At 44.2% G+C, this 139,316-nt stretch overlaps 17 protein-coding genes across 21 annotated transcripts; 6 read left to right on the top strand and 11 right to left on the bottom strand.

Annotated features, from left to right (window-relative positions):
• Positions 1–38,287: 38,287 nt before the first annotated feature.
• LOC131288075 (globin) lies at positions 38,288–39,292 on the bottom strand. The gene is made up of 3 exons (XM_058317173.1): positions 39,092–39,292; positions 38,783–39,011; positions 38,288–38,691 (listed from the first exon to the last, which is right to left on the bottom strand). The coding sequence occupies exons 1-3, from the start codon at positions 39,253–39,255 to the stop codon at positions 38,575–38,577; spliced, it is 510 nt and encodes a 169-aa protein (XP_058173156.1). The 5' UTR covers positions 39,256–39,292; the 3' UTR covers positions 38,288–38,574.
• Positions 39,293–67,149: 27,857 nt separating this feature from the next.
• LOC131287416 (phosphotriesterase-related protein) lies at positions 67,150–68,705 on the bottom strand. The gene is made up of 3 exons (XM_058316465.1): positions 68,448–68,705; positions 67,466–68,367; positions 67,150–67,401 (listed from the first exon to the last, which is right to left on the bottom strand). The coding sequence occupies exons 1-3, from the start codon at positions 68,461–68,463 to the stop codon at positions 67,264–67,266; spliced, it is 1,056 nt and encodes a 351-aa protein (XP_058172448.1). The 5' UTR covers positions 68,464–68,705; the 3' UTR covers positions 67,150–67,263.
• A 620-nt stretch (positions 68,706–69,325) lies between these two features.
• Positions 69,326–69,834, top strand: LOC131288313 (coiled-coil-helix-coiled-coil-helix domain-containing protein 7). The gene is made up of 3 exons (XM_058317434.1): positions 69,326–69,413; positions 69,491–69,589; positions 69,661–69,834. Exons 1-3 carry the CDS (start codon positions 69,369–69,371, stop codon positions 69,766–69,768), a joined length of 252 nt encoding a protein of 83 aa, XP_058173417.1. The 5' UTR covers positions 69,326–69,368; the 3' UTR covers positions 69,769–69,834.
• Positions 69,835–70,192: 358 nt separating this feature from the next.
• Positions 70,193–72,886, top strand: LOC131286762 (uncharacterized). The gene is made up of 2 exons (XM_058315759.1): positions 70,193–71,742; positions 71,824–72,886. The coding sequence occupies exons 1-2, from the start codon at positions 70,204–70,206 to the stop codon at positions 72,868–72,870; spliced, it is 2,586 nt and encodes an 861-aa protein (XP_058171742.1). The 5' UTR covers positions 70,193–70,203; the 3' UTR covers positions 72,871–72,886.
• A 219-nt stretch (positions 72,887–73,105) lies between these two features.
• On the bottom strand, positions 73,106–74,074 carry LOC131289796 (zinc finger protein 287-like). The gene has a single exon (XM_058319108.1). It carries the CDS (start codon positions 74,029–74,031, stop codon positions 73,153–73,155), a length of 879 nt encoding a protein of 292 aa, XP_058175091.1. The 5' UTR covers positions 74,032–74,074; the 3' UTR covers positions 73,106–73,152.
• A 2,020-nt stretch (positions 74,075–76,094) lies between these two features.
• Positions 76,095–77,777, bottom strand: LOC131285769 (zinc finger protein 808-like). Its single transcript, XM_058314626.1, has one exon. The coding sequence runs from the start codon at positions 77,700–77,702 to the stop codon at positions 76,095–76,097; it is 1,608 nt and encodes a 535-aa protein (XP_058170609.1). The 5' UTR covers positions 77,703–77,777.
• A 1,505-nt stretch (positions 77,778–79,282) lies between these two features.
• Positions 79,283–80,487, bottom strand: LOC131289795 (zinc finger protein 888-like). The gene has a single exon (XM_058319107.1). It carries the CDS (start codon positions 80,205–80,207, stop codon positions 79,329–79,331), a length of 879 nt encoding a protein of 292 aa, XP_058175090.1. The 5' UTR covers positions 80,208–80,487; the 3' UTR covers positions 79,283–79,328.
• A 1,333-nt stretch (positions 80,488–81,820) lies between these two features.
• LOC131285768 (uncharacterized) lies at positions 81,821–83,272 on the bottom strand. Its single transcript, XM_058314625.1, has 3 exons — positions 82,916–83,272; positions 82,502–82,848; positions 81,821–81,887 (listed from the first exon to the last, which is right to left on the bottom strand). Exons 1-3 carry the CDS (start codon positions 83,270–83,272, stop codon positions 81,821–81,823), a joined length of 771 nt encoding a protein of 256 aa, XP_058170608.1.
• A 571-nt stretch (positions 83,273–83,843) lies between these two features.
• On the bottom strand, positions 83,844–85,182 carry LOC131286186 (vacuolar protein sorting-associated protein 26C). Of its 2 annotated transcripts, XM_058315107.1 has the most exons (4): positions 85,163–85,182; positions 84,950–85,104; positions 84,130–84,886; positions 83,844–84,046 (listed from the first exon to the last, which is right to left on the bottom strand). In XM_058315107.1, exons 2-4 carry the CDS (start codon positions 85,004–85,006, stop codon positions 83,961–83,963), a joined length of 900 nt encoding a protein of 299 aa, XP_058171090.1. In that variant the 5' UTR covers positions 85,007–85,104; positions 85,163–85,182; the 3' UTR covers positions 83,844–83,960. The 2 variants fall into 2 exon arrangements, with proteins under 2 accessions (XP_058171090.1, XP_058171089.1); XM_058315106.1 differs by lacking the exon at positions 85,163–85,182 and having other exon boundaries at positions 84,950–85,137.
• A 35-nt stretch (positions 85,183–85,217) lies between these two features.
• Positions 85,218–86,310, bottom strand: LOC131286187 (distal membrane-arm assembly complex protein 2). Its single transcript, XM_058315108.1, has 2 exons — positions 85,810–86,310; positions 85,218–85,734 (listed from the first exon to the last, which is right to left on the bottom strand). Exons 1-2 carry the CDS (start codon positions 86,223–86,225, stop codon positions 85,317–85,319), a joined length of 834 nt encoding a protein of 277 aa, XP_058171091.1. The 5' UTR covers positions 86,226–86,310; the 3' UTR covers positions 85,218–85,316.
• An 864-nt stretch (positions 86,311–87,174) lies between these two features.
• On the top strand, positions 87,175–90,418 carry LOC131289605 (serine/threonine-protein kinase PITSLRE). Its single transcript, XM_058318897.1, has 2 exons — positions 87,175–90,157; positions 90,225–90,418. Exons 1-2 carry the CDS (start codon positions 87,239–87,241, stop codon positions 90,327–90,329), a joined length of 3,024 nt encoding a protein of 1,007 aa, XP_058174880.1. The 5' UTR covers positions 87,175–87,238; the 3' UTR covers positions 90,330–90,418.
• A 1,908-nt stretch (positions 90,419–92,326) lies between these two features.
• LOC131287883 (peroxiredoxin 1) lies at positions 92,327–94,756 on the bottom strand. Its single transcript, XM_058316975.1, has 2 exons — positions 94,595–94,756; positions 92,327–93,289 (listed from the first exon to the last, which is right to left on the bottom strand). Exon 2 carries the CDS (start codon positions 93,272–93,274, stop codon positions 92,681–92,683), a length of 594 nt encoding a protein of 197 aa, XP_058172958.1. The 5' UTR covers positions 93,275–93,289; positions 94,595–94,756; the 3' UTR covers positions 92,327–92,680.
• A 1,200-nt stretch (positions 94,757–95,956) lies between these two features.
• On the top strand, positions 95,957–98,448 carry LOC131287881 (1,5-anhydro-D-fructose reductase). 3 transcript variants are annotated; one of them, XM_058316973.1, is made up of 4 exons: positions 95,957–95,980; positions 97,217–97,291; positions 97,372–97,539; positions 97,616–98,448. In XM_058316973.1, the coding sequence occupies exons 2-4, from the start codon at positions 97,217–97,219 to the stop codon at positions 98,348–98,350; spliced, it is 978 nt and encodes a 325-aa protein (XP_058172956.1). In that variant the 5' UTR covers positions 95,957–95,980; the 3' UTR covers positions 98,351–98,448. The 3 variants fall into 3 exon arrangements, with proteins under 3 accessions (XP_058172956.1, XP_058172954.1, XP_058172955.1); XM_058316971.1 differs by lacking the exon at positions 95,957–95,980 and having other exon boundaries at positions 97,073–97,291; XM_058316972.1 differs by lacking the exon at positions 95,957–95,980 and having other exon boundaries at positions 97,073–97,316; positions 97,397–97,539.
• A 682-nt stretch (positions 98,449–99,130) lies between these two features.
• Positions 99,131–100,323, bottom strand: LOC131287882 (1,5-anhydro-D-fructose reductase-like). Its single transcript, XM_058316974.1, has 3 exons — positions 100,220–100,323; positions 99,468–100,160; positions 99,131–99,401 (listed from the first exon to the last, which is right to left on the bottom strand). The coding sequence occupies exons 1-3, from the start codon at positions 100,292–100,294 to the stop codon at positions 99,213–99,215; spliced, it is 957 nt and encodes a 318-aa protein (XP_058172957.1). The 5' UTR covers positions 100,295–100,323; the 3' UTR covers positions 99,131–99,212.
• A 2,605-nt stretch (positions 100,324–102,928) lies between these two features.
• Positions 102,929–130,571, top strand: LOC131289198 (unconventional myosin-XVIIIa). Of its 2 annotated transcripts, XM_058318407.1 has the most exons (9): positions 102,929–103,173; positions 103,678–106,578; positions 106,636–107,268; positions 107,748–107,870; positions 107,922–107,993; positions 113,982–114,344; positions 124,192–126,230; positions 126,304–126,492; positions 129,082–130,571. In XM_058318407.1, exons 1-9 carry the CDS (start codon positions 103,003–103,005, stop codon positions 129,230–129,232), a joined length of 6,642 nt encoding a protein of 2,213 aa, XP_058174390.1. In that variant the 5' UTR covers positions 102,929–103,002; the 3' UTR covers positions 129,233–130,571. The 2 variants fall into 2 exon arrangements, with proteins under 2 accessions (XP_058174390.1, XP_058174392.1); XM_058318409.1 differs by lacking the exons at positions 102,929–103,173; positions 103,678–106,578; positions 106,636–107,268; positions 107,748–107,870; positions 107,922–107,993 and adding an exon at positions 110,759–112,373.
• Positions 130,572–131,476: 905 nt separating this feature from the next.
• On the top strand, positions 131,477–132,807 carry LOC131285767 (ketimine reductase mu-crystallin). The gene is made up of 3 exons (XM_058314624.1): positions 131,477–131,787; positions 131,849–132,442; positions 132,509–132,807. The coding sequence occupies exons 1-3, from the start codon at positions 131,568–131,570 to the stop codon at positions 132,805–132,807; spliced, it is 1,113 nt and encodes a 370-aa protein (XP_058170607.1). The 5' UTR covers positions 131,477–131,567.
• A 911-nt stretch (positions 132,808–133,718) lies between these two features.
• LOC131287190 (testin) lies at positions 133,719–135,700 on the bottom strand. Its single transcript, XM_058316218.1, has 3 exons — positions 135,529–135,700; positions 135,268–135,417; positions 133,719–135,181 (listed from the first exon to the last, which is right to left on the bottom strand). The coding sequence occupies exons 1-3, from the start codon at positions 135,656–135,658 to the stop codon at positions 133,743–133,745; spliced, it is 1,719 nt and encodes a 572-aa protein (XP_058172201.1). The 5' UTR covers positions 135,659–135,700; the 3' UTR covers positions 133,719–133,742.
• Between the last annotated feature and the right edge of the window lie 3,616 nt (positions 135,701–139,316).

The raw sequence follows: 139,316 nt of genomic DNA, 5'->3' as shown, positions 1-139,316 counted from the left end.
TAAGGCTTGTTCACGGTAGCAGGGAAAATTAATACAAGGTAAAAAGGGGCAAGATGTATCCCCATAAGTGAAAAATATTAACTGATTGTAGTACTTTTAAAAACAAATAACAAAAATTTTCACAAACCGATCCTCTACCATCTTTCGTACTAGAACAAAAACAAACAAAACATAAATAATAAAATAGCATTAAAACTATCACACTTTAACTAAAACGAATTTTTTTAATAAGACTGTAAATTTACTCAATTAGAGCTGTTTGTTGAGAAATGTACCTTTCATTCCAACACGGGATAGACCATTTCAAAACATGTTTTTAAAATGTGTTTCTAGCTCCAAATAACCTTTTCTATAACAAATTTAACATCAAATATTTCATTATGAAAAATATAAAATTGGTCAACGGATTGATCGATTGGATGCAGAATATCACATCTGCGTTACTCTTTGTCCTAGTTTTTCTCTCTACCCCATCATCTTTCTCTTCCTCTGTCCCTACTTTTCTTCCGTTCTCTTAATTTCCTGTATTAGTTAAGGTTAGTTAATAAGTCGCGTTGATTGTTAAACCTTTAAGGTGGAAAATATAAATTAAGAAAAATAACAAAAATAAGTAACAAATACGGAACAAGCTTGAGTTAATTTAGTTGAGCGAGGATGTTTTAATTTGTAGTTATCATTACTTTCTTTGTAGTCTTCATTACTAAATGCAAGTTTACTATTACTTTTCGTCACGAATTGAGGTACTTGATGAATGTCTGCTTGATTGCAATATGTGTAAATTAAAAACTAGCTTATGCTATCGAAGGAAAATATTACTTTTTCTTTAGGCTTAATTTACTTCATTCTGTTTCTGTGAAATTCACATAAGATGTATTAGACACGTTAAAGAACATATTCTATTTATCTTTTTAAAACACTGCAATTCACCTTAAAACATACCGGAACATTTTACCCCAGCGATGTATCTTTCCAAATGTTCCCCTACGAGGAAAAAGATCAGTCTGTCCCAACAAAAATATATGCAGTCACCATGGAACGCTGCGGTCGGATATATGATGAACTTCCAGGAACATTTCCTCGGGGCTACACTTCCGGGAACTTCGCGGCACTTCCTTGGCCTAGCGATAGCGAGCTGATATTTGACGTATTTGTCACACCTTGCACTTTGAGGCAGATTATCGGAGATCATTTTATTACATCATCACCTGCCTCTTCACCGCAGCGTGCCCTTTGCCCTCCTCGCTTTTGTCGCTGTTCGCCCCGACTTCGTGACCTTTAGCGCCTAGCGTGCCTTGCAAACCTCTGATGCGACCGGTCACGCATCGAACAAATGAAACTGTCAAATAAATTTACGATCCATCCTGCCATCGACACCAGTGGGTCGCAGAACTCGCTCATCATTTTATGCTTCCACCCTCAACGTCGTCGTCATCGTCGTCGTCCTTTTCGCTTTGTTCTTATCCACCTCGGACGATCTTGGGACGTGTCCGCCATCGTTCCGACCGGAATACAGCATCAACACACGCCCGAGTGGACACGCAGAGCAAGGCGGAAGTTCCCGCTGAAGGCTTCAGCCCGGGCCATAAAACATAAAACCCACGCACCGGCGATGACGGAATGAGCTTCTGGGCTTATGATTCAATTATGAGTCCACCCGGCAGGCTGGCGATGGCTGGTGTGGCATTTTTGCCGTGCGACTTCCGTACGATTGCCTCCATTCTTGTTTGGTGTTTTGTTCGTTTGTCGCCTCGTTTGTGCCATCCGGTTCTCTACCTTCGCCCGGAAGGTAAGTTGTACTTTCTCGGTGCTGAAGAATGTGAGTAACGAAGTGCCCAAGTCCCTCGGGGGAGAAGAATATGTGACAGAAGGTATCGTGCCTTTTCTTCGTTTCTTTTTCCGGCCCAGCGTGCAAGGCAAGGCGCACTTGATTCGAATAGGCCGCTTCCGGCCCGGCTCGGACACGGGGCGCCTGCGGGTGGAAATTGTCCTACTACGTGCCATTTCGTCGCAAAAACCGGACCGGATGTATTGTGTGTGTGTGTGTGTCAGTCGTGCGAATTCGAAAGCGGAACAACAGCGGTAGCAGTAGTGATGGCACGATATAAATCGTAGATGCGTGGAGGCACTTTCTAATTTGCACTGCAGACATTTCGCTCCGGTGTGGACAGGACGGACTGCGGGGACTGGAGCCTTGTTTCCGAGATGGTTTTGTAGCGTTTTTATTTCGCTCAAAAATTGTTTGCCATCTTGTGCACGCTGCGCCGACGACCCGCTGCCTGGCGCGTAGCGAATCTTATTTCGGACTCGTTGTTATTAGAAAACTCTCAGATGTTTGAAAGAAGAAAAAAAACACAACAAACAAACCGCATCATAATCGCTACTGGGCTCCAGCCGGGCAGTCCAAGACGCCATGTTGAGCAATTGATAATTATAAATTCCTTCGTGTCTAGAACATTCCTCCAGCACAATGGGAAAGAAAGGAAAGCAGGAAATTTAAAATAAAGTGCATGTAAATGTAAAAAGAAAAAGGTGATCTCAGCGAAGAATCAAACTTAATATAAGAAACAATTTAAAGCCATACGACACACATTAAATAATATTAATAATTATCCTAATGCAAAATAACTCTACTTTCATATTAACACGTTGACTGCCAAGCGTTTTTAGCACACTTTTTACTACAATATTTTTTAATTAAAATTTGTTTATAACATATATTAAACCAACGATTTTTGAAGGCTAGGCAAAAACTTAGCTTCCCAAAGAATTGATATAAAATATTACTATAATTTTAATGTTGCATTTTCATTTATTTACGGGTCAAAAACTTTTTAGAACTGATTTTTGTTGTCACCCACTTTTGGGTGACATGGCAGTCAACGTGTTAAGACCATTTAAAAGATTCGTTTAGCTTTAAATGATAAAACTTAATTGATTATTATGAAATAACTATCACTGATTGTATAAATTTCTATCACAAATAATTCAAATTAATTTTAAAATATGTTATTCTGCATTAAATAAAACCTAATAAAATTAAACAAAAAAATTAAATTAAACAACATTGATAAAATTAAATTGAACATTCCTCCTTTGTAAGAAAAAATTGAATAAAATTTTAAACTTAATTGATTATTCTTAAATAATTATCACCGATTCTAAAAATCTGTATTGCAAATAATTCATTTTCAAATATGTTAATCTACATTAAAAAGAAAAATATAACCAAGCAAAATCGAACAATAAAAAAATTAATTAAAAAAATCAAAAAAGTTAAATTGAAAGATTTTTTTTTAATAAAATGAGTATCCTGGGAATGTTAAACTTATTTTATAACAATATTTTCTGTATTCTGTAAGTAACAGGAACCATTTTTTCCCCAATAAATATTTTTCTTTTGAACCACCATGCGCAACTCCCCGTAACCTGTGTCCGTATAATCAAAATCTCATCAACTTTTCCCCAGCCAGGTGTCCTCAGTTTGACTGAAGCTATAAGGCCTCACTTGCAACCAAAAAAACATGCCAAAAATCCTGCTGGTCTGGAAAAGCAAACACACACACACACATTAGACGGCAAATCATTTGAAAATTTCCTTTCCGCGCTTCACGAGCGCAGGAAGGAATTGTTGCCACGCGCTGCTCAAAATAATTGGAATATTATTCCACTGTCAGGAAAATCAAATTAGTTTTGTTTTATTTTGGAGGAAATTTTCTGAAAGTCGCTTGAATAAACTGTCGAAGTTGGAACGAAAAAGACATATGATCCCGAAGGAAGAAAGAAGAAAGCGAGAGAGTATAAATCACAAACGCTGAGCTGCGCATCAGAATTAAGCAAAAATAAAGACGAAGCCGCTGAACATTACTGGAAAAACAATTCTCGTCTAGCAAAAGAGCACATACAAAAAAAAACACACACATCATATCGTTGCAAAACGGGAATCTTCGCCGGCTCGGAATAAATACTTTTGCTTAAAAAACGACGTTTCCAAGCTGGTGAATATGGCTGGTATTTTCCTTCGCAAATGCGATTAGGAATGTATCCTCGAGTGTGCACAACCTCCCTTCGGTCTCCCGGTCGCTGCTCGAGATCGCTTCCCTCAGCATAGTCGTAAATGATACAAAAACGGTGATAAATTTGCATTTTACACCCGAGAAATCATGCTTTATCGACTCCGGCTTACCGCCGGCCCAAAAACGACCCGCAAAAAGTCAGCAGCCATCAGGTATGCGTTTGCCAATTTTAGGATTTATTTCTCCCCACCATCCATCCATCCCCAAGCCCTCCATTGTATGTGTGCGTTATTTTACCCCACACACATCCGGTTTGATGGTGATGATCGGAAAAGTTAATCCATTTATTTAATGGACTCTATTTGCATACCCTTTTGCTGCCACCACCTTTGCCTTACCCGGCCGGGTTTTTAGCATACGATTTCCGGTGTGTATCGTGTTTCCTGTTTGCCTTCGCAAATATGATTTCTAAGCCACAAAAAGAGCGAAAAAAGTTTCAGAAAGCGAAAGCTTTAAACTCATGTGTCTTTGGCCGAATCACGCTCTAGTTTTCCGTTCCCGGGAACGACCTCCGTCAAGCAATCTATTTCCAAAATCTAAATATTGGTACGACAAACAAAACTGAGCCTTAAAGGAATGATAACTCAAAGGGGGAAATGGGAAGATAAACGTCGTCAGGTTGATGTGATAAAAAGTTTTGATAATCAGTTTAATTACTCAACTTTCCATCGAGCTCGGTTCGGGCAAATGAAATATCTTTGAAAGGGCAGGGAGGGAAAAAGGGGTGCTAAACTTAGTTCCTTAGCAAAACCCATCTTATGAGCACATCTCGAAACACACATCGGTGTGGAATCTCTCCCGGAAGCACAGAAACATACGATGCACTTCAGAAGCGAATCGAATTGGTTTAACTTTTAGCCCGTCTGTTCAGCAGCATTTCGAATCTTCACTCCGAACAACCACGCTAATGAAACGAGTTCCATTTTCGAGGTAATATGTTTACCCTGGAATCAACGAACCTACGTCGTGCAACGTACATACGCAGCTTCCGATGGCACCAGCGTACATCAACACATCTTGGCTTCATTAATGAGGAAATAATTTCTCCCGAAAACGGAATGCGCACCATCGCAACCTCGAATGGATTTATTTTACAAAATTTTACCATTAGCTTTCCATGCATTTGAGACAACGAGTTCAGCTGTCATTAAGAAATGATTGATGTACTTACACGAAATAAAGGAGAAACTCTGATTTGAATTCAATTGACGACCCCAAAATCCGGATGTACTTCAATGTGATTCACTTTCTTAGTTAGATCGTTTCTTATAAAAAAAAAGTACCTAAAGTTTTCTCCACGCCTTCTTTGATTTCAGAAAACAAAATTATTGGAAAGTCTAAGCTCTTAAAAAATTACTAAAAGGTAGCTTCCTTAGAAGCATATCACCCCTCGAGAATTCCCGTAATGTTCTCTAAACTCTAAATGACCACCATTTGTTTCGGTCTTTAGTTTTCAATTCATGTACCAACTCCAGCATTCTGCAGCATTCCTCCTTCCGTCGGAAGTCTCTTCTTTGCCGGCTTCTAAATTGCTTTAAATGAAAACAAATCGACCGAGTGCGACGTTCCAGTCGATTAAGACCACCAATCCGGGATGGGGGGGGGGGGGGGGGGAAGTCCAGTCGCTGCAGGTTTCTTTGATGAACGCAGCAGGAACGGAATCCCCACCACCTGGTGGACTAATTAAGACACCGAGCAGGTTCGAACGCAATGGACTTCCATACTTCCGCACAAAATAGAGTTTGCCAGTATTAGACGGACAATCTTTGGTTGGAAGGAAATTGCGTCAAGAAATAGGAAGGAGGAAAGTGAAGTAGCGAACTGCCTCGTCAGGAAATGTCAGGCATGGCAGAGTGGCTAATCAAGTTGGCCGGTGAGGGCCAGCAGAAAAACATGTGAACGTCTTTGAAGTAGTAAGGAATGTGAGTGAGCAGAAGATTAAGGCAGTAGAATGGCTTCCATCCGTAGTCGATATTGCTGCATGCTGCGTCCGCTAGAGGAGGCTTTCTTCTTTCAATTAATCATTTCCGTTCCGGGACTCCCAACGCTGGACGTGCTGTGGAAAGTGGCAAACCACCAGCCGGGATAACCCTACAGCTTAATGAAAAATAAATATGTCCACAATCAACCGTCATTTGGTGAGAGAATTCCCGCAGGCTATTCTACATTCCTGGGGACATTAATAGCTGGCATTTCAGCATGGGCCAGAACATCGAACTGTCTTCAGTGGCGGCAAACGTTTGGAAGCGAAGTCCACATCAAGGCGATGAGTGTACACTTGCAAAACCATGTGCCATATACTTGGGGATAAACATTTAGCTAAGTCGGCATCTTATTTACATCTCGAGATACTCAATTTCCCGTTTGCGCAAACATACCAGCGTAAATTTACTTCGATCCCGCCCCCGGGTGGAAAATTTACCTTGCCCCGGTTCCTTCTCCACACGAGCTAATTACAACACCAATAGCCCCTCGGTTATTATGTTGATGGTACCTACGTTCCGGACGTACCCGTGTACCCTAAGGCCACGACACTCGAGAGGAAACACATTTGATGCAACACTCGATGCATCGGAATATGCGTTCGCCTAGTTCGTCTCACACTCTCCCGCTCCGCAACAAACAGGCATGCCACCGAAGCAAATGTACACATTAACAACAACGTTGGCAACTGGCGTCTTGCAGCCCGAATGCAACAACTACAGTAACGCTGGTGACAGCAACAGTTTCATCCGGTGCCGAAATTTGCCGTTCCTACGCGAAGGTACCATTTTCGTGTCGAGGATTGTTTATCTTGTTTGAGATGCAAATGAGTTTGATAATTAAATTCTGCCATCTTTCACTCTCTCTCGCTCTCTCGACCGGCTATCAGTAGCATTATGTTATGGCTGTCTAGAAAACGGGTGAGTAACTTAGTTGTAATAAAAACTCATAGAGTACTCAACTCGACGATTGTTGTCTTGTTAAATCTTACAGCTATTTGGGCTTTTTTCTTATGAGATGTTTTTGTAACTACTATTAGTTTCAGTTTTTCACACAACGAGTTTTCAGCACATTAGGGTAAGTGCACCCATAGTGGAGCTAGTACCAATAGTGGTTGTAGTGGAATAAAATCCTAGCTCTACGCCGATATATATACAATGGAGTTATTTGTTCTTCTATGAAATGTTCTTTGATCTTCTGCGGAGTGTTCAAAAGATGAACCATCCCATTCCGTAATATAGAAGCTCCAAAAATCATATTTTTTAAACAGGTTGTCCCAACATGCTGCATTCCTTAAGAATCTATAACGAATATCATGATTTCCTTAAGGCTATAAATCACTACAAAATCATTAAAACCATATGATTTCGCTACTTACATACTCCAATATAATTGATTTACATGAACTTTGTGCAATTTAGCTTAATTTTATTATATTTTCATAGTTTTCACCATAGTGCCACCATAGGAACAAAAACAAGAGTTGTTCCTATAGTAGCCATAGATTTTTTCACAAGTAACACACAGAAGAAAGGAACGAGTATATTTTAGTTTTTTCCGTTTTTGGTCAATATAATCAGGTAAATGTAGTGATTTTATTCTGTTTCTGCAAAATAAACAAAGCGGAACTGGAGAGAATCGAAAAAGCCATACTTAGACGGCGAAAACAGAAGGAGGCTCAGCAGAAGAAGCAGAGGAAAGAAAAGAGAAAGCAGGCGAAGGATACACTATAGTTTTAGCTGTAATATTCAATGCATTTTTTATGGAGTAAAATTGGGCATATTTCGGTAAAACAATACAGTCTTTTCAATGACAACGCATTGGTCAAGGAGTATTTTACCGTTCTGTTTGAAATATGCTTCAAAAATAAGTTATAGTCAAAATATATTCAAGTTTTTCGTGCTACCACCACTATAGGAACACGATACCACAACTATAGGAACCATACCACCATAATAGGAGCAACCGACTAGGAAGAAAAATACGCTTTTTTTCGTGTATTTTGTATGGTTTACGGCGAAAATAAATGTTTTTCAGTAGAAAAGTCATGTTTCGATCATAATTGATTGAAATATGTAGAATATTGTGTTCTTAACACTCATAAATTACACCTATTTGGTATTTACAGTACTAAGTGCACCACTATTGGTACAGTTACCCTAGTGAAGTATATGTACTTATGCCATTTTAGGTACTAAATGCTTTGCAAAAATAGTTTTAAACGATTTTACCAGAGCAATCAACTTAAATTGTTAGTTTGCATATTAATCTATTTACCTGCTACAATTTATTTACAGTAAGTTGGTTTTTATATGTTGCTTCTTTGCTTAATGTGTTATATGGCTGAAGTCATGAAATTGTACAAAAATTCATGCAAGCTTTTTTTTATCCAGCATGCGTCGATGCGCCGCACGTCATGCAGGACATGTCCGCCAGTCAATAACGTTCAGCTGAGTGATGACGAGCATATCCGTCCGTCGTCAACTAGATGTTAATACGTTGCGTACCAAGCTTTTAAGCACAATTTTTAGTACAATTTTTCAAATTACAATTTGTTTATAATATTTGTTAAACCGATTGTTTTCGAAAGCCAAGCAAAAATACAGCTTCCCAAAAATTTATATAAAACATTACAATAATTTTTATGATGCATTTTCATTTATTTATGGGTCAACAATTTTTTAGAACTAAAACTGCTGTCACCGATATTTGGGTCACGCGGTACGGAACGTATTAAACTTATCATTTAGACTTAACGATGATCCTCTTTGATCTATAATGATTTGCTATGTAGATACCACCGCAACTCGTGAAGCAAAACCATTTTACCATGTATACCATACGTGATCACACACTACTTTCTTCCACTGTTGGAGCGGCAGAATTTGTCAGAATGGCTTGTTGTATGTATTTGCTCTTCAATGCTATGTAGACCTGTAGAAAAAATATATAACAACCATTGTAAATGCAATTGTTATTAGCTAATCCTTCAAATTGTTCAACTTACATCACGCAACTCCACGGGCAGCATTGCGTTAAAGACCGAGGCCAATTCCCTAAAATCTGGTCTACGATCTGGAGCGACGTACCAACACGACAACATTAGGTAATACAACTCCCTGTTGCTGTGAACTGGATTTTCCAAACGATACGCGTTTTGCAGCATAGTCAACAGCTGCCTACCATCTGTTACACCTGGATAAGGCATTGCACCAAGCGAAAACAACTCCCACAAGAACACTCCAAACGCCCAGACGTCAGTCTTTACGCTGAAGGTGTGATTTGTGAAGCACTCCAAGGCGAGCCATTTGTATGGGAGGGGGCTATCGCTTGATTTAATGTATATGCCTCGTTCCAGTTTGCGCGATAAGCCAAAGTCACTTATCTTGACCACCTGCAGAGAGTAGAGGAGCACATTCCGGGCGGCAAGATCCCCGTGCAGAATGTTTTTGGATGAAAGATAGTCCATACCGTTCGCCACCTGTGAGGCCCAGCTGATGAGATCTGTAGTCCTCAACTGCCACTCCCCAGTATCAGTGTTGTTCTCTCGATCTGCATGTGTCATTTGTGGTTCATAGTTCTGCAGTGTGTCCCAACAACTAACGAACCGTTGCGCGTTGTCACGTAAGAAAATATCCACGCTCCCGAACTGGCAGTATTCAAAAATTAACATGATCTGGCCTGAAGCGAATATAGAATATGATTATCAAACGCTCACGCTTTTAAATGCAAGGTAACACTAACCTCTCGCTGTGTTTTTGGTCACGGCTCCCAAGAAGTACACAATGTTCATATGCAGTCCAGTTTGAATCATCATACTGAGTTCGGTAGCCAAACTGTTTATCGCATCTGCCGAATGGTTCGCTTTCAGCATTTTCACAGCAACGGTCGTCGATGGTTCATGGACAAAGATGCCTCTAGCAACAGCCTTCCTTACGACACCAAACGCACCTTGTCCGATTGTTTCGCCCAGTGTTAGTTTGTTCGTTGAAAACTCATATTCCGATGGAACTAGTTGTACAGTGGTATCGTTTAATGATTCATCATTGAACGAGGCATCATTGAATGATGCCTTACGCTGGGAATTCATGAGTTTTAGTATGACCAGGAAAATGATTGCACCAATAACTGTGATAGTGCCAATAATAACCACAGCCTGTTCTAATGTTTGTTGTTGACGTTGGTGCAAGTTAACTTCAAGAGTCTTTTTTAAGTATCCTATAGTCTTTCGCATAGCCGTGCACGAGACTTGCTTGGTGTTGATGCTCGGTGAATGATTTACGACCCATGCATATCCTTCTTGATATCCCATTACATGGTAGGATCTTTCATCTTCGTATATGACGAAGTCTCCTCTAAATTCGTACGCGTACACTTGGCATCGTACAGTCATAGTACTGCCGTTAGTATTCACGATTTCGAGTTTCATCGGTTCATGGAAATTTCGTACCATTAGATATGATGTTAAACTTGAGTCTCTTTCGTTACAATCGACGGTGCCTGGTTCTTGTATCGGTCCAGGGATGTGAAATCTGTAACGTACGGCGTATGGAGGGTAGAAAGGTTCGGCCTTTAAAGAGTAAGATTAAAGCTACCTTCATGTAATACAATTTTAAATAAATTAGCATCGAACAATTGTAAGCTCACCTTGCTAGCATTTATTCGAAGGGGTTTGTTTTTTTTACGAAGTAGCAGTTTTCCTTCATGATCTACAGTATAGGGAGTATATATAACCCATGGATTCGAAGGCGCATATGGGTAGTAACAAAAAAAGTCGACGCCGTCATCGTTCCAGAGCGCGGTCTCATTGTTCATCAAACGATCGGAGCCATCTACTGTTTTATCGAACCGAAGTTAATCATTCCATGTGTATTCGCCATTTCCGCCAAAAAATACTTACGAAGATTTAAAACAGACAAATTAATTTCAGCACAGGTGCCTTTCGTTACGCAACATTTGAATCTTCCATCGTAGAAAGTGAAGACACGATCAATAACTAATGTTTCTCCGCTTATGTGGCAATTAAAAAAGCTATAGCATCCACCCTGCAAAAAATAAAATAAGATAGGTCGTCGAACAGAAAAAATCAGTTTTTAACAACTATTCTTTGGAGTAAACTGTACCTTCGAAGTATTATTCTTATCATAGAAGTACCAAGAAACTGGAACATTTCTTCCCACAGATGCAGAAATAATGCATTCGAATGTGACGTCGCTATTTTCATGAACTTTGCGTGGGCCGTCTATTTGAACCGGTTGGTTTTGCGCTAGAGTAATATAAAACAAACAGTCATTTATTGAGAAAATAAAAAATAACATTAATTAAGTTAATTAGTCCTGCTATCACTACCCTAGGAGTTACTCTTCATTATTTACCTTTGATTGTCCATGATTTCCACAGTTCTTCCTTTCTTGATTTGGCCAAACATTTGTATTTCTGGATGATCGTTGCAGAGTTCAGGGTCGCGTTGTATGAAGCATTTTTGTGTTCGAAAAAAACGTCATTTTCGAACCAATATATCTTCGGAACAGGATTTCCGTTCGCTTCACAATCCAGCATAGTATTTTCACCCGGATTCAAATAAATTGTTGTTTCATTGGCATTGCCACTTTTGAAATATAGTGTGCGTGGAACGGTCAGATTTACTGTTAATACTGCTTCTTTCATCGTTCCATTCCTCAAATTGGCCTGGCATTTAAACCATTCTGACGAAACATTGAACATCGAAAAGTTGGCCGCCCAACCATATGTAACGTTTGATCCTTCTGTCACGAACTCGTACGTATCGTGAATAAAAATTATGTTGTTTGTAAAATTGTAATAACTATGCAAAAGACATTGCACTACAACTGTGTCACCTAAAAATATCTCGCCTTCGGGAGATATCACATTTATCTCGACTTGGTCGTTAAAGTCTTCCGGATACAAGTATGATTCTACTGTTGAGTTTCCTTTATCATTAGATGCTTTACAAATAACGGTAGTAGGCCCAAATGACGGAACCCTGACAAGCGTGGATGCCATCGCTTGTAACGTATCATTTGATTGTTTGAACTGAAATAAGATAAATGTAACCTTTAATTAACACCCTACGAAAGATGCACTACATTTTTTCAGAACTATTTAAGGTACAACTTACCACTTGTAGCTCTTGGGATGTATTTTGTAAGTATGGAATGAATAGAAATTCAAATTTTATCGGAGGAGGATATGCTATACCTCGACAAGTGAATTCCACAATTTCCGACATAGGCAGTGACGCATTGCGTCCGATTTCTACCACAGGTGCTCCTAGGCCAATGATAGACGATTTAATTATAGACGATTTAATATGATTCAATTTTTAATTTGTGAGCCTACCTTCAATCAAAATTTGCAAATGAAAGATGTGCTTTGTATTCCTGTACGAAACCGTGATGGTAAACCAACCGCTCTGCGGTACTGTTGCATTTTCAAACCTATATCTTTTCGAATTAGGATATTCCCTATGTGTGCAGGAATCTTCGCGAAAGTGATAGCACAAATCATCGCCTCTGTTGTCTTCAATATCAACAGTTGCACCGTTAAGGTAGTGGTAAACATAAAACTCAACTGACTTGTTGCTTATCACCAATTGTAAGGCAGAATTATTTAGTACCGTATAATCAAGCGTATATTTTAAGTCAAGCACCAATACTAGCTGTTCCACACACTTGTGATCTTTGGAGCAGCATTTGTAAATTCCAGCATGATGTTGATGATCAACATTTGAAATAACCAACGAGTTACTTTCGACAAAATCACAAAAATTCATATAATTATCGTCATAATGAAAACTCTCACTACATGGAAAATGCCATACAACCGAAGATAACATCTGATGGTTCGACGCGCTTTCGACGCAATTCCATTCCACACGGCTTCCTTCCGCTACAATCCGTGGGCCTTCTATATCGATAGCTGCATATAAAGATCCATAAACAACGAACGTTAAAAACTATGAACAATAGTTCAATCATATTTTCCAATTAAAAAAACAAAGATCTTCTTCTTGACGTAGCGACCTCGTTTGTCATGGTAGATTTTTAAGGGCTTACAAGACTTTTTCCCTGTTGTACATGAATCTTCTCGACAGTCCTCTCGTACAAGGGGAGGGTATGGTTGGGATTCGAACCCACGCCGTCGAGGTGGTAAGCCCCGGCATGGGCCGATTTTCTAACCGGCCCTACCGCTCAGTTGTCGCGGACAACTCCGTCGCCCCACAAAGTTACGAGAACAAAAAAAAACAAACGTACGAGGATAATATCGTCCGACTGCAAAATATCGCACATCATCCTTGAGTTGGGGGTTTAACTTATGTTTTTAATTGTATGAATTACGAAATTATTTTTAGAATTCTGTGACTAATGGAATGAACATTACAAAATCTATTGGTCTCGGAAAAAGTGTATGACTCATACACTATCGCCGCACGTGAAACATAGAAGTCAAATTGGTATGCTAATGGAAATAAAACTGATAAGGTATTGTTGATGAAACATTGGAAACCCCCGTTATTCCACAACACCTAATTTTGATCCACGAAAAAAGTAGCTTAACAAAATGATTTGTTCGTAAAAACGAACTTAATTGGTATGACTTTAATTGTAAAATTGAAAACTATCATGGTTTACACTAACAAAGATCGAATTGCTACTAAATCGCTCAAGGCTCTTAGTTTTCTGAAGTTCAACTGTATCCGAAATTAAAGTGGAAATCGTGACAAGTTCATAATATCCTGTTTTTCTTGGTTCACAATCCACTTTGCATTAATTTGGCCAAACTGTTGTTACACCCGATTCAATGATTAATTACCAATAACTCACCAAGAACGTTCGACGAAAATAGTACATATAATAAAAAAGACAAAATTTCACTTAAAAATACTTTTCGCCTCCGCTTTGATAATTCTACGGCTGGTAGCATCCCGATGAAGCACTAGCACATGAACTAATAATGCTATTTATCTTATATATTTGTTCGTTTCCAATAAAAGCAGTTCGTTGAAAACCACACACAAATTTCTTTACACTTTTGGTATGTCTCGTTCAACGTCGGAAAGAATACTGAACATTCGATGCTGGCTATTTCTTGTCCGGTAAGTAATGCACTTTTTATATTTTTTGGAATAGTTTGATTTCAATGCTTCCTACTGTTTTTATAACGTAGGAAAAAATGCTTCGATAGCGTAGAGCGAGTGCAATAGCAATGTTATGAGTCAAATCAAACTTAATCATCAGCACAAAGAAATGAAACACACTGTCCTGCGAGCTTTATTTATTTGTCCATTATTTTGCTCTTATAAAATTGTTTATGTCTTGTTAAAAACCCTCATCTGTCCGTATCAAAATAATTTGAATATCGTAATAGCTAAGCCCACCACTTTTTACAAAGCATTTCTACATAGAGTAAGACAAAACACAACAAATGGTTTTTATATCGATTAAACCTCCTGTCAATCGTAAATTTAAAAAAAACGCGATGCTTTATGGAGGTATCTAATATGATTTCTTTTAATATTCCAAATGCGTGTCTTGTTCTGGAACTAAATTTCAAATAAACAATATTTGTTTAACAAGCGTTTTCATGTTTGCAAAACTACTAGAGTGTGCCACCGTATTTTTTTCAACCTAAACTGTTTGTACTTAAACTCGATAGGATTTGACTCATAATGACCAAAAAAACCATGTTGACTAACGTATTTGATGACGTGAACCGTTGTTTTTATATTTTTTACTATTGCGAACAGTGATTGCCTTTAGTCGCAGTCATCAAAGAATCTAAATAGCAGCCTGACTCAAAGTTATGGACAACAAATGACTCAGACCATGTTGGTTTCATTTTATAGGCCCTAAGGAAGCCTGTCCATAGGTCTGAGGACTTCAACTATAGTCTTGATCAATTTTAAATAGTATTTTGTTGAAATTTTGCTCATTAAACAAACATGTATTTACCATTCTATTTTTTCCATCAATGTTTCTCATATACCTATCTACAATGTTTCTTCGGTTACTTTTTCTTAACGAAATGTAACTGAAGTACCTGCCATTGCATTTTAGTCCTATAAGAGATGTGAACTCTTATTTATGGTCTCTTATCTTATTGCTCTCATATGAATGTTGAAGTTGGGCGCGTACGAGGTGACAAAGCGAAAGGTCAATCATTAGTTTGAGGCTTAACGGTTAGTGGTTCGAGGGTTCGCGAAAGCCGAGCGGTAGTGCTGGTTACGAAATTGGCCCATGAGCGTTGAAGCTCATCACATCGACGGCTAGGGGTAATTCCAATCGAAACCTGACCAGACCCTCCCCTATACGAGAAAATGTACGAAAAGAGACTGATTGACTGACTATCTGTCCACGTACAAAAAGGAAAAAAGTCTTGTAGGCCCTTCATGAGGCAGGCATGACCGAAGACGGTAGAAGCCAAGTAGAAGAAGAACACTACACCGAAGGTAACTTCATATGCAAACAATACGAACTGGCTAAAGCCCTGAAAAATTTGTGTTGCGTGCTGCAACAGTTTTCAGTCCGAGTTATCTCCTTCAACTGTGTCCGTCAGCTTGTCGACTTTCTCTTCCGCCAAAATGGTGGAGTCCCGCTTGACCAGCCAGCGAACGCAGCATCTCAAGCCCTCTCCTGTCGGATTCAACCGGTTAGTTTGGAACTGCCAGATCGGATCGTTGTGTTCACAACAATTGCATTTAACAAAAAACATTTTCAGAGATACTGGGCAAAGACAGTACCATTAAAATCTCAGCAACGAAATCATAACAGTATGAGTGATATCGACGCGTTCACACCGTTGTGACAGAAGCAACTTTCACCACTCCTCAACAAATCGCGTTTCGTAAACATACCACGAACAATAGTAAAGCTTCATTGTCCTGGCCACACAATGGAAGTAACGTAGAGTCGAATGCAAATCGAAGGGATTGATCGAATGCAGGTAACCCATCTCCATGCCGTGTATGGCAACAACTCGTTCGTAGGAACCGGTGGCACCGATTTTGTGAATCGAATCACAACCGTGTTCGGCAAGTTTCACGCTTCAGGTAGCAAGTCTCCTCCAACGTCGCGAATCGCAAACTTAGCGGGATCAACAGCAGCGGACATTTACAGCGTCAGGTTAACGGTGACAGTGATGTAACGATTTCTGGTGAAGAACCATTCTGACGCGAACAAAAACTGACAAGTTTACATAAGCGGAAGGGTGGTACACTCTCCCCTTTCCTAGTAGAACTGATGTTATCCTGACATGGAGAACTGACGAGGAAAAAATCCAGTTTCCAGGAAAGTAAGCCACTCTTAACAAGAATCAAATCAGGTTACATAATCCTATCCGACACATTAGAATAAATAAAAAATTTAGAAAAAACTAAACTTATAAGGAAACAGTAACGTAAATAACTAAAATTATTGCTGCTTGAAAGGGACAAAGAACATTTACATAACGATACGAGAACAAAGGATTGAATTCATTTTCGATCTTCTGTAGCTTAATCCAAATAAACTTTATCCTCTAAGATTAAAAACGTTTAAATTATCATCAACGTAATGTTCAACGAAATAAATTCTCCGAACGATTTGAACCGTGTGTAAAGGATCTGTTCCGAAAATCTTTATAACTTCATCTCAACGCATTAAAACTATCAAAAAATATTTGGAATGAATTTACGAAATTCGTCTCATACAAAACGACCATGCACTCAAGCTTTGGTTGATTATAATTCGTACCATCTGCCAACAATATCGATCCATAACAAACGAAAACTCGGGAAAGCATAAACTTTACAGCATCGTGCAGCATCGTAGTAAAAGCCTTTTACGGCTACGATGGGTTTGTATTTATTTCAATGGATCCCTTTCCGGTGCAGCTTACGGATTACAGATAACAAACACGTACCCATTTGAATGAGCTTTCCAGCCATTTCTTTGACCAGGAAATCCTTTCCTCCCGTTCATGGCACAAGCCTTTTATTTCCGGCCAGGTTAAAACACTTCGATAGTTCAACCGGTGTTAGCAAATCTCCGAAACTCAGTACAACAGGACGACATCATCTGATAGAGCTAATGTATGTTTCCCTTGTCTATGAAGTGTTCGGAACCTTCGAAAGCCCGGATCAGAATGTCGAAACCACCTTGCCACTAGATCCCCCAGCTAAGGGGGGGTTGTGGAAGAAACTCTGCTGAGTACATTTCGACACATTGGAACGCGACAAAAATATAATCTAGCTTTCAATCCAATCAGCTATCCCCAAAAAAAAAGACCCTCAAAACATGCCCGTAGATAGGTGTCGGGTTCATCCTGAAATCCCTCGGATAGCAGGATGGCGATAGCATCAAAGCTATGCGAGAGCCTCGCTACAACGTCTCCGGGTTTGCCCGGGAATGCACAACAGTGTGAATTTAAATTACTTCATTAGGAATATATTAAAAACTAATCGAAAACTTTCTGCCACTTGCCACTCGCTGGTTGGGAGGTGTGCCTCGACAACACAGCGTGGTTCTCGGGACACACGACGACAGTTTGGGTGATGGCCAGTTTCGGGAGGAAAAACATGTTTTCCGTGCACACGGATGTGTGTGTATGTTAGTTTGTGCTGATGAATTCGTCAGAGCAGGTGTAAAATGACGAAGTATGCAACAGAAGCTATATTTTGGGATGCAATTATCTGCTTCCTGAAACGATGGACTGCCGAAAACTAGAGCACATGAGTGTGCATATTAATTAACATGAAAGTGTTTGTTTGAAACAAGTAAACCATAACAAATCCAATATCTAATAATCAGTGAAATAAAGTGGAAACCCTGCACTAATATCGTCAATCGAGAGAGAATGTTTTAAAAGAGGCTTGTGAAGTTTTTCATAAAAGACTTAGTCAACACGATAATAGCCATTGAATCCTGTGAATGTAAACAGTACACCGAAATCTATAATAAGCAAGCTAGCTAGCACCATATTTTTTTAGTTTTAGTTACATTCAACACGAACGCTCTATTAAATAATAATCACAAGTAATCAAATATGCAAACCATTAAAAAAAACGATACAACAGTAAAACCAAGATCAGTAAAAAGAGAGGTTAGGTCAACGCTATTTTCTTCTCCGCAATTGTTGTGACAGTTGGTTGAACAAGTGTTTACAAACATACTTGCAGAATGTGGGAGATCTTCGCTAAAATCTCTAAGCGAAATAGCTAACTGGATATTTTATATCAGAGAACCCATGGTTTCGCGGATAGAAACTGTTCTTCTATGTGAAATCACGGGATATGGATCCTGTTGGTTGCCATGATTGTCGAAATTCAGTGTGATGGTCTTCCTCATGCGCAGGCCGCTCCAGAACATATTCCGAACGCCTCAATTGCCGCTCTGTTGATGAAACATACCAAATTTGCAGTTGTTTCCTGGCTGCTCGTAAGAGGTAAACAAAATTTCAACCAACTATCAAAAAGTTTCCTACGGGTTTTCTCTCGTTACATGGTATGCTCCGACCTCTTTTCCATTGATCTTGAGTAAAGGGATTGAATTTTGCTAGAGTGGAAAACTTTTCATAGATTACTTTGTGGAGCTGTTAAAAATAAAAATTTCAATACAATGCAAAAATGAGTCAAGCTAAGGTGTTAAATTTCAATACGTAAGTTGAAAGTTTCGCTTTTGAAACATTTTACATGTTCTGATTTGAGTTTCATAAAACGTTTGACATTTAATGTAAATTGAATCAGATTTAAGTGGCTGTAGCCAGTCATCCTCTGTTTTGAATTCGATTTCCGCTCAACAACCGTTTCGTGCAATCTATGCAGCACTTAAATTAAAGTGGTTAACTTAATTTAATCAATCATTACCAAATGGATCCTGCAACATATTCCATTATTCACTTATGGCAACTAAATCATTGGCCACCTTAAGGTTCCTTCCAGGCATTCTCGGACGCACTGTTCCAACTCCATCCTTACGACGGTCGTAGGACATTATAAATCAAAAGACACCGGCCCGTTGTTTTCGGTACGACACGATCCACCTTCCAGGTGTACATCTTCCAACCGGCCAAAGCCAGCAGCCAGCTGTCCGCACAAGCTAACCACAAACTGCCCCACTGGCTTACTTGTAATTCTCTGGCCAATGCCGAGTGGCCAACCCGATGGCAATCGCTCGTTTAGTGAGGGCCTTTTGTGGCTCCGGTGGGTTGGTTGGCGAGAGGGACCGGCTTGCGACTTGCTGCCGGTTGCCGGAAGGAAAATTTATGACAATTGTTATTCACATGTAAAATATCTCCCACATCGTAACTCACCGGAGGGTCCAAGCTGGAGTGTTTGGGAAAGGGTTAGGATTCTGTGAATGCTCTATCCCCGGTTGGACTCAACTCGGAGGCCTTTCTACCGATTACATTTCATCGTAACTATTGCCAGCGTACGGATCTGCCAAGCTGCATGGAAGCGTTCCCCGGATGAACCAACAATCTCAAACGGATAAAGCTAGAGTCCATTGTGCAGTGGCCTTCTCTCCGGTCAGGACCTAAGTTGAACGCAAAAATTGGAATATTACAACGCTCTACATGGCCCATGCATACCTTCAGCCCAAGAAAGGAACCAAATGCAAGCATGCAGACGGAACACAACGAGCGATCGATCCAGCAAACAACCGCTAGCCGAACAGTTCAGAGCATCGTTCAGACAGGGCCTTGGGGTTTCCGATTCTTCGAACCTGCTTCAATAAGGACAAGTCCTTTCCGCTCTTTTTGCCCCCATTCCTAAAGTCGTGCAACCCTTGTGACCTGCAAGCTAACAAAGGATGCCCGCCGTTTTTCGAGCATCATGTTCCGGAGCATTCCCAGAATAAAAGACTTATCCAAAGGACGAGCGACACACGGGGCAGAGTGAAAACACACTCGATCCGCAAAGTATCGGATAGGATTACCGATTTGATGTCTCGTAAGTGCGACCGGGCTGCCTTTCAACTGCAGGAGAAAGATTGTTAAAGAATAGTTTACTTTCAATTTGGGGGAAACCAGGAGGACCGGATGGATCAGCAATCGGTCACAAACGGTCATGAACTGGATCGTTTTGCATTCTGGTGCACTGGACCATGCAAGTAACGAAAGTATCCAACTGGGAGATAAAAGGTAGACAGTTTGTGATCTTTGGTTGCGCTGTAGGTTTTAGTTCTGAACGTTGGAAACGCAATTCAAGCGAAGTTAAAATACAACCATGTTCATTTTAGCGAGTACTTATTAGCGTTAGTTTGCGTTGCCTTAAGGAAGGAGCAAAATAAGGAACAATCATTTTTCTCGTTAAACTTTCCCCCTGTTTACTGTTTTGAACATTTGGAAGCACCAAACCGGGGGCATGATCTAGAAAAATTGAGAAAACAACCAAATACAAAAAAGAGATAACAGAACATCAGAAAATACAGAATTCGGAATGACAAAAAAAAGTATTTGAAAAACAAACTACAAAACTTGAGAAAATAACACGAAAATTACTTAAAACCTCATAAGTAAAGATTTTAAAAACGGACAACGTGAAAACTTATGAAGGAACGCCGAAGAGGGAGTGAAAATTCTCCTAGTTTACAATTACTTTACTGTCACATAATGCATTTTGATAGCAATTCTATGACACATCTGCTACTTTTAGTTATATTAATAAGCGTTTACGAGTTGAACCCGTTTTTGGGGTCATTGGATCCCAAACCCCCAGACATTCCATTACATTCGTCGATGAATATCCATGTCACCAAACTTTCGACAAACTCCATTATAAATTCCTTTCCCCTCTGAGTACTTGGAGTTTGACAACTTTATTGCTAATCATCATCCCGCTTCTCTCGTTTACTCGAAACTTTTAAAGCATAAAGTTCCTGCTCGAAATCATACGAAATCTCTTCGCACATGGCGGGGGGTTTGAAAAGTTCTGTCTGCCTTAATTTTCTGCCATTTGACTTTTTTGTTTTAATGAGAAAGATCCGTTTTTTCGTACGATCTCGACCAATAGCCAAGCATTCTTGGAAAATGTTCGCGTTTGTTTGACCTCTTGTAGAACATTCGGTTTGGCTACGTTTTTTGGGAAAGGCATTCCTGGAACCGTACAGTGTGAGCCGCGCGTCGGTTGGCCGGAAACCGGAAACGTCGATTTCCTCGCCTCGTAATCGTCTGGTGGAAATCACGGGCAAAGGAAAGCCGGGCGCCGATGTTGAAAGTAAAAGAAAGCCTACTTGAGCCAACGGCGCTTCCGAGAGCACCATGCTGTGTGGTGAAATAAAAGCATTCCCACTTCACGAACGCCCGCCAAAGGTTGACCGCACGGTTTTGAGTATTTTTAATTAATTCCGATTAGCATTAGCACTTCGGGCGAAGGCTGGCGCGCCATCGCCACGAAGGCGAGGAAAATCCCGCTCGAGTGGCACTACTTGGCGTGTTTCCACGAGGCGAGCAACAGCTGCTGGTGCTTTTTCCCCGCTGGTTTCAGCTGCTCACGCCGCCCCGCGCTAGTGGAATTAATTCCAAGCTCAAGTATTTTTAATTTGTTACTTGACTTTACCACCACCACCTCCATGTTGGGGCTGCGAGAAAAATGGAATGGAGGTTCCGCGCGATGGCAACAGCTCGAACGCGACTAGCAAAACGGTGGAGGAGCACGTAATGAATATTTTAATTATGTTTAGCGATCATTTGCTCGCGCGATCGAATTCCTGGTACTTTCCGGGTGAAGCCCTCCAGGCTAAACCACCGACGGCGTGCCAGGATTTTCCGTACCCATGTTGTTCGGTTTGTGGGGGGTGATTCGATGGGAAAAGCTTCAACCCTTCCCGAACGATACCACGCAACGATCAATCAAATCGTGGAAAGAAACGGTGGGGGGGAAAGGCGGAAGTGGTGAAGCAATTATTGTGGTATTAATTTATTTCCGGAAAATTAAATTTGTTGTAATAAAGATGGTAATTCCACAAACCCACACACTCACACAACTAGCGAGGGTGGAATGAATTGACTTGCCGACAGAATGCGATGCTCTCGTCGGATCGACGCAGGAAACAATTTAATAACGTTGCTTCCGGGCGGGCAGCCGATAATCTCGACAATGGATTTTCTTTTCCGGCTAAAACCAACCGGAAAATAGGCGAAAGAAGAGCGTAGTCCACTGTATAATTTATGCATTCCGCAAGAACTTCCTGGGCATCTCCAGTGAAGCTGCTTATCTTCAATCACCCATCAAGGTTCACCAAAGAAATTCTGGAAGTAGTAAGTAGTTGCACCAAAGTCCTGTTGATTGCTTCATTCTGCGAGGAAACGGCAACCCCCGACGGCAAACAAGCGTGGTGGGGTGGCCTTTTTTTAATAAAACTCCTACCCATTCTGGGACGAGTTGGTTCTTGCGTTCGTTCAATCCCACTCAGAACGGTTTAATGTTCCCGGGAATGTTGCCACCAAAATCTGGAACCTCCGCAAAAGGTTCCCGAAAGAAGTTGCATGACGCAAATTTTCCGCGTACCGCCCCCCGGGCGTAAAAACCATCGTTGAAAAGTTTTCCAACCGGGAACAACATGTCTTGCCTCCCGTAGCATACCAGAGGAAAAAAAGGGAAAGCGCACGCTACGGGAAAACTGGTAGGGAATATTTTACTAGGGTCCGCTTTTTCAAACCACGCGACGATGATGATTGGATGAGATTTTTCTTAATTACGTGCCCACGGCCTAGCTGGGGACGCTTTCGAAAAATGCTACCCTCAAACCATTTGGGAACCGTCTCGCCCGGAGTTAAAGTGAAGAGAGAGAGAGAGACAAAAAAGGTAAAAACAAGGACGGCTGAAGCTGTAACTGAAAGCCTGAATATTGCTGCCTCGCGGGATCTTACCTTTCCGCGTCATCTGTTGCCAAACGATGGGGCGAATGCTGGGGGAAAATAGTTTTCCCATGCAAAGCGTGACCGGCTTGAGGCGATGGGATGGAACTGGAGTTGATGGTTGTGAGTTTTTCCGCCCCACTAGAAGAACACCCGGTCGCAAGAAGTGTTATAATTGCTGTCATTTCGAGATTTTGCAGAAGTTTTCATGTTATTAAGAACAACGTGTTTCATTGTGGACAACGTGTTTCATTTAATTATAGAACTTAGTTTTTGGGTTTAAGACAACTACTTCTTATTGAAAAAAAAAGAAAACGTGAAAGTTTTCGGCGAGATAAATCAAACTCTTTTACAACAAACCAAGTGTTGAAGACGTGCACAGAGTAAAGATAAAAAAATGTTTATGAAATGTATTCAGTATAACAAAGGAAGTATTTTAGAAACTCGCATTTTTTCCTTAAATTAGAGATTATCATTCATTTTTTACGTCATTAGAATGAACACATTATTTTCAATGTTGGCGTAAGATTATTAAAGCTGGAAAAAATATTGTTGTTACATTTCGTCATTGCGTTGTAGCAAAAAAATAAACAAAACATTTTCAATCACAGCTTGTATAATTAATAACCATAAAAAATGTTATCGTATAGGTTAAAAAACATGAAAAATGTGTACGAAGTAACTCGCTTTGCAATTCTAAAGCTTGTTTGTTCAATTTTTTATGTTTTAGAATCGCACAGCGAGTATATTTATACATATTCTTCAACATTCTCTTACCCATTTTTTTAAAGTTTTCAATCGTGAAAGCTGTTTTTTACTACGTTAACACTCTTATTCACACGCATGATCAAGTTTGGTCGTTGAAATGTTTCCGTGTTTAACTTTGAAAAAGTTCCAAAACCTTTATCAGTAATCCTCAAAACACATCCACCATTTGATCGAAACTCACGCAATGTGTACATTAACATCAAACAAATCGGGGGAAACGATGGGCCCAAAGTTAACCGTAAAAACATCAAAAGTTAACTGACAAACATTTCCACCACTCGAAAAGAACATCGTTCTCAATCGAAGAAACATTTATCACCGAAAAAATACATTTTCTGCAGCCCGGAGAGAGGGAATCATGTCGGCAATATCCTGCGGGCGCATAAATTGAAAAGTTGCCGGGAAGAAAATGGCACCGAATACCCAAAAGCGGACGCTTCCCTCTCCGCTCGGGCCTTCTTTTCAATCGACCGCTTTCCACACCCCGCGAATGATGACGGCGGTGTTAAAGATGAAGGAAGCTCCGACAGCAACTCCATTTACACCGTTTACTTTACCGCGTGTGTGCGTTTTGCCGCACTGGCGCGCGTTTGATCGTCCTTGAAAGTTTTTCCCACTTTTATTCCTTGTCGTTCTTTTATTTTTTTCGTTCACTCCGAAAGAAGAAAACCCACCCTGTGACACCGACAGCAATCAAGCATCAGTCATCAGTCTTGCTCAAGTTCGAGCGGACTTTTCCCTGGCTCGTCCTTTCTTTTCTTGCCTGGTTGTCCCCGTCGTCTGCGGAAGAAAACATTGACACTCGCTTTTCTTTCGTTCCCAGTTCCCCCCAGATATCGAGTTGTGAAGTGAATTTTTCGGTTTTGCGTAATTGAATGATACGCAAAGGTGCCGGACGACGGAAGGTTCCGCCGTGGTCCCTGCGGTATGACAAAGGACCGCATGATAAATGGTGTCATGTTCATCATGTTCTTCTTCGCAACTCGGTCCAACCCCTTGCCTTTGTTGTAAAAAACTACGCCCCTCCCTCCTTCGAGGGCAAAACGAACCGTCCCTTTGGAAAATGTCGACCAAAATGTGACATCGATGGCTCGAAACCACGCACGAACACACATCGTTGCCGGTAGAGTTTGAGTTTGATCGACCCGAATAAAAAAAAAACGAAGAACGACGTGAAGAACGTGTACAAGAAAACGACACCAACTTGAGGAGATAAATGATGCGGAAAAGTGGTCAAAATTTATGGCCGCTTGTTTGTCCCGCTTGATAGAGGGAATTTTATTACCTTTGTCATGGTTATTATTAACTTCCCAAATTAACGCACCCCACACTCATGTGTCATGCGTGGCGAAGGGGTTTCCGTAAGGTCGGTCGTGCGGTTGAGATGATGAAATGCCCTCCTAGCATGAGCATAAGGGATTAATTTATCAGTCAACCACCTGAGAGGGACGAACGTTGACGTGAGTTAGTAACTTTCTCTTTTGAGCGGGAGATAAATCTACTTCGTGCCGTGTGAAAACCTTCAAGTGATAATATTGTCACATCACCGTGCTCATCTTTGAAATCAAATATAGATTCAAATGATAATAATTTGGGGGTAACAACAGTTGTCGAGGAAATTTAATGACGACATGCTGATTTACGACAGCAAAAAACGACATAATTGAGCTGACAATACAATCGGACAAATACGAATGTTTTTGAAAGATATGACTAGAGCGAATGTTAAAATTCAAACGTCTTTAGTAAACTGGTCAAAACCTTTTATAATTAAGTGTAAAGTTTTTGAATGAACTCTTTACTACATTGAATATATTGTTTAAAATGAATGTGATTTAAAATTTGAAAAAAAAATATAAAAATAAAGTTAAGATATGAAAAAAAATGTTTAAAATAAATGAAAAAAATCATTTAAATTCAAAATTCAATACGAAAAATAACTCAGCTTTTCAATGTTCTCTCATTGTTCAAATCTCAAAATGGAAGATTTATAGTAATTCAACATCAAAAGATGAGAGCACCAGTAACACTTGACGTTTTAAATTCGTTAAAGGGTCTTTTAAATAAATTACAAAACAATTAAGAAAATGGTTTTATACCATTTCCAACCACAATCATCTAAGGTTAAAAAATTTACATACCAAATCATGGCTATTTGAAGTACTAGTGGTAATTAAATTGAAGAGGCAATGTCAAAAGATATAAAATTTTCCATGAAATTCTATCTCCCATTTATCATAAATTTTGGGAGATTTTGTAACTGATTTCGCAAAACTAACAATTTTCTGCACACTACGTTACAAAGAAACGATATTAAATTGATTAATTCGATTTATTAAAAACAATTTCATTCCTACGCAACGTAACGTTGGTGACGAAACTCAAAAACTTCTTGCGGTGCGCGAAAGCAAACCGCAACGAGCGTCAAAAACAGCTCTCAGCAAATTAATCAGCAAACATTTTCTAATAAAAACCCGTAATTCGTATCAACCAGTTCTATCAAGAAACGTTACCGCACGCCCGAGACCTTGCCGCTGAAAATAAGCTATTTTCAATTTTCATCAAAAACCCCGATGACATAAAGGCAGTTCGGTAATTGTTTACCTTCGAATCGGAATCAGCATTCGATTTCCAATTACATCACATTGCTAGTTACGTACGGACGTGCGTTCGGCGGAAGACATAAATCGGATGGTCTGGGATTTTCCTAAGCCCCATTTCCACGTCATAAAGAGTGACGCTAACGAGCGTGTGCACGAATGTGTGGTTTGGAAAATTGATAGCAAAAAAAAAGAACGATTACCCATCCACATCACCACATAATCATCGTCGACAACTGACCGTGGTGCCGTAATCCATCAATTAATTTTCCCATGCAAAACGCCACCGGTGGAACGCGTCCGGATGTGCCACTCGCGAGGGGTGGGAGGAAAAAATATACCTGACCTCCAGGAATAACTTGCCACCGACGGGACGACCGAACCTCGGGTACGGGGAAAAGCAATTGTTCCTCGTTTGCCCGATCGCTTCGGTTGTGGGTTTAATATCCTATTTCCTATGTCCTGCATAAACGACAGACAAATGGCGGTCGCCAGAAGCTAATAGGTCACACTTTTTGCCACACACCGCACGGCCACCCCCTTGCCCCTCCGCTACCTCTACCTTCCCACCAGGAAGTATTTCGATTTATTTTAAATGCTTTTAGTTCAATATCGCCTGGTTGGGGATTTTTTTTATCTACCGGTTTCGTTTTTATTGCGGCTTTCATGTCATATTTTTTCGTCCCCCGTCCGGAAAGCTACCGGCCACAAACCGCAATCGCGCCGCAATGGAACTGCGGTTTTGGAGTATAAATTCAAATTATTCCCATCGGTGCATCGGCATGCACATCGGTTGTGTGTGTGTGTGTTCTGGGTTCCGGTAACTTTGCAGCCGAGGGATGTCAATTTAGTCACGCTTTTATGTCAAACCTCCCGATAGCTTAGGGCGGCCAGTGGGTGGTAGGAAAAAAAGAGACACCTCACACCATCACACGCTTGTAGCTGTCGGAAAAAACTGTTATGCGTTATGTTATAAATAATGCTTGAATATATATTTTGATTTAAATTTCTTAATTGTAAACACTTGTGAAGTTTATTTGTACAGAAATGTATACAGTAATCGTTGCAACGAGGTTCTAGAGGGATCGATTGCGTATCGATTTAATGTTTCATCATTTTGCGTACCATTTATAAATTTGCAACATGTATTTTTTGTTACTTAAATCAATGTTTCAATGGCACCATCAATATTGTGCCATTGAACACATACAATTGTTCAATTTTCAAGAGTCGAAAGCTTTCTCCAATTTACACAATACAGGAAGCGAATGAAAAGCACACAATCACACGCACCGAAACCCCCACCTGGAAGCGTCCGTAGGCGGGAAGTGTCCTTGGGCAGACATTTTGGTCGGCCCACTGGAGCACATAAATAGGGAAATTGGCATCGAACAGGAACAACAACAATGACGGCAAAAACGCAACCGTCAGGATATTTCCCACCGTCAGTCACGGGACCTAGACTAGAACAAAAAAAAACACAAACACATACACACGTACTCGCACACACGAAAGCTAGCACGGATGTGGCACGTTCCCATCCCGGAAGCGAATGATTCGCATTGATCGTAACCAGTTTTTATTTTTTCGCCGGCGTTGCAAACAAACGCACAGGAAAAACAAGTGTAAAACAAAAAAGGCATCAACCGTGGGGCATGAAACAGAAACAGAAGCGAAGGAGAGGGTGGGGAGGGAGGGTATCGAAAAATGTTATCAACACAAAAACAGAACTGAAAATAGAAAGGGCAGGCAACGAAAATGGCTCCAAAACATTCGAACCGTCAGTTTTGCCGTCCATGAAAGCATCGGAAAAATGATGTGTATGATGATGACGGTTGGTAACAGTGGTTTCTAGTTGTTTCGTTTCAGCGGTCGGCAAAGGCTACAACGGTAACAAAAACAAAAACACAACAAACCACACCCAGCGCACAGTTCGATTACGGTTTGCGTGTTTCACAAGCCAGGGATGGACATCATCGCTCACCGAACAACTCGAAATTCACGCTGCGTTTCAATCAGAAATTTGCAATTTAAGTTGAACCGGCTGTAGGAAGGGATGGTACGTCCGCGAAAATCATTACCTTACCCCGTTCCCGTTGTGGAATCCTTTTTCTTCCACCTCGATATGTAAGTGAGTTTGTCGGTTTTTATTTTTAAACTTTCCACCGGAACGGGAAAACGGTAGGTACATCTGTACGCCATTGAAACGTAAAGAACATCGTACACCGAGTCGTGCAATTTTCGGTGCGTTCGGTGGAAAGTTTGATGGGTTCCCTCTTTATTTTCTTTTTTACCTCCAACTAACATCCTCAAAATCGCATCCGACGGATGTAATGGGTCGATGGAAAAACGGCACGTTTCGCTGTGGTTTCCGCGGTCGCGCTCGTTCGTTGGCTCGCCTTTTATTTTTTTGCCCTCGCTCGTTATCTTTTTCCGATTCTTTTTTTGGCGCTGGCCACCGGTAACCGTTCGGTTTCGCATGCTCGATGCCGTGAACCAGTTCAACCGATCAAAGAAAAACGGTGGCAGCAAATGGTAGGGAAATCACGCGGTCGGTGGAAACCCCACGCTCCAGTGTGGTTGCATGTAGATTGCTGTGGTGGCGCAGTTGCATGTTCGCAATGTTATTTTTAACGGTAGAAATGTTAATTTTGGAGCAAGGTAAATGGAAATGAAACATTTGAAGAAGCTTAAATATATTGAGGAAATAGCTAGCAACGTCTGGAACACATTATTTGTACAATCACAATAATTTGAAAAAAAATTATTAAAGAATTGAAAGAAAAAGTAACAGAAGTTACACAAACACTGTTACAAATGTAACAGAAATTAAAACCAATGGCACTTCATTTTACAATCGACTGAAAATAAAAGAACGCACTCTTTGATGTTGAAGTTTATCCAAGTTTTCTATAAACCAAATAGTTTAACGATGATCCTCTAAATCATAAATTTGTTTGTCTGATGCACTACATTTTTATACTCGTTTTGTTATTTACTATTTTGCCTCTTTGTATCCTTAAATTTGGAATGTGTTTTAAAAACATTCTACACTATTCGAAATTTTATTTACGCACCTTTGGAAGACAAAATAATGGCTCTAATTGCAAAATTTAAAACAATTTTACTTTGCAAAACAGAGTCCATGGATGCAGAGATAAACATTGCATAAGTATAACATGGGTGTATGTCCTACTGTAGGTATTTTGGACAAATGACATAATCAAATAAAAGAACACAAACCACATGCCAAGGATTTTGAAACCTTCTGAAGTTTAATTTCCTTTTATTTCTCATTTTAAAACATACAAATTGAGAGGATAAAAAAATAAAATAATCGAATTGAATCAAACTGTGCCAAACAGTGTACGAGCAAAGTCAAAGCCACCGAACGGAAACGTGCGGAAATTCATGCATGCTGGCAGCAACTGTCCCCGGTGGGAGTACTTACCGCAAGAAAAATTATTTTAAAAAAAACAAAGGAAAGGAAACCGGGGCTGAAACATGGCCGCACACATGCACACGGTGACTCTAAAATCCGATTTGAATGATAATCGAAAACAAATAGGGAATCCAAAGGTTACCTTTCATATTTGCACTGCAGTGGCATGACGTGGGCGGTGGCCATCTCGAAATAAAACCGTGTGAGAAAGGTCACGAAGTAGGTAGGACCGTGCGGTGTGCTTCTGCTGCCAGCGATTCAGTGCACGAAGAAGTACAAAGAAGCATTCGAGTGAAGCCTGGATCGGAACGTAAAGATGACAGCAACAAAGCGCCAACACAGGCTGTGATTTGAATTTTTATGTACACACATGCACATTCGGCTTGGAATGGCCCACGAGGGGGGGAAAACTAATGGCCACCAAGGGGAAATCGGCACGTTTCGATGCAGCAGCAGCCGCCGAGCATGCCTGCACGGCATCGACGGCAAGACGCGACCGAAAGAAAACCCAAGAGCGGAACACCGACGATTACTTGTGTGACTTCCTTTCTTCTATTCTGATTTTCTTTTTTCACCATTTTTCCCACCGCATTCGAAAGACAAAAGCATGGGACGAAACACGTCGATGGAAACACAAGGATCTTCGGCGTTGTTAAATAACGATGTCGAAATTTATGCACAAAATTGTCCACCGTTCGGATTCGCGATGAAGGCTGGAAGGTTTAAAAGCATACCACGGTGATATAAAAATAATATTAAAACAGATCACTTAAACCATGACTTGCTTTAAAACTCTAACAAAATAATGGAAATCTAATTAATCAATAGTTCATGTTCGTTTCAACTGATAATTTTGAAGAAACTTAAATCTTCGAGAGACTTTGATTGAAAAAGGAACAAAATCTGGAAGAAGAGGTCAAATATAGCTGTAAGTAATCATATAATCCTCAATATTGGTTTTTGTCGAATAGACTTTTTAAAAAAATAATAAGAATATTATTTGAAAAATCAAATGCAATCATGAAACAAGAATAACTCAAAAGAGCAATAGACTCTCCTACATCGCTTCAATAAATTTATTTATGTATCTCTACACATTTCGCGTTATAAATTGAAAATGCAGAAACTAATATGCTTTACTGAATGACGAATTGACAAAGACACAGAAAAAATATTAACACAAATTGGTCAAATAAAAATTATTTTTAGGAAAAATTTCATTTTACCTTTTGACCAGAAAGCAATAGAAGCGAATACACTGATTTTCTTTGTTTCCCATGTTTCTTTTCTTTGAAGTGATAGGTGTCATACCAAAAACCTCAGAAAAATTACATTTTCAAATTCTGAAGTTCAACCTTATCATCGTGGTCCAAACTCAGCAGAAGTGTTAAGTCATTAAAAGAGTAATTAAAACAGTTTAATGAGTTTAGTTTTCGGATCAAAAAAATAGAAACCTTAAACAAATTTGGTCTGTGCTATTATAGCAATCTCATTCCACTCCAAACTGTTTCGGTGAAAACGTTTGATTTCTTTATATTTAAAGGGATATTTTCTGGAAAAAAATTTTTTCATAATTATTTACTAGAAAGAATTTTCTAATGTTCCGAATAGTTTGATCGTGTTTGCATTTTTTTTGTATCGTCATTCGTGACCCCATTCTCTCTAATACTTCAACACACCTCACCGAAGCACGTTTTCATTAAACCTCCTCAAGCGATTTGAACGAGCATGTCGCCTTCATATTACCTTGTTTTGTCTTTTCCGTGGGAGGAAAAGTTTCCCCCTCACCGAAACGGTCCCGTCATGGATCTAGGCTGTCACCATGCCAACCACCACCACCACCGAATCGGGTCGCACCGGGGAAGTTTATTCGCGATTCGAGCTTTTGATTGCCGAACGTGTTTCCCGTTCCTGTTCCCCGGACCAAAATGAGACGCCCGTAACGGACAGGAAATGCGAAAGGTTTCCGAGGCATCGCTAGCACGCGTCACCGAAATAGATATATCCACGTCCACAAGTTTCGCACCCGAACCGCATGACCTTTTCCCCGGTGGCGTTTTGCCCACCCGAAATTAATTTAAAATAAAACGATGCCCTTTTTCCCGGACCCTGGAAAAGGGTCCGCGTTCCGCTCGATCGCCGCCCGAAAATCTCGAAAGGAAAAGGTCGGTGGAAGGGTCGGAAAAATGGAGGTCTTCCGTGGACCACGAACCACGGGCCGAAATTAATAACCCTAGAAATGGAAAGTGTTAAGCCACAGCCAGTAAACCCCGCGCCTCCACGGGGAAGAGAAAAGGAGGCAGAAAAAACAACCCACCCAGGACAATAGAGCAAAAGATTAGTTTTCCGTTTGGTGGTTCGGCGTGATCAAATTTCCCGTTCCGCTCGCGTGCAAAATCGGGTGGTGGCAAAATATCATCCTCCATTTTGTAGGTGCTTTTGGGAGAAAGCGTTCGGACGCCAGTTCTCGAGAGTGTGGATTTAATTTAATCCAACCGACAAACTTGAAACCAAACGGCAGCCCCTTCATCCCAACCCGTTCGGTGGGAAATGGGGGGTGGTGGGAAAATCCTCCCCCAATCCGAGTCGAAAATCCGGTGCGCTGCGGCTTAAGGAAATGAATTAGACTAGCTTACATCGAAATTGATTCTTTCGGGCGAAAGCCGTTTCGCACCTTCCCTTCCGACGGCGTGGGTTGGGAAAATTAATGTGTTCTAATTTTCCTATCAACACGCGCGGAATCGTGCGCGAAGGATGTGCGGATGCTGCCGGTGTAATTTGGCCGCATTTATCAAACCGAGCGAGCACGCAGGGCGAGGCGATGTGAAGCTACTCTATTAATAGACCATCATGGAGTGGGTGCTTTCAGTAATATCTTTTGTGTTCGGGTATTAACAGGAACCTTAAAGACTTAAAAGGCTTACGCTGGGTAAACGCTTAGAGTAGGTGGTGTATCCAATGAAAAAGCAAAAATTAAAACGCCAACAGTTTGTAACCAGCGCCGAAATAAATACAATTTGTTCGGTTAGATTTCGAGCGTCCAAAATAATCCGGGCACTTTACTCGCTGCTGCTGCTACTGGACACGTACCGGACACTAACACACATCCCATCACAGCCCCTTGCGGACCGGGAAAGCGTTCAGGAAATTCCGGAGCACAAATAGGCTAGGCTTAGGGTTAATCCCACCACGGACATACGCATACACGAGCGTGCAGGAAATGTACAGCTTCGAGGTCGGAAACCACGAAATCCGGACGGCTCGGCGAAATGTTTGATGGACCACAGCCACAATCAGCGGACCTGAGTAATCAATTTCATCGCGCGAATGGACCATCCGCTTGATGAGCCCACAACAGTGGTACCAGCTGGTGGAGATAAATGTATGAGTTAATTTGTGGAAAACATTCCCAAAAGGTGCGTATTTAGGGTATATTCTATTTTAATCTTAAAGTAGGTTAAAATTAAATTTATTTTAAACTCAAAAATATTTCCTTCGGCATGTTTTTAGCTATCCGAATTAATTTTCACCACCATTCTCCAATAATAGCTTCATCCCGCAACATCGTGGAATGGTTTCTAAATGATAGTGAACCACACTAATCCCACCCGTGGTTCGCTTCACCGGTATTTGCGAACGAGTGCCCACACTTCCGCCTGGCTGAGCTGCAATTTCTACGCGTATGCCTTAGCACACACACACACACACGAAACGAATACGCCATCAAATACGATCCATCCATCTATCTTGCCATCCATCCATCCATCCAGCGAACCAACCATGCATCAGTTGATCGGTTGTGGTTGGAAGGTTTGAAATTTGCCATGAACTGCAAGGTAAACTCGGGAGGCACGGGAAAGGCCGTAATTTTAGGCCTACAATTTTCACCGCATGTCGAACAAACTTCCGGCGCGTACCAGCGGTACTTTGCTAATCCTCGGTAAGTTCGTGAAGGGATGGCTCGAACGTTACGGTTTACTGTAACGGTAGCGATAACAAACGATGGATCAAATACTAAACAGAACATGTCTAGTTTCTCGTCTATTTTTGGTAATAAATTAAAAGCAATGCAAGTACAATGAAATTTGTAAAATAATGAGGAGGAAAATGCTTCAAAATCTTACCATATTATTTTGTCTTGAATGAGTTCTAATTTCAAACCGCGGACTGCCATTTGATTTAAAACGCCTACTTTACGGTTGAAGACGATGATGAAACAAAACTCTAAACTAAGTGCGGAAATAATTCAACCCAACCGTTATTTCGCTGTGGAATGTGAGAATTACCACCACTTCTGCAAACGGAACCGTTTCAGATGACGTTTCCCATGCCGAGACGAATCGCAAACCACATTTCTTATTCTCAACATTCGATTGATTAGTTTTCCCACCGTTAGTTTTGACTCAAACTCGCTTGAACGGGAGAAATTTGAAATCGATAATGGATGGAAAAGGCACCGCGAACGGTTTCGCGGATAGCATCCATCCATTTTTCCACCGTTTCCGCTCGATTAGGGCAGCTGGTTTGGCAAAGTTTTTCCGCCGCGCGTTCCAATCAAGCGGTGAAATTGTGGCTTTGCACCGGAAGGTTGAGGAAATGAGGTTGTCTTTGCCTGAAGGTGAGGTTGACCAGAGGAATCCGGAACGAAAAAATAAATTATTTGACGCATCGGCACATAAGTTTGTGGTAGCACAAAGCGCAAGAGAAGATATTTACCGTCCAAATTGGAAAGAATTTATGGTAGAATGAATTTCAACTCAGTTTACGAATAAAGATGCCAATTATGCAACACAAAATCATCGATTGATTTTACGGTTGGTTAAATGAAACTATGTACCTACCATCATGAACGAATTGAAGATCAAAATCTTTTATTATTATTTTTATCAAGCTTACTAAACCAGCTTAGCTTCTTTGACGGTTAAAACACAAAGCATAACGTAATTTTATTGTAATTATTTGACAGAAAAAATTTTGAACTTACAGCTCCACCTGAAATGGTAACTTTTAACCCTCCGAAAATACAAACCCCTTGACGAGTCTACCAAGCGATCGTGACGAAAAATAAATGGTTGGAAAAGTTTACTCCCGCTTTGCACTTTATCACGCGCAACAGAAAGCAATTATCTTTCGCGCCCGGAAACGAACGTTCGAAATGAAACCAACAGCAAAACTGCTGATACTTTCCCTAGGCTACCGGTCAAACCGAACCTGCCGAAAGTGGCCTTGATTGATGGACCGCGGTGGGTGTGCCTTCCCTACTCAAGGAAACCCCCGAACCCCCCCGCACCGGAAAATGGGCTGGTCAGGAAACAAATGTTTTTAATCTGTTTCCCCACGTCAGCTTAAGCGTAATTTCACCCTCGGAAAAACGATCACCGCCCACACCCGCGGGTTGTGGGAAAGCATTCCAGTCCCAGTGGAACGCAAATGAACGTCCCAATGGACGTGAAAAGGGTTCGAAGGTGATTTGTAAGGCGGTGTAACAGTGGAAATCCTTTTTTTACCCGGCGAGACCAACGAGATACCCTCGGAATGGTAGGATTAATGAAGGATCTCAAAAAAAAGTTAACCAACCGGAAGAGTCAGAAGTAAAACGATGTTTCAGAATGACTGCGGAATGTCTGCCCTTTCCCACACACCTCTCTTCATTCGACGATGCTTTTTGCCCACCAAAGTCGAGCTTCTAAGCCACCCGAGCGGGAAAAAGTGTGAAAGTCCGGTGAAAAGCTTCCCAGCTGTTGGCCAGCTAGACAACTCTTGTTCGAGCATTATCCTTCCAGTGTTCGGAGGAATTGTTCTAGTTTTTTTCTTCTACTATTTCCCAACTGGAATCTTCCTTCCAACCAGTGACAGGACTAATGGGTAGAAAAGGTTTCCATTATTCTAAAAACTCACTCACTCAGCCGCGGTAGCGAAAGAATCGGATGAAAGATGGAGAAACTTGCACAACTTTCCGCACGTTCGGTGCAACTGGTGTGCGAGAGAAATAATAAATGAAAAACAAACTCGGAAAAGTCTTCCCGGCACAGTTTCATCGGCCCTCTAAATGTGCTCTTTTGCCTTTGCAAATAAATTTTTGGTGAAACTTCGTTTCCGAAAACTGTCGAAAACATGCTGACTGCTTGCTTCTTAAAGGATGCTATCCGAGGTGCATTGTTGGCCACTTGAAACATGCAGTGTTTAAGAAAGCTTCTAGTGCGGACAACAATTTTCATCTTTATCACCGACCGTCCTTTGTGGAAATGTTTTATGGCTAAGATGATAATGATGACGATGATGTTGGGACATAATGAAGAGTTGCTAAAAGAAAACGTCACAACAAAACGGTGCACTACCCTTTCCTTTTCGTTCCAACGCAATGAAACGGGTGTTAGTTTTCCCATTGCCCTGCCCTGCGAACGATTCGCCCAAGAAAAACACTATACATTACGGGTAAAAGTTTGTGCCCTTTGATTTACTGCCACTTCTTATCGCCACTCTCACGCGCACTATTTATATTTCCTGTGTTACCCTCAACCTTCCGAAGCTGGCCTTCGCTTCAGTTTCTTCAAGGCAACCAGGCCCCTCCATTGCTCCGCTTCAAAAACACCAGGCGTCTCCATTGACCTCCACGAAACACCAGGCGTCTCCATTGGCCTCCACGAAACACCAGGCGTCTCCATCGGTGCGTCGGGTTGGAAAATGCCGGTGAAAAGCACTACCTCCGAAAACTTGCTCGGTCGGTATTGCCCCCGATTTCCCAGCATCCCGACCCCGAGCGTGTCATGCCCGGCCGCGTTGTTAAATTAAGCTAATGCGATAGATAAGAAAACCGGCACGGTTGCAACAAACGGTGGAAATAGAAACGGGTCGGGGAGAGGGCACCTAAAGAAAGACATAATTTTCACCCGTCCCGGGTCCGTTCGTGCTGGTGGGAAAAACTTTCCCATTTTCCGCTCACCCAACGCAACGATGGATGGTTTGTACGTTCGGTGAAAAATGAATGTGCAACGGGGTTCCGGCGTGGAAATGCCACCGAAAACTCAAGGTACATAACTGGGCGGAAAGAGAAACGATATCGTCTTCGAACCGGGGGCAAATCGAACAACCGGTGGAACAATTGGAACGTACAGGCGCACGTAACCGGACCGTCGGATTCGGACTTTGGAGGACGAGCAACCGTAGGGAGAGAAAAACCTCCTTTCCCGCCCTTCTGGTCCTAAAACTACTTTCCGCTAGCGAATGCGCGAACTCCCGGATGTGCCCGGGAGTAAATTACCCGCGAAAGCGTTCGCCTCCGTTCGAACGAACGCCGATAAACAGCGGGATATCCGGCGTGTGCGTGAGCGCCGACGAACCGAAGAACGATTTATGGCGCTGTCCGGTTAGCCACGGTGAGCAATGGCATCGCTCCGTGGCCCGCCGTCCGGTGCGGTGGCACTTTCCGCGAAGGGCGGAAGCACGTGTGTGGGTAAGATTAATCATCAAGTCCGTGCGCTCGCACCGTAACACCGGGTCGGCGAACCGAACACCGTTCGAACCGGTAGACAAACTTTTCTTTATTGCTTTTAATTGAACTCAATTAGACTTAAACTTCGGGCTCAAGCCGCCATCATCCATCGCGCTTAGCCCTTCGGTTTCCCGGGCAGTGGAGGGTGGAAGCGCGAGCGTGGCGTAAATTAAAGTGATGGGATTTCTCGAACAATTCTTCCCGTTTGTACCATCCGACCGTGATGCGGATGCGTGATGCTCTTCATTAATTCTTCTTCCGTAGCTGTATAGGGGTGAGTTATGGTACACCCTTTCCTTTTACTCCACGAAAGCAAACTTTTGAAAGGATTGTTTGGGATATGAAAAGACACTTGTTCAGTGCTCTACAAAGGTATGTTCTTAACATAAATCAAACCATTTTTGGTGGAACAAAAACATGTGACTATAAATTTACCTCAACTGAAAGAACTCCATTGTAAGACAGTAACATACGATCTACAATTAGTTCAGTGTTGGTGCAGTAAAGTCATCAGCGTTTCGGTTTGCTAAAACCCCACTGAAAGCAAACTATTAATCTTAGCAAAATATTAATGCGATACGAAATAAATTACTTTTCAAACCAAAAATTAAATAAAACTAAAAACTGCACATATTTTAAAAGTAGTGATGGCACTGAAAACAGTACTCATGACGATCGAAGTAAATTGTTTTCAGAACATTACTATACTAGTAACAGGTAAAAATGGAGAATACCACCCTTGAGCGTGTTTGAGAAGAGAAATTTCAAACGATTTCTTCTTTAAAGCAACGACATTAAACAGACGAAATGAAAAGAACTGTTTTAAGTCATATCAAACCACACTCACATCCTAATATCGATCATGGGATCATGCAAAAGAATATCAAGCATGGTAAAAGTATATCGAGAATGTATGAAGGTGTACAATCTTCCATGTATCATCTGAATCTCACAGAATTTTTTAATTGAATGGTGTCCTCAAAAACCCTAAAAAACTAAATCTAAAGGTGTTTTAAAATGGGGAGTAAATCTACTCTCATTGTAGAAAAAAAAGGTCTCATCACTCCGCAACTACGGTTAGTTCGATACTCAAATTTTATTCTACGTTGCTCATAAAAAGCTGCGCGCCCACGGGGATGCGTTCGCTAGCGTTTGGGAAAACACGTCGACTGAGTGTGTATGTGTGTTGCATTAGAGAGGAACATTTGTTTGAGGCCGACGAATCGGTAGACCGTCGGCATCGAGTAGTAGGACAGGTGCTGGTGCGAATGCCGACGTTGACGGCGCTTGGTTGCGTGATACATGAACGATTTCGAACACACTCCGGATCACGGGTCGGGTGTTTGGTCTGCCCGCCGCTCACTCGAACGCGGCCGCCACCGTCCCCAGGAAGGCGCCGAACGCATCCTCGAGCGTCTTCGATCGATGCTGCTCGAGGGCTTTCAAGCAGTAGCGCATAATCACTCCACCGACGGCCTGGAAAGGAAAAGAAACGAAGATGTTAAAACAATTCTGTTGTTATTTGTTATGATTTGAGTTCGAGTTGCGTACTCGACCCTTAACTTACACCGACATCCTCCTTGGTCACGTTGCGCCTCCGGTGGTTCCGGACCAGCCGCGCTAAGCTGCACTTGAGCAGATCGGGATCGTTCAGCCCGTAGTCGATCAGGGTGCCGATAAAGTTCATCACGTTCAGTGCGTGCGCGTGGAGGGATCGATTCTCGCCAAGATCACCGGCCGCATCGCTGGCGGAGAAATCAAAGTAATCCAAATACTGTGGGTACTCCTCGAAGAAGCTGAAAAAGGCAATGTCAAAGGAGAGAACGTTAGAACTAGGGAAGGTTGATCGAAGGAAAACCAGATCGACGACACTTACATCACGAAAATGTTACGCCCGTGTGTTACCAGGTCCTTCTTGACGATGCTCCACGCCGCAATCAGGGCGACCTTCTGCGACTTCGTCAGTCCGGTCTCGTCCGGTGTGTGGTAATTGGTTTGCTCCTCCTCTTCCGCACCGACTAACGACGTTGGGCCAGACATTTTGCGGTTTGTTTTTGGATGCTGCTTCTCTTCTACGTCCCTTTCCGGAGCCGGTTCCTATTAGGTTATCCCCTGCTGGTGAAGCTGACCGTCTGGTTCGTGGTTACGCAGAAAGTTGTCCGGTAGGTAGCAACAACTAAAACACACACTCACAGCAATCACCCTCGAAATTCGATGTTTCCTTCCGCCCGTCACCTATTCGTAGACACGTACACTAAGATTCGTTTCTTCGCGGAATTTCTTGCTTCCTCGCTCTTCCCGTTTCTAGTATCCAGTACTCCGGCCCTCTCCGGCTTCTAAACACACCCGTCGTTGGCTTTCGTTTCGAAGGGCAACGGACACGCACCGCCAAAAGCCACAAGCGGGGGGAGTTGTAACGCAAAAAAAACGGTATGCTCTTACGCGTGTTCGTCCGTCAAAACTATCATAACACGGTGCAGCGGAACGCAACTACGCACACTACGTTACCGCCACCAAGCGGCGCTGCTACACTGACCGGAACCACCGCACACCACATGCAGCACTAGGCACTCCGCTCGACTCGGCGACCCACACATCGGCGGCTCGGAAACGCGGACAAAAAAAAACCACCACCAGGGAAAGGGAAAAACGCAAACGCCAACCTGTCAGCTGTCAGATGGTGGGAAAAATCAAAACATTCAGCCGCGGGCGCCCTTCCTAACTCGGCCAAAACTTGTTGCTTTCTGCTGGCGAGGTCGTTTTTCGCGCTCGATTTCGGGCCCGATCCGTGTCGGATGCTGCCTCGGATGGGTTGTTGGTGGCCTCTCGCTTCACACGCTGCTCCCTTCCCACTCGCTCGTTTGTGCAACTGGAACACAAATACACGCTTCTTTGCGAAACTACGAGTTGCGACTTGAGGGCTCGGCTCGCTCTCGCTCTTCGCGGTAAATTTTCACGCCAGTCTCCCGTTTGCTAATACAAACTTTTGGCCACACAAACAACACACGCGAGCGAAAGAGCGACAGAGCACACCACTGGAAACGTAACCAGTCTGCTAGCGAATTGTAAATTTCCCTATGCTTACTTTGATTGCCTGCGGTCTCGTTTGCTTCACGGTAGAATGGAAGCAGAAATCCTTCAAACGAAATTTACAACTCACCAAAGGCGCTTCCAGAAACAGCAAACAGTGCAAAAGTTCTACGAAATCGCACCGCACACACCGCCAGCTCGACGGTCGGTACACAAACACACCCGGCTCTTGGCGAAAAAACGCGCGTGGCCTGATGCTGCTGCCAGCTACACCAACATCACGGCGAAACGGCCCGAACAGCGGCTCTCCACGAACACGAATGCTAGCAGCTGCTTGCTGCTGCTGCTTGTGCTGACTATTGGTACTCCCACAACGGCCACTACTACCACTATGTGCAACCCCGAAATTGATTCAATTTAAAGTATTTACGCTCTATCTCTCGCCAACAGATCCCGGAACCATCACGCGCTCTCGTCGTGTCGCGGCCATCGCCAATTCTCCAGCACCAGTGTTGCCATGGCGGACAATTTTGGATGTTGCTGCTCTCACTTCAACGTTTGCTTTTCATCGGATTTCCAGCCTTTCTCTCGAAATTTCCCTTTGGGCTGGGTAAGTTACGAAAGCAGACAAGCAACGAGACCGGATAAGCAATGACCGGCAGTTCCCAGGAAGTTTTCCTTAAGGAAAAGTTTACTTCCTTTTGCCTACACTAACCTCAGATCGTATAAGTTAAGTAATAATGGAAATGACAATTTTTGCTCGTAAAGATACCTTTGCAAAGAAAATACTAACTGAAAAATAGTATCCTTTTCTGTTTCTTTTCCTTAACAGCATGGTTTTCTCCATTTCATTCCATCGGAGCGGTAACAGGTTGTGCCAAAAAATGTAGAAATAAGGGAACATGGGGCACTACACACTTCTCAACAGAAAACGTTTACTCCTGGATCACTCTCGTCTCATTTTTTTGTTCATCAATACAACGAATTTATATAAGAAACACTTTAAAATATGTAAAATAATATTTTAAAAACCGTTTCCTCCTCCTGAAGTTAGTGAACATGACTGTATTTTATATTTCAAAATAGTATAAAATGATAATAAGTTGCAATATGCTTTTCTCTGAAATATGTGGATAAATTTTCCCTTTGCTCCTTCACCTCTGTTCCCTTACAACAAGTTACAAACGACCGTATAAAAACAAAAGAAACACAAATACTAGCTTATGCCCGGAATGCTACCGCTCCGAAACAGATCGAGACGTGAGAACCCCAGAGGAGAGAGAGAGAGAGAAAACGAAAATGTCTCGGCCTTAAAGACAAGACAAGACGAGCCCCTTTTCGACACTCGCGTCGGTGTTGGTGCGGCGCGCCCGGCACACGGACAACAAACGCGAAGAGGCAAGCACTCGACTCGAGTAAATCGTACTTCTTGTTGCTTCCCGCCTCGACTGTCGTCGTCAAGGTTGAGGGTAGGTTTTGGCTTCCGTCCGTTATTTAATTAATGACAGCGATGACCAAGAAGTGGCACCAGTGTGTGTGTGTGTGTAGCAGGGGTGGGGGGTAGTTGTAGTTGCGTTGTCGTCGTCAAAGTCGAAAGTCGGTCCCAGTGCGGTAAGGCTGCGATAACGTGACATGTGTCGGTAGGTCGGTGAAGGTACGGGAGATAATTGTTAATGACACAAACATACGGCAAATGGTTGCTTGCCAGGTCCACGTATGGAAGTAGACCGGTCCACCGATCTGGGGTGGACAAAAAAAACACAATTCCACCCCGACCCAAGACGAGGGACACGAGCGAGCGGAAATAATTAGCCATTTGTTTGTTTGCTCAGACAACAAACATAAATGACCGTTGCCGTCGTCCTGACGGTCATTGCGGTTACCCGGTGTGAGTTTTTCCTTTGAACAACATTTTCCAACCTCAAAACAAACAGCTAAACACACACACACACATACGCACAAATAAAACTACCACGATAAGGAAAGTGGTGATAAAAAAAAGCGGACGCCTGGTGGCTCGTACATCCTTTTTTGCCCATCCCATCACGGGATGCGATAATATCTTGCCGGGTTTCAGCAGAGCAAAGTTGGATGTGGAGCAAATATGTCTGGCACGTGTCGCTGTTGTTTTTCGCTGACATATTTCCCCCAACGCACCCGACCCGTGCCTCAACAACCCCGACCGCGGAAACGAAGGCTGGCATTTCAAATTTGTACGCTAATTGTAGCCGGGCTGCAATTTGGCTTCCAATTATTTTACCCACCGGGAAAACAAAAGCCGGGGTTGCGGCCTAAAATGGAGCGCCGTTTTGGTAAAACCTACGCAGAATATGAACGACCGAACCGCCGTATGGTGCGGGGTCTCGGTTTCGGAACCTGTTGCATGGCTGAGTATTTGCAGCGTTAGGCAAATCGTTAAACGCCATCTCGGCCTGCGGTATCTAGTGCCACCGTGCGAACGCCGGATCGAGATCCGGTGGCTCATGTAAGGGATTTAAATGAACGTAGAAGAGTTTATAAAAATTTACGACCAAACCAGCGAACGCACCGTTCGGACGGTGCACGTGGCGCACCAATTATTTAACGGCCGCTTTTACTACCGACGGTGGTTTTTAATGAGCCTTTAAACGATGGGCACAATTGAAGCACTCTTTCCATTTTCCTCCGTGTGTTGCGCATTGTTACGTGTCGTAATTACTCGTCGCAAGGTAGGCATTATTCATTTGCTAGGAAAATTCTTTACGAAACTCCACCACAGTGAAGGGAGGATTCCTGTGGTCATTACATTTAATGATTGAGCCACTCAATAATGCAGAGCACACGAGGTATTTCGAATGTTACGGGCAAGACTGAACAATGAACAAGTATTGCGATTTAATTTTTTCAGTTTTACCACTTTTTTAACCATTTTTAAATTTACGTGGGGTTTTAGCAGGTATTATTTTTTACCAGCTCTTTTACAGATCGGAAGCTCACACATTTTCCTATGTATAATACTCTTAATTGAGTAAAATGTTAAAATTATAAATGTAATGCGGTTTACAGTAAATGTTTTAGAAATTTAATACATTTAATAAAACAGGAACATCCAACGACTTCTAAAGGGATTGTTTCATTTATGAAACAAACCCAAATTTAAAAATAGTGTTACAAGAATTATTCAACACGGCACATTAACGAGTGTTACAGTAAAATTTGATTAAGAGCACCAAATGAAAACTAATTATACAAATTGTATCTGGAACCGTGCTTTTGCGCTTTGAACTGTGGAATATTTCATTACCCATCCACTTTGAAGCCATGTCGATCTTATTTGCTGCATTGCATTATCTAAATGGGTCCAATATGTTGATAAATCAAAAGCAAATGCAACCAAAAACCGTAAATGAACGGCAACCTAGGCAACCCTAGGTTAATTTCGAACTCGCTTATCGCTTCTCCTGCTTTGGTGATTGAGATTGGAAGACTCGCAATTAGAATAATCACTGCGCATTTTAATCACTTCTTACACAGCAAACAATATTAAAGTGTAACTATGATAAGTAATTGTAGAAATTGCCAAGAAAAAAAGTGTTTGTAGGAATTGTGTTGAAAACGAAACATCGCAGCACAACAATCTTCAATGTACACAAACATCGATAATCATGTTTTAAAATTGTTTACTGATTTTGAATTACAATGAGGCAAAATTCAACTTCAACTATTGTAGTGAACTTCCCAAAGTGAATAAAATTTTACTTTAAAACGACACACTAGACTATTCCACAAAAAAAAAAGAAAACACTTCAGCGAACCTTCTTTCTGCCAGCTTTAAAACCGAACTACCCTACGCAAACAAAACTTCTCACCAAACGAAGGCCACCCAACCACGCGCCGCTGGCATCTTTTAAGCACTGATTACATTATCTGCCCCCGGGCGGGCACACCCTTCCCCGTGCCTTGCCGATCCCACGTTCACGATAACAATATCCGAAATTCTTCCGCCCCGACCCGCGCTCAACACATGCAGAATAGAACGAACACACAATAGGAAATTCGCGACGGTACCGCACACGAAAATCACACACAAAAGGCGTTTCAAGGAGTTGAAATCATTTCAGTCAATCATGCCGAATAACAATGTGAACCCGTCAATGTTTATCACCATCAGCGCACGGTGTAGGCACGGTAGAAAAGAAATACGAAGGTAAAAGCATCGTTGAAGGTGTTCACAACATAAAGCACAAACTCATCGGTCAAAGTAGCGAATTTCGGAATGTTACAGCTACACTGGCAATGAATGGAGTCGGAAGATCCGTATCCGTACCGGGTGTACTTAACTGGATGAAAACTGTCACGGTGCAAAGGAAGCTCGAGCTAGCTCCGGTCGGTACTTAAAACGATTACCGAATGTCTTCCAAGACCTTCGCTCGGCGGTATTTTATAGCGCCTCCGAAAGTCGGTCCGTCTCGACGGAATGAAGCAACACACGAAACTGGGAGGCGAACGCCAAAGGCCACCCACCTTCCCCCCCCCCCCAGCTATTGATGAATGGTCCTCCCGAAGCAATCACCCGAGGGATGACTCCGAGGGGCCATCGGAGGCGGCCGCTATCAATTAATGGTGCCGCCTCGTGCCAGAGACGCTCACCCTCGCTTCATCGGCTTCGCCTGCCATCTGGTAGTTTACGGGAAGTCCCCCCACCCGCGGCACGAAGACAGCGCGGTCGCGTGAATTATGACAAGTTGAATTTACGGCCTTCCATCGAACACACGCAGCCATTTTGACTCTTCTTCAGAACAAACAAGAAGCGTCTTGCAAGTTGGTGGGGGGTTTAGGGAATTGGATGTTTTTTTCTCTGGAGTGGAGCAACGTTATCTCTTGATTGATTGGATGGTTATAATGACCTCAATAAAGGGTTCCTGGAGGTGCTGGGTGCATCAAATACGATGAGTTCTCGAAAGCGACAAATTTCAATACGGAACTTCCCCCGAGGGGCAATCACTAGAATAAACATTACATAGAAAACGAGGGATGGAAATAAACTGCTTGTTGTAACAATAAAAGCCAAAAACAACGGCAGATAAGAATACATTAGGGAGATAGTAAGATCTAATGTCATCAACTATTTTTGTTTTCGAATTTTTAAGTTTATTCTTTAATGGCATAGAGAAATACTATTTTTCTACAACACCTTTTCTTGACTATTTGTTTCTGTTTTATACCGATTTAATTTTACATAAATCCCAAGGATAATAAAAAAGAGATTAATACAATGATATCCTCTTTTCTATGTTAAGTTGGGCTAAGTATTGAAAGTTTTATATTCTTCGCGTATGTCTTGATGTTTGATCAAAAATTAAACTTAAGCCTTCTTAAAATAATCTGTTTAAAAACAACTTTTCTATACCGTTTACTTGAAAGTTGTGACTTTTTATTCTTGTCGGAGAAAATAGTTGACATAGATTAAAAAGCTCACTTTGCTAAAGCTATAGGTAATCTTTCCTACAGGTAATCTTTCAAAAATCCTCATTAAAACAAATTGAACATCAAAGTAAACATCTCCACCGAGCTTCACAACAGATCATCGTCACTGCAAACAATCCCCAAAAGAGTTATCCTTTGTTCCCCATTGCACAAGTCCGTTATCTGGCGAGTGGCAGCGCTAAATGCTGACAAAAGTTTTACACCTTCAAAGACTCACTTTGATTGCTATCTCGGGCGAACACCATCGAAAAACGTGCTAAAAGCGGTTGTAAGCCCAAAACAAAACAACAACATCAGCGCGTCCGAACGGTGCGAGATGGTGAAAATTACTCCCGACTGACGAAAGCCGCAGCACAAGTGGGAGGAAATAGGGTGAGGAAAATACCGCGATTTCTTTCACGTCCCACGGAAGAAATCCGCCTTACGACGGTCGTCGTCACTTTCGCTCGCACACTTCACGTCACTCATAATCAGCTCAATTCGCCGACAAACTCGACACATTTCCTCCGATGATGAGGAAGCCTGACGGAGAGGGGTGGCGTTATCCATTCCGTCAACGTTAATAGTCGTCAAAAGGTGCTCGACAGCGCGCGGGAAGTCGAGAGATGGTATTTTATCATCCCAATTTAATTAATAGCAACGGCGACAATACCCTCCACCTTCCACTGAAGGATCCTTCCCCTTTGAGCTTGTTTTCCACTTCGGTACAATCGCCCACACCAGATTCACCCATTTCCGCTTCCGTTGACATTTAAATTTGATGGAAACGACGGCACGATCCACCATCCATCGTAAATCGCGCTCGCGATGTTTTAAAGGCACCCAAGCTTATCCCCGCGTTTTATTTTCCCTTTTGTATATCTGCTCGTAACTAATAAAAATATTATTTCACTCTCCTGAAGTGTACTCAACAGCGAAAACGAAAACCATATTCCACGCAGTCACGAGCTTACGGTTCATCAAGAGGCCGACATGAAAGAAGATTGCGTTTCCTATTTATTTCCGGGCTGCTTGTGCGATGAAAGTATGGATTGAATTAACACGTGTCAAGTGGAGTTTATTAGCCATACAGTACAACAATGAACGAGGGTGGACATTTTCAGATCGTGAAGAACTTTTATAAGAGTTTATAGATTCCTTCGATCCCGGCCAGAAATATAAGGCTCTAATCTAAACTTCCAGGTAACGAAGTAAAGAAACTGATACAGATGAAATATATTCTACACACAAAAATTAAGGAGATTTAAAACATAAACAATCTGGAAAATGTATATTTCAAACTTGAGACACAACATATCCCTGCACATGAAATCATACCAGTCAGAAACTAAACTGAAAACTACAGTAAATTATGTAACCCTAAGGCTTAGTATTGCGGCAAAAGATTAAATTCCTGCACCGACATCGGAGAGAAATGTCGTCGGGTTAATCGTCGGCTGCCGGATGTCACAAATGGTGGATGTTACGTGATGCCAGTGAATATTGAAACGAAACACGCCTTCATCATTCACCGGAGCACGGTGCTGGTTGGGTTTTTTGTCACAATTCTCCCGATTTTCTTACAGCCTAAAATGAAATTCACCAGCTGCCGGCGACGCACCAGACGAGCGAAATTATATGTAATTTGTGAGCAGTACCAGACGCAACACGGTACGATTTATTGGAAGCGCCTGGTCTGGCACGCGCTCGAATTTCAACTCGCTCCAACTCCAAGGTCCACGTCGAGGATGTCCTGAGCTTCGCTGCTCTCGAATAACAACTAATTAATCGAACGAAAAGTTAATGAAAGCAAACGGTAGCATCATCCACTGTTCAAAATTGGGCCCCCCTTCAAGATGGCCACCCGCCCGAGGAAGAAGTCGCCCGCGAAACGGAGCCCTATAGGGAAGTCTGTCGTCAACGGTGGCAAACGTTTCTTTGCAAACTTTCCAGCCGAAACGCCGACCTGCAGACACTGAAGCTCGTAATTAGCATCATCTGTCGCGTCATAATGGAATATTTGGCTCCATCGGGGTGAAAAGAAGCAAATCGGGTTGGTCCTGATTAATTATACAGTTTGAAAGAAAGTGTGACTAGCAAAATCTGAAACGAACGAAACATGGATATTGGAAATCGTAAACATTCACTAATGAAATGAAATACAAATGAAACAATGTTTACTAGCGGTTGTTCGATTAGATAAGACATGCGACAACAGAATAAAGAAAATTAATTTCTCACAACCTCATTAAGAAAAATTTCGCAAAATTTGCCAGTTTCTTATAATTGGAATTTTTTTAAGGTCGCGGTTTTTTATTCCTTTTTGTTAAATAACGTAATCAGAGACTCCTCCTAACGTAGTCCCAGAATGATGGCTCGTTTGCAAAATGCCATTTAAACACCTTTTCAATGCTAAGGAACTCTACCAAAAACTACAAAGGTTCAGATCCAAACACCAAAGATTGAAGCAGGTAAATGTATTAATTCATTTCGTTCGTATGTTTTATTGTATTTCGTAACACTGCCTACAATTTTAAGGCACATTTTACCCTACGAGCTTTTACAGTTCCCAACTTCCCTTCAAAACTGACTAGTTGAATAAGCAAATGAAAATATAAAAATAAATGAAACGTGAGAGAGAATAAAGAAATTTAAAAATATTCAAAAAAGACAATTTACAAGTAAGAAGACTCTGAAACAACTAATAACAAAAGAAAAATGTATACTCTTTACTTCACACAGAGTTGCATGATCAAAAGCTTCAAAAGATAGACAAGAACAGGTTGTGTTTCCTCGTTGACGTTACATCCTTAAAGATGGTCATTACATTTTGAAGCCAGAGCTTAGCTCTGTTGCCTTCAATACCCACGATAGATGTTTTCGGTCTGCTTCAAAAACCTGATGTCCGCTTGCCTTGGGGAGTAATTGACGTTTGCCTGATGTACTTCCCTCCGGAGACTAAGAACTTTATGTCATTCGGTAGCGATCGCTAGCAGCTACTTACAGCCACTTAGAGCTTCATTTTGATCGACTTCTAGACAGGCGAGGTTGGGGAAAAAAGGGAAAGACAAGGCCACCATTTATGAAAAGACTGGTCGACGGTGCAGCAAGCTTGCAAGCTGATGAAAAACTAAAGAGCAACAAGCGCGAGCAAGCGCCCCGCATAAACCCGCTCGGCACAATAATATGGTGCTGCAACAAATTCCCACGGACGAACCAACTAGCTAAGGTGGCTCGTAAAGCGGGAGACCCGGGATGGCCGGAGTGAAGTTTGTTTTCCGAAGCACCGGTAAATGCTTGCGCTGAGTGAGTGAAACTACTTTTAAACGTTAATAAAACTTTGACTGTAATGCAATATTTTGTCCGCAGCAGTCTGACGCCCGCAGGGAGGGAGGGGATCGTCTTGTCCGCAAAGGGGACCACCCCCACAAAGAATGGATCAACGGGGAAGAAAATAAAGCACCCTTAACTATGCCACAGCTTTGGAGCCCAGAAGCACACGGAGTGCAACTAAGCTCCTTTTTTCCACCTTCCTTTGTCGCTTTTGAAGACTCGCTGAACTCGCTCATGCCATACGGAAAGCGCCACATGCATCCACAATGGAACAGAGGCCAAGCTTGACTCAACTCCCAAGCGCAGACCTGTTTGCACAGACACTATCAAAAGCGAGCAAACCCCGGTTCGGTTTAATCATGGCAAAGTTTGCCCCAAACTACTCGTGCCACATTATAGCAATAAAGCACACTATTATTCTAAGGATATGGAGCTCGCCCTCTCTCTCTGTGAATACCTTTGCTATATCCTGGAGGGATTGAATTTGTTCTCCACTTCCTAAACAAAACGTTTAACTGAACAGCACCGGGGAGTTATTCGTAAGCGCTCGCATTGCACAAACGAAACGAATCTTTCTTCAGGCGAAAAGGGGAAAGATTTTGGGTGCCATTTGTAAGGATTGTGATTTGTCTTCAGATCCCCGCAGCGGTGTACGCCACTGTCGCCTTGAATTAGTGACCAACACGCCAACGCCAACGCCGGACCACCTGGAGGGCGCGTCGGGAAACGGGGAGGGGGCTAGAAATAATGGAGCAGAAATTTTACCCTATTCTCTACATTATTTATTTGTTTATTATTCATGAACTTACCCTCAGATTCCGTCGGAATAACCCCTTCCCCGAGAGGTTTCACCATGGCTCCATAAAGCAACTGCTTTTGGATATTGGTTTGGAAATTTGAGGTTAGAATCGCTTCCTTCTATTCCTTTTCCCCCTCTTATTTCCTATTTCGCTAGTTTGTCTTCTTTGTTTGCGTTTCTTATTGACGAAAGGTGCTCCTCGAGATAGCGGCGGCTTCGGGGGTGAGTGCCGGTGTGCCAAAAAAGTGCAATACCGGCACGTCCCTCGGCCTCGGACACGGCCGGTGGAAACAAACACGGCACCTAACGACCCGCAAGGAAAAACAACGCCAAGCGAAAAGGGAACGGATGGGAACGTCTTCTGCCACGGGTTGCAGCTTTCGGAGCGCTCGAAAACGAAACAAACGTGTGCGAAAGCCATAAATTACTCTGCCCCACTCCAGGAGCACCGGTGTTCCATTATTCAACCCCAGTGCACAGTGGGAGTAAGGTAGGATAAAAATTATATAAAATGTTGTGTCCTTATCAATAAATTTCAAGCCAAAAAGAGCCTGAAGTTAAAAATAGGACAACAAAAAAACAATTCAATGTCAAATGATTTTAAATAACATTCGCTTCAAATATGATAATATTATAAAAATAGAAGCGGACATGGCAGTGAAATTTCACAATAAATTATAATAAAAAATGCACGGATTGTAAATCCGTCTCCCACTTGAAGTTTGAGATTGAATAGAATATCTGTAGATTGAATTAGATAGTAAAAATTCTACTTATTGCTCCAAAATAAAAATATGAAGCCTATCTGTCACAAATTAAGATCCAAAGTATATTTTTGTATTCATTATAAATAATATAAATATAACATAGTCCAAATTGAACAGATATTGGTAAAAAAGATAAAAAATGTATTTCCAAAGCCGTAACGATAAAAAGCGAGTACATTTCTACACAGTGGCAGTACAGTGACTAATAAAGCTACCACTGACGAAAATAATTATAAAGTACAGTAGTATCGGCAGGCATTGAACCTAGTTAGATAGATTAAGAATAATTGAACGAATTGACCAAAATGAATAATAAGGGATTATATGAATGCGATGCAACGAAACGTCGAATTCGAATGTGTTTTAAAAAAAATATTGAAATCATACGCAAGCTAGTTGGCAATGGATATTGGACGAGCTATAGCCTGCTAGAACAGAAATAATTCTGCGAAATGAAAAAGTACGGAAACGTGGATATATTGAAGTGAGACAGTCATGTGATTGATCTTGACCAGAGTGGATGGTGACAAGTCGGACAAAACAAAGCAAATTGAGGGAAAATAATACTTATAATTTGTAAATTGAAGTACATGAAGCAAAGATTCGTAGAGATCACGACAGTATCGAAGAACCAAGCTCTACAGCATAAACATCTATGTCTTTACCATACACGTAGCTTGCTTTGATCAAGTAGTGCATACTTAAAAACGACTAATTTTATCCCTGAATCGTATCGATAATCCCCACTGTTCACTGACGGGCATCATCCGCAACCGACCCGGAGCCCGAAATCCCCTATAGATATTAAAGCACAGGATACGGCGAGGTCGACCGGCCGGCCGGATTTTGCACACAACGGTGGCACTCGGCATCGTTCGGGCAAAACATAAACAACGCTCATTCCGATCTGCACTGCTTCACGGAAATGCCAGCCATCCTGTCTGGATGCCTCGGGGTGCGCCCTCGGAAAGCCTTTCGACGCTCCGTACCGCGTGGCCTTCACGTGCTTCGGAGGCAAAACTAATTCACAAGCAATAAATAGACATTGTTATGATGCATCATGGCTCCCGCCAGGCCCCGTTGGCCCCCTCTAGGCTGGCTACTGTTGCTGCAATGCTTCCTTTTCCTTCGTTTTGTTGCAGCAACATATGGTTTGCTTGCCAGCGTTGGCAGACTATTGCATCCAATGCCACATATATCTCCCCCGGCGTCACGCAACTACAACTAAACATTGCGAATCTCTTTTGCAACGCATTTCCGCTGCTTTGAAATGAAATCTAAATGTAATACGCTTCTGGCACAGTTAGGAGTTTGCAAAAGGGAGATAGAAAAAAACTTCCGGGGCAAAAGTTGATCGTCTTCCGAGAACGGTTGTTGTACGAGCGCCTCAGTTCCCTTTCTGGCGCAAGTTTCCAGCGAAGCGTGCTAATACAAAAATCAAATCATCCTATCAGCTGGTTCAATAACATAAGGAAGCAATCGGTTCAGAACTACAAGACGCAGTGGTGCATCCAGTTCGATGCTTTACAAGATGGTGTATTGTTTCCGTTGACGATTGACATACGTCCATGGCAGTTGTATCGATAAGTTGTGTGCATATTAGGTTGTGTTCTTCCTTAAAAATAGGATGAGTGATTTATTCCGGATAAACATGCTGCATGCGTTGTGTGTTTCAAATAAGTAGTTTTCTGTAGCAGATGTACTTATTCATTTCAAAGCACATCGAGCACAAGACACGTCCATTTTATAGCCTTCAATTGGCTAAACAAAATGAAAACACTAAATTTATATAATGATCTGGTGAAAATTCATGAAAGACTTTTAAAACATCTTTGCATCACCGTAAACAGACATCAGATCATAGTAATATAATTTAAGTAATCTTAAAACAGGGAACAGTTTAAAGGGCAGAAAAAGATCATATAAACAACAAATAAACGCACAACAGATGAAATGCAAATTATTAAGATAGATCTTATAAAGCCCTCGGGGCGAATAACAAGAAGCCCAAAAATAAATAAATAAATTATAAGAAGAATCAATGCTAGTACACCGAGCACACTTTAATTTTTATTGGATTTCTAATGAAAGAAAAGAATCAAACAGGCGTAAAATAAACTCCTCGAACGTGGTAGCCTTCGTATGTAGGGAGTTTGTGCACCTTCTCGAACAATTTTCCCGAGGTTCTCGTGGCGGCCTGACCCGTGTGACCGAGTTTAATTTGCTTCGTTTGCCATTCCCGGCACACACGCGCTGCCTGGACGACTACGGCTCATTACTAAACAGTTGAAAAGTAGTTGGAAGCAAACTGTTTACGTGTCCGGCATGGGCAACGAGACGGTCCTTTGCTGCATACGTTCCGATCGCATCTCCTTTCCTCCCCGAGCAAAGAGCACCGCAGCCATTGGGCTTAAAAAGATCCGGCGAAAGTAAATCCATTGAGCTGTGCTATCCTAACTGAGTCTTCATTTGGAATATGATTCTACGTATCAACATCTTTTTAAGGCTGTTAATATATTTATATTCAAACAAAACTCCAGGACTAATTATGCAAATGCTCTTCAAGAGAGGAACACCACTAAAAAACGAGATTTGGGATAATTAAAATAGAAACCATTACTCATGTGTTGAATTGTTTAGTAAATGAAAGAAAATAATTGCTGCTTTCAAGACCCTTAGCAAAAACCCTTCGCGAGTAGAAGAGGCAAACAACAATCAACAGGTAATTATGTGTGGTGCTCGCTTTTCCAGCAAATTTTATTGTTCTCAAAAAAAAAACCTCACCAGCTGTAATTCTATTTGAGCCCACTCAAACCCATCCTCCAACAAGGCATCGAGAGATCGAGTACGATAAACCGGCCAACCGTGCCGTTCGTTTCAGTTCATTCCCCTGGTTTTCCCACGAAAACACATACACACATACATACACAGAGGGGCGTGATTAGTGGAACGAAGTTTTTCACTTACGTGAGAATGTTTCATAAATAAAATAATCATCACTACCGCTTCGTGTATGGAAAAGACCACGACCCGGGCCTGAAGGAAGGATGAGACTACATTTCTCTCGCTCTTGGAGTAAGTATCCCGTTTCTCTTTGCATTTGTTAGGTACGGTTTTTCATTTCCATTTGTGGGGCAGTTTGAAAGCAAAAAGAAAACACCAAAGAAAAGTAAAGCATGAAGTATTAACTCGAGCGTAGAAAAAAGGGGAACCGGTGCGGGGGTCGGTCGTGTGGAAGAAAATCTAAAACACAACCATGATATCCCGTCCTTACGAAACCTTCTCCACCATCGACATGCTTCAACCCGTTTCCCCGGGCCCACTTCCTGCAGCCTCCCCGGAGGCATTTGTCCTCATTGCGCCAAACCGGAAAACCGGTTTTCCCTTTTGGCTGCCTGCTTCTGGCTCCGGGTAGAAGATGGCCATCCCGAGCAATGGTGGTGCGGAATATGAATAGATAAGCGCCACCCCATCCATACCCACCCCTCGGCCTGGCTTATGCTAGCGTGATAGACCCGCAGGAATCCCGCTCCCCCGTACGGTGGCACCATCTACAAAACTCACGCTTTCCGTTGCCGCTCGACTGCAGTTATGAACCTTCATGCAAAACTCCACTCCATCCGGTGCATGTCGTCACGGTTTGCTTGCTCGGTGTGCCGGATACGTTTAACGCTAACCAAACGCCCGTAATGAATTGTGTGCTGCATTTTGCATTTTGCGCAATGTAAAGCGAAATTCTTGCTGGTACCCTATTTTTTTCTGCCGGTTTTCTTTTTTCCATCGGTATGAATTGTAGCAAAAACCGGTAGCAAATTTTACACCGAGGTTCAGAATCGTGCGTCCCCAGACAATATGTAGCTAGCCTTTCTCTTGCCAAATAATTTTACATCCCAAAGCGGATGTCATTCGCCTAATGGAAGTGGGATGGGTATACAAACCGATTAAAAAGGGCAGTGCAAGCAATTGTCACAAAAACGGTCTGTTACAATTGCTATTACATAAAAGGTTCAGTAAAACAAAAAACAAAATACAAAGCCTCAAGTAAACACAACACTTTAACAACACACTGGCACAGTGAACCTACATTAACTGTTGTTTAAATATGTAATAGATAAAAGTAAGTCTTGTGAAATAGTGATGTGCGTACTGAGTAAGAATGAATGATTGAGTTGAATCTTACTAATGAATGATTTATTTAAATCCTAACGGATAATTTTTGTTACTCCGTTTTGACTTGAATCCTTCAAGAGATTCGAATTCCAAAAGAGCGAATGATTTGGGATTCGAATCTCTATGACGACTAGCAACTCATTTACTCACTCATTCACTTTTTGGAGATTCGAATTCCTGTTAAAGATTCAAATTTCCTGGACGACTAATAAATCATTTTACACGTTTTAAATCACAAACGAGTGACTTAAAGATTCGAATCATCGTAATGATAGTTTACTCTGATTCAAATAATTAAAAAGAGTTGTTATTCTCATCACTAATGTAAAAGTTTCTTTCGAACATTATAGCAAAATAATTTTCTGGATCAAAAGCGGAGAAAATGCAAAACGCTACAAAGAACCCATCGGATAAAGTATCTCTAACGAACGGAAAAAGTTTTATTCAGTTTGAATTTGCTACAATCTTTTTGGCATATTTGAACTGATGTTTTGAATATATTCAATAGTTTTGTCCCTTTTCTACATCATTACTCTTTTTTTATCGTGTATTTTTACACAATTTTTTTCAATCTTAGCATTCAACATGTACTATGGATTTTACATGATCATTCATTTATTCCTGAAACAAAATTGCACGTTTAAACCCTTGCGAATGTGGTAATTGCTTCGAAGTGGAACAAAACTGATGCAAAAGGTATTAAAGTTGAACCGAATCAAGGTAGAGAAATATTTTAGACAAGGTAATTTAATACGTTGACGGCTTTTTCTAATCGAGCCCGATGTGCAGCGTTGTTTCTTGCTCGTTAAATAAACTATCAAATTAATCGCTCAATCTCTATCGAGCTCCACTCGGCCAGTGCCTTAGCTTCTAAACTATGAGCTACAATAACAGCGCGTAATATAACCCGTCCTATGAAGCCAATCTGAACCTCGATCGGTGCTGTAACGCTATGTACAGAGGGCGATCCAGCCCGATTTCTTAACCATACCTGGTGCTCCAAGAAACCCAACTTCATCAAACCGGCAAGTATTATCCCGGCCCCCCCCCTGGAGTCTCGGTGTATGCATTTAAATTGCATTACTTCCCATCTCACGGAGCGCCGAGCCGTACAGCCAACGTCAAGTCGGGTATCCAGTTTCCGCGTGTACGCGCGAAACTTTTAAATAATTCATCCAAATTAAGTCGAACACTTAATTGCAGCGGTCGCGTTGCACGGGTTTCAGCCCCGGTGGGAATTTATACTTGAGCAATGCAACACCTGCAGTGGCTAAGTGGAACCTTCGTGCTCTCGGGTAGCCCGTGGCTAGATCAATCTATAGACGCTCATCCGGAATTCACACGAAACTTCCGGTTCCCGGGCGTCCCATTCCTTCATACCGGAAGCGTCGAACAAAGGTTGAAAAGAGATCCACGGCGACGTTGTGCCGTGATGCATGAACTCTTCCGGTAAATTGACATAAATCTTTAAGCACCGCTCGCGGTACCGGCAGACGCCGTTCCGGTTAACGGAACGCTGCATTCCATCAACGTTACCCTGCCGTGTGTCCGTTAGGCATGCCGAGGAACTGAGAAGGGCAAATCATAAGACAACCGGGGTTGGCAACGCTAGGAATCCGTTGCAGTAACGGTACAGGAGGGAAAAAAAACTCAAGTGTAGAAGAGAGAGAGAGAAAGAGATTACATATCAGGGAGGGACCGGCTTCCATGCTGCCCGTTTTCCACTCCGGACCATTGACCTGCGAATCGTCGTGCGTAAACAAACCCGATGCCAACATCCGTCAGAACACGGAGTCGGTAAGCAACAATAAAACTCTCCTCCAAAAACCCGTTCGAAAAAGCTTCGTCTGGAACTCACTGGAACGCCGCCAGGGTTCAGGCATGCGCAGAGGAATAAAATCTCTTTCAGTGTCCGAAAAATATCCTTCCGCCTAAAGGAAAAACCACACAGGGGAAACGCCAATGTTCGAAAATGTCGAGAAGTTTATCCCGATTGATTCTGTGATTTACGGTTTACTTTCATAATCAAAAAATAATGTTTGTGATGAAATACTTTCCGATAAAACTTTCTTCCCTCATTATCGGACAGTTGGGAGGAGTTGTCAAGTGAAAATTCAATTTTACACATAAAAAAATTCAATAAATCATCAATACTAAAGAAGTAAACAAACCCATTACTTAGACAAACGAGCTTTTCAATTATATTTCACATAGCACCAGTAATCCCGTGCCACGCTGTGTCCCTTTGGTTAGGAAAAAAAAAACCTGAATCTAAATTTTTACGAGCGACCAGGCGACTCCATTGATCTCTGATAATGTGTTCTTCTCGTTTTTCTTTACGGAGACACAACTTTTTGTTTTTTTAATTCGCACCTCTACGTTCAACAAACGAACCAATGAAATGTAATGCCATGAAAACCGAATGACCGGAAATCGTAGTGGCTCCGTGCTATAGAAGGATTATGTTTCCCCCATAAAACAAGCCTTTGCTTTGCGTCTTTACGCAACATGAGCGGCTGCGACCGAAAAATATTCCGACTCCGGCGAAAGAGTTGGCTCTTTGAGGGGGATATTAAAAGACGTATGGCGTCCTTGCAATCTTTTCCTAAGAAATCAAGGAGGTTCAACTCTACGAAAAATTCACTTTCTTTCCTGCCCTCATGTGGCAATTACATTTTTATGCTACATCCCTTCGATAGGGATGCAGGATGGAATCCAACCAGCTTATTCCAACAGAGAAGAAAACAATATTTCTTTATTCTTTTCTAGCTTCGTAAAGCAAACTGACAAAATATTGTACAAATAAAAATGAGTATTATAAGCGTTTCTTCTTCTTCTTCTTGGCGTAACGACCTTGTTAGTCATGCCTGCCTCGTTAAGGGCTTACGAGACTTTTTCCCTATGTGTACGTGTATATAGTCAAGTCCTCTCGTACAGGAGAGGGTCCGGTCTCGGTTGGGATTCGAACCCACGCCGTCGAGGTGGTGAGCCCCGGCGCTCATGGGCCGATTTTTCTAACCAGCGCTACCGCTCGGCTGTCACGGATCCTCAAACAGTAGTTTACCGATAACCCGCAAACTAATTGTTACAAACACTTTCGACGGGGTGAAGAAAAGAAATTTTAGGAATCTTTCGCAAAGCACGAAACCAAAATTTTACTGTTTATTTCCCGGTGTTTGTAACAGAGTGAGTGTTTTCCCGCTTTCCCACCGTATTTATCAGTTTCCTCGTTCCCTTTTCACCTGAAAAGGTGCTGTTGGAGCGTGATCAAACTTATGGGTCCGAACTGTCTCCAACACTAACATAAATAAGAGGTCACATATCTTATGGGACTAAAAGGCAATGGTAGGTACTTCAGTTACATTTTGTTTAGAAAAAGTAACCGAAGAAACATTGTAGATAGGTATATGAGAAACATTGATGGAAAAAATAGGAGGGTAGATGCATTTTTGTATAATGAGCTAAATTTCAACAAATTACTATGTAAAATTAAATAAGAAAATGGTTGAAATCCTCAGTCCTATGGACAGGCTTCCTTAAAACCTATAAAATGAAACTAACATGCCCTGAGTAATTTGTTGTCCATAGCTTTGAGTCAGGTTGCTATTTGGATTCTTTGATGACTGCGAATTTAAAGTAAGTCACTGTTAGCGATAGTGAAACATATTTTTTTAAAACGGTTCACATCATGGAAGACGTTAGTGAACATGGGTTTTTTGGTCATTATGAGTCAAATCGTATCGAGTTTAAGTACAAACAGTTTAGGTTGAAAAAAATACGATAGCGCACTCTAGTAGTTTTGCAATTATAGAAACGCTTGTTAAACAAACATTGTTTATTTGAAATTTAGTTCTAAAGCACGACACGCATTTGGAATCTTAATAGTGATCATATTAGTTACCTCAAGATAGTTCCACCATTTTGAAAATAAATTACAGATGAGGGGTGTTAACAAGATATGCACATTAGAACAAAAGTATTGGACACATAAATTATACTTGCAGCCCAGTGTGTTTCATCACTTTGCGCAGATGACCATGCATGCTGTTTCAACTTAGATTTGACTCATAGTCGCTAGTCGCTTTGACTCACTCTACGCTATCGAAGGATTTTTTCCTACATTATAAACACAGTCGGGAGGATTAAAATAAAACTATTCAAAAAAATCAAAAGGGTGCACTACTTAGCGAACAAGAAATAGTCAGTGTCGAATGTTCAGTATTCTACCCGACGTTGAACGAGGCATACCAAAAGTGTAACGAAGTTTGTGTGTGGTTTTCAACAAACTGCTTTTATTGCAAACGAACAAATAAATAAGACAAATAGTTTGCATGCATTATTAGTTCATGTGCTAGTGCTTCATCGTGATGCTACCAGCCGTAGAATTATCAAAGCGGAGGCGAAAAGTATTGTTAAGTGAAATTTTGTCTTTTTTATTATATGTACTATTTTCGTCGAACGTTCTAGGTGAGTTATTGGAAATTAATCATCGAATCGGGAGTAACAAAAGTTTAGCCGAATTAATGCAAAGTGGATTGTGAAACCAGAAAAAAAGGAATTAGTTTGTACTTGTCACGATTTCCTCTTTGATTTCGGAACGTTGAACTTAATAAAATTAAAAGCCTTGTGCGATTTAGTAGCATTTCGATCTTTGTTAGTGTAAACCATGATAGTTTTCAATTTTACAATTAAAGTCACACCAATTGAACTCGTTTTTACGAACAAACCATTTTGTTAAGCTACTTTTTCGTTGGATTGAAAACGTGGATCAAAATTATGAGTTGTGGAATAACGGGGTTTTCCAATGTTTCATCAACAATACCTTATCAGTTTCATTTCCATTAGCATACCAATTTGACTTCTACGTTTTACGTGCGGCGTTAATGTGCGGCGGAGTCATACACTTTTTCCGAGACCGATAGAATTTGTAATGTTCATTCCATTAGTCACAAAATTCTAAAAATTATTTCGTAATTCATAAAAAAAGCTAAATCCAAATCCATGTTCTTTATCATCCTCGTACGTTTGTTTTTTGTTCTCGTAACTTTGTGGGGTCCGCGACAGCCGAGCGGTAGCGCCGGTTGGAAAATCGGCCCATGTGCGTTTTAGCTCACCACCTCGACGGCGTGGGTTCTTATCCCTACCGGACCCTCCTCTGTACGAGGGGACTGACGAGAAGATTCATGTTCAATCGTTACGTCTAGAAGGAGAAGATCTTTGTTTTTTAAATGTGAAATATGATTGAACATAATGTCCACCACCTCGACGGCGTGGGTTCGAATCCCAACCGAGACCGGACCCTCCTCCACTGTACGAGAGGACTGACTATCCACGTACACATAGGGAAAAAGACTTGTAAGGACTTAACGAGCAGGCATGACCAACAAGGTCCATCTCCTTACGCCATTTAGTTGGAAAATATGATTGAACTAATGTCCACAGTTTTTAACGTTCATTGTTTATGGATCTTTTTATGCAGCTATCGATATAGACGGCCCACGGGTTGTAGCGAAAGGAAGCCATGTGGAATGGAAATGCGTCGACAATGCATCGAACCATCAGAAGTTATCTTCGGTTGTATGGCATTTGTCAGCTAGTGGTTTTTTTGATTATGACGAAACAACAATGCCCATAACTAACCCGTTGGTTATTTCAAACGTTGATGAAACACATGCTGGATTTTACAAATGCTGCTCCAAAGATGACGAGTGTGTGGAACAACTAGTATTGGTGCTTGACTTAAAAACTACGCTTGATTATACCGTACTAAATAATTCTGCCTTACAATTGGTGATACGCAACAAGTCAATTGAGTTTTATGTTATCCCCATGCTTGTCGGTGCAACTGTTGATATTGAAGACGAAAAAGGCCGTGATTTGTGCTATAACTTTCGCGAAGATTCCTGCACACAAAAAGAACACTATTTAATGAAAGCATACAGTATTAAAAATGTAGCAGTAACGCAGAGCGGTTGGTTTACCATTACGGTTTCGTACAACAATACAAAGCACATCTCCCATTTGCAAATTTTGATTGAAGGTAGGTTGCAACAAATGAAAAATTGAATCAAATTAAATCGTCTATAATTAAATCGTCTATCACTGGCCTAGGAGCACCTGTGGTGGAAATCGGACGCAATGTGTCGCTGCCGAGGGCTGAGATGGTTGAATTCACTTGTCACGGAATAGCATATCCTCCTCCGATAAAATTTGAATTTCTATTCATTCCATACTTTCAAAATACACCCCAAGAGCTACAAATGGTAAGTTATACTTTAGATAGTTCTGAAAAATGAAGTGCTTCTTTCCTAGGGTGTTAATTAAAGGTTACATTTATCTTATTTCAGTTCAAACAATCAAATGATACGTTACAAGCGAGTGCATCCACGCTTGTCAGGGTTCCGTCATCTGGACCTACTATCGTTATTTGCAAAGCTTCGAATAATAAAGGAAACTCAACAGTAGAATCATTCTTGTATCCGGATGACTTTAACGATCATGTCGAGATAAATGTAATATCTCCGAAAGGCGAGATATATTTGGGTGACACAGTTGTAGTGCAGTGCCTTCTGCATAGTTATTACAATTTCACAAACAACATAATTTTTATTCACGATACGTACGAATTTGAGACAGAAGGATCAAATGTTAAGTATGGTTGGGCAGCCAACTTTTCGATGTTCAATGTTTCGTCAGAACTGTTTAAATGCCGGGCCAAGTTGTGGAATGGATCGATCAAAGAAGCAGAGTTAGCAATAAAACTGACCGTTCCACGCAGGCTTCATTTCAAAACTGGCAATACCAATGAAACTATAATTTATTTGAATCCGGGTGAAAATACTATGTTGGACTGTGATGCGGACGGAAATCCTGTTCCGAAGATATATTGGTTCGAAAATGACGTTTTTTTAAAACACAAAAATGATTCATACAACGCGACCCTGGACTCCGCAACGATCATCCAGAAATACAAATGTTTGGCCAAATCAAGAAAGGAAGAAATTTGGAAATCATGGACAATCAAAGGTAAGTAATGAAGCGTAACTCCTAGGGTAGTGATAGCAGGACTAATTAACTTAATTAATTTTTTTTTAATTTTCTCAATAAATGACTGTTTGTTTTATATTACTCTAGCGCAAAACCAAACGGTTCAAATAGACGGCCCACGCAAAGTTTATAAAGATAGTGAGGTTACATTCAAATGCATTGTTTCTTCATCTGTGGGTAGGAATTCTTCAGTTTCTTGGTACTTTTATGATGAGTATAATACTTCGAAGGTACAGTTTATTCAAACGAATAGTTGTTTAAAACGGAATATTTCTGTTTGACGACCTATCTTATTTTATTTGTTGCAGCACTTATTAACATGCTTTGGCGTAATTTGTAACATACAGGGTAAAACATTAGTTATTAATATTATGGACCTTATGGTCTATCAAAAGTACGAATGTTGCGTAACGAAAGGAACCTGTGCTGAAATTAATTTGTCTGTTTTAAAAACTCGTAAGTATTTGTTGACAAGAATGGTGAATACACATGAAATAATTAACTTCGGTTCGATGAAATTTTAGATGGTTTTGGTCATTTGATGAACAACGAGACCGCGCTCTGGAACGATGGCGGTGTCGACTTTTTTTGTTACTTCAAATATGCGCCTTCGAATCCATGGGCTATATACACTCCCTATACTGTAGATCATGATGGAAAACAGCTACTTCGTGCAAAAAAAACACCCATTCGAATAAATGCTAGCAAGGTGAGCTTACAATTGTTTGATGCTAATTTATTTAAAATTGTATTACATCAAGGTAGCTTTAATCTTATCCTTTAAAGGTCGGAACTTTCTACCCTCCGTACGCCGTACGTTACAGATTTCACATTCCTGGACCGATACAAGAACCAGGCACCGTCGATTGTAACGATGGAGACTCAAGTTTAACATCATATTTAATGGTACGAAATTTCCATGAACCGATGAAACTCGAGATCGCAAGTATCAACGGCAGCACTATGACTGTACGATGCCAAGTATACGCGTACGATTTTAGAGGAGACTTCGTCATATACGAGGACGAAAGATCCTACCATGTAATGGGATATCAAGAAGGATATGCATGGGTCGTAAATTATTCACTGAGCATCAACACCAAGCAAGTCTCGTGTAAGGCTATGCGAAAGACTAGAGGGTACTTAAAAAAGACTCTTGAGAACTCGCACCAACCTCAACAACAAACAAACGAACAGGCTGTGGTGATCATTTGCACTATCACAGTTATTTGTGCCGTCGTGTTCCTGGTCATACGAAAACTGATGAATTCCCAGCGTAAGGCGTCATTGAACGATACCGCTGTACAACTTGTTCCTTCGGAATATGAGTTTTCAACGGATAAACTGACTCTAGGCGAAACAATCGGACAAGGTGCGTTTGGTGTCGTAAGGAAGGCTGTTGCTAGAGACATCTTTGTCCATGAACCATCAACGACCGTTGCTGTAAAAATGCTGAAAGCGAACCATTCGGCAGATGCGATAAATAGTTTGGCTACCGAACTTAGTATGATGATCCACACTGGACTACATATGAACATTGTCTACTTCTTGGGAGCCGTAACCAAAAACACAGCGAGAGGTTAGTGCTATCTTGCATTTGAATGCGTAATCGTTTGATAATCATATTCGATATTCGCTTTAGGCCAGATCATGTTAATTTTTGAATACTGCCAGTTCGGGAGCGTAGATATTTTCTTACGTGACAACGCGCAACAGTTCATTAGTTGTTGGGACACACTGCAGAACTATGAAGTTAGCAACGCTCAACCACAAATGACACATGCAAATCGAGAGAACAATACTGATAATGGCGAGTGGCAGTTGAGGACTACAGATCTCATCAGCTGGGCCTCACAGGTGGCGAACGGTATGGACTATCTTTCATCAAAAAACATTCTGCACGGTGATCTTGCTGCCCGGAATGTGCTCCTCTACTCTCTGCAGGTGGTCAAGATAAGCGACTTTGGTTTATCGCGAAAACTAGAACGAGGTATATACATTAAATCAAGCGATAGCCCCCTCCCATACAAATGGCTCGCTTTGGAGTGCTTCACAAATCACACCTTCAGCGTGAAGACCGACGTCTGGGCGTTTGGAGTGTTCTTGTGGGAGTTGTTTTCGCTTGGTGCAATGCCTTATCCAGGTGTAACAGATGGCAGGCAGCTGTTGACTATGCTGCAAAACGCATATCGTTTAGAAAATCCCGTTCACAGCAACAAGGAACTGTACGACCTAATGTTGTCGTGTTGGTACGTCGTTCCGCAGCGTAGACCTGATTTTAGGGAATTGGCCTCGGTCTTTAACGCAATGCTGCCCGTGGAGATGCGTGATGTAAGTTAAACATTTGTTAAACAACAAACAAAAACAAACAGCTAATAACAATTGCATTTACAATGGTTTTTATATTTTTTTTTCTACAGGTCTACATAGCATTGAAGAGCAAATATATACAACAAGCCATTCTGACGAATTCTGCTGCTTCAACAGTGGAAGAAAGCAGTGTGTGATCACGTATGGTATACATGGTGAAATGGTTTTGCTTAATGAGTTGCGGTGTTATCAGGATAGCAAGGAATATAGATCCAAGAGTAGCATCGTTAGATCTAAATAATAAGTTTAAACAATTCAAAAACATCAAATAAGTAACCAATATTATAGAGCAAACCAGTAACAAAAAAGTTATGGCAACCGTATATAAAGGATTATAAATCAATAAACTCCAACTTATTCATATGAGTCTACGATAGATAAAAGATGGTTTAATGTTTTGGTTATGGTTAAATGGTTAAATCGCTCATGATCCGTAAAGTGATTGCAGGTAATCGGAAGTCTATTTTAGTTATTAAAGGTAGGTAGACCTCGTCAACCGAGCCGAAGTGCCTGTTAGAAAATCGGCCTATACGTTTTCCAGGTTCCTTTTTTTTTTTTAAGTGGCACGACATCCCCTAGTGGGACAAGGCCTCTCTCCGAAGAGAGTTTGTGTGACCGAAAGACGGTATATTATAGATCGGTGGTCAGCCGTTCGTAATACCGGAGGGTGCCAGACTCGAGATTCGATCCCACACCTGCGGTGTGGTGTTTCCTCGCGCTACCGCTGCGCCATGGGCACCCCCCAAAGTAGTTTCCAGGTTCCTAGGAGGCCCGTTTTTCCAGCAGTTTCTCGAACGTTGTTCGCCCGGAACCGTTACCAGAGGTAAACGGTGCTTGATCGGAAATCGGCAGCAATGCCTAGCCTCAACCAGTAATTAGCTTATCAAGGGTCGTGGATATGAAGAAGGAAGGGAGCGAGGGAATCCTAAGTATGCACAGAAAACTACACACTTCATCACTCACTATCACCTAGGTTATAGGGCTGAGATTTAATACCTTTTATCCACCAAACTAATGATTATTTTTCTTGGCGTAACGACGGTCCGGTCTCGGTTGGGATTAGAACCCTCGCCATCGAGGTGGTGGACCCCGCCGCTCATGGGCCGATCTAATAATTTTATCGTTTTGTTCAGAGTCTTACTTATTTTATTTGAAGATAACTTTTTTGCCAGTTATATTTTGTTCGATTCCGAGTCTTAGCATGTAAGTATATTCAATTTTTTTAAACAGAGCCACTAGTATGTTTTAAATGATCAGATTTTTTTTTTTGCCAAAAAAGGCCGGTTAGTTCGCGTTGGAAAAGAATAAATATTAAGATTCAACTGGCCATTTATATAACCACTTAACTGCTCTAACAATGTTAAAAACCAACAAACATAAGTCTTCCAAACCTTAACCTTTTTTGAAGAGCCTCAACAGATAGTGCGTCACTCCGACGCACACTTTTGTCCGTCCCATTCGTTTGCAGATTTCATGAGAATTAATATTGCACAGCTATCCCCGACGATTTTTACAACCGTGAAGCTATCGAGACGGTTCAGTCGAATGTTTCAAAAATTGCAATCAGCGTCTGATGAAAGCTGGATAAGATTGAACATTTACATTCATAGCAGCGAGTTCAAGCAAAGAAAAGCCATTAGGTAGACATTTTAGTTGAAAAAGCGATGCACTCAAGTGAACCACATTTCGCCGTAAAACTTTACGATAAAAGTCTGCGAACTTTAAATAATTCAACAATCCAATATGAAATCAATTGTGTTGTCGAAAAACACGTTTATGAAGTTTGCTATGGAACCCACTCACGACTTTCAACAAGTTTCGCTCATTGATTGTGAACTGTCTGCGCAAACTTTTAACTCATTCATACTTTTTTTCTACTATTATTCGTATCGGTGACCTCGATAAGAGCAAATCTTGTTATTTTCTTGCCCCATCCCCGATGAAGAACCAAACAAAACCCAAAGCTAACAAACAACCGAGTGGAAAGAACTTTTCCATTCTAATGCAACACTTTTCACCGCCCGCTAAGGAATCGCATCCCGGACCGGATGGTACGGTCATCATAATTGATGCAAATGATCTTTGGAAAACTGGCATCGGAAAAGCGAGTTCCACTAGGAACGTACTCCCTCGGGTTGGATAGGAGTAGCGAACACACACACACAAACATTGCATTGTCTTCACTATGGTAGAGATGTCCGGCCGCCTTTACCGACCCGAAAACAATCCAAGTTTTTCCTTCAGTCCACGTGCATGCCAGCGTATACTTTCACGGGACCATCTAAACCTTCCACGGGAGTGGAAATTGTAGAAATTTTATTATTCGATTTTCCACCCCGTATTACCTGACCCGACTGCTGGCGGAAACGAAGCGCCTGGTGTATCAAGAAAAGAATACTTTGTCCACCGAGCGCTTTCCCAAGCAATCGTCCCATGCCCCATTGGGACGACCAACGCCACGCAAACAAACAACTCTGCGAAGATTCTGCTTTGGATGGTGAAAAAGTCCAACAACCAGCGCACCGTGACAAGAGATGACCTCCCGCGAAACTCATAGTTGTAGTGGTGGTGGTGGTAGCAAATTTAAATTTATATTGTGAAACTTTTATGAAGCAGGTAATAAAGATAAGAAATAAACTGTGAACTTGTTTGCCTTGTTTGTACGGGTCTTCCGCTCATCCGCTGACGGTGTCATTATACAAGCATCGCAATTTAAAAGTGTCCACCACCTCAAAAGTAAAACGCACAATAGGTACTCACGGTTTGGGACTCGAAGGATGGTCACAGGAATCGATGCAACTTCGAGTCTTTCCGTTGCACTTTCGTAGAGGCGTCAATATTCAGCCTTTTCCTACTCGCTGCTTCCTAAATGCTAAATGGATCATAAATACGATTACAGAATAGAATATGCACTCTGCTAAGGGAGGCTTTATTTTTTTAACATAAAATAAAATAATAACTTTAATCCTACCATGCAAACACTGTGGTTACTAGCTTCATAAGCTGATTTTCTTTCTTGATTTTAGGCAAGGCCTCTTCATGCACTTTCACTTTTCACTTTCACAAATGGGTGGCGAAAGCCACCACCTAAACCTTCATTTCCAACCATCTTGCCGGATTGCTGATGGTCATCGTATCGACGGTCTTTATATCGACGCCTCGCAGCGAGAAGCGCATAAGAACGTTGTTCAGGATGTGACTATACCCATGTCCACCGAATGAAGTCTGCAAAAGAACGAATTGGAAAGTAAGCAATAGTAATGACGATTGTTCTAGAGTCTTCTCTTACCAGTCGATGCTTGGTGTGGATATCGTGTGCCATCAGGATGCGTTCCTCGAATCCCTCGCTTATGAGACGAACAATTTTCTGAATACGCTGCTCGTCCGACTGCATGTACGACTCCGGATTAAGCTGATAGTACGAACACTCCGTGCCGAATAGATCGAACTGGCAGTATGTACCCAGCTTGGCAAACTCGAGCAGATCCTCGTCGCTGAACAGCGTACGATCGAGATGCGACATGACGCACTTGGCCGCACTGCCGCCCGCCTCCAGATACAGCCGAACGATCTCGAACGGTGCGTCCCGTTCACGGCCCGGATGAAACGAAACACCGCACCCAATGGCGGCCTGCACTTCGGCCGTCGCCTGAATGGCATTCCGCTCGAACTGACTGATCGGCCAGCCGCTGCCCACCTCACCGATGAAACCACACTTTACCGGATCATCAAGCCCGGCCACTTCCACCCCGAACAGGAGCTCCTTCGTGTACAGATCCGTCATGCGCTCGACGCTCATCGCTAGCGTGACCTCATCCTGCATCGCATGGATGTAGTGACCCGTACCGGCGATCACATGCACATTCGCTTCCTTCGACACATCGTACATCAGCTTCAGATTACGTCCGAGACCGTGTGATGTATTTTCGACGATTGCACCACCCCCGAATTTCTTGTACGCCACCACATCCTTCGTGACCGCCTGGTGCGTATCGAAGTCTTCAAAGTTGATATTGTACCGGCTTCCGTAAGGGTACTGCTTCACGTAGCCAACGTTTTCCAGCGTAATCCGCCGGCTGACAAACTCCTCGACCGCATCCGGCGGTGCGGAATACATTTTGTCAAAGTTGAGCGAAAAATGCTCATGGGTAAGCGTGTAACCAAGCTGTTCCGGATCGACCGGGCCACGCACTGAAAGGCACAAGCAAACAGGAAAAACAGTCAATAACAAAACAAACAATTCGTGTTTACCACTTTCTTCCAATACGCACCTGTTTGAACCTTCATCCTGAAGCACGTGATAAGTTCTCGTCGGAAGGTATTTTTCCACTAGCTTCGACGGCACTTGCGGCGTGCTGTTTTATATTCCACAGCCTCACGAGACACGATAATTGACCCCACCACTGGAACCAGACCGTGGTGCACACGACTACAATGACGAAGATCGTCTCGGCGATGCGCTGGCGTTATCTCGAGAGCATTATCTACGCTTCAAAATTGACTGGAACTGACTGGAGTATTTTTAAACAAATTTGAAGACCGCAAAATGGCTTCTTTCTTTCCCGAGCTTGCAGCGATATTATTCTATCCTTTATTGCCGGTTCGTGTTCTATGGATAGGTTCAATTATGTCCCATATTATTGGCCTATATCGAAGAGCATAGAATAATGCATCAGCCGGTAGCATTACTCCTTCCACATCTTACTTACCAACAGGTAGGTGTCCGATAAAAAAAAATAATCAAAAATGTTTATCAACAAAATCCGTCGGCCCCACTACCTTGCGTCTCATCCATGAAAACCTGATCCAAGGCCTCTGGTTGTTGTTTACTTCTGAATCTCTACGAGAGCCTCCCTGGATTTATCTATTTTTAAGAAAGACGAAAATGGAATAAATAAACAAACGAACCTCATCGTAGGTGGAGATAATGAATATGTACGTCGGGTTAGCTCCTTTGTCGTCTGGTATGCATTTGAAATGCTCCACAAATTGTTTTGAGTCAGACAAATGCACAAAATGGTTTATTTTACACACAAAATTAGAAATAAGCTTTGCAAAACAATATGATTTATAAAAAAACATACCGCATTTGAGGACCCCTCGGCGCCCTAAATTCATCTGTCAATGTCAGCTGATCCGGCAACACAAACCGTAAACATAATTCTTCTCGCACAACACAGTACCTCATCAGAATGCCGAAAAATGCCGATGCCGAAAAGAATAATCCCTGTTTGAAGGTAAGTTTCTTGTATGGCGTGTTAGTGAACTGAACCTTTCCGAATAACACGTCGGCCACTATCACTTTGCTTCGCAGGAACAAGAATTATCGTACAAATGCCTAAGCAAGAACAATTTCGACCACGGCAAGTGTGAGCTGTATTATGCAAACTACAACAATTGCAAAGAGTTTTGGGTAATGCTTTTGTTATCATCACAGTAGTGCGGCACTTATTTACATCGCTAATTCTCTTTCAACACTTCTAGAACAAGGTGCGTGCGGATCGGCGGGCCCAAGGAATCTTCCCTCACCTGCCGGATGTGGCCGATCGGGAGAATATTAAGGCAGAATACATGAAGACAAAACCGGCATGAAACGCGTCGCTCCGGCGCTACACGTCATTGTAGCAAATAAATAAAAACAATCACGTAGAGTTAATCAACCGACAAAGCCAAGGATTTTTTTTATTCAACAGAAAGGGAAAAACGAGTTTGCGAATTTGACGGTATGTTTTGCGAATGCTATTAACAAATGTATTTCATAACGATTGTAAAGAGAAAACGAGTTGAAATTATTTTTCCCGCGCTGGCATAAGCAATATACGCCACATAGGTTTTATGCCAGTAAAATCCAAACAAACAAACCTCAAAAGTGACATTTCTGATCCGCGGAATTATATTTTGCAGGAAATTGTTGGTCTACGGCATTTCGAACTGTGGGCCGTGAATCGGCTGAGTATCCCATTGTATCCCGTAATATTGTCGAAAATGACCTCCACCTTTCAAAGGTGGAGAAATGTACGAGCGTGCATGCTGTGCCCAAACCGTTCCAGCGTAACCGACAAGCAACCAGTGGACCCGCTTCAACGCATAACCTACCACAGACTGACGATGAACGTCGAACGGCGCGATCGGTGGCTTGAATTTTGTGGTTTCACGAAGGACAGCTGTGCCTCACTTAACCGCAAGTTCATCTGCAGCGATCACTTCGAGGCCGAATGCTTCGAGCGGGATCTACGCTCCGAGCTGCTGGACGGGGTAAAACGTATGGTTCTTAAAAAGGACGCCATCCCGACGATCCGTACTAAAGAGCAACAGCTCGGATGCCAACAAGACTCGGAGCCGAAAAACGATGAAGAGGTACGTAACAGACGGAAAGCGGAAGTGGAAAAACTTCTCTCCGGCGATTCAACCAACATGACGCCGATCATCAATCCGTTCAGAAAACATATTTGTAAAGAACGATCCAGCGCGAAACGACAAGCGTCTACCCTGAACCATTCCGCAAACTTCGCAAACGGATCAAAATTGCCCCGCGTATTGACCTCATCGGGCGCAACTGACCTACTGCAACGTATCACGCAGCTCGAGCAGGTCACCAACGAGCAGAGTAAACTGATCGAACAGCTGCAACGTACGATCGACCAAAAGACTGAAAAAATAAACTTTGCCAAAGCGGAAATGGTGAATATCGCCATCGCGCTGCAGGACATGAAAGATCACGAAAATAGGCACGTTAGTGATCGTGTGGCGCAGCTCCTTTCGGGCCGTTTTAGCGAAGGGCAACTCACTGCCATCACAACGGATGCAACAGGAACATCCCAGCAAACGTTTTGGACCGATGATGATCTCATCAAAGCCCTCGAGCTGCGACGCATCAGCGTAGAAGCCTTTCGCTATGTGGTACAGCGATTAAATTATCCTCTTCCAGACGCAGCGCAAATCGAGCGGTGGATTCACAGTGTTTATCTCGAAACCGGTAGCAACAGGAAAGCATTCTGTTTGCTGGAGCTGCACGCTGCCTCCCTCTCTCGCCAGGAGTTGATCTGCACGCTAAATATTTCGTGTACTGCCTCGCCCATACGATACCATTACGATTGCACGAGAGATCAAATAATAGGGCCGGATGCACAGTTGCATTGCATTACCGTGCAAGGCATTTTCTCCGACTGGATACAACTTGTGCATGTGAATTTCGATATCAACTACAGTCAGCAGTTGTTGGCGGAAATACTTACCAAACTACATCGAATAGGCTATCACGTGGTTGCTATAACGACAGCCTGTGATCGCTATGCGGCGTGTATGTGGACTGAGCTGGGCGTCTGCTACGATCAACATTTCATCAGACACCCGGTATCGGCCGATTACGTCTATATGTACGTCTGTCCAGACAGTACGCTGAACGCCATCCATCGGATCCTTGTTACCGATGGGTTTGTGATGCAGCAAACGAATGTAATGATCACCAAAGACAATGTATTGCTCACATTGGCCCGTTTAATGGAATCGGCACAAGTGCGCACCGCTACAACGCTTAGCCTAGATCAACGCCATCTCGACAGTGCGGTAAATAGATTTGTAACAATTTTAAAAGCTATTCGCCTTTTCCGTACACTAAAGTGAAATAGTTATCCATTGTTTCCGCAGAATCTTGACGATCCCTTCGACACTTGCCTTTCCCGTCAGCTGATATCGCACGAAACATCTAGTGCACTAAAAATGCTCGCCCAGAACTGTGGCGATGATGACACGCTTGCCACGCTGGGAACACTCTTCGAAATTTTTACCGATTGGTACGAGCTCTGCACCAGCACGGCATATGATTCGTGGAAGGATCAAAAGCAACACCAACCGTCTTCCATTACCTGCCTTCCGTACGGATCGTACGAAGATGAACAGAACATCATCCTCGACGCAATGTACGATGTAATGGAAAACTTTCGCTGCACCACCGCAGACAACAATTTCCTCCGTGAGGGTGTGCTGATGTCGATCAACTCGATGCGCAAATTGTTGCCCGACTTGAGACGCGATTATCCCGGCCGTATTAGTTCTATACCCATGGAACGGCTTGGATCCTCGCCGGTTCGTTGTACAATGGTGAACCTTCGTTGCTCATTAAGAAACGCCTCCGCTGGGACGAGGCTACTTACCGGAAACGAAGTGCTCGTCCATCTGTGCAACTCCATCTTGAACGATGCCCAATACTCACACATTTCCAACCGTATACTCCAGTTGAGCAGGCTGCCTATGACACCTTTGCGGGAGAGCGTGAATCCTAAGGATGAACAGAACGAGCTGGATGTTCGCGGCATAACAGGGCAGAACGTTTGTTCTTATCTTACCAAATTTATCGCTGCCAGCCTTCTTCATAAGTACGACTATCTTGGTGAGCGAATCGTAGAGCTCGATCGTTCGAACGATCAATACGTGGTCCGACACGACAGCAAGAAGATGATTGATGGCGTAGTGCCTTCCGCCCTATGGACGGAACAAGCGAAAGTACTCGAATTCTATCTGAGCAACGACGTAGTACAACAACAGACGCCCTCGCTAGTAGAAAATTTAGTGAACCGCATTCACGATCAACATCCCCGAATGGGACGCGACCTGGTGGAAATGTACGTTAGGAAAAGGATTGCGATTCAACTGCAGTTACTCAATGTAGAACTGGACGTATCGAGTATAGAATAAACACAATTTGAACAAAGCCAACAGTACCTGTCAGTCTTACACATTCCTAGGCCCCTCCCCAATAGTCTCCAGAGGATGAATCGTTTTTCTGTGTATTATTTGCTATCAACAGGGAGTCACAATTCAGCAATGGATGTTCCATTTAAAGAATCCGTTTCCTTGTATCTTATTTCTGTTTCTTGTTCAAATGCAAAATGCAAAGTCTAGTTGACAACAACACTCGTTTTTTTCGGTTTATTATCTACACAAATTAAGAAAGGTTGTATTCGGAATGGTTACTAATTATAAGTTTACAAGTACTTCATGTTTTCTCATATGATTTTTAAAAGTATAAACTGTCACATCCTTTTCACATACAGAACATTTTTTAAAATTATGATTTCTCCGGTGATCCAACAATTGTTTCCGGCTTGTATAAGATTTTTCACACTTATTGCAACGGAAACATTGTGTTTTCTTATTAGCTGGTCGATGCATCGTAGCAATATGCTGCTGCAAAGTACATTTTTGAGTATACCGTCTATCACACAGCTCACATTTGAAACCACCTAACGGTTCCACTAGATGATTTTCTATATGCATTTGTATCACGGTGATTCCCATCATTTTCCCACATATGTGACACAGCTGTTGAATATGACTTCGCCGGTGCTGTTGCCACAAAGCCTTGTGATGGAACGCTTTATTACACTGCTCACAGACATAGGATTTTTTCTGTGATTCTGTGTCTTCATTTTCTTCGTGCTTCAAAGTAATGTGCCATTTCAGTCCACCATAATTTTTATACTCTTTGCAACACAAATCACAACGAAAGCGTTTGTCGTCCGGTGCATGTGTGTGTTTCAAATGAGCTTTGAGGGTAGCAGATTTTACCATTTTTTTACACTGTGGGCACGATATCCAAATATGATACTTTCTGTGATTTTTTAATTGTACAATGTTGTCAAAGGATTCATCGCATTCAATGCAAGTGTAGGATTTTTCAGAACCTTTTAATGGATGATACAATGCATTGTGGGTTTTAAGTGTGATTATATGTTTATATGATTTGTTGCATATTTTACACCGAAAGGGTGGGCCATCTAGCGCATGTTCGTCAATTGCATGATGCAACGTATTGTGCTCTTCAAGACTAAGTTTTGTTCTGAAAAATATATTCATATTTTTATTATTGTATGCGGCACATTTTTCACACCGAAAGGGTGGGCCATCTGGCGCATGTGTTAAAAGCCTAATTCGACCACTTTGCTGGCAAGCGTTTGGCTGTTCAGAAGCATGGCCATTCTCACCAATGGGTATACTTTTTGAATTCACCTTCGAATGCCGCTGAAATGTTTCTTCTTGTTTGGATTGGTGTTGCGACTCAATGTGCTTTTCAAGACTTAATTTTGTTTCGAAAGAAGCCAGTGGCACAATCGCCGAATCTTTTTGAATTTTCGTTTGTTCAGGCACACACAATGGGTCCTGGAGAGATTGCCTATCCAAAGGAATAATTGTCGAATCTTTTTGAATTGTCATTTGTGCAGCTAGGCTCGACGGGTCCGGCGATGAGTGTTTTGACGACAAGTGCAGTACCAAATCATTTGAATCCATTTTTACCTGTCCGTGGGCTAAACTAGGTTCTACAAATGAACTTGGTGACAATCTTTCCGCGTGGAGTAATGCTTTTGGTACTACGTCGTATGAGCTTTCACACTGATCCATAAAAATATGAAAAAAAGCATTTTATGATTTGCAACAACTCATGGGTTAACTATATTATGTTCGTGTTTGAAAATGATGCGCTTACCTGAGGCTTGTTATTACTTGATACAACACTTTCCTCGAACCCGGTATCCCTCCAATTATCAGAAATATGATTGGGATCGCTGTATACATCGAAAGGCTCTATTTTGACTTCCCCAATTTCTATCTCATCCGTGCTAATACTGGGCACAATAACTTTAGAAGCAGCGTGATCTTGCTGGCGGATGTCTTCCAAAGGATTTTCATCACACGGCTCAAACTTCACTATTTCGATGTTTATATCGTCTACGAACCCATTATGTGATAATAGACAGTCTTCAGAAGTATCTGCTTCTCTTCTAGTATTTACTATGTGTTTGAATTCCGATTCTTCGGCCATGTTTTGCTGGTCATGGGAGATCGAGAAATTTATTGTTTTATTCCACTATCATGAAAATGAACACAGATAATTACCTGTTCCTACCGAAAAGGCATAGAAGGGCACATAAACAATACACGGAACCTCGCTACAAATGTCCGTTTAATCTTTCCAATACAAGTTTTAGCTGGGAGATGAATTATTCCCAATTTTTCGGAACACAATTCCCACTGCCTTCTGGATTGTGGAGGCCTTTTCAAATATTTTTGTTTACAATACATTTCGTTCCGCAACTGTCAAATTGTGGAACATACTGAGAACCCAGTGAAAATAAATCTATTATGATGCATTTTGAACAGAGCGCAACTGGCGAGGGCAACACGTGCTGCTCTATCAGTTTTTTGAGAGGTGAAAGAAGCCACCCGGCTCAAAACCTCTATAAAATATATATACTACTACTACTCTACCAGTTTAACTAAATCGGTCAAAGTCAATCGTACTAAATCAGTCTCGATAAATTACATCCTTCTATCATACCCTAAATTTCTAGAACCATTATTTAGATTAAGTAACGCGGGATGTATTTGAAACATAATCACGTTTTTGCTTTCCTGCATGGGGAATTAGAATTGTGCTTGAACATCTATTAACGCGTTTCACCTCTTTAGATTTCTTCATTATAGCTATTGGACAAAATATGCCTCAATTATCGTATAATTTTCCCCAATTCTTTACGACATTTAGGATTGGCCTTATGGTAAATTATTTCTTTGTTTCGTTTTGAAATTGTATTTGCCAAATTTTGAAGGACGAGACACTTTGTACCAATACATCCCAGTGATAATAATTAAACAAAGTTCGTTAAAACAAATGCTCCAGCATCTCCCATAGTATACAGCTATGGGAGCCACAGCTCTACTGCTTCAATAATAATCGGAGTAAACTTTTAATCATTTAAAAACGATCTTGCATTCGGCTTTTCCGCTATGGAATGGAATAGTTTTTTGGAATACATTAGAATAAACCCAGTGTTGAATGATGGATGCAACTCTTGGTTGAATATCAATGATTTATTTGCTTGTCATACATAAAGAAAGATCATATCAGGATATTTACAAATTTACAAGTCTACAAGTTGCTCATGTTTTTTCATATGATATTTAAACTGAGGCTTTGTCACATTCTTTTCACATATAGGACATTTTTTGAAATGATGGATTCTCCGGTGAGCTCTCAATTGCTTCCTGTTCTTAAACGGTTTTTCACACTGATTGCAACGAAAACATTCATTTTTATCAGTTAATCGATGGATCAAAGCAATGTGGTGCTGCAAAGAACTTTTATGACTCAACCGTTTGTTACACAGCTCACATTTGAAACCACCTAACCCTCTCGCTAGATGATCGTCTATATGCATTTGAATCACGGTGATTCCCATCATTTTCCCACATATGTGACACAGCTGTTGAATATGACTTCGCCGGTGCTGTTGTAACAAAGCCTTGTGATGGAACATTTTTTTGCACTGCTCACAAACATAGGTTCGTTTCTGTGACTCGTCGTCATCTGCTGTGTGCTTCAAGGTAATGTGCCATTTCAGCCCAGCCTTGCTTGAATACAGTTTGCCACACGAATCACAACGAAAACGTTTGTCGTCCGGTGCATGTGTGTTCAAATGTGTTTTAAGGACTCTCAGTTTTATCTGTTTTTTACACTGTGGACACGGTATCCGAATGTGAGAATTTCTGTGAAACTTTAATTGTATAATGTTATGAAAAGTTTTATCACATTCATTGCAAGTGTACGATTTTTCAGAACCGTCTAATGGATGATGCAATGCATTGTGGGTTTTAAGTGTGATTTTATGTTTATATGATTTGTTGCATATTTTACACCGAAAGGGTGGGCCATCTAGCGCATGTTCGTCAATTGTATGATGCAACGTATTGTGCTCTTCAAGACCAATTTTTGTTTTGAAAAGTATGTTGTTACACTTTTCACACCGAAAGAATGGGCCACCTGGCGCGTGTATTTCAACAGGCTGCTTTAAAAGACTTATTGGACAACTTTGCTTGCAATCGTTTGGTTGTTCAGAAGCATGGCTCTTCTCACCAATGGGTATACTTTTTGAATTCACCTTCGAATACCAGTGAAATGTTTCTTCTTGTTTGGATTGGTGTTGCGATTCAATGTGCTTTTCAAGACTTAATTTTGTTTCGAAAGATTCGTTACAGTTTTCACATCGAAAGAGAAAAACCTTTATATTTGTATTTTTACATAAAATCACTTTTCCACTTGCCACGCACTCATCGTTTGTATGTCCGTTTATGTTAGCTCTGGACATGGTAAGCTGCACGCTTCGTGCTCGGCCTTCTGCTACTTCATCCAGTATTGTTGAGCCGCATCCATGTAACTTTGATTTGTGCTTGGCCAAATAGTACTCGCTTCTAAGCGATTTGTTACATATGTCACACCGCCATAGTTGAACATGAGTCCTAATATGTTTTGATAAGAGTTCTAAGCTATTAAATGATTTGTCACATTTATTGCAAGCGTAAGCATGCCCAATCGGTGCATGCATTGCGGTCGCTTCTTCAACTTGTTTCGGCATCGTCAGTGGCACAATCGCCGAATCTTTTCGAATTGTCGTTTGTTCAGGCACACACAATGGGTCCTGGAGAGATTGCCTATCCAAAGCAATAATTGCCGAACCTTTTTGAATTGTCATTTGTGCAGCTAGGCTCGACGGGTCCGGCGATGAATATTTTGACGACAAGTGCAGTACCAAATCATTCGAATCAATTTTTACCTGTCCGTGGGCTAAACTAGGTTCTACAAATGAACTTGGTGACGATCTTTCCGCGTGGAGTAATGCTTTTGGTACTACGTCGTATGAGCTATCACACTGGTTCTTAAAAATATGAAGAAAACCATTTTATGATTTGCAACAACTCATGGGTTAACTATATTATGTTCGTGTTTTTTCGCTTACCTGGGGCTTGTTATTACTTGATACAACACTTTCCTCGATTCCGGTATCCCTCCAATTATCAGAAATATGATTGGGATCACTGTATACATCGAAAGGCTCTATTTTGACTTCCCCAATTTCTATCTCATCCGTGCTAATACTGGGCACAATAACTTTAGAAGCAGCGTGATCTTGCTGGCGGATGTCTTCCAAAGGATGTTCATCACACGGCTCAAACTTCACTATTTCGATGTTTATATCGTCTACGAACCCATTATGTGATAATAGACAGTCTTCAGAAGTATCTGCTTCTCTTCTAGTATTTACTATGTGTTTGAATTCCGATTCTTCGGCCATGTTTTGCTGTTCATGGGAGATCGAGAAATGTATTGTTTTATTCTACTATCATGAAAATAAACACAGATAATTACCTGTTCCTACCGAAAAGATATAGAAGTGCACATAAACAATACACGGAACCTCGCTGTTAATGTCCGTTTAATCTTTTCAGTATGAGTTTTAGCTGGGAGATGAATTATTCCCAATTTTTCGGAACACAATTCCCACTGCCTTCTATCGTGGAGGCCTTTTCAAGTATTTTTGTTTACAATACATTTCGTTCCGCAACTGTCAAATTGTGGAACATACTGAGAACCCAGTGAAAATAAAACTGTTATGATGCTTTTTTGAACAGAGCGCAACTGGCGAGGGCAACACGTGCTGCTCTATCAGTTTAACTAAATCGGTCAAAGTCAATCGTACTAAATCAGTCTCGATAAATTACATCCTTCTATCATACCCTAAATTTATGGAACCATTTATTTTGATTAAGTAACGCGGAATGTATTTGAAACATAATCACGTTTTTGCTTTCCTGCATGGTGAATTAGAACTGTACTTGAACATCTATTAACGCGTTTCACCTCTTTAGATTTCTTCATTATAGCTATTGGACAAAATATGCCTCAATTATCGTATAATTTTCCCCAATTCTTTACGACATTTAGGATTGGCCTTATGGTAAATTATTTCTTTGTTTCGTTTTGAAATTGTATTTGCCAAATTTTGAAGGACGAGACACTTTGTACCAATACATCCCAGTGATAATAATTAAACAAAGTTCGTTAAAACAAATGCTCCAGCATCTCCCATAGTATACAGCTATGGGAGCCACAGCTCTACTGCTTCAATAATAATCGGAATAAACTTTTAATCATTTAAAAACGATCTTGCATTCGGCTTTTCCGCTATGGAATGAAATAGTTTTTTGGAATACATTAGAATAAACCCAGTGTTGAATGATTGATGCAACTCTTGGTTGAATATCAATGATTTATTTGCTTGTCATACATAAAGGAAGATCATATCAGGATATTTACAAATTTACAAGTCTACAAGTCGTTCATGTTTTTTCATATGATGTTTAAACTGAGGCTTTGACACATTCTTTTCACATATAGGACATTTTTTGGAATTATGAATTCTCCGGTTAGCTATCAATTCCTTCCTTTTCTTAAACGGTTTTTTACACTGTTTGCAACGGAAACATTGTGTTTTAGGCTTCTTATTAGCTGGTCGATGCATCGAAGCAATGTGCTGCAGGAAAGTACATTTATGAGTATACCGTTTGTCACACAGCTCACATTTGTAACCACCTAACGGTTCCACTAGATGATTGTCTATATGCATTTGAATCACGGTGATTCCCATCATTTTCCCACATATATAACACAGCCGTTGAATATGACTTCGCCGGTGCTGTTGCCACAAAATCTTGTATTCGAACGATTTATTACACTGCTCACAAACATAGGATGTTTTCTGTGACTCGTCATTGTTTTCTTCGTGCTTCAAAGTAATGTGCCATTTCAGTCCACTATATTGTTTATACTCTTTGCAACACAACTTACAACGAAAACGTTGGGTGTTCGGTACATGTACTCGTAAATGGGATTTAAGCGATTGCTTATTAAACATTTTTTTACACTGTGGGCACGGTATCCGAATGTGGGACTTTCTGTGAAACTTTAATTGTATAATGTTATGAAAGGATTCATCGCAATCATTGCAAGTGTACGATTTTTCAGAACCGTTTAATGGGTGATGCAATGCATTGTGGGTGTAAAGTGTGCGTATTTGTTTATATGATTTGTTGCATATTTTACACCGAAAGGGTGGGCCATCTAGCGCATGTTCGTCAATTGCATGATGCAACGTATTGTGCTCTTCAAGACTAAGTTTTGTTTTGAAAAATATATTCATATTTTTATTATTGTATGCGGCACATTTTTCACACCGAAAGGGTGGACCATCTGGCGCATGTGTTTCAACAGGCTGCTTTAAAAGACTTATTGGACAACTTTGCTTGCAATCGCAGGGCTGTTCCGAAGCATAGCTCTTCTCACCAGTCGGTATACTTTTTGTATTCACCTCCGAATTCCGTTGAAATATTTCTTCTTGTTTGGATTGGTTTTGCGACTCAATGTGCTTTTCAAGACTTAATTTTGTTTCGAAAGATTCGTTACAGTTTTCACATCGAAAGAGAAAAACTTTTATGTTTGTGTTGTTACAGTCTGCTGCAAGTAAAATCGGACGCTTGAAAAATGAGACGGTCTGCTGTCTTTCCACAAGCCTACAGCATTCCCGGAACCGAATATTGACCTTCAACGTATACAGTTCTATTCATTAACTCTTTCACTATGTAAGTAAATTGAAAACGAAATCAAAATCTATTGTTTTACTGAGATACGGCTCAAAATATGCGCGAAGACCCGAAAAGCGGACACGCAAGTAAAATCGGACAGCTAGGTTTCTTTGCCGTTTGGTGCACTTCAAGTGGTCGCATGTCGTTGTACCTGCACTTTTATTAGTTGGCCACTATTGTTCTTTGTACTTGATTTATAGGTACCCAAATTATCATACAAAAAACCCATAAAAAATAACGATAAGCTGACGAGAATGCAAACAAAGATTGTAACTATTTCACTGTGGATTATTTGTAATGTTTTAGTTAAAATTTAGCTAAAAATTATTTTTTATCATAAGTTTCTAACACAATTCACTTTATGCAATGCAAATAATCAAAACAGGTGTTTGAAATTCAGCATTTTCTCAAGTTTTCACTTGTAGCTAAAAAAAACTTGTAGCCGTTTTGGCGTGCTTCCAACTTATATTTTGTAATTTTCTTTACATAAACTCTTTAGTTTACGTCTTTCAATTATCACAAGAAGTTTTAAATTGGTTTGTAGTCGTACAACCACCACCATAAGTTCCTACAAGTGCTTTGTTACCCACAAGTGTATTGTTATTGGATGACGGTAGTGAGCAGTTTGGGCAGTTGAATAATACCCATAATCTAGTATCCAGCAATGTGTGTTTTGGATTATAATCTTGATAGAATACAAAATATTACTTCAAATGTTAGTTATTAGGTGCTAGGTTTTGACTTAATTTTGTAAATATTGATGTAATACACCTTGTTCATGATGCCGTGTATGACATGCAGCTTCCCAGGAACTTCGACGGAGTTACGATACCATATGATTGATCAATCATGTCCAAACTTCAAGATTTTTTTAACTGATATGAAAGCTAATGGTTAATACCTTTGACTGTGTTAATATATATGATGAATTTTCTTCATTTAACCATTGTTTTCTTACTTTAAGAACTCTTCTTCCCACGTTTCCAAGTGGGTTACTGGGTTATGCTTCATTGATCTCGTTAAACTCAGGGTTCAGTAATGAAATTAACAAACTTTCATTTCACAAGATTATTCAATCCTATTCTGGTTTCCTCGTAAGTAGTTTCCCTTCATGTTTTGATCATCTTATTGACCATAATCTGGGCCATAATCCCATCTGATACTAACAAGTTTAAGTTTGTTGCTTCTGTGAAAAATTTGAGTATTTTTGTTTCTTCACTTTGTTGTCTACCTTGCAACTACAAAGAACAATAGTGGCCAACTCATATTTGTGGTACTAGAACGACCTAAAGTCACTTGCAGTGCGCCAAACGGCAAAGAAACCTAGCTGTCCGATTTTACTTGCGTGTCCGATTTTCGGGTCTTCGCGCACATTTTGCGCCGAATCTCAGTAAAACAATCGATTTTGATTTTGTTTTCATTTTTCTTACGTAGTGAAAGAGTTAACGAAAAGAATTGTATACGTTGAAGGTCAATATTCGGATCCGGGAATGCTGTAGGCTTGCGGAAAGACAGCAGACCTTCTCATTTTTTGAGTGTCCGATTTTACTTGCAGCAGACTGTACATAAAATCACTTTTTCACTTACCACGCACTCATCGTTTGTTTGTCTGTTTATGTTAGTTCTGGGCATGATAAGCTGCAGGCTTCGTGCTCGGCCTTCTGCTACTTCATCCAGTATTGTTGAGCCGCATCCATGCCACTTTGATTTGTGCTTGGCCAAATAGTACTCGGTTCTAAGTGATTTGTTACATACCTCACACCGCCATAATTGAACATGAGTCCTAATATGTTTTGATAAGAGTTCTAAACTGTTGAATGATTTGTCGCATTTATTGCAAGCGTAAGCATGCCCAATCGGTGCATGCATTGCGGACGTTTCTTCAACCTGTTTCGGCATCGCCAGTGGAACAATCGACGAATCTTTTTGAATTGTCGTTTGTTCAGGCACACACAATGGGTCCTGGAGACATTGATTATCCAGAAGAATAATTGCCGAGTCTTTTTGAATTGTCATTTGTGCAGCTAGGCTCGACGGGTCCGGCGATGACTGGTTTGACGACAAGTGCAGTATCAAATCATTTGAATCCATTTTTACCTGTTCGTGGGCTAAACTAGGTTCTACAAATGAACTTGGTGACGATATCTCCGCGTGGAGTAAAGCTTTCTGCATAACATCATATGAGCTATCACACTGGTCCTTAAAAATATGATGAAAACCATTTGCAACAACTAATTACGTTTTTGTTCAAAATTGATGCACTTACCTGGGGCTTGTTGTTACTTGATACAACAGTTTCCTCAATTCCGGTATCCCTCCAATTATCAGAAATATGATTGGGATCATCATATTCACCAAAAGGCTGTAATTTTACTTCCCCAATTTCTATCTCATCCGTGCTAATACTGGGCACGACAACTTTAGAAACATGATCTTGCTGGCGTACTGCCGGATCGAACATCAACGACATATCGTCCACAGGATGTTCATCGCACGGGTCAAACTTCACTATTTCAATTTTTATATCGTCTTCGAACCCATTATGTGATAAAGGATAGTCTTCAGTAGTTTCTGCTTCTGTTCTAGTATTTACTATGTGTTTGCTTTCCGATTCTTCGGCCATCTTTTACTGGTCATGGGAGATCGAGAAATGTATTGTTTTATTCTACTATCATGAAAATGAACATAGGTAAATACCTGTCCCAACGCTGTAAATGTCCGTTTAATCTTTTCAGTATAAGTTTTAGCTGGGAGATGAATTATTCTCAATTTTTCGGAACAACAGTACGCTCTGCCTGCACGATCAAACTAATGTTTTGTTTACAATTTAATCCGTCAGCTGGCGGCGTGTTAACCCTGTGAAAAGAAAGCTCTCCAGCATTTTGAGCATTTTTGCATTTTGTTCAGATGTGCTACACTTTTAGCAAGACTAAACTAAATCAGGCAAATTAAGTTTCATTGCACTGGTAGGCCTTAATTTCTAAATTTTTTGACCATGCAGTAAGAGGAAACACCGTGTGATCTCTTTAAAACATAATCACGTTTTCGCTTGTATCGTCGGTGGATTAAAATTGTATTTACTCCAATCACGTCGTATATAAAATTAAAATTCTGAAAATGCTTTTGTGTATTACGCTACAAATAGCTAAATACATGCATGAACCGTATGAGTAAATTAAATTACCACACCCCTGTTACGAAGCTTGAAAGGATCAAGATTTTTTTATTTGTTATATACGCACGAGGTGCGAGTTCTATAACCTTAGGTTTAAACAAATCAAAATTATCAGAACATTTTTCTGGACGATAACTTATGCCGTCCTGTTCAGGAGAATTTGAAAATTTTCCGTCACTAGATAATCGTCTCCGAAGATGATTACGAGATTCACCTCAAACTCTAAAAGAAAGAAGAATACAATATTAACGTTTAGATTACATCATTGAACACCACCAACTATTATATTGGATCTGACTGCATACCAACTTTAAAATTCTTCGTTATAAGCGTCGGACAAGTGAACAGTCTGGGCAGCGTCATATAGATCGGTATAGGCACCTTCGGGCATACGTTGCCATCCGCTATTTGAATGTTTTGAATTTCAGTCGCATCCCGTGAATAGCCTTCCGCACAGCCACACGTTTCCACGCGGACCAGCTGTATCTCGATTGATTTGATTGCCACCTCGGTATGGTGCACCGTTACACTTCCGGTGAATGGTTTTGTAACGCAACAATCAGTAGAATCGAGCGTCCCGGAAAGTAGGAACCGCGGAATGGAGATGCGTTCTTTGGCAGTTTTCTGTAGTGTATCAGGACTGATGGAAAACTGTATCTCCTTCGACGGTCTCTCCACGACCGGTCGGTACTGGATGATGAACTGCTGTGTTTTTTGGATACTCTTCGCTAAAAAGCTACGCTTGATGTCACAACGCAGCATGTACGTTATGTTAACAAAAACACCGTGATAGGTTTCGTAAAGTGTTTTCGGTTCTTTAGGGCAAATGAGCGGAAATTCAAACGGAAATTCGTTTGTACCGATCAGAAGCTTTCCGGAAGGGGCAAGGTCCGTGTGCTGATTAAGCAATGTGATCGGTTTCACACTGTTGTATAGCGCCTCGAAGATACCAACGTTCTTGTTGCTGATTTGGAGGTTTACCGAACCCTCCAGAGCAAGTGTTATGCCGTCATGCTTACTCTCTGAACCACAAACTATTTGCACAATGCCAGACACCGTTTCCTGTGTAAAAACAAAACGTTTCCATGCAACTTTTGGGGAAAATGTTGTGTGCTCTCTACCTACCCCTTCGTAGTACACTTTATTAGCACGACGTAGTTTAATGTCCACGTTGATAGACATCTTCTGGAGCAAAACTGAACTCGTGTCTATCGCTTGTTGATTCTACTAAGAAACGCCTCGAATAAACTTCTTGTAATCCGGTAGGATGTTCCTAAAAACTATGCAACTGCACTGATAAGAGTTCCAAAATGTAGCTTATCAACAACAAACACGTACTGACAGTTTAAGCAACCCGGTGAAAAAGTGTTTGCTCATAGAACGAAGTCGCTACAGACGCAGGTAAGGTTATACCAGCGTCAAAATACATCACTCAAACGAGCTACTCAAGCAGTTACGCTAATGATCATCCTATTCCGAACTGACCGAGATTTTATTGATCACTCGAAGCAACACGTAGACTAGGGTTCCATTCTTCGAGCATGGCCACAGTAAGCTTCCAATGAATATCCTTTTCGGGATCGTCCACCAGAAGCAGCTTCAAGCTGGGCAAGCGATACAGGCAATTGAGCCCCCGATGGGTGATGGCCGTACCACGAAGGTTTAGCTTTTCCAGCGACGGTAGAGTATTGCCAGAGATGCGATCGAGATACCAATCGTCGAAAAGTGACACATTTTCGAACGACAGATGCTTCAGACGTAGCAGTTTTTGTATGTTTTCCATGCCTTCGTAAAATAGTTGCATTCCATCGCAACGCACCTCTTCCAGTACCATACCGGGCACATGGTGTCTTGGCAAGTCGTACTGATCGTCATCGTCCATTTTAATCCATTGCGTATCGCCACGAAATCTGCAAGAAGAGCCCAAAAAACGAATCATTACATTTTTGTTATACTGGGTCAAGGGTGTGGGCAACTTATCTTACCTTACGGATCCACCGCGGTGGACAATAAAATGGGCTGTTGCAATGTCATCGCCTAATGTGGCGTGCCGTTCGGGAATAAACTTTTGCATGTGCGCTTCAATATTCGCACGTCGTTTCTGCCACCACTCCAGGATGGCGGCCGGCGCCAAGTTGATTGGTTGCTGCATCTTTTCCACCAATTCCGAGTTACGGTTTTCGGAGGCAAACAGTTTGAATGCGCTGTAAAAACTATCCGGCCGCTCGGAGTACGGGGTGCGCCACTGCAGCCTCTGTTTATCACTTTCGATCTGCTTTTCTAGCTCTGGATCTAGGTTGGCTTTCGGGCCGATTTCAATGTTATCCTTGCTCGGTCCGCCATGCATACACTGGGCCCGACACCGTAGCGTCGGTCGTGCATATCTGACTAGCTTGAACATGTTTTATTTTCTAAACTAACTGAAACTACCTTTGCGAACTTTTCGGCTCTATTGAATAACACACGCTTTAGCGGCCTGCAGTGTTTATGTTTTGATTGGCATAACAAACAGTAGTTCACAAAAATAATTATACACAGTGTTAAATAACTTACACCTAAAGAACGTTTGCTTGAATTGATGGATTTAAATAGCCATTGTATAATCCTTTTATCGGTAAAAGAGTAAATGAGGCCCCGGGCTAGATTCTCCTCTTCCTGCTGGTTCACATTAAGCGCCTGAAGCTATGCAAAGCGCGAAGCATGCATTCGTTTCGATTTTTGAACGCTAACGGTTCGCTTAAAAAAACATAACGGTTTAAACTAATCACGCAGTGGAGGTTGAATGCGGGTTAACATACTTTTACATGTTAAGTTACTAGTAAGTAAACTATACCACACATGATGGACAGCATGAAACAATGAGTTTAGCCGAAGAAATGATTTGGAAACGGCGGCGCGCCCGCAGCGAGCGCAGCGAGCGGACTGCGCTAGGTCTACCGAAAAAGAGAGTTTGTTATAGTTTTGAGAAATAAGGGGGGCCCATGGGCCCCCCTCATACCGCACCCCCTAGGTTGATTGCGTAGCCGAAATTAACGGTACACACTACGGTTCAAATATTCGTAGGTTGAATTTAACGAATTAATGTATCACCAATTGCATACATTCAGTTTAAACGTCCACAAGAGGTGTAGCCACGATCGAAAACATGGCGGCCGGGGCCTCATTTACTCTTTTACCCTTTTATCTTGTTTGGAGAACGAGCATTGCTCAAGCAATAATTGGAGTAAATATTTCTCGTTTGTCACTGTGTGCGATGTTCATTGTGAGTTACTGTAGTTTTGACGATTTTTTATGTTTGACAGCACAATTTTGACATACGTCAAACAGCAGGACGAATCCATAATAAAAAGTGTATTTTTAGTGAAACAAGCAATCCTTTAGTGAAATTTACTTGCCGTGAAGAAAACGTAAAACATGAGCGAAGGCGAACAGAGTGAAGATGGTCAGGTCATGAGTGGTGTCGAGCTGAGCCCATCGGACGAAGAGGAGACGAACGATTCGCTGGACATTAAACCGCCGCAAGCGAGCAGTACCTACTACGCTAGCAGCAAGCGGAAGGAGAAGAAAGCTCCCAAGGACCGTAAACATTCCACCAAGGAGCAGCAGCGATATCACCGGCACCAGCGCATGATGCTGGACCGCGAGCGGGAGCGGGACCGAGATCGTGACCGAGACCGCGGTGAGGGGCGGTCAGTCGATAAAGGAAGCAGCCGGATGGATCGGGATCACTACCGCGACCATTACTCCCAGAGTGCGCGGGATCAGCATCGGTCCGCACAAGGCACGTCATCGTCCCGTACCGGAAGCGGGAGCAGCGGTCGCAGCAGAAGTGCACGAGGAGCAGGGGGAAGCGATGGAGGCGCAAGGGAAGGCAGCGCACGCGAAAGGCATCACACCTCGCAGTACGAGCTGAATCCTTTCTATGGTGAAATGCGCGAAACGTACGACAGCAAGTTGGACCGGGAACGGTTGCGGGAACGTGAGCGGGAGCATCGTAGCGGCGATCGGGGCGATCGTGGCGAGCGTGACCGAGATCGCGAACGCGAGTACTACGAAAAGCAGCGCCGTACGGTGCCGAAGGATACGAAAATCACCGACTCCGAGCAAGATTTGCGGATGCGTTTGCTGCACCGCAAGCATCGCTACGAATCCATGCACCAGCGTGGGGGAATGCTACAGGAGCGGGAAAGAGAAATGCCCCAAGCGGATGCGGAAATGCTCCAGCAGGAGGAAGCCGAATACTATCACGAGAAGCGCGAACGGCGTCGAGAGCAACAGCAACAACAGTATCAGCAGTCACGGCGACATCGTGAGGAAGAAGCTAGCGGTGGTGGCAGGGATGGCCGAGCCGATCGGACACGCAATCGCGACCGAGGGGAAGAGGTGGTGGAAATCGTGGAAAGCCCGGATCGGCACCATCACATTCCGAAGGTGGCACAAACGGCGGAAGAACGGGAGCAAGAGGTACGTCGGGCCAAACTGCTGGAGGCCGACCGGGAAATGTTGCGCAGGAAGGAGCTGGCAAGGGAGGAGCTTGAGGCACGTCGGTTGCGCAAGGAAGAGGAACGGAAGGATGGTCGCTCGGAGACTAACACAGATGAATCCGACGACGGACGGATGACACTGGAAGATGACGAGCAGGAGGATGAGATTGAAGAGGAGGAAGAGGACGAGGATGAGGAGGAGGAGGAGGACGATGTTGAGATGGTCAGTGACGTGGAGCAGGAAGGTGGAAACCGTAAGAAGATTAGAAGCAAACAGCAAGGAGAAAGTAGGCGTCGAAAACACGGACATCCGCGTGGCCGTCGTGTAGACCGAGCTGAAACTAATTCAGATACAAGCAGTTCCCTAGATTCTGCGGAGTCCGATGGGGAACGGTCCGGTCAGCGAGACGACGAAGAGAACCCTCCCGGAAGTCCCCTGTCCGTGGGAGATCTGGTAAAATCCGATCGACGACATCGGAAAAGTAATTCTGGTTCGATGCGTTCACGCCGCTCGCACTCACAAACACGCTCCGGATCGGGTTCGGACTCGGAAGAGTTCCGCAGCCGCTCGAGAAGCCCCCGTCGGCGGCATGAGGAAGTCGACAGTAGCGACAGCTCGAGTGGCAGCGGTCATCACAGCAGATCGCGGGATACCGCACGACGGAACCAACGGGGTGGGGATGGCGCCGATGAAGATGGTGCCGGCAAACAGCCGGCGGTTGCGGGCGGCGCCGATGGTGTTAAGTCACCGAAAGATCCGAAAGCGGACGACAAACCGGTGGCTGTGGTCGAACCGAAGGAAACACTCCCCCCGTACTATCCCGGCATTCAGGGTTGCCGTTCGGTGGAAGAGTTTCTTTGTCTCAACCGCATCGAGGAGGGCACGTATGGTGTCGTGTACCGGGCGAAGGACAAGCGGACGGAGGAAATTGTGGCCCTCAAGCGGCTCAAGATGGAGAAGGAAAAGGAAGGCTTCCCGATCACGTCGCTCCGGGAGATCAACACACTGCTCAAGGGTCAGCACCCGAACATTGTGACCGTGCGCGAGATTGTGGTCGGCAGCAACATGGACAAAATCTTCATCGTTATGGACTACGTCGAGCACGACCTCAAATCGCTGATGGAAACGATGAAGCACAAGAAGCAGGTGTTTCTGCCGGGCGAAGTGAAGTGCCTGACGCAGCAGCTGCTGCGGGCCGTGGCACACCTGCACGACAACTGGATCCTCCACCGGGATCTGAAAACCTCCAATCTGCTGCTCTCGCACAAGGGCATCCTGAAGGTGGGTGATTTTGGGCTGGCGCGCGAGTACGGTTCCCCCCTCAAGCCGTACACCTCGATCGTGGTGACGCTCTGGTACCGGGCGCCCGAGCTGCTGCTCTGCTGCAAGGAGTACTCGACCCCGATCGACATCTGGTCGGTCGGGTGCATCTTTGCCGAGTTTCTCTCGATGGCGGCCCTCTTTCCGGGCAAGACGGAGATCGATCAGCTGAATCGTATCTTCAAGGATCTCGGTACGCCGAACGAAAAGATCTGGCCCGGCTACGGGGAGCTGCCGGCCGTGCAGAAGATGACCTTCACCGAGTACCCGGTGTCGAACCTGCGCAAGAAGTTTGCCCACCTCACCAGCGAGCTCGGCGTGTCCCTGCTGCAGGGTTTGCTGACGTTCGATCCGAAGCAGCGACTGACGGCCGAGGCGGCCCTCCAGCATCACTACTTCAAGGAGCTACCGCTGCCGATCGATCCAGCCATGTTTCCGACCTGGCCCGCAAAGAGCGAGCTCGGGCTGAAGAAGGCACTCGCGTCCAGCCCGAAGCCACCGAGCGGTGGTGGGGAGTTTAAGAAACTGGTAAGACGATCACTATCCCGTTATGCGATCGCTTCGTAACTGAATTTATTATTTTCTCTCTTCACAGGGTGACGACGCGGTTACGGATAACGCCGGTTTTCACCTCGGTGGACCAACGTACGCGGAATCGCGGCAGCTCGCGATGGGACCCGGATTCAGCCTCAAGTTCTGAGGGCACGAGATGTCATCCGGGTTCGGGTTGAAGTAGTTAACACTCCTTCCAACGAACGCGGTTGACCGGACTGAGCGGACGTCATCGATGTAAACGCATGGTGAAGCAGTATGAAAATGAACAGTTGAACACTTCGTAACGTGCTAGCAATGCATTCAATATTAAGAATAATGGAAACCAGGTAACCGTACATATTTCAATATTGTTGACGAATTGGTACAAATAAAAAATGCAAATATTTAACTTCAATCCTCTTATTTTAGATTTCCTTTGGTGCTAGGGGGGTGAGCATTACTATTTTTTTTTATTTCAAACGAAAGACAGTTCAATCTATTAAGCCATTTCAACAAAAATTTTGGGTTTGAGAAAATCCCAGGCAGGTTTTTAGTTGTAAGCAGAAAGAACACACTTTGGAGCATCGTTTTGCGATAATTTGCTTTCCATTTCCATGCCGGATTGCGAGAGAAAATCTTATCATTATAAACCACTAGGGGTCAAACTAATTGAAGCAAACGGATCGAGTTAAAATTTTAAATAAACTAATCGAAATAAAAATAGCACTCTTGTGATTTATTGGAATATTTCGGTGGCATAACCTTTGGATTTTTCTTGAGAGATGTGTTTATGGAAGAGGATAACATTTTGAAGATAAAGATAACAAAATGAAACATCATAGCTCAAAAGCTATGAAGAGAACACTTTTCGAAAATATAGCCCAAATCTCATGAAAATAATTTTATCGTTGGGTCAATGAGTAAAGAAAATTTTAATCGATGTTTCCCTCGATTTGAATAGAGATCCAGAGATTCGATAACGTTACGTCGATAGGAGTGTTTCTTTTATGTGACCCAATAATCCCAAAATAAATTACCACCGCAATTATCTACCGCCTGCAAGCTTCCTAAGGCTGGCACATTTTCTCACGGTGCTTAGGTGATACCGAATTTGCAGATTACAGAGGCACGGCACGTCAGAGCTACGACAGATAACGAGACGCCGGCCGGCCAGTCGGCGTACAGGAGGTCAAGCGGGAGCGATGGGTGGGACGGGCAGTGCAAACTGGATCAGTTCAACCTTGGCCATGATAACGGGCAGGTTCATTGAGCCCAAAACGAAAGAAATAAAACGTAATGACTCACAACAGTTTCCACAGCCGGCTCATCAGCTGTTCCAAGTGCAACGGAGCAAACCGGTTTATTTGCATTGGCGTACGGTTGTATTGACCGATCACGTGCGTTCATTCGGATGCAGTCGTGTGTACGAGTGGACAAGAAGAAAGAAGCGTAAATGGGTAAGCAGGTGAAAACGTGTTGGGAATATTTTTTATACTGCTAAATATTTTATTGTTGTTCATTGATACGCACCATTTACGGGTCCTTCATTGGGTCGCGCGTCGGGTTCTTGATTGGGTTAAAAAGCTATTTCGGTAACCACCTTATCTTATTTAACTGTTACTTAACTGTTGAACTGATCCATATCAATCTGCTCATTATTTCTGTATGACGTTGTCTTTTTACCAACTCTTGGACTGCCTTTGCTTGCCAAACACAAACCAATTACTATCAGCAAAAGCGCCTGAGGGTCACTAATTAAGCTGTTTGTCAACGGTCAACCCAAGCAACACGCTGGACTGGTCGGTTGTACGTTGGACCGAGTGCCGATGGACGCCACGGACCGCCATGAGGACCCGCTCATAATGAAGTGCAGCACTGTTGTATGCATATGCATTGGCTTTGTGATATGCAAACAAGCTCGCGTGCCAGGCTTGTAGCGGAACGAAAGTAAAATCCATCCATGTCGTCCTTCTTCGTAGAGGAACATATTTAAATATTACAAGCAGTACCAACAGGTGGCTTATCACGATAGCGATGCATAACTGTATCTACTGAAAATAATCTTGTGCAGATCTAGTAAGCATGTCGAACCATGAAAGAAAAGTATTGGACATTGATTTGTATTCGGAATAAAGAAGTCTATCATATAACACAGAGACGTCGTACAAGATTAATACTTTTTCCAATTTATTGTTCTGAGCATGCACGTATTGTGTTGATCGAATTCTTATCATGTCGTTCTCTCCTGCTACCCTGTTCTGTTTTACAGTTTTTTAAATTATTTGAGTGTTTTTAAAAACGTTTCGGGATGTCTTTTTTTTTTTGTTCTCCTTTTCTCTTTTTTCTGGTTCTACCAGGATGTTGAAACGTTTTGAAACGGACGAAGGACAACAAGGGAACGGAAAACGGGAAGCCACCCTTCTTTGCTATGGCTGCCGTTTCGTTTTTGTTTGCGGCGAACTCAATTCGTCCGCGAGATAGTAGCGACGGCAGACAGCGCGTGAAGTGGTGCGAGATTTAGTGGTTGACGGCACCAAAATACTCCTTCGACTTGTTCGGATCGGCCACCATCGTCTTGCTTCCCGGTTTCCAGTTGGCCGGGCAGACCTCACCGTTCTCGTCGGTGAACTGGAACGCCTCGACCAATCGGAGCGTCTCGTCCACGCTGCGCCCCACGGGTAGATCGTTCACCGTCACCTGGCGCAGGTTGCCCTTGCCGTCGATGATGAACAGCCCGCGGAACGGTACGCCCGATTCCTCCTGCAGCACACCGTAGTCCCGGGCGATCTTCATCGATTTGTCCGCCAGCAGCGGAATGTTCAGCTCCCCCAGACCGCCCTGCTTGCGCGGCGTGTTGATCCAGGCCAGATGCGTGAAGTGGCTGTCGGTCGAGCAGGCGATGATCTCGCAGCCCTTCGCGCGGAACTCCTCGGCGCGATCGGAGAAGGCGACGATTTCCGTCGGGCAGACGAAGGTGAAATCGAGCGGATAGAAGAACAGCACCAGGTACTTGCCCTTATAGTCCGACAGGCTGATTTCTTTGAACTGCGTGCCGACGACGGCGGTTCCGCTGAACGCCGGTGCGGGTTTCTGGAGCTCCGGAACGGGCATGGTGATGATTTAATACTGCAAAACGAATGATTCAAACCGTTGAAGGAATCAGTTTCATGCAACTAAACAGAAAGTAACATCATGCGTGATTGTGCTCCATTGATTAATTCATTTGGACCTAACTAATTATGAAATCTCGCGCAGTCCGAGAATGGCATATGCCCGCGTCCGAAAGCTGCTTGCAATCACGGCCACCTACCGGCATTCGTATGAAGAAAAAACCGGTTACCAACAATTGCCGGTGGTTGCGTAATTCCAGCCACTACATACACAGGTCGTTTCGCCAGAAACAATTTTCCAATGCTGCGGGGGAATACAGCTGAATGACGCTATGTCTATTGCTACATATTTTCTCTCGTCGTGATGGATGCTCATGTGCTTCACACGACCACGGCATCAATGGCAGATTTTGGGCTCACGATTCCCACGACCCGTCCAAGCATTGGTGGCATAGAGCAGTACTTTCACTTTCCCAAACCATTCCATTTTATTTCCATCCCAGCGAAGTTAGGATGTGGTTTTCGATGGAAGATAAGGAACAGGCAGGCGATTTAAAATAAAAATAGCTTCCCTTTGTCGTGTCCCACATGAACGATAGAGGGTTTTGCTCGAATTCGAATCTAATCCACAAAAAAGGGGTAAGAGACACTCGGCTACTTGATCAATAGCATCGCATCACAAGTGCGAGCGATTATTTCTGCTACCCATCATGTCTCATGGTCCTAGCAACATGCCGGGGATTGCTGTGATGTGTACGTCGTGAAGTAGAAGATAATGCTCCACCGTAAGCGAGGGGGAAGGGGCTAATGGTTCAAACTATTGCCCACCGTCACCGTCATTGTACATAGAAAATGCTAGAAACAAATGGGAAACACGCTGCCGAAGCAGCAGGCATCCATCGACGAGTGTAGCTTCCTTGGGAACAATGGACAAGGTGTGTAGGCACAGGTTTCGATGGACGTAAAAGGTCAAATTGAGAAAAAAATCGATGAATTTGTGGTACAACTCTCAACGAATGGAAAAAGGGCAGGGAAATAGCTTACTCAACGAAGGAATAATTTGCCAAGACACGATGGAGAATGTGCTGGAATCTTTCCCAAATTGCCTCCACTTAATGGCGTCGCTCTACCAAAAATATGGCGAAAAGACCCGCAATGTCTTCTAAGAGAAAAAAGCCCCTTTTCACCAAACGATTATTTCATCATCCTCCGGGCAAGCTTGTCCCGCTTCATCGAGCAATTTCGGGCAACCATCGGATCAACGTCACACTTCGTTATTAGTCATTCAGTATCTTACTATGCTAGTGGAAATGGGTTTTACCTTTGGAACCGTTGTTGCGAAATTAACGCGAGCCTCTCACTGCTTCACAGCGCAAAAATGCCGGTCGGTGATACGGGCAGAACACACAGCGTCACACGTACGTACACACAAGGGGAGCAGTTCGCACGAGACCGAAACGTGAACCGAACGGTTTGAACTGAAATTGCTTACTGCTTTCGGATCTGCCGCAAAAAGTAGATCGAATTCCCCGCCGCCTCACAGTCAAGGCTGCTACATTCGCTGGTGGGATAATGTAGATCCGATTGACGTACTCGGGGTTCACACGGCATAGTACCCGCTAGGCAATTTCGAGCAAATCGTCCTCAAAAACGTCCTCCATGACACAAACATCGAGCAGTTTTGTATAGTGAGGAGGACAAGGAGGACGATTGCTCGAAAAACGTCCTCCTTTTGTTTCATCCCCATACAAAAATGGAGGACGTTTGTTCGCGCGGAGGACGTTTTGAGAACGATATTTCGAGCTGCCTAGCGGGTAGCGTAGGGATTTTGACACTCCGTCGTAGTGTAAATGTTGGTCGAGAGGCCTTAGCCACGGCCATAAAAAATAGTTGACACTACGACGGAGTGTCAAAAACGCTACGCTACGATGCCGTGTGGACGCGGCCTGACAGGCGGCCGAACTCCATACAAAAAAAATGTCGCACAATTCGTGCTAGTGTAGAAACAGCGAAAAACGCGACGTCGCGCTAGCTCTTGTCAAATGTCAATTCGAAACGAAAACAAACCGACAGCTGGACAAAACGTAAACAAACCGAAACACAAACGCGAACAAAACGAGCAATATTCTTCACGAAACATCATATTTTTCGTTATACTAATTATTTTTAGGCTTCACAAATGTAATTCAGTTATCAAACTCCGTTTTAATTGATATTTTTACCAAAGTTTTTTCGGGTGCCGAAACGTAAACAAACTGCTGTTCAACAAGTAGGAGATGATGTGGAAATATATACTTCCTACGGCGGGCCAAAATATCGTCGTTGTTTGTTTCAGTTTGTTTTCTCAGTGAATTTCAAATGTAGAAGCGCCAAACTCACTCAGGGTGCATAAAATACGTAGCTAAACAAATATCATGTATTACTACCTCAAAATTCAATAAAAAAATTTTGCCGAGTTTGCGCCCCAACGTGATACATATTTCCACATACCTCCCCTACCTCTGTCGCGCTTGGCTTGCGCGACTGTTCCCGGGCCGCTACACGAACCGAAAACTCCAACCGAGAACTCAAAAACCGTATAAGTTTACGTCAAAATCTTCTCGGTTCGTGTAGCCGCGTTTTGTGGTACCAATTCTGTGAGCCACGCTACACGAGCCGCAAACTCAAAACTTTGCGGCGCAACGAGGTTTTTGTTTTTGATTTTTCAGTTAACTCAAAAATCTTCCTTCAAAGCAAACAAGATCTTATTTCAATTCACACAAAAAGTAAAAGATGGATAATCTGTTGAATGTGGCTAACTACCCTATCGCGGGTCATCGAGTTGAGTACCCAAAACTTGCAACAACGCAACAGGCGTATTGTGCGGAGGCAAGAAGATGGCAACCGTTTGCTGGACAATACTGTAGCAGAGCAAGCAAATGAAACTATAATTAACTTTCTTCGCATGAAGAAGGAAGATTTTGATGTTCTCAAGTTACATAAAAAGTGGTAGAATAAAATATTTTAATCTTTATCATTAAACTTTTTGAAACTTTTAGATTTTGGAATCAGTTGGTGGGCCGGACTTTGCGAACCCCTGATCTATAGTGAATTTATAATTGATATTCTAGCTATAAAATAACAAAATATTAACTAACCGTAACTACAAAAGAAACACGTAAATTTATCACCATATGTTCGTTTATTTTGTTTTTGAGATTTGTTATGTTTACATTTATTTCTTTTTCGTCTTCTTCTTCTGACGCATTTGAGTTTTCGGTTAGCTGCCAAAAACTTCTCGGGTGCAGTTTTCAGCTCACGGAGCTGAAAAGTTTTTGACGTAAACTTCTCAGTTGTTCCCCTCTTCTCGCCGAGAAGTTTTTGAGTTTTCGGGTCGTGTAGCGGGGCTCTTCTGCCGAAACTGGGCTACTTTTGAAACGGGACGTCGCGCTGCAGTGTGGACCCCGAGGTAGAGTTGACACATCCATTGCAAATCAAGGTGTATAGAACTTGCTTGCGTTTTGCGTAATTTGAATCTATTTCCGTTGCCAACATTATTTAATAGCTTGCAGCCGGACATGGGGAGACCCATAATGACCAATTTAGGTAACTGTCTGTTCACAATCAGTAGTAGAATAGGAGCGTTTTTGTGTCACTTTTCAATATCGTTTCTAATAAAGAAAACTGGAAGCCGAAGGGTTAATGTATTCAGTTATCAGCGCATGCTGTCAGCTGGAATTGTGCACAAACAAATGATCTACAAACAAGTGATCCCCACTATGGAAGATGCCAGTGCGCCTCGTTTGATTGATACGGCATTTCATTAACAACGTTTTGCACATTGTTCTCCGCCATTTGATACTGATTTCAGTGGGAGCGTTAGTCGTACTTGGACTGTCGTTAATTGTGCACGCGCGGTTCGTAGTGCTTTTCCCCCCAATCGCGAAATATTTTGATAAGACAGATGGCACCGAAAGTACCCACCGTTCGGCTAAATAACGGCCTCGAGATGCCCGTGCTAGGGCTTGGCACGTACATGGTAAGAAGCACGGGCAACAAGGCGTGTTTATCAGTTGATCCGTGCTGAATGTTGGTGCTTTTATTGCCCACCCGAAACAGGCCACCGAAGATGAAGGGATTGCAGCGGTGAAGATGGCGATTGATGAAGGTTATCGGCACATCGATACGGCTTATTTCTACCAGAACGAAAGTCAGGTGGGCAAAGCCGTCCGGGATAAAATCGCTGAGGGTGTCATCAAGCGGGAGGATGTTTTCATCGTCACGAAGGTAAATTACCTACCCGGATGGCCGGTGGTAGCATTTGTTGCGACAAACAAGGAACTAAAGTCAAATCCTGAAACAGGTATGGAACACCTACCATGCTCCGGAACACGTAGAGCAGGCATTCCAGAAATCGCTCGACAACCTCGGTCTGGATTACATCGATCTGTACCTTGTGCATTGGCCGACGGGTTGGAAGTTTTCCGGCTGGACACCGGACGATTTCCTGCCCATGGATGCCGAGGGTAAAACGATCAACTCGGACGTGGATTATCTCGACACCTGGAAAGCGATGGAAAAGCTGATGAAAACGGGCAAAGTAAAGAGCATCGGTGTGTCGAACTTTAACAGCGAGCAGATGACCCGCCTGCTGGCCAACTGTACGATCAAACCGGTGACCAATCAGGTCGAGTGTAACCCGGGCATCAATCAGCGGAAGTTGATCGATTTCTGCCGCAAGCATGACATCGTCATAACGGCCTACAGTCCACTGGGACGGCCGAACCTGACCGACCCGGTAGTGGGTACGGAAGGCATTCCGAAGCACGCCCTCGATGATCCGCGCGTGGTGGAGATCGGAAAAAGGTACGGCAAAAGTTCGGGTCAGGTGGTGCTGCGTTATCTGATCGAGCTGGGTACGATTCCGATCCCGAAATCATCCCGTCTCGAGCGTATCCGGCAGAATATCGACTTGTTTGACTTTAAGTTGACCCCGGAGGAAATCAAAGTGATGGACGGATTCAATACCGGAGGCCGGACGGTACCGTTTAACTTTAGTCGCGAACATAAGTACTTCCCGTTCAACCTGGAGTACTGATAAGGGTGAATGAGATTTGGCTGAAAAAAAAAATGCAAATCATCGAGATCATGATGTAAAAAAATGGTCATCAAATGGTAATAAATGTTATGGCGCATTGAGCCCTTGTCATTAAAATACACACTAATGCCTTACATTTTCATTTCGGACGACGTACTTACGTAATGAGTGTCATTAGGAATGCACTAGTAGTGCATTGATGCGCATGGGGTGTCCCATTATGGCATGGAAAGGATGGCTCAATCAAAGTGAATGGAGGAGGCCTTCTAAATGTTGCTGCATTTACTAGATGGTTGCGTCATTCATGTGTAGAGCGAAACTTTTTTGCATTGTAGCAATCAATCAGGAAACTGATAAGATAGTGCAAACTTCCTATCATTACGTAATTCATAGAAGACATACACTTGATTTGGAAAAAGCTTTACAAAACCGGTTGTCTATTCCATATAGAAACGTGGCAAGAGTGGGTTTCCGTGGGAGTGTTGGAATGATATTATCCATTAAAGAAATAAATGATAATCGCTTGAAGTGTCGTTATCTGTAACGGGATTGTGTTTGTTCATTATTATTTTTATGGCCGCAAATAGTCAACTGTCCTCATGGAAGTCCTTGACGAGCATTCGAAGGTTATGGGAGCGCATCTATCGTATGCTGAGTTTCATCTGTTAGACAGTTTAAGTATTTTGTGTAAATATACTGCAAAAATGATTTTGTTTTGCCAAAGCTTATTAAGCTTAAGTTTTGCTGTATTACTCCAGCACAATTTTTTATTTTCGTTGGCATTCTTTTAGTAAATCAGTAATGAAGACAACATTTTAACAGAAAACGTGGTTAGATGACGTGATCTATCTTGCTTTGAAACTCAAAACTCAATATTAAACGGATAGTATTTATGCGACTTTAGAGGAAGAAATGGTATTGTACGCTCCGAGTGAAACGATGCGAGATACTCAATTTCTTGGTCGTTCAGTTTGAAGTCGAACACATCAATATTCTGACGAATACGTTCCTCGTTCGTTGAATACGGTATCGGAATAGTGCCAATATCAATCTGAAAATGGTACAAACTTTTATTACACAACGAAACTGTGTCCGTAGGAGCACGATAACGACTTACCAAATAACGCAAGATAATCTGCCCGCTGGTTTTATTATACTTCCGCCCAATTTCAATCACCTTCGCATCATCGAGCGCGTTCCGATTGCCGTAGGTTGTTCGGTGCGGTCGACCCATGGGCCCGTACGCAGTCACGGTAATCTCATGCTTCTGGCAGAAGGAAATAAGCTTCCGCTGATCGTAACCAGGGTTCACCTCCACCTGATTGTTGACCGGTTTAATCGTGGCCACCTCGAGAATGCGTTTGATTTGCTCACTGTTGAAATTAGACAGCCCAATGCTCCGCACCTTCCCGGAGGCTACGAGCTTCTCCATTGCTTTCCAGGTTTCCACATAGTCCACCTCGGAATGGAGCAAATTTCCAGCGGCATCTTTTGGATCCATGTCGCCGTACTCGAATCCAGTAAACTGCAAACCCATCGGTGTGTGCATCAGGTACAGGTCGATGTAACCAATATTGAGCATTTCGAAGGACCTACGAAATGCTTCTTCGACATGCTGTGGATCGTGGAATGTGTTCCCCAGCTTGGTAGTGACAAACAAGTCCTCTCGGCGGATTACACCCTCTGCTATTTTGTCCCGAATAGCCTGCCCGATTTCTACCTCATTTTGATACACGTATGCGGTGTCAATGTGCCGGTACCCGGCATCGATGGCCTTCTTCACCAACTGGACACACTGACCTTCTTGGGCCTGGAAGAGGCAAACACACGTTAGGTATTAGGTTAGACTTTCGATCGCCACTTTCTTACCAGATACGTTCCGTAACCGAGGATCGGTAGATCATATCCGTTGTTCAACCGAACCGTATGCACTTGCTTTGACATTGTGATTGTAGCGAGCGACGAAACAGCTGATTTTATAATCGCAACAAGCAACCGTTGCGTGGATTGAAAAAAAAACTCGAAAAAAGTAAACCTGCCAGATACTGTTTATAAACAAGGTGTACTTTACTTAATGAATGAATTTCTTCGCTCAGTCAATTTGTTTCGATAACACAGATAGAGGGCAGAAAGGAAATATAATCTTGCTCTATGATTTATTCGCCTTATATCGAGAAATACAGCACCGCGAAACTAAAATTCATACAATCCTCCAAACGAAATAAAGAGTACCGTACTATCAAAATTGTCAAAATGCATGGAATGCCTTGACCTGAGTATAGATAGTCTCTGTCCATAGCGTACAGTAGTATTGATGCAATGCTTGCAAACGAGACGAAAGGTAAACATTCTTCCCCCTTGCATGGGGGTGATCGAAATGGCAACCAAGCAAGCTGGAGTAGATAAAGCGAGAAGGAGCTATGCAGATGTTTGTCACACACAGAACGGGAAATTTAAGACCAAGGTTCTTTCAGCGAAGTGGTACGCAAGCAGACACAGCTTTGTTAAGCTGCTAATAGACGGAAGCAATATTGCAATGCAATGCAGTCATAGCAATATTGCTATGCGTATTTCATTCGTATTACGTATTGCGGGGATCCAAACGGGGTGGTTGAGCTGCGAAATATGGCATTCACTGTCATTTTTGGTAGAAATGTCAAATTTTATTTCATTGCAGTGAAATAATGCATCCGTCTATCCGCCGCTTTAGACACGCATTTTCCTAGACCCCGCCTGGTGCTGCTAGACGTCGATCGTCGTCGTTGGCGGCGGGTGTGTATCTATTCCTTCTTGTTTTTGCTTCTGGAGAGCAGGCAAAGGTTCGTCGAGTGGACTACTTTCGTTGGGAACGGCCTTTTTCTTTTGCTTTGCCTTCCTCTCAGTTCTTTCCGTCGTTTGGTTAATCGGCTACGGGCACCGTTCGATGTTTGTCGTCGTCATCGGTGCCAGCGCTAAGCGAAAGGGGGTTAGAGAGCTGGAGAACCCGTGATGAAGCAGCAAAACTCTGCTGGTGCCTGGACAATTGACAGAATGTTCCCCCGTCTGTGCCAAGTTTGTTCCAGCGGATAGAAGAACGGGTGTCGAGATTCGTTTCTTTCTTTGCTGTCCAGTGAAGTGAAAAGTGTATGGAAATATTACTCAAAGAATCACGCACGTTCGTGTGGATTGTATTATCGATTGTTTTTGAAGAATTTCAGTGAAGTTTAGCGCCCCCTTTTTTACGCTCGAAAGTGTGCAGACAGTTTCTCCGACAGGAAGAGTTCTCGCCTCCATTGTGACACATTAGCGCTCCGCATTTAGTGAACCACATTCCAGGGAAAGAGAAAAACTTACAACTGTCCGGGAGTAGTCAACAGTATCGTAAACGTATAAAATCCGTGCCTTGCCCGCATTTCTAGTATCGCTGGAACATTCTTCGCGTTTTTCCTTTGTGTGTGCCATTCGCCGCGACACAAGGAGGAGAAAATCCCGAAATTCCACACCCAGTTTGTCGTAAAAGATATTGCATGCATAAGTACGGTCTGCCCGCGTCTCATCCCCCATCACCCACGTTCTCGTCTTCCAGACGCAGGGCGTGTGTACGTGTGTGCGTGTTTGTAAGCTAGAGCACTGAAGATAGCGGTTATTGCTGTTGTTAATGTTATTGGTGGTTTTGTTTTGTTTTAAAGAGCAACGTCAAATAACTGGAGCTCCCCGCAAGGAACAGCTTCGGCTGGACCCGCTTTGCGTATCTAAAAAAAAATATTAAAAACCAGAAAGCGAACCACGCCAGCCAAGGCTTGGCAAGGAAACTCTTCAAAAGAAAGCAGGCATTGATGCATATTAATAAACACGCTTCCATCCAGCCCTCGTGCCGAAGGGAGGGAGGAGAAATAAACATGCCAAACCGCATCGGATCGAAGTAGTCGATGTCCGGTTTCAGTGTCGAACACGGAACGAAATTGAGACCGATTCTTGTGGGGTGCGCGTGTTGGTTACTTTCTTTTTCCGCTTTCCGCGAGTAAAAAGCCAATCAACACCCCCACCCGATGGGGCTGGGGGGTTTGTTCAGAATAGTGAACGATAAAAATTGTCATTCGTTTCACAGCACTATCGATCCGCTCGATCGAGGAACGGAGGAAAAGGTGCAAGATATAATGAAACTTAAAGTGGATCATGTGATAAAGTGATAACGCAAGGGTGGTAGAAGTGTTTAAGCAATTCGTTAAATAAATAATAAAATCACCAACGGCCAGTTGTAAAGCGCACGCACGGTCCTATGGTCGTCGTGGAGTGACGAAATAGTAACGGTAAAACGTGTTTCTTTTTTTTTTCGTTGGCATCCAACTGGTCAAATAAGATAAGTGCCCAAGGCGCGTCTTGGCAGGGTTCGTTGTGCCGAAGCGTAGCTGGAAAAGAATTTGGATAAGATAAAAAAAGTTCACACACACACACACACACATACGCAAGCTCAACGGAGCGGATAAACAACATTTCCCAGCCCGAACGTGAACGTTGTGTTGTGTGCCAAAATGTTCAACTTCATGAAGAAGGGTGTGGTTGGTGTGGGGAGCAGTAATAACAATAACAACAACAACAACAACACCAGCGGGAGTGGTGGAGGAAGTGGCGGCAGCGGAACCGGCCTATCCGCCGGCGGAGGTCCGCTATCGATGATCAGCGGTTTGTCCGGTGGCGAGGATCGGGACGACAAGGATCGCCGGAAGAAGGAGAAAAAGCTCCGCAAGGAGGGAAAACAGTTGCTGCTCGGGGTCGGGGGTGGAGGTGGTGGGAATTCCGGCTCCGGAAGTATGAGTGCGGAGGAGTTGCTGCGGCTGGATGAGGTAGGAAGCGCTTTTGGATCGCTTGGTCGTAATCGAAACGAAAAATGTTTTGATCTTTATTTGTATCGTTCAACAGAGGAAGTAAAAGTGAATAAAAATTATGGTAATTTCATTATCTGGAAAATTATCGTATTTTCATGTTAGATTTTATTAATTTTTTTGGGTAGTGTTTACCATCATTATTATTTGCTTATTTTCTTTACGAACTCTTTCGTTTTGGTTGAAAGATTTATTGTTTATATCATGTTTCAATAATTTACTATTGAAAACTTGCTTATCGAAATAAAATCTCTTTTAACGTTGTTTTCATTTTGTACTCTGAATTATCGATAGTTTACTGTCTTCTGTTTAAACATTTCACATTCGCCCTAGTGCAATACATTTGCAATTGTTTTATGGGAATATTTCTACGTTGAAAATGAAACAAACTTTTTTCGATTTATTCGACCAACGACAGTCATTTAAGCATCGAACGTGTTTTCACTCAATGCCCTCTTCTTGTAGGTTCGTCGTTCGCTGAAAATTCGTGGCCGGCGGAAAGAGAAGGAAAAGCTCCCGAGTGGGATTACCGCGGACTACAGTGCGTCATTTTTCGCCCAGCTGGATGTGGATCACCGGGAGCTGGACCGTGGTACCGAGGAAGTGCTGGCCGTCGCAAACACGACGACCTACATCGATCGCAATGGCGAAATGGTGGAGCGCGTATCGTTTAGCAGCACCACAACGACCCACCAACCCACGTCACCGTCTTCGTACGGCGATGGCCACTCGATGGATGGGGCGATGGGTTCCCAGCAGTATGCGCACCAGCATCAGCAGCAACATACGCCCGGTGGCAGTAAGACCCTGCCGCCCATTCCACCGCGACCACCGAAGCGGGGCATTCTGAAGGGATCGCGAACGAACTTAGCGTCCGATTCGGTCATTTCGTCACCCTCCGGTCAAACGCTGCACGCGTCAACGACGACCACGACGGTGGGTGGATCGACATCGGCGGCCGCCATGTTGCAGCTGCTCGCCTCGCCGTCCCCCAGTGCGGACAGTCTCACCGACACGACGACAACGACGACAAACTCGTCCTTCGCTACGCCACCGTTTTCGCTCAGCCCGGTTGGCGAGTCGCAAGGGTACGAGGGGCGCATCGGGCGCGTCCATCCCTTCGACGAGCGGGTCACGTCGAACCATAGCGTGATTCTGTCGCTTCCTCCGATCCACATTCATGCGCTTCCACCGCCCCGAGAGCTGGTGATCCAGCGACAGAAGAGTCCCCGGAATGACTTTGGCTTCAGTCTCCGGAAAGCGTTCGTGCTCGACCGATCACCACCGACGGCGCCAGCCAGTGCGTTCCTACAGGCACCGAAGGGTGCCGCTGGTGCGCAGATGAAAGCAATCATATTCGCCGAGCCAAGCTCGACGGGGGCAGTCCGGACGGGATTGCTACCCGGTGATCGGTTGTTGAAGGTGAACGGACAACCGGTGGAAGACTTGAGCCGTGAGACGATCATCGAGATGATACGAAATAGTGGCGATTCGGTGACGGTTCAGGTGCAACCGATCGCGGAATTGATCGAACTGTCTCGTCGGTGTGTTTCGGCGGTGGGTCCGGCCAACCCGAGCGGTGTCACCGATCGCGATGATTGCAACACGCTGAAGCGCAGCGCAAGCAAGCGATTCCACAAGCAACAACATCACGCGCACCAGCAGACGACGAATGGGGATCCGTCGGGTAATGCCCTGGCCCCTGTGTTTGACGCAACGAACGGTAACCGGGGGCGTGTGTGGTTGATCCATCGGGGTGGGTTTACGGCGGCGTTCAAGCAACAACCTTCCCCCTCGACCGTACCGATGCCTTCGCATCATCATCAGGCGCCGGGTAAAATCTGGATCCGACTGGAAGCATCCGGCGAGGAGCTGCTGATCGACGAGGACGATCTGGAGGTGACCAATCCGGGCTCGTTCGATCTCGTGGAAGACATCTGCCAGCTGCCGCACCTGAACGAATCGTCCGTGTTGCACGTCCTGCGGCAGCGGTACGCCAACAATCTGATCCACACACGCGCTGGCCCCGTCCTGCTCGTTGTCAACCCGATGGCTCCGTTGGCGCTCTACTCGGAGAAGGTGGCCTCGATGTTCCGCGGTTGCAAGGCGGAAGATGATATGCCACCACACATCTTCTCCCAGGCGCAAACGGCCTACCGAGCGATGCTGGAAACGCGCCGCGACCAAAGCCTTATCTTCATGGGCCGTTCGGGAGCGGGCAAAACGACCAGCTTCAAACACGCACTGTACTATCTGACGCTTGCGGCGGGAAGTAGCAAGGATTCGTCCGCTTCGTCCGCCGTCCGTGCCCTTACGGTGGAGAAAGTAAGCGCGATCGGAACGATCATGGATGCGTTCGGTAACGAACGGTCGGTGCTGAACGGAAATGCGACCAAGTTTACCCAAATTTTCGCCCTCGACTTTGACCACGGGGGGCAAATTGTATCCGGTTCGATACAAGTGATGCCTATCGATCGGATGCGCCCGGTTGGTGGAGGATCCACGCATCCCGGGCGAAACCCGAACGGCGGACCTCGGTGGAGTTTTCTGGCCGGTGTCGATGGTGGAGCACTGCGGAAAGAGCTACTGCTGGAGCCACTCTCGGGAACGTCGGCGGCTCTTGGCAGTGGAACGAACATCGAGCAGGAATCGATCGACTATCAACGGTTGTGTCAGGCGTTCCGAGTGCTCAATATCGACCCAGCCGCCATCAAGGGGATCTGGTATGTGTTGGCGGCCATCCATCATCTCTCCCAGTCCGGTGTGGTGACGGTGGCGGGTCGGGTGCAGTTCGTAAATCCGCGTGCCGCACAGAAAGCAGCTACGCTACTCGGGGTACCGATGGAGGATTTACTGTCCTACGTGTTTCCAGAGGCTGGATCGGGTGCAGGCACGAAGGCAAGTCCCACGACGGCCGCCGTTGTGGAAGGTTTGAATGCTTTCACCGAAGCCCTCTACACGGAACTGTTCTACACGATCGTGGGGTTGATAAACAAGTCCATTACGGCCGTTACGCCGCATCAGACGATCGGCTCGGTGCTGCTGGTGGATGTGCCCGGGTTCCAGAACATCGCAAGCGTTGGAGGCAGTAGTGCTAGTACGCTGGCGGACCTTCGCTTTAACTATCTGCACGAACGATTGCAGTTACTGTTCCACAATGCGATGCTTGTGCAGCCAAGGGCCCGGTACGCGCAGGAAATGGTGACGGTGGAGGATCCGTTAGCTCTGACGGCCGATGGTGGTAATGCAGCAGCAGCAGGCGGTGGTATCTGCAGCCCAGCGGCCATGGTGGCTTTGTTGGATAAAGTTCCACAAAGCCACGAACCGAGGAAGGGTTTGCTTTGGATGCTCGACGAGGAGCAGCTGATCAACCCACCGGCCACCAGTGGTGGTGGGGCACCGATCGATGAGTTCGACGACGACGGTGGTGATGATCGGGATGCTCGTTTCTTGGAACGCCTGTTCGCTGCGTACGGGGATCGGGAAAGCCGGGAAACGCTGTTGCTGCGTGCAAGTGTTCCGACCGGCTCGTGTGACGTCGTACTGCAGCACCTGCTTGGGACCAACCCGGTGCTATACTCGGTTACCAGCTGGCTGAAGGAAGCTGCCGCACAGGCACACTATCTTCCGCAGCGTGCCCTGAACTGTTTGCGTGACAGCGTGAAGCCGGAAATCAATGGATTGTTCGTCGGCACGCTCGGTGGCGGTGCGATGATGGATTCGTTTGCGTTCGGCGGTGTCGGGGGAAGCGGTGGCGGTGGCTCATCCTCGCAGCAGTCCCTGCGGCGTATGAGCAGCATCCGGCGGACGTACGCCGGTGCCGGTGGGTTCCCCAAGCGGAACAGTGTCGTCGTGCAGGTGAAATACACGGTGGACTGTCTGATCGATACGCTTCGGCGCACCGGTATGCACTACGTTTATTGCTACCTTCCGCAACATAACGGCGGCACGGCGATGGCCACCGGTGGTGTGCCCGTGCTCGAGCAACAGGCGCGACATGACAACGGTGCCAGAGAGCAGGAGGACCTCATCAACATTCCATTGCTACGAAGTCAAGTAAGTATGGGTGGGAGCTAGCACTAGCATGTAATAAAAGAGTCAGAAAGTGAGTTTATTAGTTGACACCAAACATTGACAATGCACGATCATTGTCGCGTACTTATATTACTGGTTTATCTGACTTTAATTTGTTTTATTTCTTGAGCAAAAATTATTTGAAAATAGGGAAGAAAATATTAGAGGTCTTTTTAACTGTTTGGGTAACATTTATTTCGATTCGAGCCAGTTGTGAAATCAAAATATAATTGCCACACACGCCAATATTTACTGATCATACACAAGAATGAGAAAATCGTGAATCCAAAAGAGTCATTTTGTGAACCTCAATTCCATACTCACTGAGGTTTTTTTCTGAGGTTGTACTTCCTTACGCAAACGTGTCAAACTTATCTTCCCTATTTAGAAATCACTGATATGCTGATCACCTGAATGATAACTGATTGTCTTCTGTCCGTTCTGTTCTTCCCTTCCACTAGCTTCGTGGCTCCCAGATGCTCGACTTTGCGCGATTGTATCGATTGGGTTTCCCAATCAGTGTGCCCTTGTCGGAGTTTGTAATTCGTTTCGGACTGCTTGCCGAAGCCGGTACGAGCGGAGGAGCGGGTGGAGGTGGCAGCGCTGGGCCAGGTGTGGTCAGTGGGGCCGGTGAGGCGGCGACCGTTGATAGTATTCTTAGCAACTGCGAGGTGGACCCGTCCGTGTATCGCATCGGAACGACTCAGGTAAGGATTTTCCATTGAGTTTAGTCGGAAACGAACGGGTGGAAGGAATGGACTTGTTGTGTGTGGCGTTAAACTGATTTCGAATATTTTAGTGTGTTTTTTAGGTTTTTCGTTGTCTTGTTTGCTATGTGTATAACGGGTATATTCAGATGTGCTGTTTCTTATGTATCCTTCGATCACAAGAATCTATCAGCTGAAACTTTTTCGATTTGACAAATGATTCTTTGGAGTTTCGAATGTCTAGTAATGAATAAATTCTGAACCTTTTGTTAAAGCTTTTGTTACCCATTTCAGGTAATCTAGTCCATGGAATGATTTTGACTCATCTTCTATTGGAGCTGATCTCTGATCATAAAACAATAAATTTTCAGATTAGTTTATCTTACAGGAGAATTGTGCCGGGTTTGAGAATTATTACTCACTCACTCCTGGTGAAATATCTGGTAATAATTATTAATGATCTTTGTATGTTACCAAAAAGAACGTGATGGTAGAAAGTATATTTTGATTTTCATATTCAATGAAAATTTCACAAAAAATAGGACTGGCCATTCCACCTGACGGTTTCGAGCACCTCAAAAGCCCGTTGTCTCTTCTGCTCGAATGCTCGAAACGGTGAGATGTTTCACCTGCGTGCGCTTTCACTCGATCTTCGGCATCGCGGGGATCAGCGCGATCGGATCGGATCGAACAAACACATGGAACCGAACGCGACACTCCGCGGGCTATAAACAACACGGTGGTTGTGTACACGGGGTTCACAAACCTCACTGTTTCGTTTTTTTGTAACTTCTATTGACTGGCACCTTTGGTATTCCCGAGCGACGACGATCTCGTCGCGTGTACGCGGCAAGTGTTCCGCAAAAGCACACGTTCCAAAAAGCGCGATCTGACGCCGGACGAACCGTCTACATCTTGGTGTGCGTTTTATGCGCTGCGGCAAGTAAAAGGGTGATGCCGAAACACCGAAAGCATCACTGCATCTCTCGCCCTCGCCCGTACGTAGAATCGGAAGTAAAGGAAGACGTCGGGGCCGAGCCTCTTTCGCCCTCGGTCTCGTCGAGGAGAGCAGACCATTATTTTATTTAGCGATCGCGAGCAAGGTGATCGAGCCTCCACGCGCCGTTTCAGCATTCATTCGTTCACCATCGATCGATCGGTGTGCGGCCGCCGATCGTGTGCGCGTGCATTTGTGTTTTGGTGATCTGGCGGTGCAGAAGGAACCTGGTGCTGCTGGTGGTTCCGCTAGGGAACAGAGCGTTTAAAGTGCGACCCAGAAGCTCTTGCCACTGTTGCCTGAGTCGGTGGAGTTTTGTTCGAGCGATTGAACGGTTTCTTATGCGTGCGTTGGAATCTTTCGTTGTTTTCCTGACTTCCCTTTTTCGGAACATCGTCGAAGCTGAGAACCTTCGGACGCAGTTGCAGCCGCTCGGTGTCGGGTTTGGGCTTGTGGACGTTGTGTGATGTTGTGTACACCCCTGGCTAACGGTGCAGCAGTTATTGCAACGTTGCACCTTAAGTTAACGCGATCGATCGCTGGAATGTTGCCGACTCGAGGCTGAGGACGGGAACGTTTTAAATGCCTACCCCAGTCATATCACCGACATCAAACTATTGACGTGCCGGACGTGGCGTTTGAAATGGTGCACATTTCTTCCGTTCCGGCGATCTCGTTTCCGTCCAGAACGACGGTATCATAACTTGGCATATCGTACCTGGCGGTTTTGTGTTGCATGCTCAAGTGCGCCTTCTACGTGCTTTCACCGGCCACCAACTAGCACGGCATAGCGCGAAGAAAAGAGAAAAGAGAAAAGCGTGAAAGCGATTCATTATACTTTTCTTCGGTCGGCGATCTTGGGTGCTAGGAGTAGGACGAGGGGACGCAGCATAGGAAGTGGCGGGGAAACAATCATCGGCGTCCGGTCCAAGGCAGTAGTGTGGAGAGGAGAAGTGCGCGCAACCCGGCACAAGACACCAGAGACACGGAGGAAAATTTGTGCCCCGCATGGAGAAAAGGAAAGGAGAGTCTGTGTTTTAGCGGGGCGCGATCATCAGGCCGACGTGCATGTGTGTACGGGTTTTTGTTTTTTTTTGTTGTTGTTTTGTGTATGCTTCATCTCCCCGTTTGTGGAGCCACGGCTTGAGGATTCGTGAAGGCGCGACCCTATTTCTTCTTTCGCGGCCGATGGAAGCGCATGCGTTTTCCATTGTGTATCATAATCGTATTTTCTTTTAAAGTGTGCAAAAACAATCCCGCGATCATGGAAATTAATGTGTTTTATTACGGATGCTGAAAGAGCACAAAAAAAAAGGTCGAGTGCCGGTGGCGCCAACGGATGTGATGCTGATGATCACGGTGATGATGATGATGATGATGATAGTGCTGGTGTGTAGTAGGCGTAGATGGAGTGCGATCAAACGGCGCTAGGGCGCTCTCGTCTATTTTGCTGAACCTCGGAGTTCAATGGAACCTGGGCCAGGCGAGGTCACAAAGTATACAAAGTAGTACCCCAAAACGTGTGTGCGGTTGGTTGATTTATTCGTAGGACAACAAAGTGTGCGTTTACGTTCGGATGCGATGACTTTGATGGATTTCTGAGATTGCATCGGTTGTGTATGTAAAGGATCGTAGTAGTCTTTTGCTACTCAAATAAGGATAAATTTAAAACATCGTAGGAGACTTTGGTTCAAAATTTGACGTATCCGGTCAGCGTCTGATCAATTTTCCATCAAATTTTAATATCGGATGAGGAAGACAACCGACACAAAGGGAAAAATTGAACCGAACGAGCGACGATTGTGAATCCGTGCCGGGGCCGGGAACATGCCCGTTCCGAGATGAGCGTCCAAAGCAAGCGCTCCACTGTCACGGCCACCGGAGGAAACGTAAGGCGCGGGCTGCCGTCCGCCACCGCCGCAAGCACCACCACCCTGAAGGGCGATCAGTTGTTGTGCAAATGCCTGGAGAAGGGCCATGAGATACTGCGCAAGGTGGAAGAGCTAACGGTTAACCCGATACGGATACGCACGGTGTCGCGTGTGTCGACGCACTATCAACTGCAGCAGCAGCAGCCACCGACTCCGACCACTACGTCGACGACGGTGGTCACGTCAAGCGTGATGACCCAAACGCACACGAACAACGGCACCCCGGGAGGAACGGGAGGAGGTGGAGGCGCAAACAAGAGCACAAACAATCAGAGCAGCACAACGACGTCGACCACCATCACAACCACCGGCACCGGTAGCAGCAGCAACAGCACCCCGGGCAGTAAAGGATCTTCAACGGTGGCGGGAGGTCATGCGGTGTGTGAGAAGAAACTCTCCGCTTCGGTTGCTGCTGGAGGTGGCGGCAGTAGAGTGACCGGTGGCCGCAGTAGCGCTAGTAACCGATCAACCTCCGTGTCGGACGGCAAGCGATTAGCGCAGGGCAACAGGCACAGCAGCACCGAAGGTTCACCAGTGGCCCACGGACGGCTCGCGAACGGTGGTGTATCTCTGGCCGCGAAGGCTTCACGAACCACGACAACATCCAGCAGCGTTCCCGCCGTTGGGAGAGGAGGAGGAGGAGGAGGGGGAAATAGTTGGCCCAAGCCACCAGCGTTGACGACCGCTCCGGCACCGCTGAAATCTCCGGCCCTTGTGAAGCAAAACAAAAGTTGTTCCCAGTTGGCAAAAACGGCCCGCGACACTGCGGGGTCGCCTGTCATCGGTGGTGGCACGGACGGTGGGAAACGGAAAACCCTCTCGACGAGTTCGCTGATAAGTAGCAACACCACCAGCTCCAGTAGTAATACGGCCCGACGTGCCTCCCTGACACGCCCGGCCACGATCGTCCTGACGGCGGCGGTTGCCGGTGACGTTGGTGATGGTGGTGTTGTCGTGTGTCCACCAGCACCGATCTTGATTACCCGATCGACTCCTACCCCACCTCCTCCACCCGTACTGCCCCCGCACGGCAACACACCAACCACCGCTCTGATGATGATGGCAGTGTCGACCAAAGATTCGTACCACGAGAGTGACTGGAGTGAGGATTCTGGTCGGATGTCAAACGAAAACCTGGACCTGTTCGCAGGGGAACCGGAAAAACCTGGCAGTACTGGTGGTGGTAATGTAGGTAGTGGTGGTGCCACGCTACCGGGCAAGCTTGACGAGAGCCTTTTAGGAATATTCGAAAACGGTGCCGCAATCGATGGTGGCGGAACGGCCATCATGCCGTCCGCTGCCACCTCGATCGGACGACGTTGGACCAGAACGTCGGCGGTTCCGAAGAAGAAACTTTCCAAAGGCGTTCCACCATCGGCACCACTCGCGCCATCGATTGGACGTCCAATAATCACGATCAACGACGATGTTGGTGTCACCGGTGAGGAGAAGGTAACATGAGCCGAGAGGAGGAGAGTTGGTATCTAAAAAATCGGGGATATGGAATTGTTTTGAGTTGCACATAAGTTGTATGTCGTTGATAGAGTTACGAATTTTACGTAAGCCATGAGTGATTTCGAATGGTTTGTTTTATTTTTATTGCAATATTTGCTCCATTTTACTCGCTCAGAGCAAATTATGTAATATAAGATAAATTTTCCAATTAATATTATTTTTAATAAGCGTTTCCATTGAAATGAAAACGAATGGAAACTTTTGGTAAACCATTTTCTGTAATTTACCCGTACCGTAGATGATAAACGTTATTATAAACCTTTCGAAAGATATAAAATTTCATCCTATACTTGAACCGGAGTGATGTGGCTAAAAAATTGTACAGTTAATTTTTAATTGAAGAGCATCACTCACACACACTATCCACGAAGTCCACTATCAACATTGGAGAAAACGGCACGATTTGGTGCTTTTGGCTCTTATCGCCCTTTTGGGTAGCAGTTCCGTGATCGATCGTCGTTTATCATACGATCCCAATTAGGCCGGGACAATTAGTGAGAGTTTATTTTTCTCATTATGTTTTTTTTTGTTGTCAGTTTGAGGTTTCCGCTGCGGGAAAAACGAAAGCCGTGTAGGTATGGTGCATCGTTTCAAGGTTTAGGTTGATGGGGCCACTTTTACCGGGCCCGGGTTTGGCCAGGCTAACGACCCAAGGTTTGGTTTCGTGATGAATGTTGGGTAAATGATGTCAAAAACTGAGAGTAAACGACGTGCGCAGGGAGGAAACAGCATCTGAATCTGAATGTAATTCGCACAGTATATAAATTGAATGTATTTTCTTCGCCCTTAATTGCCTCCAATTGGGAACTTCATTGACACTTTCTTTCATCCACTTGATTGTCTTTTTTTTTAGCAAACCCATGCAGACGAACGGTGTGAAGGATTGATCAAGAGGAGAAAGAGGGTTTTTCTTTCCGTCCCTAATAAGCGCAAGACCGTAATTTTTCTTTGCTCTGATGGGTCATGCAATCCTCGACTCGGCATATTCGCGCTCACCCACGCCCCAAGTCAATTTGCGGGTGTCATAAGTGAAGGAAATACCGTGAAAAGGTTCGTGTCGCAAAGGCGCCTTCGTAAATTAAATGCGCGAGAAAAGATCGAGTCGACAAAAAAAAAATATGCGAAAAATGTATCACGTTTCATTCAGAAACAACAGGGCGCCAGTGACCATCAAGCCAAGCCGCGTACTCTTTTGCAATGTTCCGCAAAGTCGCTCAACGTCGTTCGAGTGTCAGGGAAGCGGTTTCGTGCTGTGGATGGGGGCGTTTTTTTCAAATTTTCTTCAGTCAAAGCACAGCTGGGGCGTTTTTGATAAGGTCATTGGGCAACTATTATCGACGAGATACATTTAGTTCGTATTTATGAGTCCGGGCGACACGGCGTGCTTTTGAGCGTGGGTGAGGTAAGGTGGGGACAATGTGTTTTTTTTTCGCTGCTTATCGCCTCACTAGAAACGTTTCACCTCGTTCCGATTGAACTCTTCTACAGAGACACATACACACACACACGAACCGCTAACTCTCTGTCTCCGCTGTCTATTTCTAGGTTTTCTTCCGTTCCGGTGTGCTGGGCGCACTGGAGGCGAAACGTGACGACCTACTGTCCGACCGGGTCATCCAGCTGCAGGCCCACTGCCGGGGCTATCTGGCCCGGAGGCGGTTGGCCCGGCGGCGGCTGCAGGAGCTGGCGGTTCGCTGCATCCAGCGGAACGTGCGCGCCTTCCTGAAGGTACGCGACTGGCCCTGGTGGCGCCTACTGGTACGGGTGATGCCGCTGCTCGCCGTCCACCGCACCGAGGAGCAGCTGAAGGCGGCCACGGCCGAGCTGCAGCAGGTTCGCGCCAAGCTGGAGAAGATCGAAGCCGAGCGGAACGAGCTGAAGGCGACCAACCACAAGCTGGAAGCGCGGGTAAGTGAGACATTTCCGATGTGGGTGGCTTTCGGCGGGACTCTGGGGTGGGTTGTCTGTGTCTGTGGCCACGGAAGCCCTGTGCGTTGTGTACCTACGCAGTGGTGGCAAACCTTCCTAGCTCACCCCACTGCAGTTGTTGGCAATGAAACGTATTTCCATTGCCACGGACTCCCACAAACTGCGAGCACAAATCTAAACGCAACTGAAGTATGTTGTAATAAAGTGTTTGTAGATTCCTCGATGATGTGCTATCAACAAAACAATGCAAATCAGAAATTGGATAAGAAGTTTACTTTAAAAAACACAAATTGTGTTAGTTTATATAATGCTGGAAGCCAATATTTGACTGCAGTGAGGTAAAACCTGTTCTTTCATTGCATTGCCATGGTCTATCGGTGATGAAAGTAAGCAACAATTTCATTTCGCTAAAGAACTGTTGAACTACGTTCGTTTGTATACATATTGTTTGTTTTCCAAAACACGGTATTTTTGTCATAAATACCGAATATTTTATTTATGCCTGCAGTCTTCTGAATTCCTGTCCTTTGTCGTCTGGGAAGAAACTACACAGCTTGTAGATTTTTTTAACAATATTCTCAGTACATGATTTTACCCATACTCCAGTGGAGTGGAAAAAAGAGCCTCTACTATGAAAAAAAAAAGTTTAAACTTTATTTTTCCATCATGGGTTTTCCAGCCCTGTGCTTGTCGAGTTTGCCGGCGCGATGGCATGCTGTCTCGTGACACGCATTGCTCCGGAGGAGGATGCTAACCAAATTCACACCCCGACATGCTGGGGCCATCCGCCACCTACATTAACCTTCGACCCCCTCCGCACGGTCAAGAACGGGGAAGCAGTGGGAGTGCAATGCGCTTGGAATGGAGATCTCGTTTGTTCGTTCGTTCGTTCGCTCGTTCGCCCGTTTTGATCTTCAATCGTCAGCTCGGCGAATAATTGATGTGTGTCATTCGGCGCAATCCAACGCAGTGCAAAATACCCGCAGTCCAGACTTTTGTAGACCCCCGCGGCCGGTCAGGGAAGGTGGGTGGAAAATTTATTATCACGCCCCCACCTCGTCCCCGTCCTCCAAACCCTCCTTCAACGAAGGGGCGGTCTCCATCGGGTGGCCCTACGGTGGCTTGTAGTCGTGTAAAACACACAGCTGTTACAACCGTATGTTGTTGATTGCCGTGGACATGACCGTGTATCGGCCACTGTGTATCGGAGCCACACTCGAGCTCGAACGAGGCGCTGCAGAACAAGTCGTTACAAGCAAGCAAGTAAAAAACAACGAGTAGTTTCACCTGTACCTCGACATTGGCCACGAAAGGGGTGCCCTAAAGCAGTTGTTACGCAGTTTGTTCGAGTGCAGTGAGTAAGTTTCGTGGCGTCGGTGGCGGGTCCCTGCCATATGCAGATGCGATCTTGTCCATGGAGAATCGGCGCGCAACGCCGGGGGAAACATTTTCGCGACAAATCAACTCCCGTTTCGGTGTCGGTAAGGTGAAAGTTTTTTGCTGTTGTTTCACCGCATCGGTTTATCGCTAAATTTCACCTCTTGTATGGACCTGTCGATCACACGACGATGGACGCCGCCAACCAACTCTCGCATCGCGGATCATCGTCTCCGTTGTGGCGTTGGACAACATGTTCAACCCGTTGCAAACCCGTGTTGCCAACGTCGGGTGTGGTCTCGGACCGTAGCGGATCGTCGGAGATGCAACAGTGTCTTGTTCTAAATGTTTTTCCCTCCCACGTCTCAATGTGCGTCGTCTCCTTTCCTTAGCGCTCCTCCTGTCCAACATCTCGCGAGAGGTGTAATTTATCTTCGCGATCGATTGTTTGGAAAGTCGCCAATCATAACAAAACCTGTTCCGATCCGATTCCATCAACCATACACACACATACACACACACGATCCGTTTACGTCGTTTGGTGTGTCGTTAGGCGGATTTGTTCGTTTTTCTCGCCTTCGGTTGAGACGTCCTCCGCGATCGTGTTACATCGCGATCCGATCGTACCTAACTAATTGGAGCGAAATTTTGTGGTTTCGAGGTGTAGATTTATCGCCCAGATGTTAAGGGGTTGGGGATTGTTGGGGAGGTACCATTGAGGCAAATGGAAACATCCGTCTGAGGCACAATGGAGGTTGATTTGTTTAGAAGTCTTTCCTCTGCGAAACAAGAAACATGGACATCAAACGAATGGTCTAACTAATGGGACTAATGGGAAATTGAACAGTCAAAAAAGTACGAGAATCGTTTCAAATAGAACATTAGTTCAATACATCTATATAGTGGGAATACTATGTCTATTAGGATGTTTCCATGTTGGAAGTCAAGACTGAACTTCTTTTGCCAGCTGGCGTTTTACTTTTATATAGTGATCCACAGCTTGCGTTGATTTACAATATTTATCTTAGCCTACTTATTGCTATGTTAGTATGTACACTACACATCGTTTGTGTGGAGTTAAGTGATTTACTTTACTAGGGATTTTTAGTAGAACTTTTGCCTTCTTCTATCGCCAGTTTTAGTTCTATTCCATATTGAAATAGATTGGGAAATTGTAAATTTGTGACGCAAACTTTACGATTATAGCCGTTGTATCTGTTAATAAGAAAATGTCTACTTGCTTCTAGTTCTGGCTGTTGGACAGACCACTTTATTTCCTTGTTGTGGATTGCAGAATGTTTTCCTCCTCATCCCGCAGATCCTCACAGATCCCTGAGTTGAGTGCGTTGCACGTTCGGAACGCCTGTTTGTCCGTCGCCAGCCAGGCCCCAAAACAATGTATAGATACGATCCATTTAAAACCGAAAAAGATTAACGGGCACGCATATTCTGCATCGGTTTGAGCTCCCCCCCGTTGCTTCAACTCATCAACTCATTAGTGACCCACTGTTGGTGCAGCAGATGCTCGGATCTCTGCACCGGGTTGATGCGCCTCGGTTTTTTGGGGTTCCGCGTTAATTTAAACCCGTCCGGTCGGCGGTCCGATTGCCAATCTTTCGGCGTATCGTCCCTGTGTGTTCTGTTCCTGTTTTTTTTTTGTTTTTCAAGACGGACGGACTTATCTGTTTCGATGGGTTTTGCTCAAAACTTGCACGGCTGAGGGATCTGTTTTTCGTTTAAAGAACATCCCTGGTTTTCCTCGTCCAAGAGAGGCGCCCTTTTGCGACATTCGGCCGCGGATGTGGATAGGATTTTGTTTTTTCCCATTCCCTCGCTTCAGACCTTCCCCCTATGCGACTATCTTCCTCTGCATTTAACTCTGTTTCTTAAATCGAGCATCATGTTCTGGTGCCGATGGCCGCTCGCTTTGCACTTCTTCGCTCAGTTTGGTCCCCTGCCTTAGCTCTTGCTCTTATTCTTGGTCCATTTTTCGCGTGCAAAAACAGCTGACTTGCGTCGTTCGGGCTCATCATCGTCGCCGTCGCCAAACAAACCATACCACCGCCGTCTTTACTCGACGAACGAAGAAACATCCGTGCCTTCGTTCGTCTTCGTCGATTGGCTTCGATAATTACGAGACCATCTCCCGTCGCCCGTTCACGGCGACCGGGCAAAAAACAAGGATCATTTTACTTCATTTGCGCCTTATTGCTTTCGCGCTTGCTTTCTCGTCGTTATCTTCTCGAATGAAGTGAAGTTTGGTGTTATTTGTGTTCCTTTGGGGACGAAAGTATTTAGATAATCGACCGGCAGGGCGATGGGTCTTGTCTGGTGGTTTTCAATTCCTATTTGCGACTATCAGCGGCCGTTTCATCGACCTCTTTCCCGTACTGGTGACAGTGTTGGTCGGATTGTTGTTTTTATATGATGATTCAAGAACTACAAAATTGGTTAAATTCGCTGTATTTTCTTTCCAACGTTTTAACGTTGCTTTTAGGGAAACTTCCTCCTGATGTTATTCCAGTGCCCCAGCGATCACGGTGTGTATTTGGATCCGCTTGGAAATGGGAACTCCATCCACCGGTCGGTTTGTGGACGATGTTTTTACGCACAATATTTGTAATTCCGCACACTCCACGCATTCGGGCCGCCAATCAGCTGCTCGCCACTGTCCCGAAACGCCAATCACGCTGCTCTCACTCTGGTTCCGAAGTGATCTAAAAATAAGATACGCCACCGTTTTTTTGCAGCATATGCTCTCGTCTCGCCAAGCACAAAACACACCATCCCATTTCGTTCGTTCGTTCGTTCGTTCGTAATACGTGCTGCTGTTACATTTGTCGTTCGCGCCTGTTGCTCACTTGACTGATTTGTCTTCCCGTCGAGGTCCATCGACCGTGCACGAGCAGGGGAGGGGCAGGCAGAGGGAAGGGAAGGTGGACTATTTTGTCACAACCAACGACCGACACCCCGGGCAGGGAGGAAGAATTGGTTGCAGGTCGTAACGGTCGGGGTGATCGGTCGGTGAGTGAGTTGCGACCTAGTGCGTCGGTCAAAGTGGCACAGTGGGCTAGATGGCTGGATTTTGGATAACATTCGAATTACATTTTCCACGGAACTCAACTGAATTTGTATTCAGTTATTATATAGTTACATATATAATTGTATTCTACACCGAGTACATACTCAATAGAAAAAAATACTACAAAATTATATACTGACGTACGTTGACCGATGAATTTAAAACAAGAGCATTTTGTAGGTTACAAAATCATGAAAAGTTTTTCGATATCTTTTCACCGTACAGCTCATGTGCACCAACATATATCAGATTTTTCAACTTCAACTAAAAATAACACTGTTTTAGATCAGGTTGGTGTTATTATACAATATCAGTTCAATTCTCTCCACAATTATGAGGCATCAAAATGCAAGATACTACTCTAGTGAATACTAAAGCAAACTGCGAAGGTTACACATTTATGAGCGCGTCGTAAAATATGCGCTGATAGTAAATAGTCTGTTTATTTTATTTTTTCATAATTTTACCATCATTTGAAGCTACCTGTCAGGATCATGTAAAAGACTGTAACTCCCGAGACTTTGATGTGTATATTTTAAACGCAATCTGTCTAAAACTGGTTTCGTGAACTGTTTACAATAATAATATTAAATGCTGCTATTTCGTCCGTAGTGCAATAATAAAAAATAGCAACAACTTAACGACATGTCTCGAAACTAACATGTCGTTAAGTTGTTGCTATCTTTTATTATTGCACTACGGACGAAATAGCAGCATTTAATATTATTATTGTAAACAGTTTTACATGGACCGTATTAGTTTATTGTGGTGAGAAGGTAATGGACCAGTAACAATTAATCCCGGAATTACAATTAGCTGAAATGTTTATCCTTTTCTTAACGATACTGAAACTCTGGCGTGTTGGCTCTATTGCTTGAATTATAATTTCTATTTCAAGCATGACTTTACATTTGCTACAATTCATGCTGCTCTGAAAATGGAGATTGCAGTTAAAAACTACTTGTACGATTTTGTTATTTGTAATGAATTCTTTTCGCGCGTATTTAGTTTTGTCCAACGCACGCCCTAGGACCTGGCCCAGAGTGTTTAAATAGAACTGTGCCGCGCAGTGCGCATCCCAGAAATGTAGGGCCAGCGCACGACGACGAGACGAAACCATACTGTCCCCCGCCCCCGGTAGCTTCTTCCCGTCTTCGACGCTCCGTCCCTCGCTCGGTTGACGTAGCTGGCCCGGTCGCGGCCGGCTTTTGGGGCCTGTTTGGTCGTGCAGGCCGTGGTTCTCTCTTCTTGTCGTCCGGGTTCCCAGTGCGCTGTCGGTTGCGTTTGCGTTCGGATGCATCCGCACGCAGGAACACGATCAGATCCGCGCGACCAGAGAACACACAAGAACGACGAACGCGTTGCATAAAACGGACGAAACGATCGGGTGGAGCGGCGGCGGTGTGGGGGTGTGGGTTGGGAAAATTCGAACTCTCGACGACAGGTGGTGGTGGTGTGGTCCGGAGCGGTGCTGCGTTATGGTGCAATCGACGCAAGTTGGCAAAACACGCAGATGAGAAGAAAGCAAGAACCACATTAAAGTCAAATTAAATCCGACGATCGCAATCGCAATCGATCAACGAATCTACCGAGTTTAGTTGTGTGGCGCCCAAGTGAGGTGAAAACGAGGGGGAAACGGCAGGATAGGATCGTTCTAGTGGGGGAAAGTTTTTCCTTTCCCTTCTCGAGTGGATTTGGTGTGTCGAAATTAATACGAAATTGTTTGAAGTGATTTGATCTCAATATTTTACCCCAAGGGGCAACGAAAAGAGTGACCCAAGAGAGTCAGTTGAAGGTGTTTGATTCTAGTCGGGAACTAGTCTCCGAAGCAATGTGATCGATGAGGGAAAGGAGTGAAATCGCGCTGTGTTCTGAAAATGTTACTGGCCTCCGAATGGAGAGCTCATCGTTCGGTTGTCGTTAAACGGAAAATTTAAAATAACCCTGGTGTACGAGAACTGGAGCGCAGAGACAACATCCCCGCAGAGTAAAATAATGATAATGACCGCGTCAGCCCCCGGGTCGACGATCGTTGTTATTGTTGCGGTATTTCATTAATAATAAAACCATCCATAAAACGGCGTCGCCAGTGAGGCATTAAGTTTCGGTGATTTACACTTGTCGCTTGTGAGAAGAGGAAAGGAGGAGGAAAGATCGCAGGGAGGGTGTCGGACACCCACCCCACGGAGTGAAAGCCAACAGCATCGATCCGCTCCTCTCGGTTTCACCCGAGGGGGTTTCGGTGGTCGGTTGGCCGAAAGCCGATCAAAATGCGCCCAATTATATCGGCCCCATCGGCGGTCGGCGTGACGCAATCACCCTCATCGTCGCGTATCACGCAACAACCAACACCAGTACAGCCGAAGAGTACGACGACGACGGTGACGGCGGCGGCGCCAGCAACATCCGCTGACGTGCAGCAGCGCCAAGATGAAGATCATCCGGTGGCGGCGGCGACGCCGGGAGCGCCCGCATTGCAAAACATCACCACCGCTGGCAGTATCGTAAAGAAGCCAACGAAAAACGAACCGAAACCGGTGTCTGCCAAGCCACCGCCCAGTCCCGCGTCGGGCGGAAAATTGTCGTGGAAAAGTTTCCTCCCAAGCGTCACGCAAGCGGCGAGCAAAGCTGTGAATGGCGGGGCCAAAACGAAGGAGGACGAGAAGAAGCACGGTAACGGTGGTGTTATTGATGAAAATAACAACGAAATCGCAACGCCACCAACACCAACACCGGCAGTGGCGTTGTCAAAATCGAAATCCACAAAGTCGAGCAATTTGCTGCCGAAAAGCAACGACAATGGAGGAGGAGCGGTTGTGGGTGATGGACCGATGCTGATGGCCATTGCGAGCGAAAAGGGGCCGCACATGACGAAGGAAAATGGTGGTTTCGTGCAGCAGGTTTCGGGGAAACCATCGGCGTTGGAAAAACAACTCGTCAACGGTGACGGCCAGAGGGAGGAGGGAAATAATGGTAGCATCCAAACGATGTCGGCACCTTCGCCCGCCACAAATGGGCTTCCACCGACGGTCAGGAAGGAAAGCGGGAAAAGTGAAATGAAAGTAAAGCTTTCGTCGGTGAAAGAAAGCTCCAGCAAAAAGGAACCGACGACGACGACGACGACGTACAAAACGTCGGCCGATCTGAGACGATCACCCAGCGCCACCCGGTTGGGGAAGGAAAATGGAGAAAAACCGTCCACCACCACCTCCACCAGCAACGGTGTTGAGCAGAAGAATGGTGTTGAAAAATCGGCCAGCCTCAAATCGTCCACCGGTGGTGGTGGGTTGCTGTCCGGAGCACCGATCGGCGTCCGGTTGTCTCTGAAACCGAACCGATCGTCGATCACACCGGATCGTGGTGTTAAAGCGCGTGCCTCACCGGTCCGAGTGGACGATGGTATGCCGAAGGAAAAATCTCCCGCGGACAGGAAAATCCTTGCGGAAGTAACACCAAAAGCGAGGGAGAAAACACCGCTGAGAACGTCCGCGTCGTCCAAAAGTTTGGCCAAATCGGATGGGGATAAGGAGGAAGTCGGTGGTGATGTAGCGACCACCGCGGTAACGTCAACGTCCCCCGCAAGCCGACCGGTGGTAAAGGTGCGAAAGGTGATTAAGAAAATTATCAAAAAGAAACCGAAAGCCACGGCGGAAGTTGTTGCGCCCGAGGAGGGGGAGAAAAAGGACACGAGTGGGGGGGAACTGATGGGCACGGTGGAGACGACGATCACGCACGAAACGGCCGACACGACCGTGGTGAAGGGAATGGTGGAAATCTCGAAGGTGGTGGAAAATGGAACCAAGGAACCCGCCAAGAAGGAGAAAAAGAAAGACAAGAAGATGGTGGAACCGATCGAGAAGAAAGGAGTGGTCAAGGAGGAGGTTAAGGAGGAGGAACCATGCAACACGGAAACGAGCGGTTCGTCGAGCAAGCAAAGCGAGCGAAAACATTGGGCCATCAAGAAGCGAGCCATGGCGGACCGTGCCATGTCCTGCGGCCCGCTCGAAGGTGACCGAACGCTGCCGAACGGTCTGCTTGAGCAGTTCCTCTTCTCGCTGGCCACACTCCCGCAGGAGATTGCGGTCGATCTTCCGGTCGGTGCCGGCGGTGGCCCATTGCCCAAATTCGGTAGCAACCGCTCCCTGGCCCGGTCGGCCTCGCAGTACTTGAGCGGAAAGATTCAGGACTTCCTACGCCGCACCGATCACGTCATGCAGGACTGGCGCACCCTGGGCCGATCGTTACGCCGGCGGGGGGACACATACGGAGGGGGTGCCATCGGAGCACTTGGCGATGTGACCGGGCTCGGGGCCGTTCGATCGCGGAGTGTGTCCAATATTATTACGCGCGGATTGCAGCTGCTCAAGGAGCAGTCGCCCCGACTCTCCAGTGGCGTCTCGCGGTCGAGTTCGCGTGCGTCCTCGTCATTCTACTGCGAGCTGCCGACGGCGCAGAAATTCGACAAGGCAGCACTGTACAGTCGCCGTCTACGCCGTGGCAACGACGACCAAGATGATGACGACGATTGTAGCACGGTCGTGGATATGAGCGAAGAGGTAATGTGTATGGGCGGCGGGTGATCGCGTCCAAGGAGAGTGGAATGTGGAAGATGTCGTAGCGATCGAATTACATTAAAAACAAACACTTTTTCTGTTGTTCGTTAAATGGGGCATCTTCTCTCTGTCTCGACGAGTCACTTTCATATAGCGTGTTGTTTGTGCGGTTTCGCCGCATGATCAAGATCGACGATTATATCGTCGTATTATTATTTAATGTGAAAACCCCTACTACCAGTTTCAATGATTCCTTTTGCGAAAGAGCTCGATATAATTATCATTGAATTAATTTATGTTTTACTCATAGTTTTAACTTTTTTACAACTAACAACCATGGTTTTATTGCACAAATTTATACAAGCAATATAAGACTACAACACACATAATTGGGTTCGGGGTCAACATGTGCAGAGGACAAAATGTGCCAATAGTCTAAGTATTTTCAAGAAGACTGTATGCGCCACAACTCTTAGTACCCTATTTATCTCTTTACCGGAGAAGTTTGCTATAATTCTTTTTGAAACTATTAATAATATTAAGTTGATTGAGCATATACCTTCAAACAATTCTGGCAGTGAACAATCATTATAGCATCAGAAATTTACGCATTTAAGACGACTTCTTTCGCATGATTTTAAAAGATTTCGAACATTGTATTGTGTGGAAATCATTTGAAAGGTTGAAAACCACATTTCGTGTTGTCTAATGACTGCTGTTTAATAGACTGAAGCTTTCTTTTTTATAGATAAAATAACCGTGTTCAAAAATACAACTAAAATTAAATGATCGTTTATCTACTTTTTTGTTGCAGTTGAGCGACGTAACTTCGGAGTTGACGGAGGAACACTCGTCCTCGAACCTAATCACCGAGCGGCTGGCGACGGAAACATCCGAACGGTTGCGGCTCGAGAAGGAGGTGAAGGAGTACGAGTCGAAATACCGCAACCTGCAGGAGTCGTCGGAGAAGATGGAGATGGAGCTGCTGTGCGCCAAGTCCGAGCTGAACTGTGACTTTGACGATTGCAGCACCATCGGCGATTACGACGGGGATGGTAGCGCCGACGGGCGTGACCTGATGGGCGGCGTCGACGGAGAGGTAGCGAAGAGCTACCGGCTTCGGTACGAGCGCGTCGCGAGGGAGTTGGAGTTTACCAAAAAGCGCCTGCAAACGCAGCACGAGCACGACCTGGAGCAGCTGGTGGGCCTGAAGAAGCAGCTGGAGAAGAAGCTGGCCGACGCGTACGAGGAGGTGGAGGAGCAGCGCCAGGTGGTGGCCCAGTGGAAGCGCAAGGCACAGAAGATGACGAACGAGATGAACGATTTGCGGATGCTGTACGAGGAGCAGAACAGCCGGAACAATCTGCTGGAGAAGCGGCAGCGCAAGTTCGACGCCGAGTGTCAGACGCTGCAGGACACGGCCCGGCAGGAGCGGCAGGCGAAGGAGCGGTTGACGCGCGAGAAGGATGTGCTGATGGCGGAGAAGTGCAAGCTGGAGCAAACCGTGTCGGATGTGCGGCTCGAGCTGGAGCTGAAGGAGGAGAAGAACAATGTGCTGCAGCGCGAGCTGGACGAGATGGCGTTCGGTGGCGGTACGGAGGAGGAGATTGCCCAGCTGAAGCGTCAGAAGATGGAGCTTGATCGGCGCTGCAAGGAGCAGGACGAAGAGCTGGACGAAATGGCCGGCCAGATACAGCTGCTCGAGCAGGCCAAGTTGCGCCTGGAGATGTCGCTGGAGACGATCCGGAAGGAGGCTCGTAAGGAGGCACAGCAGCGTGACGACGAGATGGAGGAGATCCGTGGTGCGTCGTACAAAAAGATAAAGTCGCTCGAGTGTCAGCTGGAGCAGGAGCACGAAGAGCGCACGCAGCTGTTGCGAGATAAGCACGAGCTGGAACGACGGCTGAACAGCATCGAGGATCAGGATCGGGCCGAGCGGGCGGCGGAGGAAGCGATGGTGCAGCGGTTGAAACGGGATGCCCGGAAATACCGGGCCCTTCTTCGTGACGCTCAGAGCCAACTGGAGCGTGCGAAGGGTGATTCGGCAAGCAAGGCACTGGTGCGGCAGCTGCGGAACCAACTCGAGGATGCTGAGTCTGCGCGAACGGTGGCCGTCAAGGCACGTCAGGTGCTCGAGGGTGAACTACAAGATGCCCAGATGCTGATCGAGGAAATGATACGCGGCCGCAACGAAGCCGAGGAAAAGGCAACGTCCGCTCAGCGCGATCGCACCGAACTGCAGGCCCAGATCGACGAGAATGAGGAGGAGCTGGCGGAGCTAATGAAGAAGTATAGCTCCACCGTGAAGCAGCTAAGCAGCGAGCAATCCCTCATCGCCGAATACGAGCTGCGGCTGTCCGAGCTGGAGGGTGAGAAGAAATCCCTCAAGGAGCAGGTGGTCGAGCTGGCCGCACGTCTCGAGAACGTGGAGACGATCGGCGACTCGTCGAACAGCATGCAGTTCAAGCGGTTGGAGCTGCGAACCAAAGAGCTAGAGTCGAGGCTCGAGTTCGAGCAGGCAACGCGGGCACGCATCGAGATCCAGCTGACCCGGCACAAGGATTCGCTCGAGAAGCTCCAGGGCGAACTGAGCCAGGCACGCAACCGTGAGTCACAGGCGCAAGACTCGCTGAAGAAGGCCCAGAAGACGATACGCGAGCTGCGCGATGAGCTTTCGTCGCTGGCCAACCGGGACCAGGAGAACCTCGCCAAGCGCAAGGATTTGGAGAAACGCATCGAAACGGCCGAACAGGAGACGGCTTCGGCTCGGGCGGATCTACGGCTTGCGCTGCAACGGATAGCCGACCTGCAGCAGGCGATGGAAGAGGAGGGCGATTCATACCAATCGGATAGGTGCGTACACAAACCGGACCAACTCACCGTTCCCCGAATAAACGGCCATCTTTATTTTTACTTTCTTTCGCAGCGATACTAGCGATAGTTCGTCGTCGATGGATTCGTTCCACGAGTCGACTGTAACACGCAAATCACCGAGCGTCGGAAGTGGGGACCATTTCAGTGTGACCACCAACGGTAGCGTCAGCAGTAGCCGAGGGGGAAGCACGAGTCTGGTCGGTGGAACGCGAGACGGTCGCAAGGAAAGCAATAATCCAAGGTAAGAAGCTCTCTCACTTCTAGGATTTTTCACTTCGGGATCCTAGTTAGAGGTTTTACGAGAACATGGCAACATTTTATATTTTCTTTCAAGATTTTTTAATGTAGTATTTTTAAACACCATGGAAACATAAGTGATAAGTGTTTCAAAGATGTTCGTATGTTGCGTCTTAATGTTGCTTCAATTTTTAAATTTATAAATCGTTTGAAAACAGTAGGCGATGACGTTCCCTTGCAACAAACAACATGGTGTTTCGTAGCGTGAATGTTAAGAAAAAAAAACATTATTTCTTGAACGTTCCATGTGTTCCCAATTACAAAATAATGTAAATCAATGATAAGTTTAAGAAACAAAATCGATTGTGTTAAAATACCATCATCATCAAACATTTCACTTCTGTGCAAGTCGCATTTAATAACCCACGTACCACCATGTTGGTGGAAACCACATTCTCTAGGACACGTCCAAGTCTGCTTGGAAGTGTGCGCCGCAAGAAGCGTTTGCCTCCCACCATCAAGGAGGAGGACGAAAGTTTCGTACTCGAAGACCAGGCCGCAGGTGGTGGTGGCAGCAATGGCGGTAGTAGCAACCCTTCCAGCAGCAGTAGCAGCAGTTTGCCACAGAAAATTGCCTCCCCAGTGCCGTCGGTCGAAAGTCATGGATCGGAGAAGGTGGATGCGGAAAAAAGCTCTCTTTCGGAGGAGACGGTGGAGCGAAGAGAAGTGTCCGACGAGGGGGGCATGAAACCACCCCGGGACGCTGTTCCGGACGACGCACCACCAGCAGCAGCAGCAGCGAAAGGTGTGATCGAGTGCCCCATTAGCAGCACCAACGAGCCGTGTGAATTTCCTTTCGATATCGACACGCTGAAATCGATCAAGGAGAAAATACACTCGCTCAACCAGATCATCCGCGACGAATCGAACGACGCGCATGGCTCGGAGATCGATCTGGTGGATTTGAAGAACTTGAAGAACCAGATACACGAGTTCAAGAAGGCGATCGAGTGCAGCCGATCCCGTTCGATGGACAAGATGACGAATAGTAGTAGTGCAAGCCTTGCCACTGCCGTCCTAACGACATCTGCCTCGACTGGATCTGCATCCAGTGCCGGAAACCAGAAGCGACCGTAATTGCTAGCTGAGAACAGATGTGTTCATTGCCGCCAGAAAGGACGCGGAAAGCAGTGGAAAAATTAGTCTTAAGATTTAGTATTCAAACGAGCCACAGTTTTTAAAAGGAGTTGCATTTAAAGATAAAATGCGATAATTATTGTAAACGGCGGGACCAACGGAGAGAAAAGGATACCATCAGGAGCAAGCCTTCAGCCACATACACATACCTCTCTGCTGAACAATGTCAAACCTCAAATGTAAGCAAAACCAGAAAGCTTTCCCCGCTGCTTGCCCCTGCTCTCTGGATCACGTTTCCGGAAGCTCTCTCCCAGCACCATTTACCGCTCCGAACGACGAAGTAACTCTGAAGCTCCCAAAATCCCACTGGAAAACGAGGACACCGCACGAAAAAAACAGTACCTTTTCTGTGTGTGGAACCAGCGGATCTAATGCCCTCCCAAGCTCAAGTCCTTGCCGCTTCCTACGCCCATCATATGTCGTCCATGTTGTGTGCACTTTTCGTTGTTCGTTGCCACTAAAACATAGTTCGTTTATTCATCCTTTCCGTCATACGTCATACTCATGCTGCTCGCGCCCGCTTTCGTTTGGCAATTTTCTTGTGTGTGTTTGATTGATAAGTGAATCGATGCATCGAACTGAAATGATTCCGTTTTCCACCCCCTTTTTTTCTTCCTTTGGTTTTGGCCGTTTTTCTTTGATTGTGTTTATCTCTCTTCCCCGGGGGATCCGCAATCTTCAACTCCACTGCCCATTGCAATCAAATAACGACACACCACCCCCACCCATATGCAGTGTAAGCTTTTACCCAGGACGGCAACCTCGCACCCCCAGGACTTCCAACCCTCCGGTGGTTCCCTCGCCTTTCGTAGCTTCCTCACCCGGTCCGGGGTCATACACGAGTCTGTTGACAGAATATCGTCGTGCAATTAGCATCGATAGTCGTTTCGCACCGCGACGCAGGACGTCGTCGGGCACGGAAGAAGCTAGTGGTGGAAGCGTTCGACTCAAGTGCAGCAACGTCCGCAGTAGCAGTATATCTGCACCGGTGAGAAAGGAACAGCCACCGCCTTCATACAGCAGCAGCAGAAGAAGAAGCTCTGTTCAATCGAACAACAGATCCAACCAGGCACCACCACCAAACGGTTCACAGAGACCATTCTACTACTGGTGGCAACATCCGTAGAGGTAGAGCCTACCGAGTGCTCGCATGTGTCTCTCAGTGTTCACTAAAAGCAGCTTCCGAGTGCGTGTGTTGTGCTACTGCTAACAGAACAGAAATGACGACGACGAAGATGATGTAGTTTTTGTTTTGCCAATACCCAACAGAACGTGTGGTTTATATTTCGTTTCAATGTTATCTCTAATCCCATTGCTTTCGAGTGAAGCTGTTCCAATGACCGACAACGCTTGTACTAATGCTGATTTTATGTGCTTATTGTTCTTTTCCACTCAGAATCACCCTCACGATGGCGACGGGCTCCTCCGAGAACCATCCAACAACGGCATCCACATCGCCAACGGCAGCATCTTCACCAGGGACGACGACGACGACGAGGCTCAGCAACGGGAACGATGGAACGTTGAACGATTCTTCTTTTGCTTGAAAGTCTGCCAGCTCGTTTCCCTAGCTCAGCACCGTTCGTCACCTCCTTTTTGCCATATTCTAAACAACAAAACAAAATACCAATCGCAAAACACAATCGGTTCCGAAGCCTCGTCGGCGACCGATACAGGCGCATGTCTCAGCATCGAGAACCAGTATCATCTGAAAATGTTTTACCGAACCAAACCAAATTCACAGCGTGGTGTCTCCTATATAATCGACAAAACAAATGGTTTGCAGCGAGCAGCCAGCCACACTCTTACAAAAATCAATTGTGTCTATACGCGTACATATTTATACATATTTCTTATACATATACTTACCCATTATGCTTATGATACGATATATGATAAACAAATCGATAAAATGTCCGTATTTATTCACATACTTTTGTGCAAACAACCTACCACTCCTAGGGGCGCGCGGTCAGAATTGCGGACGGAAGTGGCCTCCTTTGCACATTCGAAAATCGAATTTTCGCTTCAAGAATATGTCGATCATAGAAGCGCGTTAACACACTTTTCCAACCACGTGAATCCAAGTAGGTTTTTCTTCGGTTTTTACCGTTCTCTTCCACCACCATCAGCATATCGTAGGTAGATTTTGTTTTATTTCGTTTTTAAATTGTATTTATGTGTTTTTTTATATATATAAACATACATACACACACTTACGTGTTTTGTGTTATCATATGTAGGGTTAGAGCGTGCGTGGCTCAATATGTTGATTAGCTACAACGGTAACGACTATAGGTATATGAGAATAGAAGAATGATCGCAGGTTTAAAATAAAGAGGAGATTAAACGAAACAAAACAAAACTGAATCGAACAAATTTTAACGCTAAATACAGTGCGAAATGAATCGGTGCCCCCCCACTGGAAGAGGATTAGTAGTTGATGTGTGTATCGTCTCGAGGATTACAAGTGTACACGTGTCTTAATTGTTGTCGCACTACTTACTTAAAAACGCTCTAGGTTAAATATGTTTCCCTTTGTTTCACCGGAGACCGGAAGAAGCCGGCTTCCGGTGTTCAAATCTTTTAGCTTTCCATCCTTCCTCTCCCACTCTCTCACTCCCCCTCTTGGAAGCCCGTCAGACGGTTGATAGGAATTGCGTTGGAGGAGAGGAATTATCATAGCCCACGATAGTCGCGTTATTATCCTGTTCCGTGCTAGACCGACATAATGACATACTATTTAATATTAAACAAGGAGGCACATTTAAGCAAATCAAATAATGAACATGCAAATGATAGAGATGAGCGAGAATTGATCAGGACGTTTACAATAATGATATAAAAACACCTACCTTCGATACCGATTTACCTTAGAATTCAAATGATAAAACACCATATACTGACGAATTATAAACGTACTCTTACCCCACCACCTACCACCATCGTTTGCTCCGCAATCTTCCCTACCCTCATGCCCTATGCCCCCCCGTTTGTTTCCTTCCCGCCTTCCTTTCTAAGCTATTCCGCGCTCCTTTAGCCAATCGTAGTCAACAAAAAATGGCAATTTTATCTTTATTTTTTATTACGATAATTATTATTTATATCGAATTGTTATAATAAAAATACTCGAAAACAAAAAGCAAGTGGTGGGTTTTGTTTGTGGGTGTGTAAAAAAAATTAAAGTGATGACACCTAGCCTTCGTGACTCTGAGTAGTGAATGATAAAAATGTAATTTACTAAGTTCGTTTATTTTGCACAGTTTTATGCTGCAAAAGCTTATTTAAATAAGGGTTCAACAAAAGTTTCTTTAAGGCCTCTGTACTCTGAGGAACCTTCATTAAGTAGATTAATTTTTCCCAGAGCAGATAATGAAATCAAAGTGAAGAATATTTCAAACGTTGAGTAAACATTAAACTAAAATAAATTATTTCCCTTTGTGAAGTTATTGTATGGTTTGTTAAAAGAACATGCAATTATATTAAAAAAAGAAGAAAAAAATCCCCATGTTAGGTTAAACCACAAGACGATGCTGCAAACTCCAGTAGGGTCATAACATAGCGTACGTAACCGCAGGTTATTGTCTCATCTTAGATAAGAACGTCCGAGAGTATGCTCATTCATTTGTTATCTTCGGCAAAGCGACAGATAGCTTCTCGTGTGCGTTGTGGTTAGTTTTTTTCTGGAGCAAATGAGATAAGAAAAATGTTGCTGGACAAATGGCGGGAGAGGGTAATCCTTTGCAAATAGTATTTAAGGTTGATTGGTAAACAAACCATCAAACCGTCAAGGTGATCATTTCAGAGAGATCGCGATCGTGAAAGGGGTTGTTATTAAAACAAAACATCCACCCAGAGTTTACCTATCGTGAGGCTGTGAAGATGAGTAAACAAAACGTAGGAACCAACACCACCCGGGGGTCACGGCCAGTGTTTATCGATGAGGATCAGGTGAAGCAGCTGCTTGACTGGGACGAAGCTCGGTTTGCATTGGAGCAGGCGTTCGTGTCCGTCTCGAATCAAGCCCGTGAACCGTCTGCCCGCTCCACCGACCATCCGGTCAGCTCCCAACCGGCTCGGACTTTTGTGCAAGCCGAAGGAGGTAAGTTATACGGTCTGCAAGAGGCGCAATGCCGGACTGAAAAGACTTTGCCATTCCATAGGGGTACTCCTGTGCATGCCCGGTTTCGTCGGCCACCACCAGTTGACGAGCAACTCACCGGACCGGGGCTCAACGTTGGCGTGCAAGCTGATCACCAGCTTCCGGAAGAACGCGTCCGTCGGCCTTCCGTCGATTAACGGGGAGGTGTTTGTGTTTAACAGCACCACCGGCAAGCTGGAGGCGATCGTCGAGGCGAACTATTTGACGGGCGTGCGGACGGCAACGGCATCGCTTGTTGCAACCGATCACCTGTATCTGCGACCGGCGGCCGCCTCCCAAAACGCCGCTCCAATCAAGCTGGGAATTGTGGGTTGCGGGTTTCAGGGCATGATGCACGCGGTTGGCTTTGTACGCACCCAGCCTGCCCTGGCCCGGCTCCACTCCATTCGCCTGTGGAATCGAACACCGGCGCGAGCAAATCAACTGCAGGCCACCCTGGTGGAGGAGGCAAAGAAAACGGATAGTAACTATTCCGTGTTCGTGTGCGACACGGTCGAGGATTGCTGCCGGGACTGCGATGTGATTGTGACCGCGACCGGTTCCAGTGAGCCGCTTGTGTACCGAAGTTTCCTAAAGCAGGACGTACACATCAACGGTAAGTGTATCGGACACTTCCGACGGATGAGTTGACCCTTCATCACCCCTCACTCTTCTCCTACAGCCGTTGGCGCCGGCGAGTACCACCATGCGGAGCTGGCCCAGGACATCTACTATAACTGCCGGGTGTACATTGACCACTGGGAGGGTGCACGGAAGGAATTGGCTACACTCCGATCGAACGTGGTCGGTGAAGTCGGCGAGATCATTCTCGGTGATGCCGAAAAGCTGTTGCCAACGCAACCGGGTGGTGGCATTACCGTGTTCCAGTCGCTGGGAATGGCCACCGAGGATGTCACGGTCGGACGCTTGGTTTACGAAAAGTTTGTCCAAACCCAACAACGGTACACCATGGAAAAATAAAATATGTACGTAAATAAATGATTGTTCTGTAAAATAGCACTACTTCTTTATTTATCAGTTTTCTTTTGTAAAATTAAATAGTGGGATCATTACCGATCGCAGAAATGATTTTCGGTTATGCTTCATCGTAAAACTAGCACCTAAATGCACGGCGGTGTTTGTTTTCCTCCACGAAAAATACATCTTTTAAAATGTAATTTCGCTTAAGTCTCTAAATAATGTTTATGAACTATGAAATGAAGATTCTTATGTGGGTGGGTTTCGAGGCGTGGGGTTGCAAAACGACCTTTCTTATCATCTATTAACTCGTTCAGCGTTCTGTCGATCCAGTATGCCTATGGTGTGTCATATTGTGTTAGGATCTGTTTCGGCTCACCCGGAATGTTGTTCGTCGGTAGTCAGACGTCAGCGCTTAGGAGCCGTTAGTAAAGCCGTTCCAATTCTAAGCAAAAATGTACCACAAATGTGACATATCTGGTTCCGTTTTGTATCTCACACCTCCTGCCTTAACGCGTTAAACTGATCATTAAACGGCACTTAGGTTGAGGATGGCGCTGTACAAATAATACTCTGCGTTTCTTCCGAATGTCCGTTGTCGATACTATTTTTTAAAACCTTAACATAAAGTGTGTTCTCCAGTTGAATCTTTTTTCTCAAGATCGGTAAAAAGAGAGGTCGGTTTCTGGCTCGTTGCATGGTATGGTGCGATCTCTCTTTTTACCGCTCTTGCATTTTCTAAAATAACAAACGGAAAAGTTTGTCATAAATTTTTAAATTTTAATACTACGTATGACTTAGAAAGGGAATTAAATTTCCAAAAACAAGTTACTTTTTCCGACTACACTAGGTTTTTCAAAAAAAAGAAGAATAATGACGAACCGGAACTATCGTGAGACGCATCGTGCTTATGGCTGTGCCCTGAACTTGATCTCTTATCAAATATCTTTTGTGCACTGGGCGCTACAGTATGGCCGGTTCGCCTTGACACAGAAGCGACCCCCGATGAGTGACTTCCGGCAGTGGCGACCGCTGCACAGGAAGCACTCCTTGTGCCAGTGTATCTTGTCCCATCCGACCCCCTGCTCCGTGGGGCCGATGCGCCGCTGGCAGGTGGCACACGTCTGCGCATAATGGCCTTCGTAGCACGGTAGACAGAGTGGCTGCGAGGAACGCTCGTCCATGACGTACTGCTGACCGGCCAGCGGGCCATCGCAGTGATAGCAGCAGAAGTGGCGCACGTGGAAGGTGGCCCCTTCGGCCGCCGTGTACTCCTTGGTGAAGATCAGCTCATCGCAGGCGGCGCAACGCGGAATCTTAAGGATGGCGGCCAGATCGCGCCCACAGTAGATGGCACCGGCGTGGTAGAAGTAGACGAGATCGGCCAACAGTTCGCCGCATCGTTGGCACTGGAAGCACTGTGGGTGCCAGACCGAGCATTCGCTGCTGACCGGCCGATCCACTTTTACGGCCACCTCGCCGGTCGTTATCGGAAGCGTGCAGCCGCCACAGCGGAGCGTTTGCAGCGTGGCGATGGCCGGGCCGGTGGAGGCCTGCTGCGGTGGAGGCATTACCTTCTCACTCAAGCCCAACGTTCCCATTGGCCCGAGGAGTTCAGCGTGGCCCGGAGTGACGTCCCGGGGGCTCACCGGAATCGAACCAAACCCGGAATCATTACTACCCGACGGTACAAGTGATCCCCCGGCCACACTACCCAATGGTTCATCCAGTTTTTGGGCCTGCTGCTGCTGCTCCACGAAACGATCCATCTCGGCACGGAACTTCGGGTTCGTTTGATACTCTCGATGGAATTTTACGATCGGTTCAGGAACCCCAGCGGAACCGGCCGTAAGCACGATGGCCGGATCCTGCCGCATCGCTTGAGCCACCATCTCTGAGCTGCTGATACCCATCAGGTGCAGTTTGTACTTCATCTTGTCGGACAGTGCGGGACTCTCCATGTAGTCCGGGCGCGTTGAATCACCAGACTGGACATTTGCGGACGGTGTGATGTCGCCAGGCTGGTCTCGTTTCGGTTGCTGAACCACCGTTCCGTACTGCAGCTGACCTGCTCCCTCACCACCGATGCGCAGGACCGTACCCTGGCCAACGCAGTGCGTTTTGATTTTCTCGACGTACTCACTCAGCTGACCCGCCTCGTACGGCGTCAGGTTATGGCACAGGTTCGTGTCGAGATCGTGTGCGGGCACCTGGAACTCGAGCTGCTGTTTGCGCTTTTCAGCCGCCTCGCTGCCCACGATCGGAATGTTCTGCTGGCCGAGCGTGCGCATGTAGTCCGAAGCCAGCTCGGGGGTCACGTTCGGTGGTACCCAGGCCAGCTCCACCGGTTTGTCTGTCAGCTCGGAAATTCGAATGTCTGCACGTGCGCAAATGAAACGATGCAAAAATAATAATAATAATAATAAAACCTATCGGAAATATGAACGGTTTGAGACTACTCACATGCTGGCTTCGACCGAATGGCCCCAAGGATTTCGAACTGCGCCCAACCACTAACGTCGTCGTCGATGCAGTCGTGTTGCTCTTTGCGGCACTTGCAGTTACGACATATTTTTCTCCAAAAGTGTAAATCCAATCCCGGACAAGCGCTTCCTATCGAAATGACAAAAAGGTGTACCGTAAAAGCATCCTTCCTCTTTGTTTCGCTTTTGCTAACACTATGTTGAGTCTGCCTACTTCGGTTGAGCTCCTAATTCTACTTACCACAAACATTGCACGGCGCGCCGTTGCCACTTTCGTGGCTAAGTTTGGCTTTAATACGTTCCCTGCGGCTTTCCAGCTTCACCAGCCATTCCGGTGCGGCAGGAGATTCTATACCAGAAGAGTCCGTCATCTTGTTTCTACCATCCAATATATTATCGTCGTCTTCGTTGTCGTCTCGTCGGTGAGCACAAATCAAAACAATTGTTGCGCCGTGGATGAGTCATACGAGTTGTTATTTCAACCAAGGTTACTGCTAAGGTTACTTGATGAAGTATTGCTTCGTTCCAGCAACCTTGCAGCACTCCGAACTAACCTAATTTGCGTATTATTTTCACAGGGCTGGAAACTGCGATGACATTTCCAGGACGAACTAAATTGTAAACAGAATTATTGTTTGCTGCGAATACAAATAGTTTATCTGTAAGCAAGAGTCTTTGTTGAAAATAGTAAAGAGTTAGCTTAGTTAACTCTTTCGAAAATATCAGAACCAATTTTTCATCGTTGCTGGATTGGATGTGCGTAAACACCACGAATGTCACCTGCCCTCAAATGGCTGAAGAGTCGGATCTCGTACGCTTAGCCATGGGCAAGGCAGATGCTGATCATGCGAAATAGCAGGAGCAGGACACGGCGGAAGACTCGATCGCCGACGATATAAAAATTGAAATAGTGAAGCTCGAGCCTTGTCATGATGAAAATTGCATAGACCACGAATTGCTTACCTACGAACGTGTTCGATCCTGCGCGGCACAGCGCAACAGATCACGCAATTTTGATTTCAAAACTTTGCATTCGAGCCTCGCGCTAGCGATTAGAGATGCTTAAAACGAGCAAATCTCATCTCGCGCGTGTAACACAGTACCGTTAGTTGCACCTGCTGCGAGCGAGCCAATCACAGCGCGGCAGCGTTGCCGCGGCCTTGAGATTCCAATCTGCCGAACGCACGAAGCTGCGCTCGGGTCGACTGCCGCGGCACGAAGGCAAGATTTTGCGGCCGTGGCTATAAAAGCGCGACGCAATCGGCTTCGTTGTCGCAGTAGGTAAACGGCACTCCACGTTTCTTTATCGCAAGTTTCCGTTCAAGTGCTTAAGTGTTGTGATTGAGCAAAGCCGCGCAAAGTATAGTGTTTTAAAATCAGTGCACAGTTACGAAATGACGAGAAAAAATCTCCGCATAGCGAACTCTCCTCCGTCGAACTGTCGAACTCAGTTCCCGCAACAGCTGGGAAACTCGTAGGAAACTGGTAGGAAACTCTTGACAGCACTAGCAAAGCCCCTCGTTCTGACGTTTAATAACTGACGGATTAAGAAGAAGCGAAGAAGACCGAAACAAATGCGTGTCCACTTAGCGAACTCGGGAAACTCGAAACTCCATACAAGTTTGAGAGGAGTTTCACCAGAGTTTCCCATGAGTTCGCTATGTAGAGATGAACAGTCACAGGCGCAGATTTGTCGTTCGCTTGACATTCCGTCGTCTGTTGTGTGTCACCAAAAGGTCTTATGCAATAAGTAGTAAAGGCGAAAGCTTTGTCACCTAGCAGAAAATATGGTACATTTGGAGAAGTCGGGTCGGATGGCAGAACACGGGGATCGGGAATATTCAACAAATTATTCTCCCATAAGTTGAATAAACGAGAATGTCGCAAAACTCCGCCATCAGAAATGCGTCCTTTTGCTCCAATGTCGAGAAACATAAAGTTGCAGTTGGCATCAACAATTGCCAACAAAACGATGCTGAACAATGTTTTATAGTTGAAATAATCCGTTCCACTTCTCTTTGGAGCTTTGATCTGCACATGTTTCCCGTCGATAGCGCCGATAGCATGTGGGAAATTCCTTTTGGCTTCAAATTTATCAGACACTTTTAGCCATTCTTCAATCGAGTCTGGAGGCTGGAAAATAAGTTGAATTATAATGAGTAAATGCAGTAATAAAGTATGAAAACTATTACGAAAACTATATATTTAGCCTCTCAGTGTTAAGCAGTAATGTGATTCCAGGATTCCTTTCAGTATTGATTCTCTCTAATAATATTCTTATTTTTATTCTAGCTCAAACCATCCACCCGGCCACCCACGCTACAACCAGGACCAAGCACCAGCCCACCCACGCCACAACCAGGACCATCCACTCGCCCACCTATGCCACAGTGCCCGTCAACACCACCACCGTTACCCGCTCCACCCGGTCAGCGCGGTCGTAGCGCAAAACGTAGGTGGGACGAGGCTAATCTGACATACAATTTAAATGTATTAAGGTCCTTGGAGAAGGTGTCAGCGGTGTCAGACCGGCTCATGGAAGAAAGGCGGATGGTTCAATCCGAGGAACAAGTGTTTGGGCAGTGGGTTACCGAAATGCTTCAAGAATTTTCGCCACAGAGAAAACAAGCTGTGAAAGTGGCAGTTCGCCAAATAATTTGTAAGGCGGATGCGGCTCGGTTCCGGGAGAAGACAGGAATGAATCCCGAAGATTTTTTTAAGAAGACAGAAGCGAAGATGAATAAAAAAGAGCTGCCTTAAAACTTTATTAATTACGGACTCGTCTATGTTCTTTACAAAAGTTTTTGTTCTGCTGACGCATTGATATTCGTGACGTAAGTATGCATCTAGCAACATCGATCAATTGCGCTTATTTCAAGAGTGTAGCGTCAATAGCTATTCATTGTTTCATTAGTTTGACTAGTAATAATACTATCAAAAAAAATTTTTGTCACAGTGCGTCACAAACTACTGGGATGAACATAGAAATAGATTGCCGGGACACCTAAAAATTATTTAAGCAGAACATGTACCATTGCTTTAATACTTTCCACAATATCCATGTAGAATATTATTATCTCACCCGATATCCATACTCTAGGCTTTTGTAGTCATCTCCAGCACCAAGAACTCAAAGCGTGAGGACAGTAGGATTTATAAAAACCTAACCAACCTAAAATTTATTTTAAATTATTATACTCTGCAACTTGCACTTATCATTTAATCTTTCTTAATCTAACAAATACGTGTTATCACTACTGTATAAACTTGTGAGGCCTGCTCCGGGGAATGAAGGGTTGATTCCTCTGACGTTGATAACTGGGTGGATGTGGCAGTACTCGGTCGGTACGGGTTGGGTTTCAACACGTCAAACAGCGAATCCAATGCGGCAGCAATAGCGCTGGCATCTGATGCAGTATCTTCGGAAAACTGATCGCCAGCGGGTTTTGCGACCCTTGTTACCGGTAAATTAACCTCTTGCCCCGGGATGTCAATGGAAGCCGAATGTTCCCCATTAGAAGAGTGGGGAACTGCAACGGAACTACTGGTGCATTTTTGGGCAAGACTGGATTTTCGATGGGTATGCTTTTGTTTTCTAGCGGGTGTGATTTTTCGTTCGTCAGTTGTTTTGTTTGGAAGACGAAGATATCTTATCGACAAACTAGCACCAGAAGCCGTAGCATCTAATGCTTCCGCTGGATGGGTAGTTTGACAACTTCCTAAGCCCTGACTATAGGACGAGACGAAAGCTCGACCTTGCGTGGCTGATTGCGCTGACGAAGAAGAATGATTGATTGGGTAATCTTCTGAGGGCTCGACCGCTGGCCCAGTTTTGGCGACTTTGATTGGAGGCATATCGTTGTAGTTCCCGTGACGTCCTTTTCTTTGTCTAAACGGTGTCTCTTTAGAAGGGACATACTTTATCAGCAAATCATCGTATACAATCTTACATGAGTCATCTAGCCCGGATATAGTTTTGTATTCTCTTTTTAACGACTTTGCGCGGTTTAGATTGCTATTACTTGGGTT

This window comes from Anopheles ziemanni, chromosome 3 (assembly GCF_943734765.1).
Source record: "Anopheles ziemanni chromosome 3, idAnoZiCoDA_A2_x.2, whole genome shotgun sequence".
NCBI classification, from domain to species: domain Eukaryota; kingdom Metazoa; phylum Arthropoda; class Insecta; order Diptera; family Culicidae; genus Anopheles; species Anopheles ziemanni.
This window is presented reverse-complemented; position numbering and strand designations above follow the sequence as displayed.

Bases quoted from the DNA above. Each gene is read 5' to 3' on its own strand.
- LOC131288075 (XM_058317173.1), bottom strand. From the start codon at position 39,255: ATGTCTGGCCCAACGTCGTTAGTCGGTGCGGAAGAGGAGGAGCAAACC. The intron at 39,012-39,091 runs GTAAGTGTCGTC...TGCCTTTTTCAG, and splicing joins GGGCGTAACATTTTCGTGAT to CTTCTTCGAGGAGTACCCAC. The intron at 38,692-38,782 runs GTAAGTTAAGGG...TTTCCTTTCCAG, and splicing joins TGACCAAGGAGGATGTCGGT to GCCGTCGGTGGAGTGATTAT.
- LOC131287416 (XM_058316465.1), bottom strand. The intron at 67,402-67,465 runs GTAAGAGAAGAC...GTTCTTTTGCAG, and splicing joins TCCACACCAAGCATCGACTG to ACTTCATTCGGTGGACATGG.
- LOC131288313 (XM_058317434.1), top strand. From the start codon at position 69,369: ATGCCGAAAAATGCCGATGCCGAAAAGAATAATCCCTGTTTGAAG. The intron at 69,414-69,490 runs GTAAGTTTCTTG...TTTGCTTCGCAG, and splicing joins AGAATAATCCCTGTTTGAAG to GAACAAGAATTATCGTACAA. The intron at 69,590-69,660 runs GTAATGCTTTTG...CAACACTTCTAG, and splicing joins ACAATTGCAAAGAGTTTTGG to AACAAGGTGCGTGCGGATCG.
- LOC131286762 (XM_058315759.1), top strand. From the start codon at position 70,204: ATGCTGTGCCCAAACCGTTCCAGCGTAACCGACAAGCAACCAGTGGAC. The intron at 71,743-71,823 runs GTAAATAGATTT...TTGTTTCCGCAG, and splicing joins AACGCCATCTCGACAGTGCG to AATCTTGACGATCCCTTCGA.
- LOC131289796 (XM_058319108.1), bottom strand. From the start codon at position 74,031: ATGAATATATTTTTCAGAACAAAACTTAGTCTTGAAGAGCACAATACG.
- LOC131285769 (XM_058314626.1), bottom strand. From the start codon at position 77,702: ATGACAATTCAAAAAGGTTCGGCAATTATTGCTTTGGATAGGCAATCT.
- LOC131289795 (XM_058319107.1), bottom strand. From the start codon at position 80,207: ATGAATATATTTTTCAAAACAAAACTTAGTCTTGAAGAGCACAATACG.
- LOC131285768 (XM_058314625.1), bottom strand. From the start codon at position 83,272: ATGGCCGAAGAATCGGAAAGCAAACACATAGTAAATACTAGAACAGAA. The intron at 82,849-82,915 runs GTAAGTGCATCA...CATATTTTTAAG, and splicing joins CAAGTAACAACAAGCCCCAG to GACCAGTGTGATAGCTCATA. The intron at 81,888-82,501 runs GCATGCTTACGC...TGTTCTTTGTAG, and splicing joins GCAATGCATGCACCGATTGG to TTGCAAGGTAGACAACAAAG.
- LOC131286186 (XM_058315107.1), bottom strand. From the start codon at position 85,006: ATGTCTATCAACGTGGACATTAAACTACGTCGTGCTAATAAAGTGTAC. The intron at 84,887-84,949 runs GTAGGTAGAGAG...GTTTTTACACAG, and splicing joins ATAAAGTGTACTACGAAGGG to GAAACGGTGTCTGGCATTGT. The intron at 84,047-84,129 runs GTATGCAGTCAG...TCTTTCTTTTAG, and splicing joins AACGAAGAATTTTAAAGTTG to AGTTTGAGGTGAATCTCGTA.
- LOC131286187 (XM_058315108.1), bottom strand. From the start codon at position 86,225: ATGTTCAAGCTAGTCAGATATGCACGACCGACGCTACGGTGTCGGGCC. The intron at 85,735-85,809 runs GTAAGATAAGTT...CTCTTCTTGCAG, and splicing joins CACCGCGGTGGATCCGTAAG to ATTTCGTGGCGATACGCAAT.
- LOC131289605 (XM_058318897.1), top strand. From the start codon at position 87,239: ATGAGCGAAGGCGAACAGAGTGAAGATGGTCAGGTCATGAGTGGTGTC. The intron at 90,158-90,224 runs GTAAGACGATCA...CTCTCTTCACAG, and splicing joins GTGGGGAGTTTAAGAAACTG to GGTGACGACGCGGTTACGGA.
- LOC131287883 (XM_058316975.1), bottom strand. From the start codon at position 93,274: ATGCCCGTTCCGGAGCTCCAGAAACCCGCACCGGCGTTCAGCGGAACC.
- LOC131287881 (XM_058316973.1), top strand. From the start codon at position 97,217: ATGGCACCGAAAGTACCCACCGTTCGGCTAAATAACGGCCTCGAGATG. The intron at 97,292-97,371 runs GTAAGAAGCACG...CACCCGAAACAG, and splicing joins TAGGGCTTGGCACGTACATG to GCCACCGAAGATGAAGGGAT. The intron at 97,540-97,615 runs GTAAATTACCTA...ATCCTGAAACAG, and splicing joins ATGTTTTCATCGTCACGAAG to GTATGGAACACCTACCATGC.
- LOC131287882 (XM_058316974.1), bottom strand. From the start codon at position 100,294: ATGTCAAAGCAAGTGCATACGGTTCGGTTGAACAACGGATATGATCTA. The intron at 100,161-100,219 runs GTAAGAAAGTGG...TGCCTCTTCCAG, and splicing joins TCGGTTACGGAACGTATCTG to GCCCAAGAAGGTCAGTGTGT. The intron at 99,402-99,467 runs GTAAGTCGTTAT...TACCATTTTCAG, and splicing joins AGATTATCTTGCGTTATTTG to ATTGATATTGGCACTATTCC.
- LOC131289198 (XM_058318407.1), top strand. From the start codon at position 103,003: ATGATCAGCGGTTTGTCCGGTGGCGAGGATCGGGACGACAAGGATCGC. The intron at 126,231-126,303 runs GTGCGTACACAA...TTTCTTTCGCAG, and splicing joins GATTCATACCAATCGGATAG to CGATACTAGCGATAGTTCGT. The intron at 126,493-129,081 runs GTAAGAAGCTCT...TTTTCCACTCAG, and splicing joins AAGGAAAGCAATAATCCAAG to AATCACCCTCACGATGGCGA.
- LOC131285767 (XM_058314624.1), top strand. From the start codon at position 131,568: ATGAGTAAACAAAACGTAGGAACCAACACCACCCGGGGGTCACGGCCA. The intron at 131,788-131,848 runs GTAAGTTATACG...GCCATTCCATAG, and splicing joins TTTTGTGCAAGCCGAAGGAG to GGGTACTCCTGTGCATGCCC. The intron at 132,443-132,508 runs GTAAGTGTATCG...CTTCTCCTACAG, and splicing joins GCAGGACGTACACATCAACG to CCGTTGGCGCCGGCGAGTAC.
- LOC131287190 (XM_058316218.1), bottom strand. From the start codon at position 135,658: ATGACGGACTCTTCTGGTATAGAATCTCCTGCCGCACCGGAATGGCTG. The intron at 135,418-135,528 runs GTAAGTAGAATT...TCATTTCGATAG, and splicing joins CGCGCCGTGCAATGTTTGTG to GAAGCGCTTGTCCGGGATTG. The intron at 135,182-135,267 runs GTGAGTAGTCTC...GCGCACGTGCAG, and splicing joins CATTCGGTCGAAGCCAGCAT to ACATTCGAATTTCCGAGCTG.